Below are 116,913 nucleotides of genomic sequence, written 5' to 3' on the forward strand. Positions count from 1 at the left end.
TTATTTATTTCACAGAAGGACAAGCGGACCAACAGAATAGGTACATTTTTGTACTATGGGGGATAGTAGATTGACATAGGCTAGTGCTTTTGCTGTTCGTTAGGCCTACTCATCTTGTTGGCTGATGAAAAGTAGGCTAAATGTGAACCGTTCTAACATAAGAGCGACGCGCATGTGTCGGTCTTCACTTGTAGCCTACTTAGCTGAGATGCCTGTGAGAAGGACCTGATCACGTGACAGGCATTGGCTAATTAATAAGAATTGAAATATGAGAGAACCACGTGAGAGGTGCTTTGGAGCACGGTAGCCGGGAGACAGGAATTATAATTATTATATTCAGCCCAAGGGCACAACGGCCACTTTAGTGGCAAAAGGCATAGATTTTTTTAGGGGATAAAGGGGATGCCGCTGGGAAATTCGAGGCCTGTTGAGAATATTATCAAGTGCTTGTCAACTTGTGAATGAGAGAATGATGGTGTGCAACCTGCAGCAGAAACAGTGCTCATGCCATTCATGAGACTTTATTCAAATCATCATTAGTCGCATCATGCAGCCTTACAATGTATCAACTAAAGTTGCATAAATAACTCAAACATATAGGAGTACCTGTTTTTTTTTTTAACTGCTCAATACAGAATAGCCACATTTGCAAACTTCTTAAATTGTTTGGAGAAAATATCCTTTATTTAATTTAGCTATGTTCAGTTGTATTCTTCATACTATAAAATAATGCCATGGAATTCTAAGTAAATCTTGTCGCATAAACTAGTGTAGCCCACAGCCATTTGGCATAGCCAGAGCCAGATCAGGACCTATCATAAGGAAACTCGGTATGCTATTCTGTTCTTCTGAAATAGACTAAATTTTCTTTAGAGCTGTCTAAAATAAATAGTGGATTTGTTGTAAGGGTGTAGGCTATATTACATGGATTTATTAGATGTTCCTAAGATCTGCATCAGTGACTTGTAAGCTGTGTGGAAGCCGGGAGATGCTAAACGTGTTTATGTTAACTGTCAATTACCGTGTGAATGACAGTTTATTTGCTTGACAATCACCGGCTGACAAGATTTCATGACCGTCACATCCCTAAGTAGGATGAAGTCACCCCTACTCTGATCTAAGATCCGTTTCCAGTTTTCCCTCTAATGGTTGAGGTTAGGCTTGTGGGAAGGGTAATATACCTGGAACTTACTGTACGGAATGTGTGACTTCCTGTGACGTCATTAACCACCTATGATGTCATATCCTGTAGACTGCAGCTCTGAGGGCAGTGGGGAACATTGTGACGGGGACAGACGAGCAGACGCAGGTGGTGCTCAACTGTGACGTCCTCTCGCACTTCCCCAACCTGCTCACACACCCCAAGGAGAAGATCAACAAGGTAACAGGCACACTTTTAGATGCTATTGGTGGCATATGTTTGTTTTGCTGTAATTAAGTCCTGTAGCGTTGAAATGGGATGGACCCCAGTGTCGTTTATTTCCAACAGTATCTATACCTCTGTGTAACGGTCTCAGTCGTACTCATGTGGTCCATGGTGTGCGTGTCTGTGGGTTTCTCTCAGCTGAATGGCTTCCTGTGTGTGTGTGTATCCCTCCCGCCCACTAGGAGGCCGTGTGGTTCCTGTCCAACATCACAGCAGGCAACCAGCAGCAGGTGCAGGCCGTCATCGACGCTGGCCTGCTGCCCATGATCATCCACCAGCTGGCTAAGGTGAGTCGCTGAGCCCTTATGTAGCCCTACGAAGCATTATGTAGCCCCTATGTCCTTGTGGAGATCTGTAAGGAACACTACCCTAACCACTGACAACCTCTCTCTGTGTTTGTCTGCAGGGAGACTTTGGCACACAGAAGGAGGCAGCCTGGGCCATCAGCAACTTGACAATAAGTGGAAGAAAAGATCAGGTATGTTCTACCAGGGCTGTTTCCATCAATACCCAATCCATACAGCGTTGCATTTTGTATGGTCCTGATTGGCTGGTTAAGTTTACCCATCTGTAGGCAAAGCACGGCCCCGATAGGCTGATCTGCTATGTTCTACCCGACCCTATAGGTGGAGTACCTGGTGCAGCAGAATGTGGTTCCCCCGTTCTGCAGCCTGCTGTCTGTGAAGGACTCCCAGGTGGTTCAGGTGGTCCTAGACGGCCTCAAGAACGTCCTCATAATGGCCGGGGAAGAGGCCAGCACCATCGCTGAGATCATAGAGGAGTGTGGAGGTCAGTGTGTGTGTTAGAGGGGGGAGTGCTTGTGTGTCAGTTCACCATGTTGTCATTGTATGACAGTGTAGTGTTGCTATTGTGAAGCACACATTCTAGATTGATTCACTGCGATGGACTTTCATGCCAATTTCTCTCTGCCCATTAGGTCTAGAGAAGATCGAGAACCTTCAGCAGCATGAAAACGAGGATATCTACAAACTAGCCTTCGAGATCATCGACCAGTACTTCTCAGGAGACGATGTGAGTACCTCTGCTCTGACAGAAGCCCTACAGTTTGCACACCGTTAGAACCCAGCGCTGTCCTGACAGTGCTGTGCTGGGTGTAGGATGTGTGCTACAGAAACGCAGGGCCTTTTTCCTCCACTTCCTCTGTCAATGGGGTAAGACGGATGAATCGGCTATAGGCCTTGCTACAAAATTCTATATAAAATCGAATGAAAAATTGACCTATGTTTTCTGTAGTGACAGTGAATCTAGTCTCCACTCTGTGTGTTTGTTCATCTATGGCACCACCCTGATCCATTTATTTTCCCTTCTCTCTTTTTAGATTGACGAGGATCCCAGTTTGATCCCCGAAGCCACTCAGGGTGGAACATTCAACTTTGACCCTGCCACCAACCTGCAAGCAAAGGAGTTCAAATTTTAAAGGCAAATGTCCACCTAGTAGGTCTAACTCTCTAGCTGCTCTGAACCCTCCAGTCACCTCCTTCCCAACATCAATCACTGACTCACTAACAACAGTTCAAGCACTGAAGGAAGGATCATTGTTATCCATCTCTTTTCAAGCATCTCACAGCGATGCTTATAAATGTTCCAGAAAGAGAAAACGCCTCGTCCGTCATTCCTGCAGTTGCCAAAAAGTTGCTATTATCCTCTCTTACTCAGACACGTTCACACACACACATACACACTGAAGAGACTGAAGTCATCTGTGTGCATGGACCAATGATCTTGTTCTACCAATCATCATATCAGCAAAGAAGAGGAATGGTCTCATTTAAAGGCGTGCTCTTCTCTGGCGTCTGGTCTCATGGTCTGGGATCAGAGCACGTTGGACACAGCGACTGAAGACACTCAACCTCTGAGTTAATTGACTCTTGAGGAGTACGGACAGCATCTAGGCCGTCCTTTGTTAAACATTCTAATTGATGACCTCATCAAAGGGCTGTTAATTATTCAGTCCTCATTGAACTACAGTTTTTTTGGAACAGAACACTGAGAATGAATGCTCTCAAACCCCTTCTCAGAGGGTAGAGAAGTGAGCAGTTGACAAATTCCCATGTGGACTGAACAGATTTCAACAACCACCCACCACTATAATATTTTTCCTTTTAGTTGTGAAATCATCATGAAAAACAATGGATTTAAAGTACAAAAAATATATATTTAAAATTATGCAACAGGGAAATTCTGAAATTAATAACAAGGAAGACTTTGTAGCATTGATCTATGGATGGCTTGCTGGTGGAATGGTTTTTGGGTTGAGAGGAGGGGATTGGAGTTGAGCTGGAACCAAACGCACCTCTCCTCAGAACCTCTAAACTGGGTTTTGGATCAGTCCCTCTTACCAGGTTCTATCCTCTGAACGAGAAACCCCTCAACAACAAATAAGCCTTAAAAACCAGGCTTCAACTGGGCTTTTCCAAAAGACATCCATCTCCTCTTGCAGGGGAGACATATCGTCGGACATTGAATTTAATGACTCAAGAATTTGAGGAAATATTTTGGAAAGATATACTGGTAGAGGGACAGAGAAAGACGATGTAACACTGATTTCATCTGTGTAGATTCCACATCTGCAGTTTCTATTCAGTCTTATGCACACTTCAGTCACCCCTCCCTCTGCTTACTGTGTGTGGAAAGCAATGTTTGCTTCAATAAGTCAAAGCTATGGTTGCATTGCAGTGGTCCATTGACCATACAGTTGTTCCATATTTTTCTCTTCTATATGCTACATCTAATTCTACAATTTAAGAGTATTTCCCCAACTGTCTGAAGTTTGGTCTGTACAAAGCAGCTGCATTTTGCCAGTCATCCATCGATCGGTTCACTTTGCGAGGCTGTAATGTTTTTACTGTTGAAAGATGAACAGGGAAGTTTTGTTTTTAAACGTGTAACGTGATCGATGACTTGATTGAAAATTCTCTTGTGAACTGGACTTTTGTCTTGATTTCCCTCCAGCATTTATTTGTGAAGGGACCGGAAAAAACAAAAATTACATTTGGACTAATGTAGTTATGTTTTGGCTGCTAACTACTGAGAAGGCATGGGGATTATTTCAGGGGAGCGGCCCATGCCTTTTTGGACTAGCCATTCACAACCGATGAACAAAGTCTAGCTGGTGTACAGTCATTGATCTAGATTCTAGAGACATAGAATGAGAGCCACTTTAAAGAATGGAATTTTTGTCTTGTATCAGCAACTGATACAAGCTTATGCTTTTGGGCAAGATTTTTACTTGCTAATGAAACATGTACTAAAGACAAAAGCAACAGATAGCATTTTGGCCTCTGTCTTACTTTTTATACATTTTAGAATCCATATCTCTTTAAGGTGGCTCACAATGTTCCTTTCAACTCTTGTGTATATTAAAGAAAATGAGTTGAAATCCATTTAGCCGTTTGGTCACTTGTGTTTTTTCACTAGGTAAACTGAGAACCATGGCAAATGCACACTGTTTATTTGGATCCCCATTTTGTTTTTGCATAAGCAGCAGCTACTCTTCCTGGGGTCTACAAAACTGATAGACAAGGACAGTCGCAACAATGTGCACTGCTCAAAAAAATAAAGGGAACACTAAAATAACACATCCTAGATCTGAATGAATGAAATATTCTTAAATACTTTTTTCTTTACATAGTTGAATGTGCTGACAACAAAATCACGCAAAAATTATCAATGGAAATCAAATTTATCAACCCATGGAGGTCTGGATTTGGAGTCACACTCAAAATTAAAGTGGAAAACCACACTACAGGCTGATCCAACTTTGATGTAATGTCCTTAAAACAAGTCAAAATGAGGCTCAGTAGTGTGTGTGGCCTCCACGTGCCTGTATGACCTCCCTACAATGACTGGGCATGCTCCTGATGAGGTGGCGGGTGGTCTCCTGAGGGATCTCCTCCCAGACCTGGACTTAAGCATCCGCCAACTCCTGGACAGTCTGTGGTGCAACGTGGCATTGGTGGATGGAGCGGGACATGATGTCCCAGATGTGCTCAATTGGATTCGGATCTGGGGAACGGGCGGGCCAGTCCATAGCATCAATGCCTTCCTCTTGCAGGAACTGCTGACACACTCCAGCCACATGAGGTCTAGCATTGTCTTGCATTAGGAGGAACCCAGGGCCAACCGCACCAGCATATGGTCTCACAAGGGGTCTGAGGATCTCATCTCGGTACCTAATGGCAGTCAGGCTACCTCCGGCGAGCACATGAAGGGCTGTGCGGCCCCCCAAAGAAATGCCACCCCACACCATGACTGACCCACCGCCAAACCGGTCATGCTGGAGGATGTTGCAGGCAGCAGAACGTTCTCCACGGTGTCTCCAGACTGTCACGTCTGTCACGTGCTCAGTGTGAACCTGCTTTCATCTGAAGAGCACAGGGCGCCAGTGGCGAATTTGCCAATCTTGGTGTTCTCTGGCAAATGCCAAACGTCCTGCACGGTGTTGGGCTGTAAGCACAACCCCCACCTGTGGACGTCGGGCCCTCATACCACCCTCATGGATGCTCGTTTGAGCAGACACATGCACTTTTGGGGCCTGCTGGAGGTCATTTTGCAGGGCTCTGGCAGTGCTCCTCCTTGCACAAAGGCTGAGGTAGCGGTCCTGCTGCTGGGTTGTTGCCCTCCTACGGCCTCCTCCACGTCTCCTGATGTACTGGCCTGTCTCCTGGTAGCGTCTCCATGCTCTGGACACTACGCTGACAGACACAGCAAACCTTCTTGCCACAGCTCGCATTGATGTGCCATCCTGGATGAGCTGCACTACCTGAGCCACTTGTGTGGGTTGTAGACTCCGTCTCATGCTACCACTAGAGTGAAAGCACCGCCAGCATTCAAAAGTGACCAAAACATCAGCCAGGAAGCATAGGAACTGAGAAGTGGTCTGTGGTTATCACTCCTTTAATGGGGGTGTCTTGCTAATTGCCTATAAAATCTGTTGTCTATTCCATTTGCACAACAGCATGTGACATTTATTGTCAATCAGTGTTGCTTCCTAAGTGGACAGTTTGATTTCACAGAAGTGTGATTGACTTGGAGTTACATTGTGTTGTTTAAGTGTTCCCTTTATTTTATTGAGCAGTGTATAATGTATAATACCAGTGGTGGAAGAAGTACATAATTGTCATACTTGAGTAAAAGTAAAGATACCTTAATAGAAACTGACTCAAGTAAAGTGAAGGTCACCCAGTAAACTAATACTTGAGTAAAAGTATGGGTAAAAAGTATAAATGCCAAATTCCTTTATATTAAGCAAACCAGACAGCACCATTTTCTTGTTTTTTAAATGTACGGATAGCCAGGGGCACACTCCAACACTCAGACAATTTAGAAATTAAGCATTTGTTTAGTGAGTAGGTCAGATCATCGGCATTAGGGGTGACTAGAGTTGTTCTCTTGATAAGTGTGAGAAATCGACAATTTTCTGTCCTGCTAAGCATTCAAAATGTAACATGTACTTTTGGATGTCGGGATAAATGTATGGAGTAAAAAGTACATTATTTTCTTTATGAATGTAGTGAAGTACAAGTAGTCAATATGAATAGTGAAGTACAGATACCCAAAACTACTTAAGTACTTTACACCACTGTAAAATACGATATACAAACAGTATAACGTTTGACTAATCAAATGTACTATGCTTTATTTATAATATTGTCAACCGTTGTCCAATCTGCTGTCCAAGGTCCTGATTTCGGACCTCCTCCTGGTTGATTCTACAATCGGCGTGGCAAGATGGTCGACTGACCGCTCTAACAATTTCTCAAAGGCGAAAGGCATGCGGCAGGCGAGATCATTTGGGAATATTCTAGCCAATGAGAGAGCAGATACCCGTAAGAACTGGCACAACCGATAGAAAAATCGTCGCAATGTCACGTGCAGGACATCAGTACACTCTTAATAATTTAAGTATTATGGAACTTATATTTGATCAAACAAGCCTCACCTATCAAAATAGCAATTCACTTGTATCTTCACTAGATTCGACACTCATTGCTGCCCCCCCCTCAGTACACTCTTAATAATTTAAGTATTATGAAACTTATATTTGATCAAATAAGCCTCACCTATCAAAATAGCAATTCACTTGTATCTTCACTAGATTCGACACTCACTGCTGCCCCCCTCCGGTTCACCAACTTCAGCTCCCCCTTCATTTTCTCTTAGGAGGGCCAGGAAGTGTAGAGATTTATCCGACAGCCAATCATGTACTTCTCACAGCGTGACACTGGGGCAGGGGGAGACGACTACGGAATCCATTTGGGACAAGACCATAGAGAAGGATAGAGGCAAAAACATATATATTAGGATGGGAAGCGCCATTGAGGGCTTCCACCATTGTAATGAAGTCAACTGGGTGGGACTTCCAACTTCATTGAATGATCCCGACTGGTGACTCTGTTAGCGTCATGTCCAACCGGACGGATCAGCCAATCATGAAGAAGAAAATGTACTACTTCAAAATTGAGATTGACACCATCGGCAGGGCAGGCAGACGCAAAATGGCACAGATGAGTCATCTATCTAGCTTTATGGACGAGACAATAGTTGCAAGTTCAAAGAGTAATTTGCATGGTTTGAGTCGAGCTTTCAGAGAAAATGGTATCGGCGGCGTTTAAAGAAACCCAATCTCTCTTTACTCCAGTGACGGTTTATTCTCTGCTGGCCTGCGCCGCTCAGTTCGTCGTGGGATACATCCTCGCGCAGATATGGGGAAGAAAATGCTCTGGAACTGATAGATGGGTGCTCGTGTGGCTTTTCTACGACGCAATTGTTCACATTACTTTGGTGAGTGTGTGATGTGAGTGAGAAGGCGTTGTCAACATAGAAAGTTAATTTGCAGCTCTTATTTGACTCTTTCTACTGTTTGTTCGTACAGGAAGGACCTTTTGTTTACATGTCACTTGTTGGAACCGTGGCAACTTCAGACAATATTTTTGCTGAACTTTGTAAGTAGGCTACCTTGACTGTGCAATAAAAAACAAATGGATTAAACAAAATGATTTATAGTACTGTGTATTGAACTTTTTTTTTTATCATGCAAAATATAATGATTACCAATGGTGCGTGTGTTTGAGATGTGCTTTGGAGCCTGGTTGTGGTGAGACATCTAGTGGATATAGTATTAAAATGCTCACATTAAACTGAATAATATACAGGAATGGAATATCAATCACTGTTAATGCTGGAGTAGAACAAAAACGTGCACCCTCTGGCCCTGGGGTCCCCCAGGAATATATTGAGATACTGCTCTAACAGATATTCTGTCCATGTAGGGAAGGAGTATGGAAAGGCAGATGAGCGCTGGCTCCACTCTGACCCCACCATCGTCTCCTTGGAGCTGCTGACGGTGGTCCTGGACGGCATCCTGGCGCTGGTGCTTGTCTATGCCATCGTCAAGGACAAACACTACAGGTAGGAACACTGGTACTAAATATGCTTCATTGTCAGGCTTTTCTCATGCTTTATGCCATTCATTTCTATATTGGTACCATATTTCTTTATAGAGAACACTAATTATATACAGAATTGTCCCATTACACAAACGAGTGTTTACATCCCATTAGACACTATAAAAATGTTAATTGACTTGCTGTCTTCAGCATGTGATGTGTTGAATGACCTATTACCATATACATAGATGTAATCTGCATTTGGAAAGTATTCAGACCCCTTTTTCCACATTGTTACATTACAGCCTTATTCTAAAATCAAATACTGTTTTCCCCTCAATCTACAAACTATACCCATAATGACAAAGCGAAAACAGGACAAACATTTTTTAAACATTTTATTAAATATAAAAAGATACCTTATTTACGTAAGGATTTTTTGCTATGAGACTCAAAATTGAGCTCCGTGGGCATCCTGTTTCCATTGATCATCCTTGATGTTTCTACAACTTGATCGGAGTCCACCTGTGGTAAATTCAATAGATTGGACATGATTTGGAAAGGCACATACCTGTCTATGTCCCACAGTTGGCAGTGCATGTCAGAGCAAAAACCAAGCCATGAGGTCGAAAGGAATTGTCCGAAGAGCTCCGAGACAGGATTGTGTCAAGGGACCGATCTGGGGAAGGGTACCAAACATTTTCTGCAGCGTTGAAGGTTGCCAAGAACACAGTGGCCTCCATCATTCTTAAATGGAAGAAGTTTGGAACCACCAAGACTCTTCCTAGAGCTGGCCGCCCATCCAAACTGAGCAATCAGGGCGAGAATTGCCTTGGTCGCGGAGGTGACCAAGAACCCGATGGTCACTCTGACAGAGCTCCAGAGTTCCTCTGTGGAGATGGGAGAACCTTCCAGAAGGACAACCATCTTTGCAGCACGCCTCCAATCAGGCCTTTATGGTAGAGTGGCCAGACGGAAGCCACTCCTCAGTAAATGGCACATGGAGCCCTCTTGGAGTTTGCCAAAAGGCACCCAAAGGACAGACCATGGGAAACAAGATTCTCTGGTCAGATGAAATCAAGATTGAACTCTTTGGCCTGAATGCCAAGCGTCACGTCTGGAGGAAACCTCACAGTATCATGCTATGGGGTTGTTTTACAGCGACGGAAAGTGGGAGACTAGTCAGGATTGAGGGAAAGATGAACGGAGCAAAGTACAGAGAGATCCTTGATGAAAACCTGCTCAGGACCTCAGACTGGGGTGAAGGACTGGGGCAACAGGACAACCACCCTAAGCACACAGCCAAGACAGCGCAGGAGAGGCTTCGAGACAAGTCTCTGGATTTCCTTGAGAAGCCCAGCCAGAGCTCGGACTTGAACCCGATCGATCAAACATCTCTGGAGAGACCTGAAAATAGCTGTGCAGTGACACTCCCCATCCAACCTGACAGATCTTAAGAGGATCTGCAGAGAAGAATGGGAGAAACTCCCCAAAAACAGGTGTGCCAAGCTTGTAGCATATCCAAGAAGACTCGAGGCTGTAATCGCTACCAAAGTTGCTTTAAAGTACTGAGTATAGTGTCTAAATACTTATGTAAATGTGATATTTCAGGTATTAATTAATGTGAAACTTGTTTTTGCTGTGTCATTATTGGATATTGTGTGTAGATTGCTGAGAACCCCCCCCCACCAATTTAATCCATTTTAGAATGTGGCTTTGACGTAACAAAATGTGGAAAAAGTCAAGGGGTCTGAATACTTTCCTAATGCACTGTACATGGAAAATATAGCCTGGGCGCAAGTTGGTTATCAACCTAAGTAAACGTGTCATTGTTTGTTTTGAATCTCAATGGTCAATGTGTGTTTTTAGCTTGTTTTCTTGTTGCACAGCCTGGCCTTCCGGGTGAATAGTTCTCCATGTTTGTTTTCAGGCACTTTGTCCAGATCACGTTGTGTGTGTGTGAGTTGTACGGAGGCTGGATGACCTTCTGTCCAGACTGGCTGGCAGGCAGCCCCAACCTCAACACAAACCACTGGCTCTACTTATGGATCTACCTGGTCTTCTTCAATGGGGTGTGGGTGGTGGTACCTGGACTGCTGCTGTGGCAATCATGGCTGTCACTCAAACGACTTCACCCCTCCTATCAAGCCCCGAAGAAGCAGAAATAGACATTATTTTGTATGTACATAGTAGGCATTGGCACACCCACTACCCAAAAGCCTGGCTTCGCACAAATAATATGCCATTTAGCAGACAGACATTAGGTTTAGCATGTTTTATTAGTTTATCATTAATATAAATAGTGATGTATCTGCAAACAAAAATATTAGTTTCCTTAGCTCTTTCCCACATCTCCACAGTGTAACAATACTCTCCAGTCTCCCTTAGCAGGCACATTTAACTGCTGTGATGTTAAGTGTTAAATCTCAACCATGTTGATCGCACAATCAAAATGCCCAAATATGGATCCTGTGCTTAGTTCATAATTGGATTGAGAATCCTGGCTCTTCCACAATCATTGTTCTGTTATAATCTGCATTTCAAATGGCACCCTATTCTCTTTATAGTGTACTACTGCTGAGGTACTTTAATTTTGTTCTAGTTTAAGGTAGTGCACTATATAGTCAGTATCTCCGACTTGTCAAGTGTCTCTCACACAGTGATATCTCCACTGACGTGTCTCCTCTCAGCTCTTCTTGATGAGTTTAGCCACAGAGAGGAATGCTTGCTGGAGCCCCATTCCCTTCAGGCCGCTGCATGCCTGGATCTGCCAGGCTCGGTCTTTGTAGCTGGGCAGCTACAGCTGGTTGGACACCTCTCTGATGTTCATGGTGTTGGGGAGATCCTTCTTGTTAGCCAGCACCATCAGAGGTATTCCCTTCATGTTGTCGTCAGACAGAACATTCTTCAGAGCCTTCTGAGAGTCCCCTATACTGGCCCGGTCACTACTGTCCACCACGAACACCATAGCCTTACAGCCCTCCAGGTAGTGTCTAGCTAATGATATTGCAATTTTAGGAAGTCATTAGTTGAGGATAAAAGGTTATTCTATTCCAGTACTCTAGCAACCTGATCATGGGACTGGAGACAGAATGTGCATTTATTTGTTCTAGACTTTAACTGTCACACCTGATTAAACTACACTGAACAAAAATATAAACTCAACATAGTTTTGGTCCCATGTTTCATGAGCTGAAATATAAGATTCCATACATTTTCCATACGCACAAAAAGCCTCATCTCAAATTGTGTGCACAACTGTGTTTACATCCCTGTTAGTGAGTATTTCTTCCTTGCCAAGATAATCCATCCAGCTGACAGGTGTGACATATCAAGAAGCTGATTAAACAGCATGATCATTACACAGGTGCACCTTGTGCTGGGGACAATAAGGCCACTAAAATGTGCAGTTGTCACATCAAAATTCCACAGATGTCAAGTTGAGGAAGCATGAAATTGGCATGCTACTGCATAAATGCCCACCAGAGCTGCTGCCAGAGTATTGAATGTTAATTTCTCTACCATAAGCTGCCTCCAACGTCATTTTAGAGAAATTGCGTCCAACTGGCCTCACAACCGCAGACCACGTATAACCCCGTCAGCCCAGGACCTCCACATCCGGCTTCACCTGCGGGATCGTCTGAGACCAGCCACCCAGACAGAAGATGAAACTGTCTGTAATACAGCCCTTTTGTGCAGGGAAAAACATTTTGACTGGCTTGGCCTGGCTCCCCAGTGGATTGGCCTATGCCCTCACAGGCCCACACCCCTGCGTAGTCATGTGAAATCCATAGATTAGGGCCTATTTAATTCAATTGACTGATTTACTGTGACTCAGTAAAATTAATTGTTGTTTATATTTTTTGTTCAGTCTAATAACAGGCATTATGATTAGTGGAATGAGATGTTCGTAGTACTGGGCTAAAACAGAAATAGAATAACACAGAACCAACAACTCGCCTCCAGTTGGCCCTCATCTCCCCCTGTCCGCCCACATCTCACACGGTCAAGGCCATTTTCTTGTTCAGATCCAGGGTCACCACGTTGAAGCTCAAGGTGGGGGAAGTATCCATCACCAACCCTGTCTTGAACCTGAAGAGCAGGGTGGACTTCCCAGATGAGCCCAGGCCCATCAGAACAACCATGGGAGTCCCCTTGATGTCCCTCTTGGATAGAAGCAGCCCCATGACAGACACACTTGGCTAGGCAAAGCAGGGTCTGATGTAGAAGGTAAATAGGAAGTACGGCAGTCCCACCTAGGCAGGGGTGTGGGCCTGTGCGTTAAATAGGCCATACTTCCTATTTACCTTCTGTCATGGGGCTGCTTCTATCCAAGAGGGACATAAAGAGGACTCCCACGGTTCTGATGGGCCTGGGCTCATCTGGGAAGTCCATCCACAGCTTCTGAACAATGTTGGTTTGTTGGGTCTTCCTCGGTAGTCTCTGATTTACATCAACAAAATGAGATTCGGTGAAAGGGTCAGGTGTGCTCACTTGCTGCTGCCCCCCGGTGACTAGAGACTCACTCAACGTGAATAAAACTGAGTTTGAGTTTCAGAATATAAACATGGTCACATGAGAACCAGTTTTTTCACGTTCTTCTTTTAGAGGCTGTACCAACAGGCTTTCTCAGTTTCTCTATACTCTAATGCATCCTCCCTCATTGCGCAGATCTAGGGTTTGATTGGTGAAAGCAGTGGGGTGATTATTACCGCAAGGGAGGAAAGTATGTTTTTTTATTTTAATTTGGCCTATGTTTTATTATTATTAAACACCAGAGGGCTGAAAATTGTTATTCTTAACTCCCATTTATTGCGTTAGTAGTTGGCAAGAGAACAATAGACTAGCACCCAGGCTAGGCGCATGTGTCCTAAAATCTTCTCAACCGTGGACTCTGCCCACCGAGTCCGCTGATGACCTAAACCAAGCGCACCTTCTTTCAGCCCATGACGTCAGAGTGTCCATCTGGACCAAAGATTTGGACGGGGCTCGAGCGCAAAACTATCGCTAAACTCAAAGCTGCTGCTTGGTACGTTTGGTATCCTTACATCAGCGACGACAACAACGAAGTGACAGCTTTATTCTGGTAATCGTGCTTTCAAATCATATTTACTTGAGGTAGGTTTATTAATAGTCGAGCTGTTAAATGTGTCTTTCTTGTTTCTCTCCTCAGTTTTCTTGATGATATGGAGCGATGCTTTAGGTACAGTAACATTACAGCTTGCTAGCTATTAGTCAGCGCTGAATCTATCCAGCTAGGTGCTAGGCTAGCTTGCTTTGTAAATAGCCAGCGAACTGTAAACAGCAAAGGGAGACTGCCATGGGTGCAGCCTTCAACGTTGTGCATCGCTAGCTTGACCAGTCACTGTTAGGTGACCGTTACCATGTCGCAAGCTAGTTTGCTACCTGGCAAGGTAAGCTAACTACTGTTAGCCAGCTAGGAGGCGAATGGATGCCGCATCTGTTGTGGCTGAGATTCACGATTGTAATCCCAATGGTAAACAGAGTGCATGGCCAGAGATGCGTTGGATCTGCAGTACCGTACTTACGTAGTTAGCTAATGTTACCTAGCTAGTCATCCAATTATTTAACCAACTGTATGAGACAGTTAAAAGATCTGGATGGGAACGTTTGCCAAATAAAGTAGCCATTCCATCTCCACCTGCATGTTGTCTGTATAGCCCAATACTATTTTAAAAAATGTCGATATCACCGTGAGCATCCAGAGATGGCATTATAAAGTCATGAAGTCATGTCTAACTTACTGCACAAGCCTTTGAGCAAATATTAACATATTTATGAATACCTTAATTGAAACCAGGGTGCCTCACCACTGAGGTTTAGACTAAGACACAGTGTTTTGTACGTGTCTGTCTTTTGATGGTTGTCTTGTAACAGTGTTAGCGGGGACAGTGGTGGCCTCACAGCCCCTGCTTCTCCCTCCCCTGTGTCCCCTGTCTTCACCCCGACCCCCCCACCGCGGAGAGCCAGAGTGAGGTACCCAGCCATGGTGGATGTGGGGAAGTGGCCCCTCTTCACCCTGCTGGGGGCTCAGGAGGTCTCCCGCATCAGGCAGGCCTGTGTCTTCGGAACCTCGGCCAACGAAGCTATCTACATCACCCAGGACGATGAGGTGAGACTGGGGTGTCTCGATTGTATAGAATAACTTTATAGTTTTTATGTAGTGCAGAACTCTGGAAAGCAGTGGAAATGGTTACTGAGTGGAGTTTCTTGGTTAAATAAATATAATTACATGTAATGGCATCCTCTCCCTGACTTCTCTTCATCTTTGTCGCTGATCTCCCTGTAGGTGTTTGTGTTTGGGCTGAACTGCAGTAACTGTCTGGGGACAGGAGACAGTCAGAGCACCATGGTCCCTAAGAAACTAGACTTCCTCCGAGGCAAGAAGGTGGTCAGTCTCAGCTATGGAAGTGGACCACACGTCTTACTGGCCACAGAAGGTATGCTGCCCACTTGCCTTACTTGTTTTTACCACCACCAAATGGCAACGTTGGCACGTTACTAGAACTTTACCAAAAGCCAGTATAATTGTCATAGTGCAGCTTACTTAAATAGCTCTGTTATACTTTGGTGCATTTGTCTCTCAGGGGGAGAGTTGTTTGCCTGGGGGCACAATGGATACAGCCAGCTGGGCAACGGGACCACCAACCAGGGGGTGTCACCCATCCTGGTTTCAACCAACCTGCAGAACAAGAAAATAACACAAGTGTCCTGTGGGTCACATCACTCTCTGGCCCTGACACACGATGGAGAGGTGAGGGGAAATTCTTGTTTAAGTCCTTTTACATGCACTTGTAACCCTGAAATAAGCCCGTTTCAAGATGTCAGTGTCTTAATGCTACTGCTACAGTGCTACTGCTAGGTACATGATGTTTAAGAGAATAAAAACACTGATGAACATGAGTGGAGTATTGGTGGAGGTTGTGTGTAGCCTGTCAGTGTGTGGAGTGGACTATGGAACTCTGTCAGGTTCAAGTTTTCTAACCAGGGCTGATCAGTGGTCACTTGTCTTGGCTGTCTGTCTCTTTAAGTGGTTTATGTTTGTCCCAGCAGCAGGTTAGGAAGGTATTATCTCAGTTCACTGTGTCCAGGCTGGCTGCATCTAACCCAGGCCCACTGGCCTGGTCTCACACGCGATTGAAGAGCTGATGTAGAAATGACTAAGGATTTCCAAAAGTAGCCCTAAATATCTATCTTGGATGTGTTGAAATATGTTACTCAGCACTGTAAAGGGGTAGTTACAACATTACCTAATATCATGGTTACCTAGGATCACTGGTCACGAGGTGTGATTGTGTATAGGGTTGACAGTCGGTGTGTATATGATTCTATCTGCTAGGTGTTTGCGTGGGGTTACAACAACTGTGGCCAGGTGGGTTCAGGTGCCACAGCCAACCAGCCAACCCCCCGCAGGGTGACCAACTGCCTGCAGGGTAAAGTGGTGATGGGCATCGCCTGTGGACAGACCTCCTCCATGGCTGTGCTCGACAATGGGGAGGTGAGAGACCAAGCCCTTGGGAAGGATGGGTTTATATTGTGTAGTTCCCTCCGGTCCAGAGAAAGTCAAAGCAAAATGTTATATAGCAACATGTACATAAAGGAAGATATTGCTGACTACCGTGGCCTGTGTGTGTTGCAGGTGTTTGGCTGGGGATACAATGGGAATGGCCAGCTGGGAGTGGGCAACAACGGTAACCAGCTGACCCCCTGTCGCCTGGCAGCCCTCCAGGGTCTCTGTGTACTACAAGTAAGACTGGACAGTAGTGTACACTACTACCACCTGTATGTCTCTGTCTGAATCATCTACTCATGTCTACTTCAACTCAAACTAATACAAAACAGAATTGAGCCCAGAGCCTTGTTGCTGTCCACTCCCACTGTGTAAAACCCTTAAGAACTTGTCTTCCAGATCGCGTCAGGCTACGCCCACTCCCTGGCTCTAACCGACGAGGGCCTGCTGTATGCCTGGGGTGCTAACACCTACGGACAGCTGGGTACTGGCAACAAGAGCAACCAGCTCAGTCCTGTACACATCATGGCTGAGAAGGAGAGGTAAGGGAGAGAACACACTCACAGGATTGAGATGTAACTCTGGTGGCTGCTACTGCCCACTAAAAGCCCCAGTTGATACTGTCATCTTTCAGAGACCCATGGTTAGTTCTCTCTTTCTCTTTGTCTTCTGTTGTATTCTATCCAGTGTTTGTCCATACCGTAACACTGCATAGTCCAAACATTGGCTCACACACCAGATCTAGAATAATCTGTCTCTGAGTTTACATTGTCCCTGTCACAATGTAGCAAAACTAGAATGGAGGGGAGAGAGGGGTCAATTATGTTGTGGGCTGGGGTACAAATGGTTTTGACACTTGACAAGCATGAACTTTTCACTGAAAACATGCAAACCAGTTATTGGGATTTAATTCGGAAGAGATCGTGGACATTTGTCATGTTCATTTCTATCTCTGAACGTTGTGTAACATGTCAAAACACTCTTGAATGAGCCTCAGGCTGGCCTTGAGATCAAACTACAAGACAGAGGGCACAATAAAACCAGCAACCTTCTATGTCCATGGAATACGGTCATGGCTAGACAGGATACAGTTTGTCAAATTGACGTCAAAGTATAATATTTTAGCTAACCCTAACCTAATACTCCTAACCTGCTACGTTAATTATCTTAACCTGCTGGGTAAGTAGTGAGGTCGGGCACTGATGTTGGCCGATTAGGCCTGGCTCGCAGTCTGTGTTCCAATTCATCCCAAAGGTGTTCGATGGGGTTTTGACAAGCCATTTCTGTATGGAACTCGCTTTGTGCCTGGGGGTATTGTCATGCTGAAACTGGAAAGGGCCTTCCACTAAGTTGGAAGCACAGAATGGTTTAGAATGTTATTGTATGCTGTAGTGTTAAGATTTCCCTTCACTGGAACTAAGGGGCCTAGCCCCAACCATGGAAAAAAAGCTCCAGACTATTATTCCTCCTCCACCAAACTTTACAGTTGACACTATCCATTGGGGCAGGTAGCTTTTCTCCTGGCATCTGCCAAACCCAGATTCGTCCACGTGACTGCCAGATGGTGAAGCGTGATTCATCACTCCAGAGAACGCGTTTCCGCTGCTCCAGAGTCTAATGACGCTCCAGCTGATGCTTGGCATTGCGCATGGTGATCTTAGGCTTGTGTGTGGATGTTCGAAATGGAAACCCTTTTATTTTTTCTGAATTTTACCCCTTTTTCTCCCCAATTTCGTGGCATCCAATTTATTTTTATTTTTTAGTAGCTACTATCTTGTCTCATCGCTACAACTCCCGTACAGGCTCGGGAGAGACGAAGGTTGAAAGTCATGCGTCCTCCGATACACAACCCAACCAAGCCGCACTGCTTCTTAACACAGTGCGCATCCAACCCGGAAGCCAGCCGCACCTGGCAACCTGTGTTAGCTCGCACTGCGCCCGGCCCACCACAGGAGTCGCTGGTGCACGATGAGACAAGGACATCCCTACCGGCCAAGCCCTCCCTAACCCGGACGACGCTAGGCCAATTGTGCGTCGCCCCACGGACCTCCCGGTTGCGACAGAGCCTGGGCGCGAACCCAGAGTCTCTGATGGCACAGCTGGCGCTGCAGTACAGCGCCCTTAACCACTGCGCCACCTGGGAGGCCCCAGGTGTGGCTGAAATGGCCAAATCCACTAATTCGAAGGGGTGTCCAGATACTTTAGTACATAGTGTATATCCCATATAGTTAAATTCATGGAACAGCAGTGACTTCAGCAGTGTCCTGTCATTCTTCCTTCTCTTTTTGTGTTTCCTGTCTTCGTCTTAAAGGGGAGAGGGAGAGAGGCCCACCGTAGGCAGCAAAAGGACAAGGGAAAACACTGAAGAGGCGTGGCACAGAGAGACAGAGTAGGGAGACGTGTAAAGAAACAATGCACTCAAGAATCACAGAATTTCTTATAGCGGTCAAAAGACACAGGACAGTACCGTTACTTGGTAGAGTGTGTGTGTAACACACTTCCCCCCCCCCCCCCCAGCAGGATAGTGGAGATCGCGGCGTGTCACTCCACACACACATCTGCCTGTAAGACCCAGAGTGGCCAGGTGTACATGTGGGGCCAGTGTAGGGGTCAGTCCATCGTGCTGCCACACCTCACACACTTCTCCTGCACTGACGACGTCTTCGCCTGCTTCGCTACTCCGTCTGTCATGTGGAGGCTACTCTCCATGGGTGAGTTAATTTAATCATTTATTAAATGTTATTTAAAGGTGCTGTATGTAACTTGGTTATGTGTTTTTTTTCTGCTCTCTAAGTAGGAGGTTCCCCTAACCAATGGTCTAGGATAACCCTCTCTCTCTCACACACACACACACACACAATTCCCAGCTAAGGCGTTGTGTTCTGTTGTAGAGCATGATGACTTCCTGACTGTGGCCCAGTCTCTGAGGAAAGAGTTCGACAGCCCTGAGACGGCCGACCTCAAGTTCAGTGTGGACGGGAAATACATCCACGTACACAAGGCCGTGCTCAAGATCCGGTATTTGAATTTTAGTTTAAAAAAATATATTTTATTATACTGCTGAAGCAAGCACACACATTTTCTTTAAGAAATGTAGCTTTTCTAGTTTTAGCCTTTCCAATAGGACCAACCAGGGACAATAAAACCTGTCTATAGACGTAACACGACAACATGTGTCCATCATTGTTTCTGTCAGGTGTGAACACTTCCGCTCCATGTTCCAGTCCCACTGGACAGAGGACATGAAGGAGGTGATTGAGATCGACCAGTTCTCCTACCCCGTCTACCGCTCCTTCTTGGAGTTCCTCTACACTGACAATGTAGACCTGCCCCCAGAGGATGCCATCGGTGAGTTGGACTGAAGCAGGAATCCTGTTTAGGATCCATACGGGGCCCCAGAATCAAAACAAATGACTGAGTTAAAGTCCATCCATAGGAAAGCCGCTGTGTGTACGAACTATGTCTCTGTTTCAGGCCTGTTGGACCTGGCCACATCCTACTGTGAGAACCGTCTGAAACGTCTGTGTCAACACATCATCAAGAGAGGCATCACCGTGGAGAACGCCTTCTCTCTGCTCTCTGCCGCCGTGCGATACGACGCTGAGGTGAGACACACTGTGACAGTGTCACTACTAAGGGTTAACCACTCCGATGCTTACTGGTTACCACAAGCCTCTTGAGGCTGGCTTTTACGAGAGACGTTAGCCGTGTCATTATGGACATATTAGTCAGATGACCTCGTATTCCATCTTACACATATTTAGGTACTGTATGCCAGGGGTAGGCAACTAGATTCAGCCGCGGGCCGCTTTTTTTTATGCGTAGCGTATGGTTGGGGTGCCGGAACATAATTATAAGTTGTACTCTACAAATTGGATACAACTAAGCCCCAAAATAGATTTGATTTGAAAATAACAAAGATACCTTGATTACCCTACGTTAAGCTGTTTTTTTTTTGTTCGTTGCTGAATTCCTGGTGACTACAGTCTTTTCTGACTCAAAACTAAGGGGCCCCCAAAAGATCACTTCGGTTTTGGGCCGCTTGTTGCTGACCTGCTGTATACTGTACCCGTGTTCATACTGTGACTGGATGTAATCGCTTCCCTGTAGGACCTGGAGGAGTTCTGTTTCAAGTTCTGTGTGAACCACCTGACAGAGGTGACCCAGACTGCAGCCTTCTGGCAGATCGATGGCAACATGCTCAAAGAGTTCATCTGCAGAGCCAGCCGCTGTGGGGCCTTCAAAAACTGACTGACCACTAACCAGCCCCGAAGGAAGGACGAGGAAAGGGCTAGCATGAACTGGTTTAGCTTGACACTACTTGGCCATGGTAGAAAGGACAAAGAAAGAATTGGTATGAACATGGAAACGGCTAGCTTGACCCGGATCTCTAAATTGCCATATTATTAATCAATTGAGACAATGTCTGGCGTGTTCATCTGGTGACTATGGCTCACCTCCAGTTACACAGCCAAATAAGCCAAAGCCTGTCCCTGCCTGTGCACCTAATATTCCACGTGGACAGATGGCACTGTGGGGAGGAAGTTCCTTTACCAGTCAAAACAGTGACATCAGAGTTCATTGTCTGTCACTGCATGTTTACAAACCTGCTAAATGGCATCAGACTGCTCATTTAGCGTCAGTTTAATTGGAGGACCATAGATCTAGCTTTAGATGGACACGGTTACATGCCTGACAATGTCTGGTGGCAGGTGATGGCAGTCAACCCCCCCCCTGATTTGCAGATTATTATTATTATTATTATATATTTTTTTGCATCAAAGTTGTGTACTTTGCTCTACTGTTGAAAGGTTGGATGTAGCTGGCCAGAAATATATTTTACAGGGTTTATGGTTCAGAGCCTGTGGATGTTTTGAGGAAAGGACTGTTTCAATATGATTTGTAATATGCTGTGTACTGACAAAGTAGAGCAGAGCTTGTCATTTATTCATTCAGGCACGTTCATTCTCGAGACTTGAGATGAACATGGTGATGCAATGCAACAATGAGCAGGAAGTTGGTTTTCAACTCTTCAGTTCTTTTACCAGACAGAAAACAAAACATTTGGAACATATACAACTTGTTACTCTGTGTGAACTTTTTTTATTCTTACAAAAATAGATATCTACATTTTTTACTATTACTTATGCATTCCTTTGGTTGAGATTACCCCCCCTCCACCCAAGCATTTCCAATCATTCTGCTGCTTTGAATATTGTTTTAATGGTTTAACGTTCATTACTACATTCTAATTTACTTTGAAGCGAGTGTTTGTACTGAAATTGAAATTCAATGCATTGTACTCTTAGATGTATTATTTTTTCAGAAAAAGTGTTGCCTTGTGTTTATTTTTGCAATTACATTTATTTTGAAATATTTACAATTATTTAGGATGGAAAGAGTTTATATTGGTGCCACAATTCTCAACATGTTTATCGACTTGCAAGTCATGAGATGCAACCACTTTGAAATAAACAACTACATTATTGTATACAATGCTGGATGATGCATTAGAAATTACTTCATATATTATTGTTTTGAACATTCATGAGCAATGACATAATTACAAACATGTCCTTATGCTGCCATCTAGAGGCAATCACATACATTCTCTAATCCTAGAGACACTTGCCAAATGAATACCATTTTTATTTTAACCTGGAGGGTCAAGCCCTGAATGCTGATTGGCTGACAGCTGTGGTATATCACACCCTATACCACGGGTATGATAACATTTATTTCTACTGCTCTAATTACGTTGGTAACCAGTTTATAATAATAGCAATAAGGCACCTCAGGGGTTTGATGTATGGCCAATGTACTACGGCTAAGGGCTGTGTTCAGGCATTTCGTTGTGCTTAAGAACAGCCCTTAGCCGTGGAATATTGGCCATATACCACACCTCCACGGGCCTTATGTCTTAAGATTATCACGTCATGAATGAAATTACATACTTATAGTGGAATGCAGATGTAATCTGACAATTGTTTAATTGCAACCAAGAATGCAGAACATTTACAACGAACACTGCGCTTGACAGTTCTGGGGGTTGGGTGCAAGACAAGCTCCGCCTATTTGTTCGACGTCAAAAGATATAGGAAGAAGCCTAGCTTAGCTGTTCAGAAACCAACAACATCAAATCATCATACGTATTTGCCTTGTCTGGAGACGTTCGCTACATTTTACATTCAATTGATTGAATGGCAACGACGGATACTGTACAGTCGAACCAATATTTGAAACCAACCTGTGCCGCTTCATGCAACTGTAAAGGATATCGCGATGTAAGGGAAGCCAGCACACAAACCGACACCAAAGTACAAGGTGAGTGAGACTACTGCGCTGTCAGTTACTGGCGAGTTGACAGCTTGACAGAAAATGCTGCGAATGTTTTTACTGTTCGATATAATATTGCTACTCACACGGAATAATGAGCTTTGAGGCATCTTAAAAATAAAGACGTAATTGTGTCACCATCTAGGCTTTTATTAGTTTGAACCCACACGTCTGTAACCTACCTAGTGACTGTCTAGAAACGTCCAAACGGGATCCTTGGGACGTCCCAACTGTCTGACGTCACCCCATAGAATTTTTTATTTTATTTTATTTACAAATATCCTCAAACAAAAGAGGAATAGTCACATGTAAACAAGAATACAAACTATTTACAATGCCAGGAATCATAAACAAACAAATCATATCAATAATACAAGTTTGAATTTCCTTTTTGTTTTTCATTTTAGTTAAAGTATTGTTTAAACTCAAAGTGAAAAAAGTTAGGTTTTGAATTAGACCATTTGTGAATATGAAATTTACCTAGTATTATTAGCTGTTTAATTAAATATACTACATCTTTATGTCAGAATTTCTGAAATTAATCATATCAAAACAACAGGTCCTATTTTTTTGTTGTAACAATTTTGTCACCCCATTGAAGTTGAAACTTAAATGGTAGCGGTTTCGGGTAGTGACGTTCCAAGGATCATGTGACTGGTTCTGCAAAAAAGGTCTTTAGCTTTATGGCACCGGACAGGTAAGCTGGGCTTGCTCTGTAATAGTAGGGTTGCTGGATCAAGCATCCGTTTGGTTGTTCTCCCCTATGAATGCCAGAGTCACATACATGTTTTGAAGAGAAATGTACTGGCCAACAGTTTCACATTCTATGTCAGTGCTCCAAAGTTGCAGTGGGAAGAGGAAGCAAATGTCTGCCCAATGTTTGGTTTAACCTAAATAATTTCTTTGAGCTCAATGTGTTATCACTTGGGAGCAGCAAAGATCTAGTGGACAAAAAACTTGCTTGCCTTCCCTGTTTGTAATCACGTTTTTCTATGGTGTATTTTTAGGTCATGGACCCAGGCTGTCCAAGGTTAACCTCTTCACCCTGCTGAGTTTATGGATGGAACTTTTCCCCAAGGAGGAACCAGAAGACATAAACCAGAATGACTTTGTAAGTTTTTGACCTACAGTGCATTCAGAATATATTTAGACCCTTTCCCCTTTTCCACATTTTGTTGTTACAGCCTTTCCCCCTCATCAATCTACACACAATACCCCATAATAACAAAGTGAAAACAGGCTAAGAATTTTTGCAAATGTATTAAAAATAAAAAACAGATACCTTATTTATATAAGTATTCAGACCCTTTGCTGTGAGACTTGAAATTGAGCTCAGGTGCATCCTATTTCCATCGATCATCCATGAGATGTTTCTACAACTTGATTGGAATCTACCTGTGGGAAATTAAATGGATTGGACATGATTTGGAAAAGCACACACCTGTCTATATAAGGTCCCACAGTTGACCGTGCATTTCAGAGCAAAAACCAAGCCATGAGGTCAAAGGAATTGTCCATAGAGCTCAGAGACAGGATTGTGTTGAGGCATAGATCTGTGGAAGGGTACCAAAACCTTTCTGCAGCATTGAAGGTCTCCAAGAACACAGTGGCCTGCATCATTCTTTAAAAATATATACATTTTTACCTTTTATTTAACTAGGCAAGTCAGTTAAGAACAAATTCTTATTCTCAATGACGGCCTAGGAACAGTGGGTTAACTGCCTTGTTCAGGGGCAGAATTAATTTTTTTACCTTGTCAGCTGGATTCAATCTTGCGACCTTTCGGTTACTAGTCCAACGCTCTAACCTGCCGCCCCATTCTTAAATGGAAGAATTTGGGAATCACCAAGACTCTTCCTAGAGCTGGCCGCTCCGCCAAACTGAGCAATAAGGGCCTTGGCCAGGGATGTGACCAAGAACCCAATGGTCACTCTGACAGAGCTCCAGAGTTCCTTTGTGGAGATGGGAGAACCTCCCAGAAGGACAACCATCTCATCAGCACTCCATCAATCAGGCCTTTATGGTAGAGTGGCCAGGCGGAAGCCACTTCTCAGTAAATGGCACATGACAGCCCACTTGGAGTTTACCAAAAGGCACCTAAAGGACTCTCAGACCATCAGAAACCAGATTTTCTGGTCTGATAAAACCAAGATTTAATTATTTGGCCTGAATGCAAAGCATCACGTCTGGATGAAACCTGGCACCATCCCTATGGTGAAGAGTGGATCTGCAGAGAAGAATGTGAGAAACTCCCCGAATACAGGTGTGCCAAGCTTGTAGCGTCATACCCAAGAAGACTTGAGGCTGTCAAAGGTGCTTCTACAAAGGTCTGGAAACTTATGTACAGTGCCTTGCGAAAGTATTTGGCCCCCTTGAACTTTGCGACCTTTTGCCACATTTCAGGCTTCAAACATAAAGATATAAAACTGTATTTTTTTGTGAAGAATCAACAACAAGTGGGACACAATCATGAAGTGGAACGACATTTATTGGATATTTCAAACTTTTTTAACAAATCAAAAACTGAAAAATTGGGCTTGCAAAATTATTCAGCCCCTTTACTTTCAGTGCAGCAAACTCTCTCCAGAAGTTCAGTGAGGATCTCTGAATGATCCAATGTTGACCTAAATGACTAATGATGATAAATACAATCCACCTGTGTGTAATCAAGTCTCCGTATAAATGCACCTGCACTGTGATAGTCTCAGAGGTCCGTTAAAAGCGCAGAGAGCATCATGAAGAACAAGGAACACACCAGGCAGGTCCGAGATACTGTTGTGAAGAAGTTTAAAGCCGGATTTGGATACAAAAAGATTTCCCAAGCTTTAAAAATCCCAAGGAGCACTGTGCAAGCGATAATATTGAAATGGAAGGAGTATCAGCCCACTGCAAATCTACCAAGACCTGTCCGTCCCTCTAAACTTTCAGCTCATTCAAGGAGAAGACTGATCAGAGTTGCAGCCAAGAGGCCCATGATCACTCTGGATGAACTGCAGAGATCTACAGCTGAGGTGGGAGACTCTGTCCATAGGACAACAATCAGTCATATATTGCACAAATCTGGCCTTTATGGAAGAGTGGCAAGAAAGCCATTTCTTAAAGATATCCATAAAAAGTGTTGTTTAAAGTTTGCCACAAGCCACCTGGGAGACACACCAAACATGTGGAAGAAGGTGCTCTGGTCAGATGAAACCAAAATTGAACTTTTTGGCAACAATGCAAAACGTTATGTTTGGCGTAAAAGCAACACAGCTGAACACACCATCCCCACTGTCAAACTTGGTGGTGGCAGCATCATGGTTTGGGCCTGCTTTTCTTCAGCAGGGACAGGGAAGATGGTTAAAATTGATGGGAAGATGGATGGAGCCAAATACAGGACCATTCTGGAAGAAAACCTGATGGAGTCTGCAAAAGACCTGAGACTGGGACAGAGATTTGTCTTCCAACAAGACAATGATCCAAAACATAAAGCAAAATCTACAATGGAATGGTTCAAAAATAAACATATCCAGGTGTTAGAATGGCCAAGTCAAAGTCCAGACCTGAATCCAATCGAGAATCTGTGGAAAGAACTGAAAACTGCTGTTCACAAATGCTCTCCATCCAACCTCACTGAGCTCGAGCTGTTTTGCAAGGAGGAATGGGAAAAAATTTCAGTCTCTCGATGTGCAAAACTGATAGAGACATACCCCAAGCGACTTACAGCTGTAATCGCAGCAAAAGGTGGCGCTACAAAGTATTAACTTAAGGGGGCTGAATAATTTTGCACGCCCAATTTTTCAGTTTTTGATTTGTTAAAAAAGTTTGAAATATCCAATAAATGTCGTTTCACTTCATGATTGTGTCCCACTTGTAGTTGATTCTTCACAAAAAAATACAGTTTTATATCTTTATGTTTGAAGCCTGAAATGTGGCAAAAGGTCGCAAAGTTCAAGGGGGCCGAATACTTTCGCAAGGCACTGTAAATGTGATATTTCAGTTTTTTATTTGTAATACATTTTCAAACATTTCTAAAAACCTGCTTTTGCCTTGTCATCATGGGGTATTGTGCGTAGATTGATGAAGAACATTTATTTAAAAATCAATTTTAGAATAAGGCTGTGATGTGGAAAAAGTCAAGGGGTCTTAATACTTTCCGAATGCACTGTGTAGCGGCCATTACATATTGTTGTTAGAACGTTGGGCCAGTAACCGAAAGGTCGCTAGTTTGAACACCCGAGCCAACAAGGTGAATAATCTGTTCATGTGCCCTTGAGCAAGGCACTTAACCCTAATTTGCTCCAGGGGTGCTGAACTACTATTGCTGACCTTGTAAAACAACACATTTCACTGCACCTATCAGGTGTATGTGTCATTTTTTATTTATTTGTATAGTTAACATGCAATAAATTACCATATTGAGCATCATCAATTATATGATATGCATCATCACTTTTCTCCCTTATCTCCTGTCTGTTTCTGTGTGTCAGACGCGGGGTACAGGCCTGGTGGTGGTTCGGGACCAGAGGGTGGTGGGTCTCCACTGCTCCGGTCCAGAGCTCCACGTGGGGCAGGTAGCTGTGATCAGACACGGGCCCAGGTTGGCTGCCTCAGACCTCTACTTCTCTAGGAGACCCTGCGCTACCTGCCTCAAGATGCTTATCAATGGTGAGATCTATATATACACAATGCTCAAAAAAATAAACGGAACACTAAAATAACACATCCTAGATCTGAATGAATGAAATATTCTTATTAAATAAATTTAAATAAATACATTTTCTTTACATAGTTGACATGTGCTGACAACAAAATCACACAAAAAATATCAATGGAAATCAAATTTATCAACCCATGGAGGTCTGGATTTGGAGTCACACTCTAAAGTGGAAAACCACACTACAGGCTGATCCAACTTTGATGTAATGTCCATGAAACAAGTCAAAATGAGGCTCAGTAGTGTGTGTGGCCTCCACGTGCCTGTAGGACCTCCCTACAACGCCTGGGCATGCTCCTGATGCGGTGGTGTTGGTGGATGGAGCGAGACATGATGTCCCAGATGTGCTCAATTGGATTCAGGTCTGGGGAACGGGCGGGCCAGTCCATAGCATCAATGCCTTCCTCTTGCAGGAACTGCTGACACACTCCAGCCACATGAGGTCTAGCACTGCCTTGCATTAGGAGGAACCCAGGGCCAACCGCACCAGCATATGGTCTCACAAGAGGTCTGAGGATCTCATCTCGCTACCTAATGGCAGTCAGGCTACCTCTGGCGAGCACATGGAGGGCTGTGCGGCCCCCCAAAGAAATGCCACCCCACACCATGACTGACCCACCGCCAAACCGGTCATGCTGGAGGATGTTGCAGGCAGCAGAACGTTCTCCACGGCGTCTCCAGACTCTGTCACGTGCTCAGTGTGAACCTGCTTTTCTCTGTGAAGAGCACAGGGCGCCAGTGGCAAATTTGCCAATCTTGGTGTTCTCTGGCAAATGCCAAACGTCATGCACGGTGTTGGGCTGTAAGCACAACCCCCACCTGTGGACGTCGGGCCCTCGTACCACCCTCATGGAGTCTGTTTCTGACCGTTTGAGCAGACACATGCACATTTGTGGCCTGCTGGAGGTCAATTTGCAGGGCTCTGGCAGTGCTCCTCCTGCTCCTCCTTGCACAAAGGCGGAGGTAGCGGTCCTGCTGCTGGGTTGTTGCCCTCCTACGGCCTCCTCCACGTCTCCTGATGTACTGGCCTGTCTCCTGGTAGCGCCTCCATGCTCTGGACATTACGCTGACAGACACAGCAAACCTTCTTGCCACAGCTCGAATTGATGTGCCATCCTGGTTGAGCTGCACTACCTGAGCCACTTGCATGGGTTGTAGACTCCGTCTCATGCTACCACTAGAGTAAAAGCACCGCCAGCATTCAAAAGTGACAAAATCATCAGCCAGGAAGCATAGGAACTGAGAAGTTGTCTGTGGTCACCACCTGCCGAACCACTCCTTTATTGGGGGTGTCTTGCTAATTGCCTATAATTTCCCCTTGTTGTCTATTCCATTTGCACAACAGCATGTGAAATGTATTGTCAATCAGTGTTGCTTCCTAAGTGGACAGTTTGATTTCACAGAAGTGTGATTGACTTGGAGTTACATTGTGTTGTTTAAGTGTTCCCTTTATTTTTTTGAGCAGTGTATATACATACACACACACACACACACACACACACAGAGAGAGATCACTTGTAAAGTCTTGTCTCTTGTCTGTCATCTCCAGCTGGGGTGAGCCGCATCTCCTTCTGGCCTGGTGACCCTGAGATGAGTCTGCTAGCGGTCAGGCCTAATGGGACGGACTCCATTTCCCAGGAGGCCATTCTGGACGCCATTGCATCCGAGAAGCTGAAGTCCAACAGCCGGCCCCACATCAGTGTGGTGGTGCAGCCCGTGGCCCCTGGCCTGCAGCAGTTTGTGGAGGAGACCTCTAGGAGGTGTGACTTCATGGAGATGGTGTCGGGGGACGACCCCGACTTGGACGCTAGGGACTTCTACTGGAAGCAGAGGAGACGGAACCTGGACACTTTCTCCGAAGAGTTCCTAATCCCACACGAACAGTGCCACCGTGACATTCTCACCAAAATAGGTCTGTAGTACAATCATTCAACCGTACTTGTTAGCTAGCTTGTGTTCACCGGTTAGCTGTATTTGGGCTATATTGGCTAACTCAAGATTGGTAGGTTTGAGGAGCTCCTTTGCTCAAGAGGCCACGTGCCACGCCATCTGTTGTGTAGATCCTGTTAAATGAATGGTAAACATACTGTTTATAGATAAGGATTTGACACTGTCTTGCTACAGGTCTGGAGAACTTTTGCATGGAGCCGTACTTCTCCAACCTGCGTCAGAACATGAGGGAGCTGGTTGGGGTTCTGGCCTCAGTAGCTGCTAGTGTGCCTCTTCTCCAGCATGGCTTCTATAGGAAGGACTCCCAGCCTGCAACCTCGGAGCAGCCCCAGCCTCAGGGGGTGTCCCAGGAGATTGCCAGACACTGCATCGTACAGGCCAGACTGTTGGCCTACAGAACAGGTACCTGAATTATCTGTTTAGTAGTCTATATACTAGCCAGAATACTCATTCAAACTAGGAAGACATTTTGTAAAGGTGACATGTCACCACATTTTGTGGGGAATCACATAAAGGAGTTCCAAGCAATTAAAAATGGCCAGAGAGAAGACTATTGTTATGACGAGACTATTGTTATGACATAACTTCCCATGGTTGACTGCACGTTTGTTGGAGAGATGTGTTGCCCTGGGGGGGGGTGTGTGTGTGTGTATCGGGTGTCCGATGAACAGAAAGTATCCCAAAAGACATTCTAGTTTCATTTGTGGTTAGCGACAGCAGCTATGAAAAGGAGTTCTCTGATTGCTTGGTCAGCCGGATCACTCAAGAAATCAGCATTTTATTTTTTTGAAAGGGTTAATTATATGTTCATGTTTTAAGGCTAACAGGACAAGCTGTGATGGGTGGTTCAACCTGTCTGAAGGTTTAAACAGATGGAACGTGTCTGACTGTTACTTGTTTGTTGCTATTCCAGAGGACCCTAAGGTTGGGGTTGGTGCTGTCATTTGGGCAGAAGGGAAATCGGTGAGTAAACCATTGAAAATACCATTGTATTTTCTAAGCTCATAACTATACATGAATATGATGTATTTTGCCTCTGTAATATAATGACAAAAATAAAGTGGAAAGGCTGGTAAAAGATTTCAATGTGAAAAATGAATAAGGTCAAACTGCCATTCACTGTGTTTTGTGCTCAACTGTTTTAGGGTGGTTGTGATGGCACGGGGCGGCTGTACCTGGTGGGTTGTGGGTACAACGCCTACCCAGTGGGCTCAGAGTACGGACAGTACCCCCAGATGGACACCAAACAGCAGGACCGCCAGAGGAGGAAGTACCGCTACATCATCCACGCTGAGCAGAACGCACTCACCTTCAGGTCAGGAGGAGAGGGAAGACATGGGCTCCATCTCAATACTCCTAAGTGACTTCCTCCCCTTATATCCACCCTTCATCTCCACTGATATGAGAGGACAGGGTACAGATGTAGGAGCTTAATTGCAGCAACAGGAAATGTGAATTATGTGGATTATAATTAATGGACATTTTTGTAGGTTGATACATTTTTCGTAAGGTATTGACATTTTTAAAGTGGAATTGGCAAACTTCAGAAGCCTTTTTAAACCTCTGTGGCAAACCTCTTCAAGGTTAGGAGCGTTTGTCACAAATTAAGTGGTAAACTGCCACCAAATCACCCAAGAATGAGAGTTATTTAGAACAGGACAGTACCTGTGTGTTTGTTTCTCCGTCCTGGTCCACCCAGGCCGTAGGCGAGGTCAAGGATAAGCAGGGTTTGGTACACGGATCGGGTTCTCGGTAGGTCCAGGTCCAAACGCCAACAGATAAGTCCAAAACAATCCAGCTCATACACGGTAAATCCAGCCAATCTCTATTGTCTCTTTCTCTATTGTTCATAGATCCTTCCAGCACCCTCTCTCCCTCTTCCTGGTTTTTCTTGACCCTTTATCTGTGTGTCGGCTCCACCTTCTGAGGGTTCCCCTTGCTCCTGGGACTTGTAGTTTTGGCGGTCGGCCATTTTGTGATCTGTAGTTCTGACAGGGGTGGCCATTTTAGTGATCGGGCAGAGCCCGTTTATTAGTTCTGCTCTCACATATCTGCCATTTATCACTCGACCCCCTTCTTTGCCACACCTCATACACTACACATTTTACATTTCTTGCATTGCAGGAAAGTTTTTCTGCAACAGGGTGATCAAATTAAGATCCTACATCTGTAGATGAAGGAAATACAGGGAATGTGTACATGGGTATATTTGCTCTCGACCTGTCCAGTCCTTACAGGTCAGCGGAGATGGCAGAGAGGATGCAAGGAGAGGAAGCAAGGAGGTACATCCGAGAAGTCGGACCAGGGGGCAGGAATTAGTAGCTGGGCATGAGGATTTATGATGTAAATAAATGTGATTGACTGTCGTTTCTAGGAGTGAAGAGATCCGTGAGGAGGAGAACACCATGCTGTTTGTGACTAAGTGTCCGTGTGATGAGTGTGTCCCTCTGATTCGAGGAGCTGGGATCAAGCAGATCTACACCACTGACCTGGACAGCGGCAAAGACAAGGGAGACATCTCCTACCTCAGATTCCACAGCCTCCAAGGAGTCCTGAAGTTCATTGTGAGTACCTACATTGATTGACTGATGAATAGTTTTTCTATGGGTGTAGCAGCATCTCAATAGTCTATTCCTGCCATTTTCTTCATCTGTACTGATGAGGGAAAAGAACTGGATGGATTCCTCGTAGATGTTTTCCATTCAGCTTTTACCTATCCTTGTGTTTTCCTTGTTAGGCTATTGAGGTATACTTATTATAGTGCTTTCTACAGATGCAATTTTCTTAGTGTGTTTACATGTTTTCGTCACAGTGGCAGAAGTCCTCTCTAGCCAGGAGAGCCGCTGAACATGCTGGTCCTCATCTAGCCAGTGAGTTGTCCTTCTCTGTACCATTAGTTAGCATGATATTTGTCACTTTGTAGAGAGTGATGTCACGTCTTCTCCTCCTCTAATAAACTCAGCAAAAAAAACAACGTCTCTTTTTCAGGACCCTGTCTTTCAAAGATAATTCGTAAAAATCCAAATAACTTCACAGATCCCATGCTTGTTCAATTAATGAACATGCACCTGTGGAACGGTCGTTAAGACACTAACAGCTTACAGACGGTAGGCAATTAAGGTCACAGTTATGAAAACGTAGGACACGAAAGAGGCCTTTCTACTGACTCTGAAAAACACAAAATAAAAGATGCCCAGGGTCCCTGCTCATCTACATGAACGTGCCATAGGCATGCTGCAAGGAGGCATGAGGACTGCAGATGTGGCCAGGGCAATAAATTGCAATGTCCGTACTGTGAGACGCCTAAGACAGCGCTACAGGGAGACAGGACGGACAGCTGATCGTCCTCGCAGTGGCAGACCACGTAACAACACCTGCACAGGATCGGTACATCTGAACATCACACCTGCGGGACAGGTACAGGATGGCAACAACGACTGCCCGAGTTACACCAGGAACGCACAATCCCTCCATCAATGCTCAGATTGTCCGTAATAGGCTGAGAGAGGCTGGACTGAGGGCTTGTAGGCCTGTTGTAAAGGCAGGTCCTCACCAGACATCACAAGCAACAATGTCGCCTATGGGCACAAACCCACCGTTGCTGGACCAGACAGGACTGACAAAAAGTCACGGTTTTGTCTCACCAAGGGTGATGGTCGGATTCGCATTTATCGTCGAAGGAATGAGCGTTACACCAAGGCCTATACTCTGGAGCGGGATCAATTTGGAGGTGAAGGGTCCGTCATGGTCTGGGGCGGTGTGTCACAGCATCATCGGACTGAGCTTGTTGTCATTGCAGGCAATCTCAACGCTGTGCGTTACAGGGAAGACCTCCTCCTCCCTCATGTTGTACCCTTCCTGCAGGCTCATCCTGACATGACCCTCCAGCATGACAATGCCACCAGCCATACTGCTCGTTCTGTGAGTGATTTCCTGCAAGACAGGAATGTCAGTGTTCTGCCATGGCCAGCGAAGAGCCCGGATCTCAATCCCATTGAGCACGTCTGGGATCTGTTGGATTGGAGGGTGAGGGCTAGGGCCATTCCCCCCCAGAAATGTCTGGGAACTTGCAGGTGGCTTGGTGGAAGAGGGGGGTAACATCTCACAGCAAGAACTGGCAAATCTGGTGCAGTTCATGAGGAGATTCACTGCAGTACTTAATGCAGCTGGTGGCCACACCAGATACTGACTGTTTCTTCTGATTTTGACCCCCCTACCTTTGTTCAGGGACACATTATTCCATGTCTGTGGAACTTGTTCAGTCAATGTCTCAGTTGTTAAATCGTATTATGTTAATACAAATATTTACACATGTTAAGTTTTCTGAAAATAAACGCAGTTGACAGTGAGGACGTTTTTTTTTTTTGCTGAGTTTATATTGCTGGTCACACAAATATAATGTGCATGCCTCCACCTAATCACCACAATACAGATGATGGATCAGCCCTTCTAACCGTCTCTGATTTGACTCTGCGATGTGTCCCACCTCTGACCATGTCTTGTTATGATTACAGATGGATGTGTGGGGAAGCATGGGAGACAGCCTGAACAGGCCCTTCAATCCAACAAGAGGTTACGGTCGGCAACAAATCCAGACCTTTCCCCTGTTTGTTGAAAAATGGTACCTGTAGCTTTCAGTCTGGTTTCACCAGGCTACGGTCCCCAGGCTCTTGTTGGCATTGGAAACATTTCATTTATCCAATCGCATATTGATCAGTGATTCAAGGAAGGAAGGATGCATTTTAACAATGTTGGAAATTCAAAGGCCTCTTCATACTCCCCTATAATGGACAGTTTCAATGAGTAAACTTTAAAAAAAAGTAATTTTAAGGCAAGTGAACTCTAAATGCGTGTTTCCTAATTATTTGTCTGAAGAGTTTACTAAGAAGGTTACTGTTGATTGTAGCTTTAAGTTTACTATAGTTCTTCCAGACTTGAAGAATCCAAGTCACATCCCAGCCAGTGAAGGCTACCGCCACTATATTGCACTTTGCCTCAAAGGATACTAACTCCTAGACCCCTGCAACTGTGCTTTGTCTGTTTTTTTGTTACATGGTTGGCTCCTACATCCTTAAATTGTTTCATCCTGTTTTGCCAAACTGCTTTTAACTGATAACAATAAGCATCTAACAACAACAAAAAAACTATATAAAATGACAAACCAGGAAAACTATGTATGCATTTATTTTATTGGTGTTGTGGTGCAGTAGTATCAATGTGATAAAAAATAATGAAATCCCATGGTTGAAAAGGGTCAATATTACTTTAGTACAGTATGTTAAGTAAATCTGTTTTGGCTCGGGTGTAAGTTCCTTCTGAGACAGCCTGAATCTTTTAAGTCTCTTTTGTTTAACATTTTAATCCAACAATGTCAGTTTGCCATTCGAAGCCCCGTTTATACCTGGTGTTAACATGGGTCCTGTGTCTTGATCTGGTCCATATTCTGATTGTGACCATTTCTAGACCTGTGTAGAATATTACAATTATTGATGGTGATTCTTCCTGACTACCTCCAGAGGCCATCGAGGACTAATTGTATCTTGATATCTTACAAGTGTAAACAGATCTGGATTGTCAAACCATTTTAAATAGTCCCTCAAATCATTGATTCAAGGGATCAATATGTCTTAACATTGGGAATCTCATTTGAATACAGGGAGGGACTAGGGTTCAAAATATAACTTGAGAAAGGTCATTGGCATGGCAAGACTTGAACCTGTGACCTTGTGGTTATAGTCCACAGCACCAGCAGGAGGGAGGGCACCATCTAAAACAGAATTATGATGCAGTAAGTGATATGTTCAACATTCTGCTGCCCTGGGAGCCTACCTTTATCAGATGGACTTCATGGAAATATATTTTGGAAAACAAAAGCTGCATTTGGATTCAAACTGGCAACACCATCTGTCACAACCTGTTTAACATCCTCCCACAAGCACTCCACCTCCCTGAAACACTTGTCTTTACTTGACTCACTTGTAAACTCCACCCAGTGACATGTCACTAAGCTCTGCCCACTGAACTTTCATCCAATCAATTTGTCCCCGGCTACCTCGAGAGGTGGTTGGGAAGATCTGTTCACAATTAATTATCGTCTACACTGGTCTAGAAATGTGGTCAAGATTGCATGTTAGCACCCGATATAGAACAGAGCTAGAATGACGGAGTTTCACCAAAACGACAAGGGCATTGAGGATACTATCCCTTGTGTGTCAAGTCCAATATAACAATTGAAAAAAAAATGTATTTGGCAATTTAAAGAACAATCACTTGTCCGTGGCATGGTGCCCATCACATATATTATTCAATATTACATTGAAGAGCCATATTAATTAGTTCATATTTTCAATTTAGATGTAAGCACAACCACCACGATTAAAATATGCATTGGCTCAATTTGTCTGAGATTATTTAATTTAGATTTCCCCCAAAACAAGCTACATGTCAAAAAAATATATATTCAGAGCAAGATGCTTCTTCTACCTTATCCAGTTTACTGGAATGTTAACTTTCCTGGACAATCATAGTCCTGAGTTTTGGCCTCCTGGTTCCTAGTTTTATGATGCGATCAATGAACTGCAATAAGTTTAAAATAAAATATTATTTCAACTGCACAACTCAAATATAGTGAGTTCAAGGTTCATTGCTTAATCACGACTAATATGTTCAACCAGACCATATTTTTCTAAATAAGAATTAAGCTCTGTCTAGAAAAGTATTTAAAATACAAAAAAAGGGAAAACAAAAGGCACCTCTGTATGTACCCCCTACTGTTAATGTGTTTCCACCATCTAAATAAGAAAACAAGTTAAAGAAATCACTTTTGTACAGAAAAAAAATATCAGGATTTTTCTGTCACCTGCAATGGCACTTACTTATGGGTTAAAACCAGCTATTATACACAAGACAAACTTTTTTTAATCATCATGATAGAATCCTGTTGAACAGGAAACTACTTCATCAGCTTAAAATAAACCAAAAAAGGAATCGTTCCTTTAGCGTTGAATGATACAGAAAGTGCTACCAGCCATCTGTGGAGAGTCAATTATCAAAACTATTTATAAGTCAGATTCTATACGAAGGTTAGCAGTAGAAGAATGGTCCTGCTGATCACCAGACATCTAATATGTTCCTTGTAAGGTCAAATGTAGAGTTGTCATGTCAGAGGACCTACTACAGCGTTGAAACATAACTTAAGTGTAAATAGTGGAAGTACAACCACAGGAGTAAGACTAGCAGGGAATGTGAGTCTGAAGAGGAGTTCGACGGGACATTCGAGAATACCATTTCGATCCTCTAATAGAGAAATTGCAATTCCTATGATTCTGGATACTTCAGTTGTACTGTGGTGAGATGAGGAGAGTATTAGAAAGAAGTCAGAACTATCTAGCTGGCTCGTTCCTGCAAGTGGCAATAAAAAGAGAACATTTGCGGAAAAATATTTGCACAATTAAAGTCTCCACAGCTCACTCAGCCAATCACCTAGAGGTCTCTAAGCATTGGTTCCCCCCAAGAGAGGAAATCCCCTTCCCGTTGTGGAACACTACACACTAATAAGAAAAGGGTTCATTTAAAAGTAAAAACAATGAAAAAAAATCTGATTACGAACTATTCTCAGCAAAGTTTAAGGAACCAAGAAAAAGACTGTCTTCGATATTAAGAAATTGAATCATTATTGTCAATGTATTTTTGTCGACAATAAAAAGTAAAGGTTAGGGTAAAGGTCATAGCTAAGGGGAAGGGTTTTGGGGACGAATGGGGCTAAGGTTTTAAGAGGCGGGTTTCTTTAGGTCTCGGATCTGTTTGATTAGGTAGGTCTTCTCGTCGTTGAATTGCTCGTCGTCCATGCGGTCCTTCTGGAAGTTGCTAAGGAAGTCGATGAGTTTGGGCTGGTTCTTCAGCAGGATGTCTATGATGGGCTGCGTCTTGTTGGGGTTCGCCACAAACACCTGGGTGGAGGGGTCAGCCTGTCAGCTCTGTACATTACATTGATATCGGCAATTACATTCTAGTAAGAACCCAATGGTAATGCCATGGAATGTTTGGGGCCAACATGGATGCCAGTTTGCCAGACTTTGTATATGAACGGCTCAGGGAACGGCTTTTGTATCGTACCTTGAAGACGTGGAAGGCCTCAAATTGTATGTTAGGGCTCTTGTCCCTCAGTAGGTTCATCATCAGCTTCAGGTTCTCAGGCTTGCTGATGTACCGGGTCATCACTGTGAAGTTATGCCTGTCCAACAGAAGCTCTCCCAACAACTACATAAACACACACAAAGACCAGAGTATGCAAATGTTTACTACGAAGCAAGATAATCAACACCATAATAGCATGCAAAGTTTTAGTCCATAAATAATCCATGTAAAATGTGAATAATAGAACACACCTTTAATGACTGTCTCTTTGTCACATAGTTATCAGAGTGTAATAACTTCTCATACTGGTCAAAGATCTGCAAAGATATAAAGGAACAGGCTGAGGGGTGGCTGCATCTCAACAGTCAAAAATGGCTCAAAATAAATTCACAATAAAAAAAATGTTCATAGAATTAAATAGGCGTTTCAGATTGTTAAATGGGATGGAATGTCTGTTGAAGTTGATATATTCTCTAACATCTCTGTCAGGTCTGAAAGGACCCTTATCAGGGGTGCTGTTTGGGCCAGTGTGTGTGTGTGTGTGTGTGTGTGTGTGTGTGTGTGTGTGTGTGATAAGCCTCCAGCAGCCTTTGGCATGAAAGCAGCCTTCTGTAAACTAGTGCGGCCCAGTGTAGGGTAGTGTCTGGCCTGTAACCCGAGCAGCCTCCAGCCGGACTGTCTGCTCTCCCCTGGGGTCTTCCCTGAGCCCCACACTACAACCAACACACAAGGTGGTCTTACGCAAGCAGGGAAAGCCAGTGACCACAGATGCCTGGAGTGTATGTGGCTAATGTGTCAAGGGTGGTATAAATGCACTCATTCATTGTAGAGCATGGGTCATCAATCAACATGTTTTGTTTATCGGCACACACACTTCAGTGTATTCATCTGGTAAATGGAAATGAGAGTACGAGTGTGACGTCGTAATTGCATTCACCCATTCCTTCATGAATTCTGTCAAGAGGGCAGAGGGTGTAACAACAAAAAACATTTTCTTTCCATGAAGTCCATCTGATAAAAGGTAAATGCTCCCAGGGCAGCAGAATGTTGAACTTACGGCATCATAATTCTGTTCTAGATATTCAGCTACCAGGACCTTGTGTCTTGTGAGCAGGTCCTGTGAATGGGGGAGGAAACGTGCTCACTTTAATTCACACAAAAACAAACATTGAATATTTCATATCATCTGCTGCATCGAATCATTTCTGATCTATACATTTTGTCAACTCTCAAACAAATGGGCATGGACAGATACAACAGTAATGTAAAGATTAGCATATCATCTCGGACCATCCTAGTCTTATTAATATGGGTTTAATACAAGGTTTTTCCAGGACCCAAAGATGCTTTCAAATCTTGTGTAATCTGACCTTGAAGGTGGCGAAAGCGTCTGAGGCGATGTCGAAGGTCTCCATCTCTACGTAATTGAAGAAGTCCTGGAAGTGTTCTGAGTGGAGAACCAGCTTGGCCAGTGGCTCGTGTCTGATACACTCCCTCAGCATGATGCCACAGTTCAGCGCAGACCCAGGGGTCTCATACCTGCAGGAAGAGGGACACATGCAGACGTCACTGAGTATCATACCAATGGCTGTGGTCAGCTGTGGTACATGGGGAGTGTGTGTGTGTGTGAGAGAGAGAAACTCACCCTTTTTGCAGCACAAATAGCACCTCTTGGTGAGAGCAGAAGTACTCGACAGTGGGGCTGCGGGTTCCGATCTGCCTCCGCAGGATGTTGTTGAAGATCTGACACACGTCCTTCTTCCCCTGAGGACATGCAATGGAAAACGTTTAAAAAGGAAAGCCTCCTTGTTTCAGACTGTTTTCTTCCATTTGGTGCCTAATGAACACGACCCTGAAGGTCCGGCTTTGGCTCAGTCTCACCTCAAAGTCGATGACCTGCAGGTTTTCCACCAGGGAGATGAGCAGGCCGCTGTTGTAGAGCTCCTGGGCCAACTGGGCCACCGTCTCTGTGTGAGGCTCCTTGTCACCGGTCCCATATAGTATCTCCTTCATGGCCACAAGACACTTAGACACCTCCTCTGATGCCTGGGACAGGGACACCAGTTAGACACACAGGCACAATATGTACTTCTAACAGTATTGCTGCTAATAATGTTATGCTGTTTATTTAAAAAAACTGCCATGGTATTATACTTGAGTTGCCCACAAGAGGGAGACATTTAATTGACTACCTATGGAGGTACAGCTCTGTATACACTTGTGTCTCAGCCTCAGGCCCAATCATAAGACACATTATTATTGACTTTCTCTGGATATCAGCATTGCATATGACAGGAGTGGACTGTATTGAGATCACTATAGCCTGGCTGTGTGTGGAAGCAGCCTGGTTAGAGCTGAAGCAGTTCCAGCCCAGAGCCAGGTTACTGGGAGTTCTGTCTGGACAGCCCCTCTCTAACAGTCCCATGGTGGAGAGGGCCTTTACAGCTGGGTGTCAATGAAGGAACGGCCAAGGCAGCAATGCTACTTTCACAGCCCAGTGTCAGCTAGAGGCGCACCGTAATAATAACCACACCAACTGACTGATCGGATCAAATAGAAGAGGTACACCGAGGCCCCAACAGCAATGTTACACAACACCTGCTTGTGGGCCTTTTCTAAGGGAAGTACTGGTTTGTGTGGTGAGGACTATTATGAGGACTTGTGTTGTAAGGATTTGTTTAGTGAGGATTCGTGGTGTAAGGACTCATGTTATGAAGATGTGTCACACCTTTTCTGTTTTCTTGTCTTGTTTGACCAGAATGGCCATGTTCTCCTTCAGAGTCCGGACGATGTCGGCGGGATTCTTGTGGGATTTACCGAACAGCGGCATGGTGGCTGGGCCTCTCCTTGGGTCTCTCCTGGCAGCCTTAAAAACACACACACATTATACCCTATCTATCGATTACATATAAATTACACAACTGGGTGGTTTGAGCCCTGATTGCTGATTGGCTGACAGCCGCAGTATATCAGACCGTATACCACGGGTACGACAAAACATTTATTTTTACTGCTCTAATTACGTTGGTAACCAGTTTATAATAGCAATAAGGAACCTCAGGGGTTTGTGATATATGGCCAATATACCACAGCTAAGGTCTGTATCCGTGTTGCGTCATGCATAGGAACAGCCCTTAGCCCTGGTATATTGGCCGTATACCACACCCCCTCGGGCCTTATTGCTTATTTATACCGTCCGTCGGATTGAAACTCAGTTTTTTCATGCTAAAAAAAAATAACTATCAGAGGCAGATAATTTATTTAAAAGTCCCAATTCAGAAAAAAATTATTGGAAGATGTGATGCTTCTCATTTCCTCAGATAGGATAGGACACGGTTTTGATCTGAGAATCCTTCGGGAGAATACATACACACACACTACCGTTCAAAAGTTTGGGGTCACTTAGAAATGTCCTTGTTTTGAAAGAGAGCACATTTTTTGTCCATTAAAATAACATAAAATTGATCAGAAATACAGTGTAGACATTGTTAATGTTGTAAATGACTATTGTAGCTGGAAACTGCTGATATTTAATGGAATATCTACATAGGCATACAGAGGCCCATTATCAGCAACCATCACTCCTGTGTTTCAATAGCATGTTGTGTTTGCTAAGCCAAGTTTATAATTTTAATAGGCTAATTGATCATTAGAAAACCATTTTGCAATTATGTTAGCACAGCTGAAAACTGTTGTTCTGATTAAAGAAGCAATAAAACTGGCCTTCTTTAGACTAGGTGAGTATCTGGAGTTCAATTACAGGCTCAAAATGGCTAGGATCAAATAATTGTCTTCTGAAGCTCATCAGTCTATACTTGTTCTGAGAAACGAAGGCAATCCCATGTTTACAAACACCACGGGATCAAGTGTCCGTACCCATTGAATGCAGTGATCACAATATAGTGGCTATATCCAGGAAAGCCAAAGTTCCAACAGCTGGGCCTAAAATAGTGTATAAGAGATTTAGCTGTGGATGATGTTCCAATTATTGATGAACACACACTTGTTAAGAAACTGACTTAAGGCTCCATGGTATAATGAGGAATTGAAAAACCCTATGGTTGAACGAGATGGTGCAAAAGGAGTGGCTAATAAGTCTGGCTGCACATCTGACTGGCTGCCTTACTGCAAATGAAGAAATGTGACTAAACTCAACACAAAGAAGAAGAAACTGTATTATGAAGTCAAGATCAAAAATATAAAGAATGAAGGAATAACTAAATGAATTTATGGGCAGAAAGACAAATTCAACTCCATCTTTCATCGAATCAGATGGCTTAGTCATCACAAAACCATTTAATTTAGCCAATTATTTTTTATCATTACTTCATTGGCAAAGTGGGCAAACTTAGGTAGGAAATGCCAACAACGAACAGTGAGCCATCATATTCATGCATAAAAAAAAACAAATAATGAAAGAAAAGCATTGGAAGTTTGAATTTTGTAAAGTTAGTGTGGGAGAGGTTAATTTTTTTTTAAATCGATCAATAATGACAAACCTCATGGCATTGACAACTTCGGTGGAAAGCTACTGAGGATGGTAGCGGACTCTATAGCCACTCCTATCTGTCACATCTTTAATCTGAGCCTAGAGGAAAGTCTCTGTTCTCAGGCCTGGAGGGAAACAAAATAATTCCGCTACCCAACAGTGGTAAAGCGGTCTTATAAGCTTGCTGCAAGCTCTTAGCAAACTGTTGGAAAAAATTTGTGTTTTGACCAAAAACTATGCTATTTCTCTGTAAACAAAATAACAACAGACTTTCAGCATGCTTATAGAGAAGGAAACTCAACATGTACTGCACTGACAAATGATAATATGAAGATTGTGGGAGCTGTACTGTTAGATTTCAGTGCTGCCTTTGATATTATTGACCATAAACTGTTGTTGCACCTCAGCTCAGCTTTCAACCTCCTCTCTAAATCCACGATATGGCAAGCTAATATATAACAAGGCTTTCTTTAATGGAAGCTTCTCTAATGTCAAACATGTAAAGTGTGGTGTACCGCAGGGCAGCTCTCTAGGCCCTCTTTTTTTGAAAATCCCAAATTGTTTGCATAGTTAATTTACACAAGTTCTGACACACACTTATCCCACCAGACATGCCACCAGGGGTCTTTTCACTGTCCCCAAATCCAAGAAAACGTACAGTGTTATATATAGCCATTATTGCATGGAACTCCATGCCATCTCATATTGCTCAAATAAACAGCAAACCCGTTTAAGAAAAAAATAGACAAAGCAACACCTCACAGCACAACGCCTCTCCCCTATTTGACCTAGATAGTTTGTATATGCATTGATATGAAGGCTACGGACTTTAAATTATTTTTTTTTTTTAAGTAGTTCTATCCTTGAGCTGTTCTTGTCTATTAATGTTCTGTATTATGTCATGTTTCAAGTTGTGTGGCCCCCAGGAAGATTAGCTTCTGCTTTTGCAACAGCTAATGGGGAGGCTAATGAAATCCCAAAATACCACTGCGGTCCAACTCATCCCAAACCATCTCAATTGGGTTGAGGTCAGGTGATTATGGAGGCCAGGTCATCTGATGCAGCACTCCATCATTCTCCTTCTTGGTCAAATATCCCTTACACAGCCTGGAGGTGTGTTGGGTCATTGTCCTGTTGAAAAACAAATGATAGTCCCACTAAGTGCAAACCAGATGGGATGGCATATTGCTGCAGAATGCTGTTGTAGCCATGCTTGTGTGTCACCAGAAAAGCACCCCCACACCATCACACCTTCTCCTCCATGATTCATGGTGGGAGCCACACATGCGGAGATCATCCGTTCACCTACTCTGCATCTCACAAAGTCAGAGCGGTTGGAACAAAAAATCTCAAAATTTGGACTCTGACCAAAGGACAGATTCCCACTGGTCTAATTTCCATTGCTCGTGTTTCTTGGCCCAAGCAAGTCTCTTATTGGTGTCCTTTAGCAGTGGTTTCTTTGCAGAAATCCAACCATAAAGGCCTGATTCACGCAGTCTCCTCTGAACAGTTGATGTTGAGATGTGTCTGCTACTTGAACACTAAAGCATTTATTTGGGCTGCAATCTGAATTATCCTCTGCAGCAGAGGTAACTGTGGGTCTTCCTTTCCTGTGGCGGTCCTCATGAGAGCCAGTTTCATCATAGCTCTTGATGGTTTATGCGACTGTACTTGAAGAAACTTTCAAAGTTCTTGAAATGTTCCGAATTGACTGACCTTCATGTCTTAAAGTAATGATGGACTGTCGTTTCTCGTTGCTTATTTGAGCTGTTCTTGCCATAATATGGACTTGTTTTTTTATCTATCTTCTGTATACCCACCCTACCTTGTTACAACACAACTGATTGGCTCAAACACATTAAGAAATTCCACAAATGAGCTTTTAACAAGGCACACGTGTTAATTGAAATGCATTCCAGGTGACTACCCCGTGAAGCTGGTTGAGAGAATGACAAGAGTGTGTTAGCTATGATCCCTTATTGATGCCACTTGTTAAATCCACTTCAATCAATATAGATGAAGGGGAGGAGACAGGTTAAAGAAGGATTTTTAAGCCTTGGGACAATTGAGACAGATTGTCTATGTTTGCCATTCAGAGGGTGAATGGGAAAGACGAAAGATTGAAGTGCCTTTGAACAGGGTATGGTAGTAGGTGCCAGGCACAGTGGTTTGTGTCAAGAACTGCAACGCTGCTGGGTTTTTCCACACAACAGTTTCCTGTGTGTTTCAAGAATATTCCACCACACAAAGGACATCCAGCTAACTTGACACAAATGTGGGAAGCATTGGCGTCAACATGGGCCAGCATCCCTATGGAAAGCTTTCGACACCTTGTAGAGTGCCCCGAAGAATTGCCCCGAAGAACTGAGGTGCAAGCCAATATTAGGAAGGTGTTCTTAATGTTTTGTACACTCAGTGTATATCACACAATATAAACTGGGTGGTTCGAGACCTGAATGCTGAAAACTGTGGTATATCACGGGTATGACAAAACATATTTTTACTGCTCTAATTATGTTGGTATCCAGTTTATAATAGCAATAAGGCACCTTGGGGGTTTGTGGTATATGATCAATAAACCACGGCTAAGGGTTGTATCCAGGCACTCCACATTGCGTTTTGCATAAGAACAGCTTTTAGCCGTGGTATATACCATACCCCCTCAAGCATTATTGCTTAATTATACCATATAACAGTGTACCACAGGCATTTCTCCCCTTACTTGACATGGGGTGCATTTCAATAGTCTGAAGTATCTTCTAATCTTCTCTCGTTTATCTACATTGATGTGAAATAAACAAACAAAAGCCTGCATCCCCTGTGGGTGTCCCAGACCAGGACTGAAGAACATTAGTAGTGATGGAGGAGAGGAGACAAGGAGAAGAAGGCAATTGTATTGAGATTCACCCACAGAAAGAAGAGTGCAGTCTTCCCCCTGGGATCTCGCAGTGATTTATGAAAGGGCATAAGCAATACCCGCTTACGCTGAGTCAGACTACACTCTGCACACCTCACTGCATTCAGCACGGTTGTCATGACAACAAAACAAAAGGCAGCCAGAGGACAGATAATAGGTGTGTGCGTTTCATCACTCAAGAGGATGTCTCAACAATGTGCGTCCGAAATACTGAGATAGCCTACTCATGGCCAGTGTAAAGTTAGGCCAACTCCGTTTGAGATTTAGGATTCCAATGGTTCGCCATGTTGGCACCTAGCGTTCTAACACAGTTTACATTCTAGCAAGAATCTTACAACATTATTGTCATGGAGTGTTTGACGCCAACATGAAGGATAACCTAGCTGCTGAAACAAACTCTCAGAGAGAGAGAGAGTGAGTGTGAGGGAGAGGGTGGGGGTGAGTATAACTTGTGACTGTTAATCCTTAGTGCTGAGCGTGACGGTATTACCTCCATTCCTCCCAGAACAGAACAGACAGACTGATGCCAGGAGCTTGTCACTTTGATCACAGTCCATAGCAGGAGACTAGTCAGTGGACTGCATCGCTCACAGCCTTGCACATCATGTAGAGCAGATGGGATTCCCTATTCCTGTTTTCTTCATGCAAGAGAATGTCTGTTCTACTCTATCCATTTCTATCTGGATGTTTGGTATGCTTGCAGTCACCCCTGAAAAAGCCCCAGCGCACAACGCAGGACAGTGAACCCAAGAAAATAATTTTCCTATCCCACTCACTGACTACAAGCAAGAAAGGAGCCCCCTCTCTACCCAACCCCGCTCTACCCACCCAGACCTGTTCAGAAAACTGCATTTCCCATGAAGCTGTGAAGTAAACACAGTATAAGTAGTATCTTTGTCTCTGTATTGTTGGAAAAGGACCCGTAAGTAAGCATTTCACTGTTACACCTGTTATTTATCACATGCTTCGTAAACAACATTTGATTTGATTAATGCAACTTTAATAACAACCCATCAATCAGAATTAAACAAGAATTAGGCTAAATGTCTCTGGACAGGCAACTGCATGAGTCCATAATGGAAGGGATAATCCTGATTCAGACACGCCACAACATGCTCAACCAGGAAATAAAAGGCTACTAGCCTACTTTATAAACATACCACGAAGCCTACGGATATGAGGAGCGATTGGATGAAACCAAGGGGCCTGGATGTAGCCTAGGCCCAGTTGAACACAATTCACAGACTTGGGTTCATTATCGGACATCTAGTAACAGACTAGGGGCCTACAGTATGTAATATTTGACAAATAAACTTTTTTTCCCTGGATGTGTGTTTTGTCCTATATTTATATTTGATTTATTTTTAATCCCAGCCCCTGTGCCCGCAGGAGGCCTTTTGGTAGGCCGTCATTGTAAATAAGAATTTGTTCTTAACTGACCTGCCTAGCTAAATAAAGGTTAAATAAATATATTTTTAAAAATAAGGAGGAATGCTTTTAGCCTTTCCTAAAGGGAGTGGTTGTATTTCTTGTCATGGGCCTAGAACAGCAAGGTTGTTGTCCTGTACTGACACTAGAGCTGGGACGATAAACTGAAAATGATCGACACTGACCACTTATCGTGAACATTTTGCTGATATCGGTCATTACATAAATAACCTATAGGGTGCTACTAGAGAAATGGGAATTATGAAAATTATATAAGTTTGTTAATATGGGTTATTGTTTATAGGACAAATGATAGCTACAACATTCAAAGTAGTTGTAGTAGTTTTAAGGGTAATAAAAAATAATAACTGTGGTACACATTAAATGTTATAAACGTATCGTTAAATGTATTGTTATCGTGATAATTCAATGAATTTAGCTTGATATGGATTTTTGGCAATATCGCCCAGTGCTAACCGACACCCTGGTATTACAATTAAATAAACTTACCTCATCTAACCAACACCCTGGTATTACATTAGGCATATTAAATAAACTAACCTCATTTAACCGACACCCTGGTATTACAATAGGCATATTAAATAAACTAACCTCATCTAACCGACACCCTGGTATTACAATAGGCATATGAATAAACTAACCTCATTTAACCGACACCCTGGTATTACAATAGGCATACCAAATAAACTAACCAACACCCTGGTATTACAATAGGCATATGAATAAACTAACCGACACCCTGGTTTTACAATAGGCATATGAATAAACTAACCGACACCCTGGTATTACAATAGGCATATTAAATAAACTAACCGACGCCCTGGTATTACAATAGGCATATTAATAAACTAACCGACACCCTGGTATTACAATAGGCATATTAAATAAACTAACCGACACCCTGGTATTACAATAGGCATATTAATAAACTAACCTACACCCTGGTATTACAATAGGCTTATTAAATAAACTAACCCGACACCCTGGTATTACAATAGGCATATAAAAGAAACTAACCGACACCCTGGTATTACAATAGGCATATTAATAAACTAACCGACACCCTGGCATTACAATAGGCATATTAATAAACTAACCGACACCCTGGTATTACAATAGGCATATTAAATAAACTAACCTCATCTAACCGACACCCTGGTATTACAATAGGCATATTAAATAAACTAACCTCATCTAACCGACACCCTGGTATTACAATAGGCATATTAAATAAACTAACCTCATCTAACTGACACCCTGGTACTACAATAGGCATACCAAATAAACTAACCTCATCTAACCGACACCCTGGTATTACAATAGGCATACCAAATAAACTAACCAACACCCTGGTAATACAATAGGCATATTAATAAACTAACTGACACCCTGGTATTACAATAGGCATATTAAATAAACTAACCTCATCTAACCGACACCCTGGTACTACAATAGGCATATTAATAAACTAACCGACACCCTGGTATTACAATAGGCATATTAAATAAACTAACCTCATCTAACCGACACCCTGGTATTACAATAGGCATATTAAATAAACTAACCTCATCTAACTGACACCCTGGTACTACAATAGGCATACCAAATAAACTAACCTCATCTAACCGACACCCTGGTATTACAATAGGCATACCAAATAAACTAACCAACACCCTGGTAATACAATAGGCATATTAATAAACTAACTGACACCCTGGTATTACAATAGGCATATTAAATAAACTAACCTCATCTAACCGACACCCTGGTACTACAATAGGCATATTAATAAACTAACCGACACCCTGGTATTACAATAGGCATATTAAATAAACTAACCTCATCTAACCGACACCCTGGTATTACAATAGGCATATTAAATAAACTAACCTCATCTAACTGACACCCTGGTACTACAATAGGCATACCAAATAAACTAACCTCATCTAACCGACACCCTGGTATTACAATAGGCATACCAAATAAACTAACCAACACCCTGGTAATACAATAGGCTTATTAAGGCTAGTCTAGCTTAGGGGTGTTTTTGCATATTTGTTTCTTTCCTTGGGTCCAGCTCCGCCCCTTTTCCTGCTCCCCCCATTACCGTGTGTTTATCAAATAAACCTTGAGTTTGACGGTAGATTTCAGTTGTCCTGGTTATTACATTCACACTTTTACTTTGTCACAATTATAATTTACATGAGTTATGTTACGGGTCTCATTACCATCCCCTCTAGACTGTCGGGCCAAAAGGGATTCGTAACACCCTGGTACTACAATAGGCATATTAATAAACTAACCGACACCCTGGTATTACAATAGGCATATTAAATAAACTAACCTCATCTAACCGACACCCTGGTATTACAATAGGCATATTAAATAAACTAACCTCATCTAACCGACACCCTGGTATTACAATAGGCATATTAAATAAACTAACCTCATCTAACAGACACCCTGGTATTACAATAGGCATATTAAATAAACTAACCTCATCTAACCGACACCCTGGTATTACATAGCATATTACATTAACCTCATCTAACCGACACCCTGGTATTACATAGCATATTACATTAACCTCATCTAACAATACCCTGGTATTACATAGCATATTACATTAACCTCATCTAACAATACCCTGGTATTACATAGCATATTACTTTAACCTCATCTAACAATACCCTGGTATTACATAGCATATTACATTAACCTCATCTAACAATACCCTGGTATTACATAGCATATTACATTAACCTCATCTAACAATACCCTGGTATTACATAGCATATTACATTAACCTCATCTAACTGACACCCTGGTATTACATAGCATATTAAATTAAACTCATCTCACCAAATATCTAGCATTGGTTGATTAGATGTGAAACTGGAAAATAGTTGATCTACAGCCAGATAGGTTAGCTGACAACGTCACGAAAATAATGCACTAACTCTTTTTGACTCTATGCATACAAGCTGGACTCTACCCACACAGACACTCCAACACATACACACTCACAGGCACACCGTCGCCAAACACACACTCATCACATATCATCTATCCTGTTAACAAGTCACTTTACCCCTAGCTATAAGTACATATCTACCTCGAATCCCTCGTACCCCTAAACATCGGCTCGGTACTGGTACCCCATGTATATAGCCAAGCCATCATTGCTCATTGTGGATTGATTCCTTGTGTCACAATTTTTTCTATTCTGCATTGTTGGGAAGGCCCCGTAAGCATTTCACTGTTAGTCTACACCTGTTGTTTACTTTGCATGTGACAATAAAAATATAAGTTTACATGTCAACAATCCATTGATTCAAAGCCAACCCCGCCTGTTTTGCTCCATGGTTGCGAATGCATCGATTTATTTGCTAAACAAGCTATAGGGAGTCATTTATGGAGCTATATGGAGTCATTTATAAATCATGAGAATGGTTACGGTAGTAGGAAAGAGACTGAAGCAGGAGAGAGGAGAGGTACTGCCCTTCACAGGGCCTGACATGATTCCATCTCCATCAGTCAAGATGGAGTCCAGTCCCAGAGCTCCATGAACAAACACACACAACCTCATCACAGACGCGAGACAGAAAGAATACAGACGGAACAACTCAGAACTCTGACTGAATGCAAACGGAACCCAGACAAAACAGACTGATAGAACACTCCAATGGGTTGTTCTATTTCAGGAGATGTTCTGCAGCCATTTTGCCTGTTATCTTTATCATCATTCTGGCCTCTAATCACCCCTAACCACAGATAGAGGGTCAGATATTTTCCAACCCCTAATGGTGAAGGCTATGATTGGGGGTAGGGTAACCTGGTCCTAGATCTGTGGTTAGAGCCAACACACAGTACATGGCGCTGCCGCTGAAATAAAACTCCCATAAGGCCTAGAGTTACCTAAAGGGGCACTGAGCATCATGACAGTCCCTGCACTGACTACATCACTGATGACATAAGCCTATGCAGCTTGTCAGACATGTCATAGGGTACTCTTTAAAAAAATGGTGAGACACAATCTAACCTATGTGAGGTGCAGTCTGGGTGACAGTTGTTTATGCCTGGTCTAAGATTGTGAATGTTGGTAGCCAATCTGACACTTTCAAAACATACATTTACATCACACATCCTGTCTAATGACACGGATTGTCTGATTTAAAAATATGAAGGCACAAATAATTATGCATTAAAGCTGGAGAACACCAAACTAGTCTGGCTGGATAAATACATAAATTAATGAATAATAACAAAACAAGGAGCCAAACTACAAATGTAACATGGTAGGTCAAGGTCCAATGTCTTTAAATTAAGTAATTATTTATAAGAAGAACATTTCGACGAAGTTGTTACTGTAGGCCTAATAGAGAATGACAGCTGGCGAGACAGAATAGCAGCCTATGCGACGGCCTCTCTCCGTCTTCACTGTTCATTGGTGTTCCTATCCGACTGCACGGAAAGCAAAGCTCTGCTAGCGCTAAAGCAAAACAAACCCTGTACAAACAAAGCCAGACTTGACACATTCGATGCGTGACATTACGCTTACGCACTCTACTTGTCCTGTGTGTTAAAAGACCATAAAACATGTTTAGGGAAGAGCGTTCCCGGATGAAGGCTTCACATGACATGTAGATTAATGTAGACACGCAGAAATAAAACAAATAAGACATGTGCGAATATGTCAACTATGGGATACACCCGTTTGGGCTTTTAAACTCCCTTTAACAGAATGGATCGGACCGTTTTAGCAGCTAATGGTTTTACAGAGAAGCAGCTAAACAGATGGGCAATGGCTGCATTTAAGTGGCAAGATTGTTTCAAACTTGAATCGATTGAATACAATGTTAAGGGCAGCATCAATTTGAAACATTTGAACAATAATTGTGGGGTAAAATTGCCTAACTTTACCTAGCTAGCTATCTCGTAAGGATCTAATAAATTCCGAATACTTACGGTGCAAGAGTCTATTTAGTATTTTTTCTCTCGGATGTCTTTGCTGCTGTCTCGATTCTCAATGTAACCGAGCAGCTTTTTCTGGTCACGCCAGCGGTGTGTTGTATGCTGGGCAAAACGTCAGAGGAATATGTGTATGTGCGAATTAAAATGTACGGAATCTTTTAAGAAGGCAGTGCAGAATTCCATTTGGTCTGATTCGTTATGAGCCACAGTCCCGGGATAGGCGGCGCACACTGAATATTTATCTACCAGCCAATTGGTCCTTTCCCCTGTGACGTTGAGGGATTTTCATATCCGGATCACAATTGTTTTTTAGATTTCATGAATAATAGCAGCTATGCTCTAGAAAAACATGCTCGAACAATGTTTTGATTATGTCTGTGTTTCTTTGTGTACAAATGATTTATAAATGGGAAAAAGTCAATTTGACCCTTAAACCGGTGAAACAAGATGGCCCTACTGTAGGTCTATCAGTTACAGCTCACAAAACAGTATTCACCAAACCTCCGTGAACGCTGGAAATCACGCTTCTAGAGCTGAGCAACTAGAGGTGAATAATAATATTTTCTAGTAATATACACTCAATTAAATATTTCATAAAATATTTTTGGTAGAAGCCTAACTTGAGTTGTGCGTGGTGTTTTCTATTCATATACTGTACTGTTTTTATTTTGTGTTATGTCAAAATCACAAACAGATTGAAAATATGAAACAATTTCAACATGTCTAGGCTGTGAGAGTGAAACTCGACATTAAAATAAGACAGTAGCTGCAACGTTAAATGATTTAAAACAAACTAACGACCACACATTGAGCAATGATTGACTACATCATTTAATGATATCTGATGGTTTTATAATGAGAAAAACAAACAGTTATTGGATTAAAGCAAATTATGTTTGACTTTGTTCAGCGACTTTAATAATACACCTCAGAGATACATATTTACACATATACATAGATATGAATGCATATCATTAATTATATAACATCTGTATCAATACTTGTTACCGTAGGAAAATAAAGAACAAAATAATGCGGCAATGTGCTGCATAACAATGTGACACACAGGAACAACATTGTAATCTCACTGGGTGCAAATCGAAAAAGATATACAGTAGAACAATAAGTTATAAAAACAGTTATAACTAAAACGGTTATAACCAAAACAGTTTAAAACCTAACCTATTGCGCGTGCTGAAATTTGAGACAACCATCATTCTTTCAGCACACGACGTATAGTTAGTTAGTTATATTCCATCTTCGGTTTTCAGTGTACAGACTGCATTCTCAAATGAGCAAAATGATGACATTTCTATTAATATGTGTCGTCTCAGGAGTTGAGAAATTACCATGGAAACATGCTCCGCCAACCAATTAATAAAATATCTTTGATATACTTAAACCCACGAAAACATATCCATGGCCTTCATACACAACATACACATTAAATGAAAAATACGAGGTATAGGATAATAAAATCTGTACACATCTTTCTCAAATAAATGAACTTGATACACGTTGATTAACGCATACAAATATTTCCTTTTAAGTTTATACTCTCTGGTACAGTACACAGTTATTTCAACACCAATTGACCTGACATTAATCTTTTTATGGGAATCTCAATCTTCAGGGGATTTCTGTGTAGTGTATAGGATTTCACTTTGAGCCAAGAGAAAATGATTCAAAAGAACATCCTGAGCACTGTTATTGTTGAAGTATCTATGATATCTGACCGTCCTGTAATATCGCCCCTGCCTAAAGGAACACCTGGTAGTTTAAAGCCCAGCTCTCTCAGATCACTGGGAACAAAGCCAAGAGTTCACTAATAGCCCAGACAGCACAGGTGGAGGAAGGAGAAACAGGGAGGGAGAGGGACTGGAAATGTACTGGAGGGCCTCTGGACAAAGCCATAGATATACATAGTTGACCAAACTCAAAAAGTAATTCATGACAATTCCATTCTAATTTTGCATTCTTGCTAGAATGTGATTGTCTCGACACTTTTACAGTTTAGTTTGTCTTGGGGGATCCAGTAGAAACATATGAAATATAAATCCATCATCTATTTTTAAAGTCACTCAGGAGAGGACTGAGGACATACTGAGGAGGTTGACTGCCTGACACAGAGAAACATTATGACACAACTGGTTACCAGAGTCCACAGGAGAGAGACTGAGGGGTCTGTTTGTTTGTCTGTTGAAGTGTTGAGTTCAGTAGACGAGCTCCTGGCTCCATATCACTGTCACCTTGTTGGAGTGGGAGGAGCGGGACCGCGCTAGGCTAACAAAGCCCGCCTGTGTGTGTGAATGGAGCGGGTGTGTCCTTCCTTGTTCATCTCTGTCAAACAGGTAGGGGAGAGGCCTGAACTTCCTGTTCTCAATGTGTGCTAGCCCTCAATCACAGTAAAAGACTAGGACACTACCTCTTATCCCTGAGAGTAGAGTATGTCCAGAGGAAAGCAGTCCTTCATTACCTTCCCTTCACATTGACAGATAAGCAGCTATTAGACTGCTTTCTGCTACATTCCAGGCAGCCTCCACTTCAGTATGAGAGTGAAGTATCTATGGACTGTAATGAAAACTAACGTGTGCAAGCATTTCACTGTAAAGGCTACACCAGTTGTATTCGGCACATGTGATAAATACAATTTGATTTGATTTGAACAGTAGTAGAGGGGAAAAGTGCACGTGTCGTTTGAACAGCCAACCACTGGGTGGCGCTGTAGCTGTGTCTCAGGGCTTAGAGGGGGCGGGACTTTAGGGCTTGATGTCAGAGAAACTTGTGTAGGTTTCACTGCAGCTGGAGGAGGTGCTGAGGTTGCCAGTTACACTGCCCTCTGTAACACAACAAAACACACACAAGTTAGTTTCCATTAGAGTCCACAGATACTTCTAAAACAAACTAAAATACAGACACACTCCTGTCACTTTTCAAAATAGCTATTTAGGTTGCAAGATACAGTTCCCTCTTGCACAAACCGAGAGAGAGAGACTGAAGAGAAAGAGGCAGACAGACAGACAGATGGAGCCAGTGTACCTGAGCTGCAGAGGGACTGCGAGGACTTGGACTCTGTGATGAGGGTGAGAAGGTTGGCTGCTGCTACCCAGCCATCTTTGTTGCTCCCCAAGTTTCTAACAAACCACTGTCCGTCATCTCCCTCTTTAATGAGCTGCACCATGTCTCCACTCTTTACTGACAGGTCCTGAGGCCCTCCTTTCTCCTTCTCATAGTCCGCCACCACTGTGAACCTGTCGCCGACAGCCTGGGGTCACAGGGTAAAGGGCAAAGTTCATATGTTTGCGTCCAGTGTGTCATGTGTTGCTAGGGAATAACAAGTAACTTTCATAACATGTTGTAGACATGTTGGTGACCATGACTCACCAGCTTCCTGCCTCCCTCATCCTCAGGGTCAGAGTTCATGGGGTCCTCTGCGCTGGAGTACCCATCCTGCACTTCTGGCACGTCCATGGAGAAAGAGGCCTTGTTCCAACCTAGGGGGAGGAGGAGAGTAATAGAATTCAGCAAACTCGGTTTGCTATCTAGATTAAGATTTAGCAGTGGCACCAAAAATTCCAAGACACATCCAAGATAGATTGCAATTTAGAGAACGTTATTGTCATGGAATGTTTGATCCCAACATGGAGGATAGTTTGTCAAACTAGAGAAAGGGAGTGAAACTCAAGAGGAAAGGAAGAGTGGACACTAACACAATCATACACAAGACAAGGTGATATATACAGTGATAGGTGACGTTGACAGAGTACACTGTAAATCCTCAAACAGAACCACAAGAACCAGATTAGAACCCGAAAAACATGATTGAATAACCAAGAAGAACAGACGTGGAGTCCTAGCATCCAGTGAGACCTAGATCAATGCATTGTGATCCGTCAGAAACACAGACACACAGCAACCAACACGACAACACATGCTACAGAGAGAGACACACAGTTTGCCTTACAGTAAACAAACGACCCAAATCAGTATTTTCCGGCTGTGAATATCACACAGATATTCAACAGCAAATCTCAGAGAGAAGATTTGTCTGTGATTGTGGAACAAGCCAGTGATTTGTGACTATGTGTTGGGGGGGGGCATTCTGTATGTGGAAGAAGAAGAGCAGGATCCAGGCCAACCACACAGTGCAGCAGCGTGTTCCTCCCAGACATGTTGTCACACTACCTCTCCTTTTGGCCTGTAAGAGACTAGAGGTGCTGAGCCACTTGGCCCTGCTCAGAGTGATGTGAGGAGTCTGACCAGGCTCTGAGGAGAAGAAGCAGTAGCAGTCAGCAACGTCGTCCAGATGAACGCTGTGTCTGACACTCAGGTGACTTTGAAGTACACAGGTGTAGGTTGACTCATCCATCAAACTGTCTTACAAAGGCCTTTGAGGCCAACAAGGCATGTCATAGATTTTTCACTTGTTTAAATCAAGACATTGTTGTATGCATCTTCTGTGTCAACGATCATCAGATTTGAATGATCTTATCTGGGTCATCTCCATGTTGCAGTCCCTCGTCAGTCCAGTGTCTTTAGCTAGACAGTACCAATGCACTCAGCGGGCCCCGGTGGCTGAATGTCTTACATTGATCTACCACAATTCATTCCCTCTCCAGTTTACTCTGCTTGCATGATGGTCACACATAGATATATTTTGGGATGATGGGGAGTTGACATGGTGCTGAGATGACTACAGTGAGGGAGGGTCAGGATGGATGGATGACTACAGGGAGGGAGGGTCAGGGTGGCTGGATGACTACAGTGAGGGAGGGTCAGGATGGATGGATGACTACAGTGACGGAGGGTCAGGGTGGCTGGATGACTACAGTGACGGAGGGTCAGGGTGGCTGGATGACTACAGTGAGGGAGGGTCAGGGTGGCTGGATGACTACAGTGACGGAGGGTCAGGGTGGCTGGATGACTACAGTGAGGGAGGGTCAGGGTGGCTGGATGACTACAGTGAGGGAGGGTCAGGATGGATGGATGACTACAGTGACGGAGGCTCAGGATGGATGGATGACTACAGTGAGGCAGGGTCAGGATGGCTGGATGACTACAGTGAGGCAGGGTCAGGATGGCTGGATGACTACAGTGAGGCAGGGTCAGGATGGCTGGATGACTACAGTGAGGGAGGGTCAGGATGGCTGGATGACTACAGTGACGGAGGCTCAGGATGGCTGGATGACTACAGTGAGGGAGGGTCAGGATGGCTGGATGACTACAGTGACGGAGGCTCAGGATGGCTGGATGACTACAGTGACGGAGGCTCAGGATGGATGACTACTGTGAGGGAGGCTCAGGATGGCTGGATGACTACAGTGAGGGAGGGTCAGGATGGCTGGATGACTACAGTGAGGCAGGGTCAGGATGGCTGGATGACTACAGTGACGGAGGGTCAGGGTGGCTGGATGACTACAGTGAGGGAGGGTCAGAATGGCTGGATGACTACAGTGACGGAGGCTCAGGATGGATGACTACAGTGAGGCAGGGTTAGGATGGATGACTACAGTGAGGCAGGGTCAGGAGCGCTGGATGACTACAGCGAGGCAGGGTCAGGATGGCTGGATGACTACAGTGAGGGAGGGTCAGGATGGCTGGATGACTACAGTGAGGCAGGATCAGGATGGCTGGATGACTACAGTGAGGCAGGGTCAGGATGGATGGATGACTACAGTGAGGCAGGGTCAGGATGGATGACTACTGTGAGGGAGGGTCAGGATGGATGACTACAGTGACGGAGGCTCAGGATGGATGACTACAGTGACGGAGGGTCAAGATGGATGGATGACTACAGTGAGGCAGGGTCAGGATGGCTGGATGACTACAGTGAGGCAGGGTCAGGATGGCTGGATGACTACAGTGAGGCAGGGTCAGGATGGCTGGATGACTACAGTGAGGCAGGGTCAGGATGGATGACTACTGTGAGGCAGGGTCAGGATGGATGACTACTGTGAGGGAGGGTCAGGATGGATGATTACTGTGAGGGAGGGTCAGGATGGATAACTACAGTGAGGGAGGGTCAGGATGGATGACTACTGTGAGGGAGGGTCAGGATGGATGACTACTGTGAGGGAGGGTCAGGATGGATGGATGACTACAGTGAGGCAGGGTCAGGATGGATGACTACTGTGAGGGAGAGTCAGGATGGATGGATGACTACAGTGAGGCAGGGTCAGGATGGATGACTACTGTGAGGGAGGGTCAGGATGGATGGATGACTACTGTGAGGGAGGGTCAGGATGGATGACTACACTACAGAGTCAAACACAGGTATGACATGGACTAGATAGAATACCTTTACACCCAAAGGGAGTTGGGTCACTCTTAATCTCGTGGCTTTTGGCCTTATGGTCAGGGCTAAGGAGGGATCCTGTTGGCCGAAGAAGAGAGACAGAAGAGAAGGAAACAGAGAGAAATGATAAAGAGGGCAATAGAAAAACAGCCGTGAAAGAGGGAAGAGCTTCCTGAAACTGACTAGAATAATTAGCTACTTGCTAATACTTTTGGAGAGGCTGGGGGACAGGCCTACTAAAACAGACACTCATTCTAATATTTGATGTATTAACCACAAACTACACTGTAGGATACCTGGTTGAGAGAATACCATTGGTAATGTTAGACTTTTACCAGCATGGTGCAGAAATTCTGCAAAGGAAAGCAAGCCAAAATATCAGTCTTCAAAAGCCCTGATGCAGTCGACTACTGGAAAGGATGTGTCCTGTCTAAAATCATATTAGTGGGGTAGGTGAAGAGAGCTTGGGGTTGACTTCAAAATGGTGAACATATCTTTGCCATATATGATGACGACAACATGGGGGATGCCTCCAGGACACTAGTGTTACCTTTCTGACTCTTCAGATTGCTGAAGCCTTGAAGGGTAAAACGCTTTTTAGCCACTGATGCCCTGTCAGTGGTGGGACTGGTGACTGTCTCCTCTACAACCATGGTAGAGAAAGAGGGACAGGAAGGAGAGACAGAGTAAAGTGGTTTGAAGAGGAAAAGAAGAGAAAGAAAGCTCAGATTAAAGGAGGAACAAGGAAGGAGGAAGTAGGAAAAGATTCAAGGACGGCTTGGGTACCTAACCAGACGAGGGGGGTCACTAAAACGGCAACAGAAGTTTGCTTCCCTGTCATGAGCATTTGATAGAAGTAAAAAACATTTTCTTTAATCAACAAAATAGGGCAACTCACCTTTGTGTTTTGGGGAGGAGGGGGAATTGGGGTCAGAGTTGACACCATCTGTCTTCTTCTCTTCTCCCTTCTTCACGCTCTTCTGACAGTTCCTAAATGGACAAAGAGGGAGAAACAAACAGGTGAAAAAGAGAAGAACCAACCATGTTGATTCCTTCTCTGTAACTGGCTCTAGCCATGGTTCTCTCTGTAAAATCTGACCTGAGACAGATAGGTGGGCTGTTGCTGGTTGGACTGGGAGACATCGTGTCTGACACCTTCTTTTGACTAGATTCTGGAACAAATCATCACAGTTACTAACAGAACACAGACACAACAACAGAGAATTTAGCATCCAGATGTGTATCAACTCTGGAATGTGTGTGCGTGTGTCTGTAATGCCGCAGATCCCCTATCTTACCCCTGCAGGCCTTCAGCTGGCCAGTCAGAACCTTCCTGATCTCATTCAACCAAGATGTTTTGATCTCAGGTGTCGCAGCCTGGACGATAAACACCTCCTCTCTGGAATTACACCAGATCTCAAACTTCTTGTTGTCACCCTTGGCGCTCTCCGTGATGCCCACCGCACTCATCTGTTAGAGAGAACCAAAGAATATTACACTTCTATATCACTGTTGAACTCATAACATACTATAGATCCAAGTAACAATCCAAGGAGAGACAGACAGACAGCCAGACAGACAGACTGGCAGACAGACTGCCAGAAAGTCAGTCAGGACATTGAGGAAGTGTTTGAAGCTGTACGAGGGGGCTTTCTCATAACCCTCCCCCAGACAATGAGCCAGCCAGCTGGATATAACCAGACTCACGTTGAGGGAGTGTTTAAAGCTGTAGGACGGGGCTTTCTCGTAACCCTCCCCATTCTCCTCCCGTCTCTTACAGAAGAGCAAGGCTTTTTCATGCAGGAACAGGTGTCTCTGCATGGGCTTGAAGCGGGCCAGGTCCTTGACCTTAGCGTGACCTTTCTTGTGTTCCGTCCACACGCTGAACGACCCCTGCATCAGCAGCCTGCCCAACTCCGTCAGGCTCCCCTGGGGATCAATAAATTAACACAACCATTCAATCACAAGTAGGAAAGATAACTGAGCGTTGTCTGTGGTACAGAAGATGTTACACGGTTGGGTACATTTTTCCTCTCCACCCTAAAGCACGAGGAGAATAAGGGTGTCGTGGTTAGCTGACCTCATATCCTGTGATGGCGATGAGGTGCATGGAGTCGTTGACGGCCTTCAGGATCCCCAGGATAGAGGACAGCGCCTCCTGCAGGTCCTCTGAACCCTCACAGCCCTTACTGTACTTCAGTAACTCCTTCAGTATCAGCTGGTATTTGGTTATCCTCTGGACTGGCTTGAGGAGGTACGAGTCCAACCCCAGTTTGTGTTCCAACTTTCTCTGGCACTCCTTCGTAAAAACAAACAATCACACATCAATACAATTTTTTTATATATTTTTTTTACAAGCTTACAGTATACTGAGCTTGAGGATCCTATCCAAGATACACTGAGGGCCTTGAAAGAAAGGTGAAAGGTTACCTGGAAGAAGGCGCAGTCGGAGCACTGTCTCCACAAGCTCTCGGAGCGAGGCTTGTTCTGACAGTACTTCTCATAGATCTGCAGGTCGCCCATCCTCTCCAGGAAACAGCGTCCCACCAGCTCAGGGACGTTTGTGTAGGTCTCCAGCTCCCTGAGGAATGTCCTGATGAGAGACAGACAGACAGACAGACAGCGGGACACAGGTTAGTACTACCAAGGTTGGGAAGCAGTGGGGGACTTGAGGTAATGTTAACCAAATGAAATATTGTTCAAATTGGTCCCTATAAATCAATATGGTTGAATGAATGTGCCTCTTCTGTCACAGCTGTTCACAATGACAGGACATTACTCAGTAAACATTATGTAACATGGGTTTGCAGTGGAGGAAAAGTCACCTCTTGTGGAACTGGTAGATCTCTGGCATGTTGCCAAACAGGACATCCTTCCTGTTGAGCAGAGCACTAGGGAGGAGGTGGGCCATGGCTGGGTTGTCCATCTCTGCAGCATAACCCTGGGATAACAACACATACTAAAATGTTAACCATTTTTTAAAAACAATTTTCAACAAAAACACACACATACATACACATATATATATATATATATATATATATATATATATATATATACACATACATATACCTGTATATATATATATATATATATATATATATATTACTACATTTAGGACAGTAAATGGAGTAGTGGCGACCTCTAGTGGTCAGAAGTGACACACCTGCAGTACACAGAGAAGCTCCTCTACATACGCCCTCTCAGTCTCCAACAGCTCGTTCATTACATGTCTGTAGGAACAAAACAACAACATTCTATTTAACATCAACATATTGTATTATTATTTTGATAAACTTACCAAGTATGAAATATCTAACTAACCATCTCTTTTCAATTGTGTTTCACAAGAGGATTAATTGATATTGTTTTTTGAAATATATTTTTTCACCTCCTTTTTCTCCCCAATTTAGATCTTGTCTCATCGCTGAAACTCCCCAATGGACTCAGGAGAGGCGAAGGTCGTGTCATGCGTCTTCCGAAACATGACCCGCCAAACCGCGCTTCTTAACACCTGCCCGTTTAACCCAGAAGCCAGCTGCACCAATGTGTTGGAGGAAACACCGTCCAGCTGACGACCGAAGTCAGCCTGCAGGCGCCCGGCCCGCCACGAGTCGCTTTAGCGCGATGATCCAAGTAAAGCCCCCCCGGGCAAACCCTCCCCTAACCCTGACGACACTGGGCAAATTGTGCGCCACCCTATGGGACTCCCGGTCACGGCCGGTTGTGACACAGCCTGGGATCGATCCGGGGCTGTAGTGACGCTTCAAGTGCAGTAGACCCCTGAGCCACTCGGGAGGCCGTTCATTGATTTATTTTAAGGCATTTCAGGCTATAGTATGACATCATTGACCTTTGACCCCTGACCCTACCGTCGGAGCACAGCCAGGTTCTCCTCCTCCTCAGACAGAGAGCCGTGTCTGCTGCCGTCGTTCTGCACCTGAACCTCCACTATTCTGCAGTTTTCTACGTTCAAGATGTTGTCCTCTGCATTCTTTGACTCTTGACTCCTGTGAGCTACAAGAAACAGAAAGACGGGATAAGAACTACTCATCTGAACTTCAAACAACCAACAAAAAAGTCATTTCAATCAATCAATGATATATTGTCGGGGAATGAGATATTGTTGAACCTTTTTGGGATAGGGGGCAGCATTTTCACTTTTGGATGAATAGCATGCCCAGAGTGAACTGCCTCCTACTCTGTCCCAGATGCTAATATATGCATATTATTATTAGTATTGGATAGAAAACACTCTGAAGTTTCTAAAACTGTTTGAATGGTGTCTATGAGTATAACAGAACTCATATGGCAGGCGAAAACCTGAGAAAAATCCAACCAGGAAGTGGGACATCTGAGGTTTGTAGTTTTTCAAAGCTTGGCCTACCGAATACACATTAAGATATGGATGAGGTTGCACTTCCTAGGGATACCACTAGATGTCAACCGTCTTTAGAAACTGGTTTAAGGATTCTACTATAAAGGAGGGGCTCATGAGACCTCTGAGTCAGTGGTCTGGCAGAGAGCCTTGGTCTCATGACGCGCGCCCCCGACAGAGTTCCAGTGCTTTTCTGAAGACAAAGGAATTCTCCGTTTGGAACATTATTGATGTTTTATGTTAAAAACATCCTAACGATTGATTCCATACATCGTTTGACATGTTTCTAAAGGACTGTAACGGAACTTTTCGAGTTTTTGTCTGGATGAAGTGCCTGCGCCTCATGAAGATGGATTACTGGGCTGAACACACTAACAACAAGTGGCTATTTGGACATAAATGATGGAACTTTATGGAACAAATCAGTCATTTATTGTCGAACTGTGATTCCTGGGAGTGCCTTCTGATGAAGATCATCAAAGGTAAGTGAATATTTATGGTGTTGTTTCTAACTTTGTTGATTCCAAAATGGCGGATATTCCTCTGGCTGTTTTGGGTTCTGAGCACCGTTCTCAGATTATGCTTTTTCCATCAAGTTTTTTGAAATCTGACACAGAGGTTGCATTAAGGAGAAGTCTATCTTTAATTCTGTGAATAACACTTGTATCTTTTATCAATGTTTAGTATGAGTATTTCTGCAAAATCACCAGATGCTTTGGAATCAAAACATAAGTAAGTAAGGCGCCAATGTAAACTGAGATTTTTTGATATAAATATGCACATTATCGAACAAAACATACATGTATTGTGTAACATGATGTCCTATGAGTGTCATCTGATGAAGATCATCAAAGGTTAGAGATTAATTTGATCTATATTTCTGCTTTTTGTGACTCCTATCTTTGGCTGGAATAATGGCTGTGTGTTTTTTTGACTTGGCGGTGATCTAACATAATCATATGTTGTGCTTTAGCGGTAAAGCATTTTTGAAATCAGACAAGATGGGTAGATTAACAAGATGTTTATCTTATCTTTCATTTGCTGTAGTGGACTTGTTAATGTGTGAAAGTTAGATATTTCAAAAAAATATTCTTGAATTTCGCGCGCTGCCTTTTCAGGGGAATGTTGTCGATGGGTTCCGCGCTAGAAAGGTTAAGGCACAATTGCAATTCTTACATGCCACTAGATGGCAATCAGAAACAGGAGAGGCTACTGCTAATCTGCAAAACAACTCTTCAAAATGTAAAACTGACCCTTACCTCAACCAAACCCTTACCCCTACCCTAACCCAATTTGAACCTGAAATAAAATATTAGGAGTGTCCATATAGCTTTTTCCATCAGAACCAGAGAGACGGAGGGAAAGGTAGAGTCAGAACCAGAGAGACAGTGAGGGACAGGTAGAGTCAGAACCAGAGACAGGGAGGGAAAGGTAGAGTCAGAACCAGAGAGACAGTGAGGGAAAGGTAGAGTCAGAACCAAAGAGACAGTGAGGGAAAGGTAGAGTCAGAACCAGAGAGACAGTGAGGGAAAGGTAGAGTCAGAACCAGAGAGACGGGGAGGGAAAGGTAGAGTCAGAACCAGAAAGACAGGAAGGGAAAGGTAGAGTCAGAACCAGAGAGACAGGTAGGGAAGGGTAGAGTCAGAACCAGAGAGACAGGGAGGGAAAGGTAGAGTCAGAACCAGAGAGACAGTGAGGGAAAGGTAGAGTCAGAACCAGAGAGACAGGGAGGGAAAGGTAGAGTCAGAACCAGAGAGACAGTAAGGGAAAGGTAAAGTCAGATAGTGACGACCAGTGTGACATGTGGCGCAGAATGTGGTATTCACCAGGAGGGGACATGGGGAACTTGATGATGGCTTCAGGCCTGGGAGCCACTGGCTGAACGGGCCGTGTCTGTTTGGCTGCCAGCTTCTTCAGACTGACCCTCCTCTTCTCAAACATCTCCTGCATGGACACCTGCTTTTGAAACACCTTCTCTACCTGCTCCTGTTAACACACACAGAGGGGAGGGAGGGTTAGATGCTGACATTTTGAGGGTGTAGCTCAATAGTAAAAGATGTCTTCCTCCCTCATCTCTATTCAATCGTTTGATTATACTTGGGGCCAGGAGTTTTTCCTGACCACGTGGAGAGGGGAGGAAAAACCTGGAAAAATATCTCGACCTCCTGGTCACGTCTCGTGTTCAAAACAACTGCCCACCAAAAACAATGTTTTCTCATGTAATGTATATCTGGTGCCTCTATGGGGCGCCACCTACCCTGAGCTCTGGGTTGAGGATGGAGTCATAGTCCCTCCAGATGGCCTTGAGGTCGGTGATCTGGTGTTGGGCGGCCGTGTCCAGGTACTTCTCCAGCTCCTGCAGCGCGGCCTCCGCCCCGTCCTGAGACTGACATCTATCTACCGGCTGGGAGGCAAGGAGGTAGATCCCTTCCTCACACCTCCTCGATGCCTAGGGAGGGAGGGAGGGAGGGAGGGAGGGAGGGAGGGAGGGAGGGAGGGATTCATTATACCACAGGTCAGAGAGAGAATGAATCCTTACCTGGCTGAACTCAAACCCGAACTCTTATACCTTGACACTTGTCAAACATCTGAAAGATTCCATCAGCTCTCACCTACTAGAGGGCTACATTGACCAATCACCCGGTTACTGATCCCCATCTAAACCAGGGTTTGCCAGTGTTTCCATGACCCTACTTCTCCCCTCCAGCCCTCACCTTCTCAGGACAGTGGTGCAGCTCCATGGACCTACTTCTCCCCTCCAGCCCTCACCTTCTCCAGACAGTGGTGCAGCTCCATGACCCTACTTCTCCCCTCCAGCCCTCACCTTCTCAGGACAGTGGTGCAGCTCCATGGCCCTACTTCTCCCCTCCAGCCCTCACCTTCTCCAGACAGTGGTGCAGCTCCATGACCCTACTTCTCCCCTCCAGCCCTCACCTTCTCAGGACAGTGGTGCAGCTCCATGGCCCTACTTCTCCCCTCACCTTCTCCAGACAGTGGTGCAGCTCCATGGCCCTACTTCTCCCCTCCAGCCCTCACCTTCTCCAGACAGTGGTGCAGCTCCATGACTCTACTTCTCCCCTCCAGCCCTCACCTTCTCCAGAGTGGTGAAGCTCCATGACCCTACTTCTCCCCTCCAGCCCTCACCTTCTCCAGACAGTGGTGCAGCTCCATGACCCTACTTCTCCCCTCCAGCCCTCACCTTCTCAGGACAGTGGTGCAGCTCCATGACCCTACTTCTCCCCTCCAGCCCTCACCTTCTCCAGACAGTGGTGCAGCTCCATGACCCTACTTCTCCCCTCCAGCCCTCACCTTCTCCAGACAGTGGTGCAGCTCCATGACTCTACCTCTCCCCTCCAGCCCTCACCTTCTCCAGACAGTGGTGAAGCTCCATGACCCTACTTCTCCCCTCCAGCCCTCACCTTCTCCAGACAGTGGTGCAGCTCCATGGCCCTCAGGAGGAGGACCTTCTTGGTCTTGAGGAAGGAGGTGACCTCATCACACACGGCCCTCAGCTCACTGCACTTTGGCAGGATGGAGTCCTCAGCATAGTGAGCACTCTCAATCAGCCCATCCCCCTCAGCGGCCAGGGACAGAGCCCAGTCCAACACATCCTGGAGAGAGAGAGACACAGGCAGGTGAGAACACACACACACACACACACACACACGACTACTACACAATAAAACAAAAGAAATATGAACAAAGCAGTCATAATGGAAAGCCATTAAATCCATGTTACTTCCTAGTTGCCTCTGAAATAAAGACCGATGTATAACAGCCAACTCATCATTTTACACAACGTATACAGTCTGTAAAGATTTCACGATGGATGTTCTGGGCCTTATTGCAGGCATTGTGGATTCAGTTCATGTCCATATATGTGATGGGAATGTAGAACGAGGGAGCAGGCTGTTTCTGTGGTGCAGAACCAGAACCAGCACCATCCACTCTACCACCACACAACACACACAATCTGTCTCTCTCTCCCTCCTTAAGTCCACTTGAATGAAGCAGCACAAGACATATGATGTCATTTCTCCAAGAAAATAATAGCAGCACATTTAGCAGGTGTTGTACATGTTTAGAAACACAGTCATATCCATGGCAACAGGCCATGTTTTCTAGTCACATGGGGACTACAGCAGTAATGTATGTGTGAACCAACCAATAGAGGTATGAGTCTCATCTGTAAAGTCAATACTGTCATTGAGATGAATGGGGTCTATAATGTACTGGGGTACAACTAGAGGGGAAACAGGATACGACCCATGTCAGCTGGTGGAATCTCATCATTCAAGTGTCTACATTCATTTCACTCATCGTGTTTTGGATCTGTTAGACAAGTTGATGAGCTATGGGGAGGATGATGTGTGCTATTGGGATGAAGTGTGTGTGTGTGTGTCTTACGCAGGCTTTCTCCTCCTGGCTGTTGAGTTCTCGTAGGATGTGTTCTGCATGGGCGGGACTGATGCCAACCTCCGAGAACGCCTCTACCCGCTCTGACACCACATCCAGCTGGGCACGCACCTGAACACCCATAGTGAGGGACAGGTAGAGTCAGAACACAGACAGACAGACTGAGGGACAGGTAGAGTCAGAACACAGACAGACAGACAGACAAACAGACAGACAGACAGACAGACAGGCACGCACGCACACTACAAATTGACAAACAGTGACCGGGACTACATCTCCCATGATGCTCTTGTGTCCCTGTCCCCCTCACCTCACGGAAGTAGTATTCAAAATGGCGGAGCTGCAGACACTGTTCCAGCTTGGTCTGGTGTCTCTCCCAGAAATCATCAAACGCCGTCTCTGTCTCATCCAGCTGGCCCAGCAGTCTACACACGGATGGAGGAAGAACGGTAGACGAATGAAGGGATGGAGAGAGAGAGATGGATGGAGTGAGATAAACATGGAAAGGGAATGAAGGATAGAACCTGAGTCAAAGAAAAAAAAAAGCTAACAATGGTATTTCAGCTTGGATCTCAAAGTATCACTAAGTGAAACCAGAAGTCATTGAATTCATTGAAACCAAACCAAGTCCTGTGTTTAATCAAATCCCTTACATAACCTACTCCTCCAAGAGCAGAGCACTTTACAGTATAACCAACATAATGTTTTGGGTTATGAAACACTGCAGTTTTCTTTCCTTTGTTCTCCCCAATTCTGCTCAGCAGCTGTGAGTGCTGCCACTATGCATCCTATCCCCGTACTCCCAAAATACACCAGAATGGTACGGGGGCAGATTTCACTGCAGCGCGGCAGAACACAGCCTTCAGGGTCATGATGGGAGATGAGAAAGTAGAGTTATAGGTAACTTCTAGCAAGACACACACCAGCATTGATACTAGAGAACATGAATCTTGACTGTTCCATAACCAGTTGGACCTCAGGATCTCTCTGTCTTATTTCCTATCTCTGTTGCTCCTACTGTACCCTGTCCCTTTCTCAACCTATTTCATTAGCATTAAAGGGACAGTTCACCTTAAAATTGATATGGTGCTAAACTTTTCCATTCATTTAAGATTGAGGCAAACATACAGATTTAGTATGATCTAAACAACACAACTTTAGACTACTTCTTAGGTATGAGAGTACCTCTAAGCCTGACCCTTGACCCCTGTCCCCTCTGACCTCTGCACGGTGGCCAGGTTCTCCAGCTCGTCCTGGTTCATTTTATAGTCGGGTTCTCTCTGCAGGGGCTCGTTGATGCTCTCCAGGAGCCGGCCTCCCTGGCCCAGTGCCACACACAGGTCCTCCTGGGAGAGAGACAGGACATGGACACATCAGTTAGAGGGATCTACCATTGGACAGTACAAAGTATACAGTCTCAGCTACAGCCAAAGTCTGTTCTTCAGTATATCTTTCCCCTGAGAAACACAAACATCAGGAACAAATCAGGAACTGAATGTTTAACCGTGCCTTGAATTTAAAATTAATTGACCTCAACACTATCACTTAAAACATGGAGGTTTTGGTAATAGTCTGTATATTAATGACTTGGTCTCTCTGTGCCCTTACCTTCATCTGTCCCTTCTTCTCGGTGTGTGTGGCCAGCAGGTTGGACGTGGCCTGGGCGTCGTTGGGTAGCTCGGTCTCGGCCAGCTCCGTCCCAAACGACTGCAGGGTCTGAGCCGTGGTCTTCACCATCAGAGCAAAGGCCTCGATAGCCTGAGGACCGGACAAACACAACCCAATTGTGTCATCACTGGTTAGAAACACACACACATCCTATTGAGATGGGGGGGACTAATGGGACAGTTTAGAATGAGTTCAGTTCAGTGAGCAGATATCAAGTTGGGATTGGGCCCTATGTAGTCTGTCAGGGGTCTGGTGAGAAGGGTATGGTAGTAGGGTACTCACGGTGCGGTGTGAGATCCAGGTATCATGTTGGGATTGGGCCCTATGTAGTCTGTCAGGGGTCTGGTGAGAAGGGTATGGTAGTAGGATACTCACGGTGCGGTGTGAGATCCAGGTATCATGTTGGGATTGGGCCCTATGTAGTCTGTCAGGGGTCTGGTGAGAAGGGTATGGTAGTAGGGTACTCACGGTGCGGTGTGAGATCCAGGTATCATGTTGGGATTGGGCCCTATGTAGTCTGTCAGGGGTCTGGTGAGAAGGGTATGGTAGTAGGGTACTCACGGTGCGGTGTGAGATCCAGGTATCATGTTGGGATTGGGCCCTATGTAGTCTGTCAGGGGTCTGGTGGGAAGGGTATGGTAGTAGGGTACTCACGGTGCGGTGTGAGATCCAGGTATCATGTTGGGATTGGGCCCTATGTAGTCTGTCAGGGGTCTGGTGGGAAGGGTATGGTAGTAGGATACTCACGGTGCGGTGTGAGATCCAGGTATCATGTTGGGATTGGGCCCTATGTAGTCTGTCAGGGGTCTGGTGGGAAGGGTATGGTAGTAGGGTACTCACGGTGCGGTGTGAGATCCAGGTATCATGTTGGGATTGGGCCCTATGTAGTCTGTCAGGGGTCTGGTGAGAAGGGTATGGTAGTAGGGTACTCACGGTGCGGTGTGAGATCCAGGTATCATGTTGGGATTGGGCCCTATGTAGTCTGTCAGGGGTCTGGTGGGAAGGGTATGGTAGTAGGGTACTCACGGTGCGGTGTGAGATCCAGGTATCATGTTGGGATTGGGCCCTATGTAGTCTGTCAGGTGTCTGGTGAGAAGGGTATGGTAGTAGGGTACTCACGGTGCGGTGTGAGATCCAGGTATCATGGCAGTAATCCTGGGTTCCTCCCAGCTCCTGGGGCAGCTGAGTCCGGTCGATGTAGGCATGGAGCTCAGTCACAGAGCTCAGCATCACCACCTGAGACACAGGGAGGAGAGTCAACACACATTAACCTACATATGAAACGCATACAAACGTCCACTAACGTCCTCACATCAGACGAGCACATGCATATAAAAAAAACATACCGGCACCTTCATCTTGAACTCATCCCTGTTGAACTTGAAGAAGATGTCGGAGAGCGTCCGCTGGAATAAGGTGGAGGGCCGCAAGACCAGAACCAGCTGTAAATGTACTGGGAATGAGCCCTGTGGAACACACACATTCATTACTTTGTGTTGTTGTTGTTGGGGGATAAACCTTCAGAGGTCTTATGGACTTGAATGGAATTCATTGATACAAATTAACTGAACATACACACACATGCCTTACTGGAAAGAGTGGTAAATCAGGGCAGTGGTTCATCTTGGTAAGCAAATCCAGTGGTCTTGTGTTTTAGCTTATTGTCCTGCTGAAAGGTGAATTTTTCTCTCAGTGTCTGATGGAACGCAGACTGAATCAGGTTTTCCTCTAGGATTGTGCCTGTGCTGAGCTCTATTCAGTTTCTTTTTATCCTACAAAACTCCCTAGTCCTTGCCGAGGACAAGCATACCAATAACATGATGCAGCATGGTTGAAAATATGAACTGTGGTAGTCAGTGTTGTGTTGGATTTTCCCCACATTTTTTGCAGTTTTACTTTTGTACCTTAATGCAAACAGGATGCATGTTTTGGAATATTTGTATTCTGTACAGGCTTCCTTCTTTTCACTCTGTCATTTAGGTTACTATTGTGGAGTAACTACAATGTTGTTGATCCATCCTCAGTTTCCTCCTATCACAGCCATCATACTCTAACTGTTTTAAAGTCACCATTGGCCTCATGGTCAAATCCTGGAGCGGTTTCCTTCCTCTCCGGCAACTGTGTTAGTGACTGGGTGTATCGATACACCATCCAAAGTGTAATTAATAACTTCACCATGCTCAAAGGGATATTTAAATGTCTGCTTTGTCCATTTTTAACCATCTACCAATAGGTGCCCTTCTTTGCGAGGCATTGGAAAACCTCCATGGTCTTTGTGGTTGAATCTGTGTTGGAAATTCACTGCTCGACCGAGGGACCTTACAGAAAATGTTATATGTGGGGGTACAGAGATCAGGTAGTCAATTATGGTAAACACTTTTATTACACACACAGTGAGTCCATGCAACTTATTATGTGACTTATTACGCACATTTTTACTCCTGAACTTATTTAGCCTTGCCGTAGCAAAGGGGTTGAATCCTTAAATACTTGTAAATATTTCTAAAAACATAATTCCATTTTGACATTATGGGGTATTGTGTTTAGGCCAGTGACACAACATATACATGTAATCCATTTTAAACTCAGGCTGTAACACAACAACATGTGGAGAAAGTCGAGAAGTGTGAACACTTTCTGAAGGCACTGTAAGCCAGATTGTTAGTGGCTTGTTGTAACAGTGTGAACACTTTCTGAAGGCCCTGTAAGCCAGATTGTTAGTGGCTTGTTGTAACAGTGTGAACACTTTCTGAAGGCACTGTAAGCCAGATTGTTAGTGGCTTGTTGTAACAGTGTGAACACTTTCTGAAGGCCCTGTAAGCCAGATTGTTAGTGGCTTGTTGTAACAGTGTGAACACTTTCTGAAGGCACTGTAAGCCAGATTGTTAGTGGCTTGTTGTAACAGGAGTTGTGAATTACTCTGCTCTACAGGGGTGGTCTTCAAATCGATACCGCAAGACTAGCTAGAGTAGGACAACCTTCCTCAGCCCCGGGCACACAAACAACACTACCCACTGTAGAACCTACATCACCACACTCTACTGCTGCTGGCTACAGCTGACATATATAGCAGTCTGAGTGGGCATAACACTGATCCCTGGAGGAGTGGAGTGGGGGAGGGATAGCGCTTCAACCAACATCACTGGAGGTGCAGCCAAAAATATCAAGTGCATGTTATAAAACAGGTGCGTCTCTCGCTTGTTTTAGAATAGGTACTTTTATTGAATTCTTTGGGTTGAAAATACTGAGAAGAGATTTCGCCAGAAAACCCAGAATCCACACAGCAACTGACAGCCTGAATGTAGCCTATTGTCTGAGCCAGAGTGTCTGTGTCTCACACACACACACACACACACACACACACACACACACACACACACACACACACACACACACACACACACACACACACACACACACACACACACACACACACACACACACACACACACACACACACACACACACACACACACACACACACACACACCCTATGTATTTACTTGGACAGTGAAGATAAAAGTTCATTTGCACCCAAAATGCTAACCTCCCCTGTTATTGGTAATGGTGAGTGGTAAGCATGTTTTGGTGGCATGATCTCATTAACGTAGAAGTGTTCAGAAACATATTCTATTCTTATTTACAGTAAAAGTGACCAAAAAAGGACAATACGTTATTTACCATTCATTTCTATTGGGCACAACAATCTGAAACACAGACAAAACAAACTGCAAATGCACCCATGTTTACTGAGCCTCAACCTTGATGTAGTCATTGTGTGCTAGGAATATGGGACCAAATACTACATTTAACTAAAACCAAATACTTATGACACCTTCAAATTGGGGGACTTTCATTTCTAAACAGTGAAACAGATACAGGGCCTTCAGAAAGAATTCATACCCCTTGACTTATTCCACATTTTGTTGTGTTACAGCCTGAACGTTTCTCACCCCTTATCCAGATACAAGATGTAATCGCTGTCAAAAAGGTATTCTACAAAGTATTCACTCAGGGTGTGAATACTCATACTTCTGTAAATGAGATATTTCTGTATTTCATTTTCAAGAAATGTGCAATTTTCTAAAAACCCATTTTCACTTTGTCATTATGGGGTATTATTGCGTGTAGGTGGGTGAGAAAAAACATGACTTGATCCGTTTTGAATTTAGGCTGTAACAACAAAATCTGGAATAAGTCAAGGGGTATAAATACTTTCTGAAGGCACTGTATGTATGGAAATACCCTCAAATAATACATATCATATTAAACATTTGATCTCAAATCCAAAATGCTGGAGTATAGAGACAAGTTCAAAGTTTTAGCCTAACTGTTCAAATAAATACGTGGAGGTTTGTAACCACAGTAAAACCTCTGCAAATCACAATTCCAATTAGCAGAATAAGGCTCTATTTCAGCAGTATGATGTCATCTCATATTGCCAAACGGCTGCTTCCCAGAGACTAGCCCACTACATCCACACACAGCTGCTTACCTACCCTGCAAGACCACATTGCCATGGAAACTGCACTCCTTTGGAGAAAGAGATGAGGTTCCACACAGTGACGGTTTCCACGTCTGTCACACAGCCAGTCTATTTTTTTTATTAATGAATTGCATCTAGTAAATAAAGGACTGCTCTTTCTCACTGAAAAAAAATGTGTCAATGACCAGGTTTCGAACCTGGATCTCAAGACTGCTTTAGCTCACTGAGCTAAAGACCTAGGCATTTGCTTGGGGAGCTAACACGTGTCTTCAGGTGTCAGGAAAGGTCACTCACACTGAACTACCAACGCAAAATCAATGAAGAGATCCTGAGAGATAAAACGTGTTAATCTTCATTACCTCACTCTCATTATTTATCTCCTAATCAATAATCCAGCGCACAGTCACACTGTCTGTCCTGCACATGACACTCAAACAAATGACTTGATCTGTTTGGGACTGATGCTGTATGGGACTGATGGCTGTATGGGACTGATGGCTGTATGGGACTGATGGCTGTATGGGACTGATGCTGTATGGGACTGATGCTGTATGGGACTGATGGCTGTATGGGACTGATGGCTGTATGGGACTGATGGCTGTATGGGACTGATGGCTGTATGGGACTGATGGCTGTATGGGACTGATGCTGTATGGGACTGATGGCTGTATGGGACTGATGGCTGTATGGGACTGATGGCTGTATGGGACTGATGCTGTATGGGACTGATGGCTGTATGGGACTGATGCTGTATGGGACTGGAGCAAGCCTGCTGTGATTAGAGCCCGACTGTTATTAGGCTCCTCCTCTCTGTAGATTTGAACCCTATTTGCACATAATATGGCCCTTTTCTATCACAGTAACCCATCAATATTTTTGGAGAGCTTGGAGTTTGCTGACACTAAAATCATAAAAGCACTTTAACAGCGGGCGGGCGGACGTTAAAAACCATTTAAAGAGAACATGGAAGGAGGGGCTGCTTCTTGACTTTCAAACTGTGATTTCCATAACAATGCCATTCCATGTAGTCTGACTCTGGTGTAGCCAATGAAAGCTCATGTTAAACCCAGCTACACATTATATGATATACTGTCGGAAGTAATAATGGAACACACATCAGTCAGGGGGGAACTCACCCCATCCACCGCTAACGTGTAGCAGCACCCACTTAGATGATAAGTGGTGGCCATGTTGTAACAGAACACTCAAACCACACATCAGCTAGCGGTTACCGTGGAACAGCTGATTTGGTCATTTATTCTGGACATGTTTTTCGATCTCCAATGTCATTCTGTAGGGAGTACCATATAGACAGAACATTGATCAGGATAACCTTGACATATGTCAGCTACAGAGGAAGATGCAGAGGAAGATCCAGCCTACACCATAACAAACACATTCACGAGATATGCCATCACACACACACACACACACCCTCCTGTCACTGGGAAGCCCCATACAAACAGATACATACACAAGCACACACAGACCAATATATCCTTTCTACAGGAAGTCTCTTCCCCATCACACCCAGCTGAGTAGCCTGACACCACTATCTCTCCCCCATCACACCCAGCTGAGTAGCCTGACACCACTATCTCTCCCCCATCACACCCAGCTGAGTAGCCTGACACCATGATCTCTCCTCCATCACACCCAGCTGAGTAGCCTGACACCACTACCTCTCCCCCTTCACACCCAGCTGAGTAGCCTGACACCACTATCTCTCCCCCATCACACCCAGCTGAGTAGCCTGACACCACGATCTCTCCTCCATCACACCCAGCTGAGTAGCCTGACACCACTATCTCTCCCCCATCACACCCAGCTGAGTAGCCTGACACCGCTATCTCTACCCCATCACACCCAGCTGAGTAGCCTGACACCACTATCTCTCCACCATCACACCCAGCTGAGTAGCCTGACACCACTATCTCTTTCCCATGCTGCTCATCTCCCTAGCGGGTTCCATCTCACTCACACGCCCCCCTCCACCCTCCTCCTCTCCATAGCCCAGCCCCTCTCCCTCCCCCTGCACACCCCCTCCTCCTCCTCCTCTCCATAGCCCAGCCCCTCTACCCCCCCTGCCTCCCTCCTCCTCTCCATAGCCCAGCCCCTCTACCCCCCCCCGCCTCCCTCCTCCTCTCCATAGCCCAGCCCCTCTACCCCCCCTGCCTCCCTCCTCCTCTCCATAGCCCAGCCCCTCTACCCCCCCCTGCCTCCCTCCTCCTCTCCATAGCCCAGCCCCTCTCACTCCCCCTGCACACCCCCTCCTCCTCCTCTCCATAGCCCAGCCCCCCCCCCCCCCCCTGCCTCCCTCCTCCTCTCCTCTCCATAGCCCAGCCCCTCTACCCCCCTGCTTCAGAACCATGCAGTGCAGTGCCTAGGGGTGAGTAATGACACCAACCCTCTGCTCCTCACACTGCAGGCCCACAAGGACACAGTCACAAATCATACTGGTAATCACAATCACAATCACAGACACTGCATGCTTGAGGGTGTGTGTGAGTATGTGCGCGTTTGCCCTTGGGGCCACCACACTGATACTGTACTCTACTAATCAGCAGGTTTCCCCAGCCTGTTTACACACTACTATCACTGTAGGGAAATCAATGAACACACCCACACTTAACAGAGGCTTACAGAGGACGAATGTCCTACCACAGCAATGTTAACAGCTCAACACCAGCCTCCTTCCCTCCCTTGTCACATGGACATATCCAATGGGCTGGAACGGGCCGTTATGGCTGGAACAGTCCATTATTATTGGGGGGCTGACAGGCCCATATAAGGAGAATGATGGAGACATTATGGTTTGCTGATGGGAGATGGGTGAGCTAAAAGGTTAACATTTGTCAATGTTATATTTATAGAAAAGTCATATTTCTGTTTTGTTTGTCTGTTTCATAACTCTGCATTTATTACCAACATTATGAAGATCACAGATGTGAAGCCTGTATCAAGTTATTATGATGGTGATTCCTGGAACTCATTGTGGGTGTTTCATGTTCATCACCCTATCCCCTCCCTAGTCAAATCAGCCTATCCCCTCCCTAGTCAAATCAGCCTATCCCCTCCCTAGTAAAATCAGCCTATCCCCTCCCTAGTCAAATCAGCCTATCCCTTCCCTAGTCTAATCAGCCTATCCCCTCCCTAGTCAAATCACCCTATCCCCTCCCTAGTGATATCAATTCAATTCAAGTGGCTTTATTGGCATTTGAAACATATGTTAACATTGCCAAAGCAAGTGAGGTAGATAATATACAAAAGTGAAATAAGCAATAAAATTAACAGTAAACATTACACATACAGAAGTTTCAAAACAATAAAGACATTACAAATGTCATAGTCAAATCACCCTATCCCCTCCCTAGTCAAATCACCCTATCCCCTCCCTAGTCAAATCAGCCTACCTCCTCCCTAGTCAAATCAGCCTATCCCCTCCCTAGTCAAATCAGCCTATCCCCTCCCTAGTCAAATCAGCCTATCCCCTCCCTAGTCAAATCACACTATCCCCTCCCTAGTCAAATCACCCTATCCCCTCCCTAGTCAAATCACCCTATACCCTCCCTAGTCAAATCAGCCTATCCCCTCCCTAGTCAAATCACACTATCCCCTCCATAGTCAAATCACCCTATCCCCTCGATAGTCAAATCACCCTATCCCCTCCCTAGTCAAATCACCCTATCCCCTCCCTAGTGAAATCCATTCAATTCAAGGGGCTTTATTGGCATGGGAAACATATGTTAACTTTGCCAAAGCAAGTGAGGTAGATAATATACAAAAGTGAAATAAACAATAAAAATGATCAGTTAACATTACACATACAGAAGTTTCAAAACAATAAAGACATTACAAATGTCATATTAGGTATATATACAGTGTTGTAACAATGTACAAATGGTTAAAATACAAAAGGGAAAATAAATAAGCATAAATATGGGTTGTATGGTGTTTGTTCTTCATTGGTTGCCCTTTTCTTGTGGCAATAGGTCACAAATATTGCTGCGGTGATGGCACACTGTGGAATTTCAAATCACCCTATCCCCTCCCTACTCAATCACTCTATCCCCTCCCTAGTCAAATCACCCTATCCCCTCCCTAGTCAAATCACCCTATCCCCTCCAGCTACAGCCACAGCTGTTGAGCTGTCACAGCCTGTACCACATGCAGTGAGAGTGACAGACACACAGACACACAGACACACACTAACTATTTGCACATATAGACATAATGACATTTGAAATGGCTTTATTGTTTTGGAACTTTTGTGAGTGTAATGTTTACTGTTCATTTTTTATTGTTTATTTCACTTTTGTTCATTATCTATTTCCTTTGCTTTGTCAATGTAAACATGTTTCCCATGCCAATAAAGCCCTTAAATTGAAATTGAATTGAGAGAGAGAGACACAGAGACACAGAGAGAGAGAGAGAGACACAGAGAGAGGGAGAGAGAGAGCGAGAGAGAGCGAGAGAGAGAGCGAGAGAGAGAGACACAGAGAGAGAGGGAGAGCGAGCGAGAGAGCGCGAGCGACAGCGAGAGAGAGAGCGAGAGAGAGAGAAGAAAAGAGAACTAGAGGAGCATGTGACAGAGTAGAGAAGGAGAGAGGAAGTGTACAGTAGAAGAGAAGACAAAGGTGTAAAAGGGTGATTATTACTAAATATTTTCTCAGATTGTTCTGGCAATTCTAACATAGACACTTTTGGGAGGAAAAATGTTCAACAAGCTTTTTACATTTGTATCACAAACAATGTGAGAAAATCCAGATGAAAGTGGCCATATAAGGCCCTTTTTAGACCTAGACATGCCTCCTGTGAGACCCTATGATCTGTGAGCCGTACATGATACAGACAACATCTTGGTGCCATTATATTCCTTATAGTGTGTTCTAAAATACGGAGTAGGAAATCCCATCGCTCTCCCTCTCTCTCCTGCAGGTTGAAGTGAGTGTGATGTTGTATAATCTGAAAGGAGGAGATGCTACAGTGCCCTCCTGCAGACCTAGGCTAGTAGTTAGTTTCACCAGACAGCAAGACACCTCACGGAGAAGGCTGCACTGTGCCACTACTCTGATATACAAAGGTTTCCTGTCGCTCAGCACATCTCGAACACCTGTTAAAGTGTATGTCTTAATAGATTACACACACACCCTCAGCATACAGTGTTAATGAGGCGTGCACACACACACACACACACACACACACACGGTTACTCACTGCAATGCGTAGCAGGGTCCCCTTGACGGCGGTCCATCTGTCCTGGCGGCGGTCGATGACCAGGATGAAGCCCACTCCAGACGCTGTCACACTGCAGGAGAGCGAGACACGGTCACCACAGCAACATGGATGTGTGTGTATGTTACCACGGTTACATGGATGTGTGTGTATCCTCCTAATGACAGGACCCTTGACTGCTCCAAGATCACAGGCTACCCACAGGCAGTGGCATTATTACGCTCAATCCCTGTGTGTGTGTGTGTGTGTAGATTGTGTACAAAAGTACGAGGAGAGTGTCGCTGGCAGCACACGTTTACATCTCAGTCAATTAGCAGATGCTCTTAACAAGAGAGACAACCACACACACAGAAATGTGAAAGAGTCAATGCTGCTGAGGTGGTCCATGTACATCAACACAGCCATGAGCAAATCCATCATCCATCCATCACCCTGCTGTGCACGCACGCACACACACGGTAGAAAACACACTACCAAAATTTTGCCTCTTCCTCAGGTTAATCCCATTGATGTGACACGACACGATACGTCTGTTATTCCCAAATGTTATTCCCAAAACCTCCTCAATAGAATGTCATCTCCTTCTCCCATTCCTTTTCTCTGTTATTCTGGTTTTCCCTCTCTGCAGATCCCGTTTGTTAAGCACCAGTGTTCTGTTTACAGCTCTGATAGTACGGGAGCCAACCACCAAGCCCCCCCCCCCCCCGAGAACAACGCTCCTCTACCTACCCGCTTCTCTACACCAGCCAATCAACTCAGCCCTGCATCTCCCCCATAGCCTATCACAGAGCAGCATACGGATGATGGACAGCGGTGGCGGGAGTGTGTTTGAATGGCTCATGAACAGAAGGGGGCGGGACATCTGATGGAGAATGAGATGGGATCCACCCCCCTTTAGCTGGTAGGTGAGGGAACTGCAAAAGTGTCATTAATTCAATTGCCGCCATGACAGTGGTGCACACACACACACACACACACACACACACACACACACACACACACACACACACACACACACACACACACACACACACACACACACACACACACACACACACACACACACACACACACACACACACACACACACACACACACACACACACACACACACACACACAGCTTTCTTCTCGCTTTAGCTATAGAGCTTCCCCTCCCCTCCCCCTCGTCTCATTGTCTCTCTCTCTCTCCCCCTCCTTTCCTCTCTCTCTCCCTCTCTGCTCAGCAGCATGTGTGTTGGCAGTGAGGAGAGCACAGAGGTAAAGGACAAGGATGAAGCCATAGAGATAGAAAGAGAGATTTATAGAAATTAAGGTAGAGATGAACAAAGAGAGCGAGAGAGGACAGAGCAAAAAAGGAGAGGAGAAAGTGCAGAGAGCATGGATCTTGTGAGATAAAACAGACGGTGATATGATTTATCCAGTGGTACCAATCAGGACCGTCCATAGTGCTGAACTGGCAGCATGATGGATGTTTCTCTATAGGACACCGTGTTAAATACAACACTCTGATTCAGAGATAAACTCATAGTAATTAAACACCCAGGACACCCCGTCTACACCCCCACAATACCCCCGCTTTCTCTTTTATATCTTCTCTTCCAGCTCCCTCTTTCTACCCCCTTACAGTCGCTCACGCTTTTGGTCTGGCGAGTGCGCTAGAGAGAGAGAGAGAAAGAAAGAGTGAGTAAGTAAGCAAGAGAGAAAGGGAGAGGCACAGAGAAAGAGAATGAAAGCGAGGGAATAAATGAAAGCAAGCTAGAGAGCACAACAGAGAAAGCACCCCCCCCTCTCTCAATTCAATTCAAGGGGCTTTATTGGCATGGGAAACATATGTTAACAGTGCCAAAGCAAGTGAGGTAGATAATATACAGATTTTAAATACACAATACAAATGAACAGTAAACATTACACTCACAGACGTTCCAAAAGAATAAAGACATTTCAAATGTCATATTATGTACATATACAGTGTTGTAACGATGTGCAAATAGTTAAAAGTATAAAAGAGAAAATAAATAAACATAAATATGGGATGGATTTACAATGGTGTTTGTCCTTCACTGGTTGACCTTTTCTTGTGGCAACAGGTCACAAATCTTGCTGCTGTGATGGCACACTGTGGTAATTTCACCCAATAGATATGAGAGTTTATCAAAATCGGGTTTTTTTTCCGAATTCTTTGTGGATCTGTGTAATCTGAGGGAAATATGTATCTCTAATATGGTCATACATTGGGCAGGAGGTAAGGAAGTGCAGCTCAGTTTCCACCTCATTTTGTGGGCAGTGAGCACATAGCCTGTCTTCTCTTGAGAGACAGGTCTGCCTACAGCGGCCTTTCTCAATAGCAAGGCTATGCTCACTGAGTCTTTACATAGTCAAAGCAATTCCCTTAAGTTTGGGTCAGTCACAGTGGTCAGGTATTCTGCCACTGTGTACTCTCTGTTTAGGGCCAAATAGCATTCTAGTGTGCTCAGTTTTTTTGTTAATTCTTTCCAATGTGTCAAGTAATTATCTTTTTGTTTTCTCATGATTTGGTTGGGACTAATTGTGTTGCTGTCCTGGGACTCTGTGGGATCTGTTTGTGTTTGTGAACAGAGCCCCAGGACCAGTTTGCTTAGGGGATTCTTCTCTAGGTTCCTCTCTCTATAGGGGATGGCTTTGTTATGGAAGGTTTGGGAATCGCTTCCTTTTAGGTGGTTGTAGAATTGAACGGCTCTTTTCTGGATTTTGATAATTAGCAGGTACCGGCCTAATTTTGCTCTGTGTGCATTATTTGGTGTTCTACGTTGTACACGGGGGATATTTTTGCAGAATTCTGCATGCAGAGTCTTAATTTGGTGTTTGTCCCATTTTGTGAATTCTTGTTTGGTGAGCGGACCCCAGACCTCACAACCATAAAGGGCAATGGGTTCTATAACTGATTCAAGTATTTTTAGTCAGATCCTAATTGGTATGTCGAATTTTATGTTCTGCAGACTTTTCTAGCACCCTCGCCAATTCGTTGATCTATATGTTGAAGAGGGTGGGGATTAAGCTGCATCCCTGTCTCACCCCACGGCCCTGTGGGAAGAAATGTGTGTTTTTTGCCTATTTTAACCGCACAAATGTTGTTTGTGTACATGGATTTTATAATGTTGTATGTTTTACCCCCAACACCACTTTCCATCAGTTTGTATAGCAGACCCTCGTGCCAAATTGAGTCAAAGGCTTTTTTGAAATCAACAAAGCATGAGAAGACGTTGCCTTTGTTTTGGTTTGTTTGTTTGTCAATTAGGGTGTGCAGGGTGAATACGTGGTCTGTCGTACAATAATTTGGTAAAAAGCCAATTTGACATTTGCTCAGTACATTGTTTTCACTGAGGAAATGTATGAGTCTGCTGTTAATGATAATGCAGAAGATTTTCCCAAGGTTGCTGTTGACGCATATCCCACGGTAGTTATTGTGGTCAAATTTGGTCTAGCTAATTGGAATTTGTTGTCTGTATATTTGATCATTTCATTGAGGATACCATCAACACCCACAGGCCTTTTTGGGTTGGAGGGTTTTTATTTTGTCCTGTAGTTCATTCCAGGTAATTGGAGAATCCATCTCTCTCTTATTTATTTATTTATTTGATTTATTACACCTTTATATAACCAGGTAGGCAAGTTGAGAACAAGTTCTCATTTACAATTGCGACCTGGCCAAGATAAAGCAAAGCAGTTCGACACATACAACGACAGTTACACATGGAGTAAAACAAACATACAGTCAATAATACAGTAGAAAAATAAGTCTATATACAATGTGAGCAAATGAGGTGAGATAAGGGAGGTAAAGGCAAAAAAGGCCATGGTGGCGAAGTAAATACAATATAGCAATTAAAACACTGGAATGGTAGATTTGCAGTGGAAGAATGTGCAAAGTAGAGATAGAAATAATGGGGTGCAAAGGAGCAAAATAAATAAATAAATAAATACAGTAGGGGGAGAGGTAGTTGTTTGGGCTAAATTATAGATGGGCTATGTACAGGTGCAGTAATCTGTGAGCTGCTCTGACAGCTAGTGCTTAAAGCTAGTGAGGGAGATAAGTGTTTCCAGTTTCAGAGAGAGTGTTTCCAGAGTGTTTCCAGTTTGTAGTTCGTTCCAGTCATTGGTAGCAGAGAACTGGAAGGAGAGGCGGCCAAAGGAAGAATTGGTTTTGGGGGTGACCAGAGAGATATACCTGCTGTAGCGCGTGCTACAGGTGGGTGCTGCTATGGTGACCAGCAGGCTGAGATAAGGGGGGACTTTACCTAGCAGGGTCTTGTAGATGACATGGAGCTAGTGGGTTTGGCGACGAGTATGAAGCGAGGGCCAGCCAACGAGAGCATACAGGTCGCAGTGGTGGGTAGTATATGGGGCTTTGGTGACAAAACAGATGGCACTGTGATAGACTGCATCCAATTTATTGAGTAGGGTATTGGAGGCTATTTTGTAAATGACATTGCCGAAGTAGGATGGTCAGTTTTACAAGGGTTTATTTGGCAGCATGATGCTTTGTTGCGAAATAGAAAGCCAATTCTAAATTTAACTTTGGATTGGAGATGTTTGATGTGAGTCCGGAAGGAGAGTTTACAGTCTAACCAGACACCTAGCGATTTGTAGTTGTCCACATATTCTAAATCAGAACTGTCCAGAGTATTGATGTTGGACAGGCGGGCAGGTGCAGGCAGCGATCGGTTGAAGAGCATACATTTAGTTTTACTTGTATTTAAGAGCAATTGGAGGCCACGGAAGGAGAGTTGTATGGCATTGAAGCTCGCCTGGAGCGTTGTTAACACAGTGTCCAAAGAAGGGCCAGAAGTATACAGAATGGTGTCGTCTGCGTAGAGGTGGATCAGAGACTCACCAGCAGCAAGAGCGACATCATTGATGTATACAGAGAAGAGAGTCGGTCCAAGAATTGAACCCTGTGGCACCCCCATAGAGACTGCCAGAGGCCCGGACAACAGGGCCTCCGATTTGACACACTGAACGAACTCTATCAGAGAAGTAGTTGGTGAGCCAGGCGAGGCAATCATTTGAGAAACCAAGGCTATCGAGTCTGCCGATGAGGATGTGGTGATTGACAGAGTCGAAAGCCTTGGCCAGGTCAATGAATACGGCTGCACAGTATTGTTTCTTATCGATGGCGGTTAAGATATCGTTTAGGACCTTGAGCGTGGCTGAGGTGCACCCATGACCAGCTCTGAAACCAGATTGCATAGCGGAGAAGGTATGGTGGGATTCAAAATGGTCGGTAATCTGTTTGTTGACTTGGCTTTCGAAGACCTTAGAAAGGCAGGGTAAGATAGATATAGGTCTGTAGCAGTTTGGGCCAAGAGTGTCCCCCACTTTGAAGAGGAGGATGACCGCAGCTGCTTTCCAATCTTTGGGAATCTCAGACAACACGAAAGAGAGGTTGAACAGGCTAGTAATAGGGGTGGCAACAATTTCGGCAGATAATCTTTAGAAAGAAAGGGTCCAGATTGTCTAGCCCAGCTGATTTGTAGGGGTCTCTTACATCAGAGGTACATGGGGCTGGAGGGCGGCAGTATCGACAGGAGAGTTGTCTGCTTTATGAACACCCCCTGGTCTTAGTAATATGTGAGCTCATGATCACACATATCATCACCCAGTCACACACCACAACTGAATATATACATCTCAGGTAGAATCTCATTCATGCATTTGATACAGATGGGTTCCCTCCGGCTGTAACGAATGGATAGTATATGATACTATATTACTTAGAAATATATATGTTCTTTCTTGTTTTGTCAATTCAAATTTGTCTGAAATTACATCTTTACATCTTTTTCTAGTGACAAACTGCTTCCATATAGCAGCTGAGCCCTGGAGTGTTTTAACTGACAGACCCCGTTAGTCTCTTTCATTAACACCTCCACACCAGTCATGCTCTGTCTCTCCAAGCCCTCCCCCCCCCAGCCAACTCCCACAGGAGTCAGGGGTCAGGGGTTAAAGGTTTCACCATTAGCTAATGGGGAGGGGAGGATATGGTCCATTTTATGACTTTTCTTTAGTTATTCAACATTTATTAATATCAGGAATTCCTATTGAGATTGAGAATATCGTGGGATATCTGACCAAGAAGGTAGTTAGTTCCTGTATAGAAACAGGACTAGCATAACATCCAGGACATACACCACATGTACCAGGACATAAACCACAGGTGCCAGGACTTACACCACATGTACCAGGGCATACGCCTTATGTACAAGGACATACACCCCATGTACCAGGACATACACCACATGTACCGGGACATACACCTCATGTACCTGGACATACACCCCATGTACCGGGACATACACCTCATGTACCGGGACATACACCTCATGTACCGGGCCATACACCGCATATACCAGGACATACACCTCATGTACCAGGACATACACCACGTGTACCAGGACATACACAACGTGTACCAGGACATACACCACATGTACCAGTTGCAGCAACGTTGAGGTGTAATATAGATACCAACTATAATGGTTAAGATACAGTCCTGTATAAGACAAGTTCCCTTTGTTGTAGGGAGATTCATTGTTCTGTTCAGACAAAGGAACTGTGAAAATAGTTCTACACTGACATCTGCTGGTAGGCATTGTTACCACACCACTTCCTCAACTATACAAAGTAATGACAAGTTCAAGCATCAGAGTGTGCAATGCATTGTGTGTGTGTGTGTGTCACCTGGGCACACTGGTCAGGTAGGTCAGCACGTTGTGGAACTCTTCCTCCTGGAGCTCGCCAAACGCAGGGAATTCTGGGAACACGATAATGGGACTGCCGTTCTCAGCTCGGCCCCCTGGGAAAGAAATGGGGACGTTTGATTGATTAATTGATTACATTTGTTCAACAAGGCCATCATTTTGCCCTCAATTAGACAGCACATACAGCCTCCCATATCCCCCTTTCAGACCCCCGCAGAATAGACATAGTGACAAGCTTTGGAATCCTTTAATTTCATGTGTTTTAAAACGTTCATGTACATCATATTCATAATGTCCATTACTCTTCTGATAGATATAGCTAACATACCCCAGTGGAATGAACACACAGAGCAGCGGTTCCAGCCTCTCCTTGGGGACCCTCAGCTGTTCCATGTATTTTAACTATCCCACAGTTAGCAAACCGGATTCAACTTGTCAGCTAATCATCAAGCCCTTTGTGAAACGTTTGGGGGTCCCAAGGAGAGGTTTTGAGGACCATTGACCCGGAGGAATCATGTGACGGTCTGAGTGGGGGAGGGGAAGATTAGAGGATGAGATATAGGATCTGTCTTCTCTCACAAAGCCTGGTGTTACTGCGGCTCTGCAGGCTGCAATAATAGACTTTTCTAATTTTATTCTTCCTTTTTAACTCTGCGTTGTCGGGAAAGGACTCGCGAGTAAGCGTTTCATGGCAAAGCCTACACCCGTTGTATTCGGCGCCTGTGATAAATCAAATTTGACTTGATTTAGTGCTAGAGGAGGGTACAGGGAATGAGAAATGAACAGGTGTGAGTAGAGACAAAAAGACAGGCGGTCTGTGTGAATCTGGTACCAGCCGTGTCACTAGAGCAGAACCAGAGCACTGTGCCCTGATCCATCTGGCACCAGCCGTGTCATTAGAGCAGAACCAGAGCACTGTGCCCTGATCCATCTGGTACCAGCCGTGTCACTAGAGCAGAACCAGAGCACTGCACCCTGATCCATCTGGCACCAGCCGTGTCACTAGAGCAGAACCAGAGCACTGCACCCTGATCCATCTGGCACCAGCCGTGTCACTAGAGCAGAACCAGAGCACTGTGCCCTGATCCATCTGGTACCAGCCGTGCCACTAGAGTAGAACCAGAGCACTGTGCCCTGATCCATCTGGTACCAGACGACTAGAGCAGAACCAGAGCACTGTGCCCTGATCCATCTGGTACCAGATGACTAGAGCAGAACCAGAGCACTGTGCCATGATCCATCTGGTACCAGACGACTAGAGCAGAACCAGAGCACTGTGCCCTGATCCATCTGGCACCATGTGTGTCAGGCAGACACCTGCCTGAGTAGGCAACTAGAGGACCAGAGGTTAATGATTACAACACAAAACAAGGCCTGGAGACAACCTCCAGGGGAGAGGACATACAGAGAGAACCGGGAAGGAACAGGAACACAGCAGGAGTCTTTTTTTAATATATTTTTTTATTTTACCCCGCTTTCTCCCTAATTTCGTGGTATCCAATTGTTTAGTAGCTACTACCTTGTCTCATCGCTACACGTCCTCCGATACACAACCCAGCATCCAATCCGGAAGCCAGCCGCACCAATGTGTCGGAGGAAACACCTGGCAACCTTGGTTAGCGCGCACTGCGCCCGGCCCGCCACAGGAGTCGCTGGTGCGAGATGAGACAAGGATATCCCTACCGGCCAACCCCTCCCTAACCCGGACAACGCTATGCCAATTGTGCGTCGCCCCACGGACCTCCCGGTCGCGGCCGGTTACGACAGAGCCTGGGCGTGAACCCAGAGTCTCTGGTGGCACAGCTGGCGCTGCAGTACAGCACCATTAACCACTGCGCCACCCGGGAGGCCTACAGCAGGAGTCTTTAATGACACAGCTAAAACAGTAGCGCTGCGTCACACTCTCATCCGCTGGGCTTGGAGTCATTCTAGTGGCGTACCAAGGCTGTAGCGTAGAAGTATGAATTAGAACTAGACCAAGGGTCATCTTCATCAGCTGTGTGCTCATGTGACTACTCATCAGAGGGTGGGCAGCTATCATGAACACACACACACACACACACACACACACACACACACACACACACACACACGCATCACCCCTGGCAACCACGGAGTTATTAACCACACTGACAGAGAGATGTGAAGACAAACAAGGAACTGAAGGAACTGAAGCTCGTGAAATTCAGTTAGAGACACACACACACACACACGCACACACACACACACACACACACACACACACACACACACACACACACACACACACACACACACACACACACACACACACACACACACACACACACACACACACACACACACACACACACACACACACACACACACACACACACACACACACACTCTCGCTCTCAACGGGTGGAGTGTTAAATTTAGTCACACACTCAGCAGCCAATCACAGCAGCACATAGTGCCACACACACACACTTGGCTCTTCCAACCGTTGCCGGGCCAGGTTGCCAAGTGGATCGTCGTGTCGATTAATTATTCACGGGCCGTCTCCGTGCCGTTATTATCCGTGGTAACCCGACGTGGGGCCCTATCTGGGTTGGCATCGCCGTAGTAACGGAACAAACTGAGTTGGCCCAACTCTTTGGAAATATGGGTCTGGTGTAGAACGGTTTTCCTCAGTTTACCCCCAAAGGTCAAATCGTTGCAAAAGTCTTAGTTTAGTTAAGTCATTTAGTTAAGTCATACAACAGAAATCAGTTTGAACAACACTGCTGTACTCTATCTGGCAGCCAGAATGCTATTCCTGTACTTTTATAAATAGGAAAATGCTGACGGATTATGTTTTGATGTTTAGGCCAGCTACTTCTCTCAGCTACTTCACTCAGCTACTTCACTCAGCTACTTCACTCAGCTACTTCACTCATACAGTGTGATATGATTGCTGCTCCATCAGTGGCTGTGTCAGCTTTGGGGATGGTTCACTGTTACTAGCTTCTGTCATATTGCTAAAGATGTTTCCATCTGTGAAGGGAGATCTTCAAGGGCCTTGGCATAGCGTTGGGATTGGCTCACTCGGATGTTTGGGATTGAACCACTATGAGAGGTAACTATGAAGGAGGGAGCGATGGAGGGAAAAGAAAAAGACTGACCTGAGAGGAAAGCAAACCGTTTCCTGAGGTCAAGATCGATGTCTGCAGCAAACAGACGATCACTCTCCTGCTGCATGATGTCATCTGGAAGATAAGAGACAAAAAAACATCAACTACAGTTACAGTAACATACAGTATTTACAACAATAGATGACAGTTACAGTAACATACAGTATTTACAACAATATATGACAGATACAGTAATATACAGTATTTACAACAATATATGACAGATACAGTAATATACAGTATGTACAACAATAGATGACAGATACAGTAACATACAGTATTTACAACAATAGATGACAGTTACAGTAACATACAGTATTTACAACAATAGATGACAGTTACAGTAACATACAGCTCAGTCGTACAGCCCTGGGCGTAAGACTGAGCTGTAAATACTGTAACATACAGTATTTACAACAATAGAACATAGTATTAGTCACACAGAGCACCTGGAATGACATGACAGAGAGAGGAGCAGAGGAACCACTGACCCACTTCTCAAGGAGAAGTCTCCCCAAATCACCCCCTTTCTCCAACTTTCAGTCCCAGTCTCAGTGAGGAAGAGAGTGAGGAAGAGAGTGCGGGAGGTGAGGCTGAGGAGAGGAGTAGAGAGGGGAGGAAGAGAGAGGGGAGAGGCTGTGGGAAGAGGCTGAGAAGAGGGGGAGAGGCAGAGAGAGTATTGTTGTAAATACTGTATGTTACTGTACCTGTCATCTATTATTGTAAGTATTGTATGTTACTGTACCTGCCATCTATTATTGTAAACCCCAAACAGCAAGCAATGCAGATGTAGAAGCACGGTGGCTCGGAAAAACCGCCTAGAAAGGCCGGAACCTAGGAAGATACCTAGAGAGGAACCAGGCTGAGGGGTGGAGATTATAACAGAACATGGCCAAGATGTTCATAGATGACTAATCAAGTCGACAATCAATCCTTGTCATATGAAGAGAAATTATAGATAAAACGTATCGGTGCTCATCGGTCATTGGACATGAACATTACACAAGTTGGAAATCACAAATTCAACAATGAGTAGTTTGGAAGGAATCAGTGGCTAACTGCAAGTGTTGCAAAGCAATCACTAGCCTGCTATTCAGACGAGTGGCGTGTGGTCCAAGTCTGGGTTTAAGGGTCTCTTTTCCAAGCTTAAAAGAATAAACATTCAACACCATGGTTGAATACATTGGCCATACTGTCAATCCAACATGACTTCTGGCGGTTCAAACAACTGGAAACTCAGAACTGGGAAATGGGAGACTTCAGTGAGTTCAAGACAACTGGGAACTCTGAACAAAACTAGCTCCGACTGGGAAAATACGGTCATACAACTCGGAATTCCAAGTCAGGGACTCGAGAATCTTTCTTGAGCTCCGACCTGAAGATCACTGATGTCATGATTCAACCTTGTGTTTTTCTGAGTTCCCTGTTGTCTTGAATGCACCATGAATCCAGAGGATGCCAGACTTCAATGACAAAGTTTGATGACAAAATTTGCCCACGAAGGACCGCCGCACCTCCTTCCTGTTCAAGTGAGCACAGCGCAACAAGGTCCAAAAATGTCTTATATGCTGCTGCATAAATTATGTAATATGCCAAGGAGATATGTACACTGTAGCTAAGAAAGTAATAGTAAGTGTATGTTGTGTCGTAAGCTGTTAGTAGCCCATGTGCCTCACTCTAATAGTTTGTTCCTTTCCCCCGTCATAATTCAGCGTACTGTTCTGACTTGGTGGTGCACATGTAGCCTATAACCTGTTTTAGATGAATGTAATCATCGAATATTGTAAGAGCTTTCACTGTCTGCTTATATGCCTCCTTTATTTATCCTACGGTTCTGACTTGGTGTACAGGGATAATACTGTAAGAATGGCCCATGTTCTGAATTCTGTCGCTGTACCTTTCAAAAGTGCTGAACAAATAGTTATATTGACTGTCTGTCCTAGCTCGCTCAATAATGTCTTAATAGAAATTACGGATGGCCTCTTATCCGCTCGTCGTCCCATTTGTACATCTCAATTGTCAATAGAAACCACATTTGTTTAAGCAAGTCAGCCATATCAGCTATGTTTTTTTAAAGAGGCAGTAAATGAGGCTGAATTAACTGTTTTGCTGCCAGACAAGGCTTTGCTGATAGCCAGGTGTATTGGTGGTAAGGATTCATTCCATGGTGCTGAAAAGAAAGCTCTTCTGTTGGGACAGCTTTATGTCGGCCCTAACAGTTTGTGTGCACCGCTTGTCACCGTTATAGTGCCATTAATGTATTGTTTAGCGTTGTGTAGTGTGGCTTTGCTGGCATGCATATATTTTTTTTCTTGAGTTTGCCCCACCAAGATTTACATGCTAAAATCGCCACTGCCAAGGTGAGCTTAAAAAAAAGACTTTATTTCTCTCTATTCTTAACTCATTTTAATAAAAACTATTTGCAATGATGCTCAATTGTTTATAACTAATGCTTATGTACCCGTTTGGTTTTTATACCATGCTCTCCCCAATCAACCATCATCAGTATAAACCAGAAAACCCTGTGGCCACCTTTCAGGAGGGACTGACTTCAGGTCTCAGGGAAGGTGACGGCAACCTGTCAGGCTTAGCTAGCTCCAACCAGCTGGAGCCGGGAAGACTAGCATCCACACAGTGAGTGGGTCCATAGGGATCAAGGTTGAGAAACACTAATGCAGTCTATTCTAGAACCATAGACATGCATGTTGGCAGTCACTGTCAGTATTCAGTCTGATGTTGGTGTAATGCATCAGGACAGGTGGACAGGCAGCCCTGGGTGGTAGGTAACAGCTCAGTCTTACTACAGCCCTGGGTGGTAGGTAACAGCTCAGTCTAACAGCCCTGGGTGGTAGGTAACATCTCAGTCTTACTACAGCCCTGGGTGGTAGGTAACACCTCAGTCTTACTACAGCCCTGGGTGGTAGGTAACAGCTCAGTCTAACAGCCCTGGGTGGTAGGTAACAGCTCAGTCTTACAGCCCTGGGTGGTAGGTAACAGCTCAGTCTTACTACAGCCCTGGGTGGTAGGTAACAGTTCAGTCTAACAGCCCTGGGTGGTAGGTAACAGCTCAGTCTAACAACCCTGGGTGGTAGGTAACAGCTCAGTCTTACAGCCCTGGGTGGTAGGTAACAGCTCAGTCTTACTACAGCCCTGGGTGGTAGGTAACAGCTCAGTCTAACAGCCCTGGGTGGTAGGTAACAGCTCAGTCTAACAACCCTGGGTGGTAGGTAACAGCTCAGTCTTACAGCCCTGGGTGGTAGGTAACAGCTCAGTCTTACTACAGCCCTGGGTGGTAGGTAACAGCTCAGTCTAACAGCCCTGGGTGGTAGGTAACAGCTCAGTCTAACAACCCTGGGTGGTAGGTAACAGCTCAGTCTAACAGCCCTGGGTGGTAGGTAACAGCTCAGTCTAACAGCCCTGGGTGGTAGGTAACAGCTCAGTCTAACAGCCCTGGGTGGTAGGTAACAGCTCAGTCTTACTACAGCCCTGGGTGGTAGGTAACAGCTCAGTCTTACTACAGCCCTGGGTGGTAGGTAACAGCTCAGTCTTACTACAGCCCTGGGTGGTAGGTAACAGCTCAGTCTTACAGCCCTGGGTGGTAGGTAACAGCTCAGTCTAACAGCCCTGGGTGGTAGGTAACAGCTCAGTCTAACAGCCCTGGGTGGTAGGTAACAGCTCAGTCTTACAGCCCTGGGTGGTAGGTAACAGCTCAGTCTAACAGCCCTGGGTGGTAGGTAACAGCTCAGTCTAACAGCCCTGGGTGGTAGGTGACAGCTCAGTCTTACAGCCCTGGGTGGTAGGTAACAGCTCAGTCTAACAGCCCTGGGTGGTAGGTAACAGCTCAGTCTTACAGCCCTGGGTGGTAGGTAACAGCTCAGTCTTACAGCCCTGGGTGGTAGGTGACAGCTCAGTCTTACAGCCCTGGGTGGTAGGTAACAGCTCAGTCTAACAGCCCTGGGTGGTAGGTAACAGCTCAGTCTTAAAGCCCTGGGTGGTAGGTAACAGCTCAGTCTTACAGCCCTGGGTGGTAGGTAAAAGCTCAGTTTTACAGCCCTGGGTGGTAGGTAACAGCTCAGTCTTACAGCCCTGGGTGGTAGGTAACAGCTCAGTCTACCAGCCCTGGGTGGTAGGTAACAGCTCAGTCTACCAGCCCAGGGTGGTAGGTAACAGCTCAGTCTACCAGCCCTGGGTGGTAGGTAACAGCTCAGTCTACCAGCCCTGGGTGGTAGGTAACAGCTCAGTCTACCAGCCCTGGGTGGTAGGTAACAGCTCAGTCTACCAGCCCTGGGTGGTAGGTAACAGCTCAGTCTAACAGCCCTGGGTGGTAGGTAACAGCTCAGTCTAACAGCCCTGGGTGGTAGGTAACAGCTCAGTCTAACAGCCCTGGGTGGTAGGTAACAGCTCAGTCTAACAGAGTTAGTTTAATAGCATGGTTAGGATAACACTTTGAGAGAAGTTGCCACAGAGCAAAGGATGTGTGTGAGTATATATTTCTAATTCTCCAATACATCTAACTTAAACATGTCTTCTAAAAATAGACCTTGTAGTACTTCTCGCTCTGTGTTTTCCCCTCTTTCTTCCTGGTATTAGAGGTAAGGAACGTCTCTAACCCATTCAGTTCCATTGAGAACTAAGGGCCATACCCTCCTCACCGAGTGCATTGTACATGATGTGTTCAGTCTCGTCACTGTGGTCTGTGAGCGCTCCAACTGAGACCCGGAGAAAAGCCACCAAAACAGGCCTGTGCCAAACAGGGAACTCTTAAGCAGCACAAAACCACACAACACCCCCAACTTCCTCCCAACCAGGCCAACACAGGCCCCACGTTTTGAGGTTGATGGGGGCCAAGAATGCTGCCCCCCCCCCCCCACCTCTCCACTCATTCACAATCAGGTCAGGGGCTTAATCAGTGAAGGTCAAGGTTTACAATGTGAGGATAGAGCTGACCTGAAAACAGACAGAATCATTTATACTCTATGCAACACATTTCTATCATGTAAGGTTTTATATCTTGTCATATTCCTTCTTGTCAGGTAACTATTGTATAACCTAACAAGTTACAGCTCAGATCTGGATGGATGATAGCTCAGAGAAAAGGGGGAGAAATGTGGAAGAGGAGGAGGGAGAGAAAGGGGGAAAAAGGAGGAGGGAGAGGAGAGGAAAGGGAAAAAAGGAGGATGGGGAGAAAAGGGGGAAAAGGAGGAGGGAGAGGAGAGGGAAAAAAAGGAGGGAGAGGAAAGGGGGAAAAGGAGGAGGGGGAGAAAAGGGGAAAGGGAGGAGGGAGAGGAAAGGAAAGGGAAAAAAGTAGGAGGGAGAGGAAAGGGGAAAAGGAGGAGGGAGAGGAAAGGGGAAAAGGAGGAGGGAGAGGAAAGGGGAAAAGGAGGAGGGAGATACTCCATTGAAAGGAGGCCAGGGTTCTATTACTAATGCCTACATTGTTAATGTGGAGACATGGGTCTAGTTGAGCTGTGGGGACTGGGAAGACAACTACACAGTTCTTTCCAGTAAAGGAGATTCTATAGAGGCCTCTCTCTCCACGTTCCTTCTATGCGTTTTACCGAATGCTATCAGAGCTAAAACAAAAGATCCGACCAACAGTTTTTGTTGAATAGTTTACAATGCATTTTCACTCCAGTCATGACATTCCTTTCACATGATCGTGTGACCCCACTGACACAAAGGTTCACACATGCACCAACATGGTAGTTACCATGCCTCTGTGCTACACAGAGTGCTACTCCCTCTCCTGTCCCATGAATCTCTCTTTGTTCGGTCATCATGTCCCCACAAGCAGCCGGCAGTAAAACACATGTTAGCAGCCTGGAAAGACCTCCTTGCCTTTACACGTCTGGTCTGAAGGACAAAGTCACTATCACAGGTGGTACAGTCCTTGATGTCGCCCCTTGAAAAATACAGTATAATCACCCAGTCTGACATTAACCCCTAGACCCTAACCCCTCCCTTCCCCTCCCCTTTATTTAACCCCTACAGCTAACCCCTCTGTTCGCTGGTCCATGCAGTAACTTCATGTGTTGTTGTGGTATGTGGTGTATGGGCAGGGTGGGCAGGGCAGTCTTGGTATGTGGACTGAAAGGCAACAGATTGTATTGGGGATGTGGAAGTATGTGTGTGTGTGTGTGGCGTGGCGCACCATGCTGTGTGGAGTGCCATGCTATGTGGAGCGCCATGCTGTGTGGAGCGCCAGGCTGTGTGGAGTGCCAGGCTGTGTGGAGTGCCATGCTGTGTGGAGCGCCATGCTGTGTGGAGCACCATGCTGTGTGGAGCACCATGCTGTGTGGAGCACCATGCTGTGTGGAACACCATGCTGTGTGGAGTGCCATGCTGTGTGGAGCGCCATGCTGTGTGGAGCACCATGCTGTGTGGGTATGACGTGGAACACCATGCTGTGTGGAGCGCCAGGCTGTGTGGAGCGCCAGGCTGTGTGGAGCGCCATGCTGTGTGGAGCGCCATGCTGTGTGGAGTGCCACGCTGTGTGGAGCGCCACGCTGTGTGGAGCGCCACGCTGTGTGGAGCACCAGGCTGCGTGGAACACCATGCTGTGTGGAGTGCCATGCTGTGTGGAGCGCCATGCTGTGTGGAGCGCCATGCTGTGTGGAGCACCATGCTGTGTGGTGCACCATGCTGTGTGGTTATGACGTGGAGCGCCATGCTGTGTGGTGCACCATGCTGTGTGGTGCACCATGTTGTGTGGTTATGACGTGGAGCGCCATGCTGTGTGGAGCACCATGCTGTGTGGAGCACCATGCTGTGTGGGTATGACGTGGAGCACCATGCTGTGTGGTGCACCATGCTGTGTGGAGCACCATGCTGTGTGGTTATGACGTGGAGCGCCATGCTGTGTGGAGCACCATGCTGTGTGGAGCACCATGCTGTGTGGAGCACCATGCTGTGTGGTTATGACGTGGAGCACCATGCTGTGTGGAGCACCATGCTGTGTGGTGCACCATGCTGTGTGGAACACCATGCTGTGTGGTTATGACGTGGAGCACCATGCTGTGTGGTGCACCATGCTGTGTGGAGCACCATGCTGTGTGGTTATGACGTGGAGCACCATGCTGTGTGGTGCACCATGCTGTGTGGAGCACCATGCTGTGTGGTTATGACGTGGAGCGCCATGCTGTGTGGTGCACCATGCTGTGTGGGTATGACGTGGAGCACCATGCTGTGTGGAGCACCATGCTGTGTGGAGCACCATGCTGTGTGGGTATGACGTGGAGCGCCATGCTGTGTGGAGCACCATGCTGTGTGGGTATGAGCTGGTGATGGAGCCAACTGTTGGTGGTGGTGTGGCAAGAAGAAGGGCAGCTGTGTGTGTGAGTGAGAGGACAAGTAAGGGATGAACAGCCGTTCCACAGCTGTGTGTGTGTACTATTGTGTGTGTGTGTGTGTGTGTGTATCATTGTCTATGTGGGGGGAACCCAGTTCTATTATGGTATTACAGTCTGGGTTACCAGGTCTCCATCTGCCATGGGGATAACAACACATACGACAGTAACAACTGGGTCAAACGGCCACCGTTGCCCTGTTGCCATGCGTGCTCACTGTGTGTGTGGGTGCCCTCTGCCCAGCCCATAAATTGGCTGGCTATTGGCTAGTCTGCTACACTGTAAGCTACACTATATATACACACACAGCAGTATGTGGACACCCCTTCAAATGACTGGATTGGGGCTATTTCAGCCACACCCATTGCTGACTGGTGTATACAATTTGGCACACAGCCATGCACTTTTCATAGACAAACATTGGCAGTAATATGGCCTTACTGAAGAACTCAGTGACTTTCAACATGGCACCTTCATAGGATGCCACCTTTCCAACAAGTCAGTTCGTAAAATTTCTGCCCTGCTAGAGCTGCCCCGGTCAACTGTAAGTGCTGTTATTGTGAAGTGGTAGGCCACACAAGTTCACAGAACGGGACCGCCGAGTGCTGAAGTGTGTAATAATCGTCTGTCCGTGGTTCCAACACTCATTACAGAGTTGCAAACTGTCTCTGGAAGCAACATCAGCACAAGAACGGTTCGTCTGGAGTTTCATGAAATGGGTTTCCATGGCCGAGCAGCCGCACACAAGCCTAAGATCATGATGTGCAATACCAAGCGTCAGCTGGAGTGGTGTAAAGCTCGCCGCCATTGGACTCTGGAGCAGTGGAAAAGCGTTCTCTGAAGTGACGAATCACGCTTCACCAACTGGCAGTCAGACGGACTAATCTGGGTTTGGTGGAGGAGAAATAATGGTCTGGGGCTGTTTTTAACTGTTTGGGCTTGGCCCCTTAGCTCTAGTGAAGGGAAATCTTAACGCAACAGCCTACAATGACATTCTAGATGATTCTGTGGTTCCAACTTTGTGGCAACAGTTTGGGGAAGGACCTTTCCTGTTTCAGCATGACAATGCCCCCGTGCACAAAATGAGGTCCATACAGAAATGGTTTGTTGAGATCGGTGTGGAAGAACTTGACTGGCCTGCAGAGAGCCCTGACCTCAACCCCATCGAATACCTTTGGAATTAATTGGAACACCTACTGTCAGCCAGGCCTAATCGCCCAACATCACTGCCCGACCTAATGCATGTCCCCACATCAATGTTCCAAAATCTAGTGAAAAGCCTTCCCAGAAGAGTGGAGGCTGTTATAGCAGCAAAGGGGGGGGACCAACACCATATTAATGCACATGATTTTGGAATGGGATGTTTGACGAGCAGGCGTCCACACACTTTTGGTCATTAGTGTAAACCTGTGTCTGTGGGCTAGCCCTGAGAGACTGGAGGAAATGTGGCACAATGTCTTTCCGCTTGGCCAGCGGACCAGTCTCTGTGTGTCGACAAGCATATCTCTGTTACTGAATGGAAGTAAGAGACAGACAACACACCACTGTTCATCACCCTCTCCACTGTCCCACGCTACTACCACACACACACACACACACACACACACACACACACACACACACACACACACACACACACACACACACACACACACACACACACACACACACACACACACACACACACATTCCAAGGAAACAGAACATCTCTTTTAGGACACCTCTAGTCAAACTTTCCCTTGGTTTGACAAAAGGAGAGACATTCCAAAGAAGAGATTCCTAGGATGTGTTTTTACTCGTACTGTAAAACCTCTCTTGGTACTTAATAGTTCAGGAGATGGAAGTGGGTTCACCGTATTGATCGATGTCAACTCAGGTGTTTAATAAAAAGCATGAGCTGGTGCACACCTAGAGAAAATGATGTAGAGGTGCTGACTAACGGTGAATAAACTGGAAGCTATAGAAACAAAGGGAGTTGCACACTCCATATATATATATATATATATATATAACCTCACAGTCATTTATTGGGTAAAAAAACTATGTTTCGGCTGAACTGTGCCTTCAGGGCTTCTCCCACCCTCAAGAAGGCACAGTTCAGCCGAAACATAGTTTTTTTACCCAATAAATGACTGGGAGGTTATATATATATATATATATATATATATATATATATATATATATATATATATATATATATATATATATATATATATGGAGTCTGGGAGGTTATATATATATATATATATATATATATATATATATATATATATATTATATATGGAGTGTGCGACTCTCTTTGTTTCTATAACTCACGTGTTTAAGACAACATGTTAACTCATGACAAGGCAGAATATACTGAGAAAAAACGCTTCCTTAAGCTCCCGGAAAGGATTTGAAATACTTTTGGAATCAATTCAAACCAATGCAAAATACAACACAACAAACTGCTACAGTTTTCTCAAATAAATGGACAGTCAATGAAGTGAAAATGTTGGCATGACAACGTGGCACAGATTCAATGTTTTCATTTGAATTCTGTTGTTGAACATTTACTAGAATCTAGTCCTGACTACTTGGCACAGGGCAACAAACACAGTCATTGGTAGTTGAAGATTGTTAGTAACCAGGTACCAATTAACTGCTGCTACAGTGTTTACATTTATGCAAATAGAGTATTTTTGCAAGAGGGAGGGACAAATTTAGATGACAACAAAGCTAAAATAAAGTGTAAAAAAGTGTGCATTAAACTGAAGTAGAACTTCCTCACCTCTCTGACAATACTGTTCAGTCACACACACAGCTGCACACGCACCATATTCTGTCACATGCACTGTCAGTCACAAACACCCCCCCCCCGGCCACACAAACACACCTTACCTGTTATCAAGTTGAGTTGCAGCCACATTCTGGTGATGTCATGGCAGAGCAGGGACACTGGGTTGAGGGCCATCCTGTCCCCCCTCTCCTCCGGGAGAACACACACACACACACACACACACACTCCCAAACAGACACTCACACACTCTCAGAATAAGCGGTCGTGTGAGCGGCAGCCATCCATTCCTCCACAGCCTGAGTGCTGAGACTTCAGCCGTACACTGAACGCTCCGTCACTGGGCGGCACACGCACACACTCACCGCACCCCCATCCCTCCCCCTCTGTCTCCATATACACACTCAGCCAGACTGGGCTCAGTTTCAGATTACACCTCCCAATGATCCCTCTCTCCCAGGTACTGAAAGAGCATAAACAAACGACTCAGAGAGAGAAATAGACAGACACAGAGAGACGGAGAGAGGGAGAGAGAAAGAGAGAGAGAGAGAGAGAGACAGAGGGGAAAAGAGAGAGAGACAGGGGGAGAGAGAGAGAAGGAGGAAGGTATGGGGAAAGAGAGAAAGAGAGAGACGGAGGAAGGGAGGGGGAAAGAGAGAAAGAGAGACGAAGGAAGAGAGGGGGAAAGAGAGAAAGAGAAAGAGAGAGATGGAGGAAGGGAGGGGGAAGGGGGGTGTGAAGAGGGGCGAGAGGGAGAAAGAAGGGAGGGGCTTGTAGATTTCTCTCCCAGTCTTCCCTTTTACCAGCTCCGTTCTAGACACTCAGAAGACACCAGGTGATCTGGACACCTGACATTGACCTCTAGTCTCACACAGCTGTTGTCTCCTGACCCCCCTTGTGTGTCTGTGTGGTGTGTGTGTCTCTGTGGTGTGTGAGTCTGTGTCTGTGTGATGTGTACTTAGCCATAGATCTACAGAGTTTTGATTATTTTAATGTCAATGAGGCAAACTGTTAGAAAATGTGAAATGCAGAACGTTTACGGTCAGTGTTAATTGCCGGTGGTCCTATCTGCTGAGCCTCTCCTTGACATAAAAGTCCAGACGGACTTGGTGCATGACTCATGGGTCACAGCTAGTGAGATAGTGAAGCAGTGGGCTAATCTCCTCAGGAAGTAATACGAGACTCTAGCTGAGATGGTTACACACAGACGAGCTATGTGTGGGAAATCCCCTCAACTCACTACACAGATCCCATCGCACATGGCAATTAACTAGAGGTCGACCGATTAATCGGAATGGCCGATTCATTAGGGCCGATTTCAAGTTTTCATAACAATGCGTAATCTGCATTTTTGGACACCGATTGTGGCCGAATATTATTATTTTTTATCTTTATTTAACTAGGCAAGTCAGTTAAGAACACATTCTTATTCTCAATGACGGCCTAGGAAAGGTGGGTTAACTGCCTTGTTCAGGGGCAGAATGACAGATTTGTACCTTGTCAGCTCGGGGATTCGATCTTGCAACCTTCCGATTACTAGTCCAACGCTCTAACCACCTGCCTTACATCGCACTCCACAAGGAGCCTGCGTGGCAGGCTGACTACCGGTTACGCGAGTGCAGCAAGGAGCCACGGTAAGTTGCTAGCTAGCATTAAACTTATCTCATAAAAAACAATCAATCTTATCATAATCACTAGTTAAACTAGTAATATCATCAACCATGTGTAGTTAACTAGTGTGTCCTGCGTTGCATATAATCGATGCGATGCCTGTTCATTTCTCATCGAATCACAGCCTACTTCTCCAAACGGGTGATGATTTAACATGCGCATTCGTGAAAAAAGGGTGGCTGTTTTCGATGCGTTCCTGGTTCGAGCCCAGGTAGGGGCGAGGAGAGGGACGGAAGTTATACTGTTACACTGGCAATACTAAAGTGCCTATAAGAACATCCAATAGTCAAAGGTATATGAAATAAAAAATGGTATAGAGAGAAATGGTAAATGGTATAGTCCTATAATTCCTAAAATAACTACAACCTAAAACGTCTTACCTGGGAATATTGAAGACTCATGTTAAAAAGGAACCACCAGCTTTCATATGTTCTCATGTTCTGAGCAAGGAACTGAAACGTTAGCTTTCTTACATGGCACATATTGCACTTTTACTTTCTTCTCCAACACTTTGTTTTTGCATTATTTAAACCAAATTGAACATGCTTCATTATTTATTTGAGGCTAAATAGATTTTATTGATGTATTATATTAAGTTAAAATAAAAGTGTTCATTCAGTATTGTTGTAATTGTCATTATTACAAATAAATATATAAAATAATGTAAAAAAATATATATATATATATTTTTTTTTAAATCGGCCGATTAATTGGTATCGGCTTTTTTGGGTACTCCAATAAATCGGTATCGGCGTTGAAAAATCATAATCGGTCGACCTCTACAATCAACCCCCCTCCCCCGACTCACGCTACAGCCATCCAGACATCCATCCAGACATAGGAGACAACCGTCTGTCTGGCCATGGTGGAGAGGACAGAGTCATGTACTTCCTCTTTAGTTCTATTTATATTGTCATTGTGGTCCTTTATGAGGTGGCCACCTAGTGATGAAGTCATGTATCTGACAGTGCTACATGTTTCCACATAGAATACAGAATAGAATATATTTTCATTTAAAGTAAAAACTGAAATGACTGCGAGATTAGAGATGAGGGATGATGGGGTTAGAATGGTAAAATGAATAGGTTTCATCCCATCTCTCTCTCCAGTCTGTGTCCTATCCCACAGTCCAATATATCTAGAGACAGAGTATTACCAGCAACCTCTCGCCAGGCTGGTTCTGGCTCCCAGACTACAGCAGACAAATGACTGTGGTTTCATGGGATAATATAAAAGGATCATTTGACCTGTTACCGTCTGTCTCTCTGCCCCAGGGCCACTCCATCCCTCCCTTTCAATCGTTTCCCCGTCCCTTCCCCAATACTTATCTACCTCATGTTACACAGCATTATAATAACTTGATAATTAACATGCCAATAACATAGGTAATGCTATCTGAGTTATGTTATCGGAGTAATTGCTACGCATAAATATGCGTACAATATGCATCACTTCAATTACCTTCGAAAGACATCAATCCCGGCCCTACAGTAATTAGTCAAACACATCTGATGTCAGTCAACAGGGACAGACTCAGGAGTAAACAAGCTTGCATCCCAAATAGCTCCCTAGTTCCTATTTAGGGGGTCAAAAGTAGTGCACTATAAAGGGAATAGGGTGCCACTTGGGAAGCACCCCAAGTGTATCTGATCCAAATCCTTTTACATTGTCTCTCTGTCGGCGTAGTGATGGAAAAAGACTGCCGTTACTGTATTTGTCCCCATTATGAGAAGACCCAGGAACCAGGAAGCATATGGAGATTCAGCCTGTCAGCTGTTCTACTGTATTATGGGACGGCTGACAGCCTTCCTGTCACATGGTCCCACTTTAGGGGTGCGTCTCATCTCATATATCTATACTGACCTGATAACTGATATGAAATCCAGGGCAGAAGATGGGAAGTAGACAGGGACAGTGTGTGATCTGTGTGACACTGAACGCTGACTCTAGGAAAGGAAGTGGTAGTTTATAAACAGACAGTTTCCTGTGGCTGCTGGATTGCTTTGGGACACATGAGGCGTCTATTCACAGGGCATGGTGCACAACAGACCAGTCAACATTTCATTTCCAAGAAACAGATTGTTAGGCAACTTAGTTGTGACCCATGCCTGGCCTGCTATGTTGTAAATTGTAAACATTGACACCCCTTGACTAGACACTTCTGTCAATGACTACAATGTAGACCAATCTATTGGTACGATGCTCTCGGCTTGTTTGCATTACGTGCAACACTTGTACCTGTGTGATGCAGTTTCCTTCTGAATAGTTTGTGTACATTTGAACAATAGAGGATGGATTGTCTTGTTGTTGACTGATGGAACTAAATACATGACTAATAGCAGCTGGAGCCATGACTTGATGTTAGTGTTATGGGTGGGGTCCCCACGGTCTCTGAGACAACTGTGAAGTGTGTGTTTGTGTGTACATTATGTGTGAGACAGAAGCTGGTCCTGTGGGTGAGGGAAATCGACCTGTTTTAAGTTATCCAAGGGTCAAACATACTAGCTTTATTCTGGGCAGAACTTGTTGACAACTGAGCTTAGTACTTAGGCCACAGGTGTCAAACTCATTCCACGGAGGGCCAGGTGTCTGCAGGTTTTGGTTTTTCTCCCTTTCAACTAAGACCTAGACAACCAGGTGAGGGGAGTTCCTTACTACTTACTCAATCAATCAAGTACAAGGGAGGAGTGAAAACCTGCAGTCACTCGGCCCTCCGTGAAATTAGTTTGCCACGTGATCTCGGCGGTTGATATCAACGTTTAATTTATAACGTGACTGATAACATGAGATTAGTGCTGACCGTTGGCAGGCCTGTTCAGTTGAAGGAAGTCATTGTTGTGGCTGATAAACATGTACTGGTCTTTTTAGTGGCCTGAGATGAAACAGTGGGTCTGGGGGGGGCATGGCGGAGACTGGACCAGACTAACTGCTCTGATTGACTGTTTATGCCGGGCTTTCCCCATCTCTTTATTCAAACACCATTTGTTCCCTCCCCCATAAACTTACCAGGAAAAGAAACATTGAGGTGTGACTTAAGGCTTGTGGGATCTGTGTAGGTGTAAGATCTCAGAACTGACATGATCTCAGGGGAATTTCTAGAACGGGAACACTGGGACATGTAGGACTCATAAGACAATTGACCATCCACTGAGTCAATAAAGGATTAGACTTGTCTCTAGTTTATCTGTCAAACCATCGGACAGGAAAACACCTAAAAACGAAATGTTGCTTCTGAGATCATTTATAGTACAAGAGAACAACAACCAATCTTTCATATTTCCTTTCTCTGACACTGTATGTGTATTTGTTTACCAAAGGGAGTGGCTGGTCACTCTCTGTCTCTGTCTCTCTGTTTCTCAACCTCTCTATATCTCTCTATCCTTCTCCATCTCTCTGTTTCTCAACCTCTCTATATCTCTATATCCTTCTCCGTCTCTCAACCTCTCTATATCCCTATATCCTTCTCTGTCTCTCTGTTTCTCAACCTCTCTATATCCCTATATCCTTCTCTGTCTCTCTGTTTCTCAACCTCTCTATATCTCTATATCCTTCTCCGTCTCTCTGTTTCTCAACCTCTCTATATCTCTATATCCTTCTCTGTCTCTCAACCTCTCTATATCCCTATATCCTTCTCTGTCTCTCTGTTTCTCAACCTCTCTATATCCCTATATCCTTCTCTGTCTCTCTGTTTCTCAACCTCTCTATATCTCTCTATCCTTCTCTGTCTCTCAACCTCTCTATATCCCTATATCCTTCTCTGTCTCTCTGTTTCTCAACCTCTCTATATCTCTATATCCTTCTCCGTCTCTCAACCTCTCTATATCCCTATATCCTTCTCTGTCTCTCTGTTTCTCAACCTCTCTATATCCCTATATCCTTCTCTGTCTCTCTGTTTCTCAACCTCTCTATATCCCTATATCATTCTCCGTCTCTCTGTTTCTCAACCTCTCTATATCTCTATATCCTTCTCTGTCTCTCAACCTCTCTATATCCCTATATCCTTCTCTGTCTCTCTGTTTCTCAACCTCTCTATATCTCTATATCCTTCTCTGTCTCTCTGTTTCTCAACCTCTCTATATCTCTCTATCCTTCTCTGTCTCTCTGTTTCTCAACCTCTCTATATCCCTATATCCTTCTCTGTCTCTCTGTTTCTCAACCTCTCTATATCTCTATATCCTTCTCCGTCTCTCAACCTCTCTATATCTCTCTATCCTTCTCTGTCTCACTGTTTCTCAACCTCTCTATATCTCTATATCCTTCTCCGTCTCTCAACCTCTCTATATCCCTATATCCTTCTCCGTCTCTCTGTTTCTCAACCTCTCTATATCCCTATATCCTTCTCCGTCTCTCTGTTTCTCAACCTCTCTATATCTCTATATCCTTCTCCGTCACTCTATGTGCATCAGTTCAGAACGCCAGACGGTCATTAAGGCCAATTTGCTTCTTCCTGCCCACTCCCAGTCACGTCCGCCTCACCAGCAGCCTGGGTGGTGCTACCAGGGCAGGCAGGCAGGCTTGTGTGTGTCCTTATCAAGCTTTCTTACTCGGAACCTGGGCGTCGTAACACATATTTGGGATAATGATTAAATAATCATACTTCCAACATTCATCATGTATAAAACACTGTTAATATCCTGACACACCTGGGATTACCAGCTGTGGGGATTAGTATACGACTACATTGAAAGACAGACAACTTGGGAAAGGAGGGATGGAAGAACAGATGGCGGACAAGATGGAAGGGCAAAACAAGGGAGGGAACAACAAACAGAAAGAGAACAGGATAGAGGCAGAGAGAGCACAGCCAAACCAATCTGACAAGCCTTCATGGTGGACAATGATTCATCTGAACGTGTCACAGGCAATTCAGTCAACCTAATGTAACACCTATTGCACACGCCCTGCTCAATCATAAAGAAACATCGATAGCATCCAATCAGGCACAGACAAAAAAACACCATTATCCATGCCACTTCTTAGCAAGACAAACAAACACTGAACTCTTACCCGAGTCTGACAGAGAAAGCATCATCACATTACTGTAGCCGAGTCAAAAACATATCGCCTCTTTCACAAGCACAATACCAAAGGACGCACACAACAGTCTACACTGGACTGGAGTAACACAAGTTGGATAAAGGCTAGGACAGGAAGGGGGTAGCCTATGTGTCAGTGTCTGGGCCTGGGCTGTTCAGTATCTAGAGATGCTGACGCTGCAGAGCGCTACAGAGGGGTCACAGTGAGGTTCAGAGGTCAGGTAAAGGTCACCGCTGGGCCGAGGAAACCGAAATCTACACTGACAGATAGAGAGGGTGTTCAATGGGATGAAAAGGAAACTGAAATATAAATGGCTAGGAATCATGGTCATGGGATTGAGGTGTAACAGAACAAAAGTGGGGAAAAATGTATCGGGACAGTTTTCTGGACACAGATAAATACTGGTCCTGAAGATGCCATTGAGAATGATTTCTAATCCAGACCTAGCTTTAATCTGTCTGGGAAACCGGCCCATAGTGTGTTGTTAGGGCTGAATCCTACCATTAGATCCACACTTGAAACTCTGACTTTTAAGTAAATCATGCATGGATGTCAGTGGAGGCTCCTCAGAGGAGAAAGACCCTCAGTGAATTTCATTTTTTAAAAGTGAAACATTAAAAAAACTATAATTTTTAAATAAAACTATACTAAATGTATCCAAATATGTGTCACCAAATAATTGATTAAAACACACTGCTTTGCAATGAAGGTCTACAGTAGCCTCAACAGCACTCTGTAGGGTAGCACCATGGTGTATCTGGAGGACAGCTAGCTTCCGTCCTCCTCTGGATATATTGACTTCAATACAAAACCTAGGAGGCTCATGGTTCTCACCCCCTTCTATAGACTTACACAGTAATTATGACGATTTCCGGAGGACATCTTCCAACCTGTCAGAGCTCTTGCAGCATGAACTGACATTTTGTCCTCCCAATCAAAGGATCAGAGAATGAATATAGTACTGAAAGCATAACCTACAGCTAGTGCATAAAATATGGTGAGTAGTTGACATAAAGAGAGCGAAAGACAATAGTTGAACAGTTTTGAACAATTACTGTCAGAAGGTGGGTGTAGCTGGTGCATGAAGTCAGTCTCAGGGGAGCAGAATGAGTGAGCAACGTACTTTACTCAAAATAAAGGCACAAGGTCACAATACACTTGACCAACAATAAACGGTAATAAATTATGCATGGGTGAAAAGAGCACCCGTCGAAAACCAGCCATAATGTACCGAATGAACATAGAAACAATCACGCACAAAAACATGGGGGAAACAGAGGGTTAAATACTTAAATACATGAACATGTAATTGGGGAATGAAACCAGGTGTGTAAAAAACAAAGACAAAACAAACAGAAAATGAAAGGTGGATCAGCGATGGCTAGAAGACCGGTGACGTCGACCACCGAACGCCGCCTGAACAAGGAGAGGGACCGACTTCGGCGGAAGTCGTGACAATTACATTTCTTCAAAAATGAAGGCGAAGCAAGAGAGAGGGAGAGAGAGAGAGCTAGCTAGCTTTCACTTACTTAGCTAGCTAGCTAGCTAGATGAACCTATTCAAACACCCGGTTCAAACTGAGAAGGCTTCTATGTTAGCTAGTTGGCTATGGCTATCCAACACTGGAACTCTTCCAAGTCAAGGTAAGCCTTTGGTTTAAGTAATTTATTGCCACCGGGGCCTGCTGGTGTAACTGAAAGTACTTGCTGACTGTACACTGTACTGCATGATTGTAGCGGGTTTACTAAATGTGTTAGTTCTATTAGCTATGTTGACTATGACGTTAGATAATATGGTGACAACTATGAAGGCTGTGCGTAGTGGTTATGATATGAAGCTTTGGCTTGGAAAGTTTTTTTTGCCTGGTCACAGATAGCTGATGTGTTGTACTAAAGTCCACAAGCGAAGGGAAAAGGTGAGAGAGGACAGCACGTATATGCGAGAAGGAATTACAACAAGCAAAGTGATCATGCTGTTTGTATGTGGCTGCTATGAAAGTGAACTGTGTTTGCGTGTGACTAGGGCTGTATTCATTCCGCCAATTCCATTTAAAAAAAGTTTCTCAAAGCGGAAGCAAACAAAATAAAACGGGGATAAACATACCCACATTTTGTCCAATAGAAACTATTGTTTGCAACTGTTGGACTAATAATTGCGCCCTAGATCAGCTAGATGCAGGCATGAGTGTGCAAGGCGGTTATGTGTCACTGTCTGTCACCTTGATTACAAAAAATTATCATCTTGACCTGTGCACCTATGTGCTAGGTTGTAGCAACCTCATGATGGGTATAGGGAAATTAGAGTATCATGTAGTAGCCTAAACCTATCAATGTTACATTGATCTGGGTGAATGGAATATGAATATGACAGTCATCCAATATGCTGTAATAAAAATAAGGTCATGCTCATAAAAATAATGAATCGACCTCCCTCATCTTAAACGGCACCGACCACCACTGATTGACGTCAATGGGAAATGAATGCAGAAATGTGAGTGGCATACAAAGACTGTGAAACGAAGTGGAAATATTGGCACCGTCTAATGCCATCCAATAACATGGTGCCAATCTTTCCTGTTTGTTTAGGACGGGTGCCTGCAGAATTCTCTTTAGCGAGTTCTACCCAGTAGACGGCGTGTAGAAAACAATCTCTGAAGCTAAACTTCAGACGGCTTCAGAGATATAAGAAAATCTGGCAAACTTTTGGTTTTGGGCTGAACTATACCTTTAAATAGCTTCCATTCCCTGACAGCATGACACAGCAATCCAAGTCCCTGAGGTGCACATCAATGAGGCTAAAATTAAGACTTATATTTTTTTTCAGTTCAACAGACTTTGTAGTCCAAAGCTGGGTGAATGTTTTATGTCCAAATATTCAGGCAAATATGCACTCTATAATAGTATAGCTCGGCTGGGGCTTGGATTAACACGGACTCCCATGATCCTTTCCTACGCATATTCAGCAACACCCTGAGCAAATAAGGATATAACCATGTAACAATTAACACTGAACACAATAGGGATCCATTCCCTGACACAGCTTGCCTTGTGCACTTTTATTGCAATAAAAGTGACTACAGTGAAAAGGAGATGAACGTCTCATCATGTATCCTGGCACATAAAACATACAGACCAGCCTCATCCAGTAATGCGTTACTTCAGAGTTGACCAATAGGCAGATGTTTAAGTCAGTGCTTATTAGTGCCATGATGAGAAACTCCAAGCATTACAAGGTTATGTACTGTATGTTATTACACTCTGGTGGGTGGCTGAACAGACCCTTTAACACTGTAAACATAGAACCCTGGGTAATACACACACAGTACAGTACACAGAGGCTCACTCAAACACACTTTCACCACTGTCTCAAAACAGTGAGAGTAAGAGCTAGCTACGCATGACACACACATGCACACACACACACACACTCACTATGCAGGCGCTGACAGCTCTGTGAGAACCGGTAGAAGCTCTTCACTTCCTCCAGAGAGATGTGGACACATCCTCCTCCTCCTCCGTGTCCGCTGGACTGCAAACGCACCTCCATCTCATCCCTCGCTCCCATCTTCTCCTCTTTTTCCTTCATATTCTCATCACTCTCTCCCGTCCTCATCACCACCTGTCACAGAGATATGAACCAGTGCAGCTCTGTCATCCCTCTCTTCACACCTCTATATTATGATGTCCCTCCCTACAGCTCTCTCGCCCTCCCTCTCCCACCTTCCAAACAGCTGCAGTAAAAATGAGTAGCTCTCAACGCTTTGTCGGTCTTTCTCTCCACTTCGCCTTGTGTGTCCTCTCTGAGTTTTTTTTTTTTACCTTAGAGCTACGCCTCCACACACACACACACACACACACACTGTTTCACTTCTGCCATTGAGCTGGATTTACCTGACTGCCTTACTCAGCTACAATGCAACAGAAACAGACCTCTCCACCCTACCCACACAACAAGACTCCTGTAAGGTTCCAGTCACATCGTAGCCATCTCTCTTACTCAGCTACTCACAAAGAGTATTCCGACAGGGAGGCTGAAACAAAACACAGTACCAGCACCTACAGGAAACCAACCCACACTAGTGCTTTTGCAAGAACCCCTGTCCCAACCAACAGAGCCACCTGAATCATAGAACACAAACACAACGAATCAGAGTCTTCCAACTAGAGGTCAACCGATTAATTGGAATGGCCGATTAATTAGGGCCCACTTCAAGTTTTCATAACAATCAGAAATCGGCACGTAAACATTCATTCAAACAGCACTTTGGTGCGTTTTGCCAGCAGCTCTTCGTTGTGCGTCAAGCATGGCGCTGTTTAGGACTTCAAACCTATCAACTCCCGAGATGAGGCTGGTGTGACCGAAGTGAAATGGCTGGCTAGTTAGCGCGCGCTAATAGCGTTTCAAACTTCATTCGCTCTGAACCTTGGGGTGGTTGTTTCCCTTGCTCTGCATGGGTAACGCTGCTTCGATGTGGTTGGTGGCTGTTGTCGTTGTGTTGCTGGTTCGAGCCCAGGAAGGAGCAAGGACAGGGACTGAAGCTATACTGTTACACTGGCAATACTAAAGTGCCTATAAGAACATCCAATAGTCAAAGGTATATGAAATACAAATGGTATTGAGGGAAATTGTCCTATAGTAACTACAACCTAAAACTTCTTACCTGGGAATATTGAAGACTCATGTTAAAAAGGAACCACCAGCTTTCATATGTTCTCATGTTCTGAGCAAGGAACTGAAACGTTAGCACATATTGCACTTTTACGTTCTTCTCCAACACTTTGTTTTTGCATTATTTAAACCAAATTGAACGTTTCATTATCTACTTGAGGCTAAATTGATTTTATTGATGTATTATATTAAGTTAAAATAAGTGTTAATTCAGTATTGTTGTAATTGTCATTACTACAAATAAAAAATGTATTTTTTATTATAAAATCGTCCGATTAATCGGTATCGGCCTTTTTGGTCCTCCAATAATCGGTATGGGTATTGAAAAATCATAATCGGTCGACCTCTACTTCCACTAACCTGAAACAAACCAGAAGGGAATATTCCACTGCTACTCACAGAACCACTGACCTCAGACCACTGACCTGAATGCTCCTACATCTCTGTCACAGACCAGCAGCAGAACCACTGACCTGAATGCTCCTACAGCTCTGTCTCAGACCAGCAGCAGAACCACGGACCTGACTGCTCCTACAGCTCTGTCTAAGACCAGCAGCAGAACCAATGACCTGACTGCTCCTACAGCTCTGTCTCAGACCAGCAGCAGAACCACTGACCTGACTGCTCCTACATCTGTCACAGACCAGCAGCAGAACCACTGACCTGAATGCTCCTACAGCTCTGTCTCAGACCAGCAGCAGAACCACTGACCTGAATGCTCCTACAGATCTGTCTCAGACCAGCAGCAGAACCACTGACCTGACTGCTCCTACAGCTCTGTCTCAGACCAGCAGCAGAACCACTGACCTGACTGCTCCTACAGCTCTGTCTCAGACCAGCAGCAGAACCACTGACCTGACTGCTCCTACAGCTCTGTCTCAGACCAGCAGCAGAACCACTGACCTGACTGCTCCTACAGCTCTCAGACCAGCAGCAGAACCACTGACCTGACTGCTCCTACAGCTCTGTCTCAGACCAGCAGCAGAACCACTGACCTGAATGCTCCTACAGCTCTGTCTCAGACCAGCAGCAGAACCACTGACCTGACTGCTCCTACAGCTCTGTCTCAGACCAGCAGCAGAACCACTGACCTGACTGCTCCTACAGCTCTGTCTCAGACCAGCAGCAGAACCACTGACCTGACTGCTCCTACAGCTCTGTCTCAGACCAGCAGCAGAACCACTGACCTGAATGCTCCTACAGCTCTGTCTCAGACCAGCAGCAGAACCACAAACCTGACTGCTCCTACAGCTCTCTCTCAGACCAGCAGCAGAACCACGGACCTGACTGCTCCTACAGCTCTGTCTCAGACCAGCAGCAGAACCACTGACCTGACTGCTCCTACAGCTCTGTCTCAGACCAGCAGCAGAACCACTGACCTGACTGCTCCTACAGCTCTGTCTCAGACCAGCAGCAGAACCAATGACCTGACTGCTCCTACAGCTCTGTCTCAGACCAGCAGCAGAACCACTGACCTGAATGCTCCTACAGCTCTGTCTCAGACCAGCAACAGAACCACTGACCTGACTGCTCCTACAGCTCTGTCTCAGACCAGCAGCAGAACCACTGACCTGAATGCTCCTACAGCTCTGTCTCAGACCAGCAGCAGAACCACAAACCTGACTGCTCCTACAGCTCTCTCTCAGACCAGCAGCAGAACCACGGACCTGACTGCTCCTACAGCTCTGTCTCAGACCAGCAGCAGAACCACTGACCTGACTGCTCCTACAGCTCTGTCTCAGACCAGCAGCAGAACCACTGACCTGACTGCTCCTACAGCTCTGTCTCAGACCAGCAGCAGAACCACTGACCTGACTGCTCCTACAGCTCTGTCTCAGACCAGCAGCAGAACCACTGACCTGACTGCTCCTACAGCTCTGTCTCAGACCAGCAGCAGAACCACTGACCTGAATGCTCCTACAGCTCTGTCTCAGACCAGCAACAGAACCACTGACCTGACTGCTCCTACAGATCTGTCTCAGACCAGCAGCAGAACCACTGACCTGAATGCCCCTACAGCTCTGTCTCAGACCAGCAGCAGAACCACTGACCTCGGGCCATTGACCTGAGTGCTCCTGCAGCTCTGTCTCTCCTTATTCCAGCAGCGGAAACGGCCAGCTGCCATCCTGGCCCAATCACACACAACAGAGACTATCTAGTGTACAAAACTTGTGAATGGAGGCCAGTAGTTGTAACTACAGCACTATAGGAAATACTCTCAGTATGTTGACCTCTACAAGTGTTTCAGCTCTTCACAGGGTGGTTCCAGAGAGGTTATCCATTAAATCAAATCACATTTTATTGGTCACAAACACGTGATTAGCAGATGTTATTGCGGGTGTAGCGAAATGCTTGTGCTTCTAGCTCTGACAGTGCAGTAATATCGAACAAGTAATATCTAACAAATTACACAACATATACCCAATACACACAAATTAAGTAGGAATGAATTAAGACTATATACATATGGACGAGCGATGTCAGAGTGGAGCGGATACAGTAGAATAGCATAGGAAAAAAACTTGTATATTCAGACATTTTTAATGTTATAAATGACTATTGTAGCTGGAAACGGCTGTTTTTTTATGGAATATCTACATAGGCGTACAGGGACCCATTATCAGCAACCATCACTCCTGTGTTCCAATGGCACGTTGTGTTAGCTAATCCAAGTTCATAATTTTAAAAGGCTAATTGATCATTAGAAACCCCTTTTGCAATTATGCTAGCACAGCTGAAAACTGTTGTTCTGATTAAAGAAGCAATAAACGTGCCTTCTTTAGACTAGTCGAGTATCTGAAGCATCAGCATTTGTGGGTTTGAATACAGGCTCAAACTAACCATAAACAAAGTACTTTCTTCTGAAATTTTTCAGTCTATTCTTGTTCTGAAAAATGAAGGCTATTCCATGTGAGAAATTGCCAAGAAACTGGAGATCTCGTACAACGCTGTGTACTACTCCCATCACAGAACAGCGCAAACTGGCCCTAACCAGAATAGAAAGAGGTCCCGTCGATGTGGATAGGGGGGTGCTCACTTTGCTATTTCCTGTAGTCCACGATCATCTCCTTTGTTTTGTTGACGTTGAGTGAGAGGTTGTTTTCCTGACACCACACTCCGAGTGCCCTCACCTCCTCCCTATAGGCTGTCTCGTCGTTGTTGGTAATCAAGCCTACTACTGTTGTGTCTTCTGCAAACTTCATGATTGAGTTGGAGGCGTGCTTGGCCACGCAGTCAGGGAGTACAGGAGGGGGCTGAGCACGCACCCTTGTGGGGCCCCAGTGTTGAGGATCAGCGAAGTGGAGATGTTGTTTTCTAACTTCACCACCTGAGGGTGGCCCGTCAGGAAGTCCAGGACACAGTTGCACAGGGCGGTGTTGAGACCCAGGGCCTCAAGCTAAATGATGAGCTTGCAGGATACTATGGTGTTGAATGCTGAGCTATAGTTAATGAACAGCATTCTTACATAGGTATTCCTCTTGTCCAGATGGGATAGGGCAGAGTGCAGAGTGATGGCAATTGCATCGTCTGTGGGTCTTTTGAAGTGGGTCTAGGGTGGCAGGTAAGGTGATATGATCCTTGACTAGTCTCTCAAAGCACTTCATGATGACAGAGGTGAGTGCTACGGGTGATAGTCATTAAGTTCAGTTACCTCTGAGTACAGGAACAATGGTGGCCATCTTGAAGCATGTGGGGACAGCAGACTTGGATAGGGAGAGATTGAATATGTGCATGCCTGGGTGGTATGCACGCCTCCTAAGTGGAACCAGCAGGCCGCCTCGAATGCCTCTCCTCCGCCGCCGATGTTTTGGGTCGGCCTCCGGAATAAGTTCAATTGCTCTGGAGAGAGTGAACAAAGGGATCTGCTCCAGGGAAGTCGTAATGCTGGTAGTTCTGGTGAGTTACCACCAATCTAATACCCAATAGTTCTTCCCGGCTGTATGTAATGACAAAACATTTCCTGAGCTAATAATGTTAAAAAAAAAATGTACTTATAAAAACAAAATACTGCAAAGTTTTCTAAGAAGTTGTTGTGATACTGCCATGACGCCGCCAAACATACCCTCGTAAAACTGACTATCCTACCGATCCTCAATTTCGGCGGTGTCATTTACAAAATAGCCTCCAACACTCTACTCAGCAAACTGGATGCAGTCTATCACAGTGCCATCCATTTTGTCACCAAAGCCCCATATACCACCCACCACTGTGACCTGTATGCTCTAGTCGGCTGGCCCTCGCTACATATTCATCGCCAGACCCACTGGCTCCAGGTCATCTATAAGTCTATGCTAGGTAAAGCTCCACCTTATCTCAGCTCAATGGTCACGATAACAAAACCCACCCGTATTACACGCTCCAGCAGGTATATCTCACTGGTCATCCCCAAAGCCAACACCTCCTTTGGCCTCCTTTCCTTCCAGTTCTCTGCTGCCAATGACTGGAACGAATTGCAAAAATTGAAGCTGGAGACTTATATTTCCCTCACTAACGTTAAACATCAGCTATCTGAGCAGCTAACTGATCACTGCAGCTGTACATAGCCCATCTGTAAATAGCCCATCCGATCTACCTACCTCATCCCCATATTGTTTTATTTACTTTTCTGCTCTTTTGCACACCAGTATTTCTACTTGCACATCATCATCTGCACATCTATCACTCCAGTGTTAATTTGCTAAATTGTAATTATTCACTCCTATGCCCTATTTATTGCCTTACCTCCTCACGCCATTTGCACACACTGTATATAGACTTTCTTTTTTTTCTATTGTGTTATTGACTGTATGCTTGTTTATTCCATGTGTAATTCTGTATTGTTGTTTGTGTCGCACTGCTTTGCTTTATCTTGGCCAGGTCGCAGTTGTAAATGAGAACTTGTTCTCAACTAGCCTACCTGGTTAAATAAAGGTGAAATAAAAATAAAATCTCCTTTGGCGCCATCTTCATCAGCTAGATATCAGGGTCATGTGAGGCAATGAACTCTCGAGGGCAAGTACTGCACTTCATTAAACCACCCAAGTAGCTGCAGGGAGATTCCTGTAGGAGCCATTTTATACTGACGGTAGCTTTCTGTAAACACAGGCCGACAACAGCGTTTCACATACACACAGACTTATGCACGCACACACACAGTCCGCAAAAGAACGCCCCAAAGAAGCACACCCAGGGTCCGATGCACACACACACACACACACACTCCTAACCTGTGTCCCGGCGGTCCCAGTAGGTGCTCTTGCGTCTGAGGTTGTCTGTAGCTCTGTGGGCCAGGACAATGATAGACAGGCTGTGTAGGACCTGACCCAGTCTGGACAATAGATGTGATGAAGCCTCCTGCAGCTGTCCCTGACGCACAAACTCCGCCAGAGACATGACAGAGTGTGTGAGGGAGAGAGTGTGTGTATGCAGCTTCGTGGGTGAGTGTTCCGGAGTCCCCAAGTCGAGCCAAGCCGCACTAAGCTACACTCAGTGTGTATTCCAGTCTCTCCAAATCAAGTCTAAATGAGTCAAACCAAGCAGCACTGGTCCAATCAGTGCCTCTCATTCCTCCACTCCTCAGCCAGTCTGTCTGTGACTGTGTGTGTGACTGGGGAACACATTTTAGTGGTGGTGGTACGTCCGGTTGACAGCAGAGAGGAAGAGAGGGGTGGGACCCGGGACAGGGGATGGAGGGAACACAGTGCTGGCTGCTGTTTAGGACCACCAATCCCCTTCTGCTGCGCTAATTATACCAACAGCCAGCCAAGTGTAATCTGTGCATGCTCAGGGACCAACACACGCACGTACGTACGCATGCGCACACAGACAGTTTACGATGTGAGCACACTGTGAACAATGCCATTGTCCACTTCCTCTACAGCAGCACCAAACCAAGGCTGTGACAATAAAGGACGCATTAGTTCCAGATTCAGAGACTCCTCAACATCAGGACTCTCTCTCTTTCCTCAGTCAACTCTATTGCCTTGGCCTACCACATCTGCTATCATGATCTGCAGCCAGACATACAGTGGGTATCCCTCCACACAAGATGGGTATTCTCCACCCCCCTCTTATCACACAGAAACAAACTGCGATTTACAGAGCCAATCACCCAGTACAATATCCCTGGGTAGTCAATGGATCTCTGATGCCTATCTTTCACAAGCAGGCTCTCTGTGCGACTCTCTCGGTCTGTCTGGAGAAACACTTCATTATCACACAACAGAGCCAACATTCTAGAGACAGACAGAGGGAATGGCAGCTACTGTACACCAGGCATTTATTTCATTATGGAAAATGTTCAGAGTTGTAATAGAAATGTATGTTCTATGACTGACAGGTTATTTCCCCATGATAGGAAGTTAGAAAGGTCCTTGTCTGCACAATGTACAGTGCCTTGCGAAAGTATTCGGCCCCCTTGAACTTTGCGACCTTTTGCCACATTTCAGGCTTCAAACATAAAGATATAAAACTGTATTTTTTTGTGAAGAATCAACAACAAGTGGGACACAATCATGAAGTGGAATGACATTTATTGGATATTTCAAACTTTTTCAACAAATCAAAAACTGAAAAATTGGGCGTGCAAAATTATTCAGCCCCCTTAAGTTAATACTTTGTAGCGCCACCTTTTGCTGCGATTACAGCTGTAAGTCGCTTGGGGTATGTCTCTATCAGTTTTGCACATCGAGAGACTGAAATTTCTTCCCATTCCTCCTTGCAAAACAGCTCGAGCTCAGTGAGGTTGGATGGAGAGCATTTGTGAACAGCAGTTTTCAGTTCTTTCCACAGATTCTCGATTGGATTCAGGTCTGGACTTTGACTTGGCCATTCTAACACCTGGATATGTTTATTTTTGAACCATTCCATTGTAGATTTTGCTTTATGTTTTGGATCATTGTCTTGTTGGAAGACAAATCTCCGTCCCAGTCTCAGGTCTTTTGCAGACTCCATCAGGTTTTCTTCCAGAATGGTCCTGTATTTGGCTCCATCCATCTTCCCATCAATTTTAACCATCTTCCCTGTCCCTGCTGAAGAAAAGCAGGCCCAAACCATGATGCTGCCACCACCATGTTTGACAGTGGGGATGGTGTGTTCAGCTGTGTTGCTTTTACGCCAAACATAACGTTTTGCATTGTTGCCAAAAAGTTCAATTTTGGTTTCATCTGACCAGAGCACCTTCTTCCACATGTTTGGTGTGTCTCCCAGGTGGCTTGTGGCAAACCTTAAACAACACTTTTTATGGATATCTTGAGCTATGAGCTGAAAGTTTAGAGGGACGGCCAGGTCTTGGTAGATTTGCAGTGGTCTGATACTCCTTCCATTTCAATATTATCGCTTGCACAGTGCTCCTTGGGATGTTTAAAGCTTGGGAAATCTTTTTGTATCCAAATCCGGCTCTAAACTTCTTCACAACAGTATCTCGGACCTGCCTGGTGTGTTCCTTGTTCTTCATGATGCTCTCTGCGCTTTTAACGGACCTCTGAGACTATCACAGTGCAGGTGCATTTATACGGAGACTTGATTACACACAGGTGGATTGTATTTATCATCATTAGTCATTTAGGTCAACATTGGATCATTCAGAGATCCTCACTGAACTTCTGGAGAGAGTTTGCTGCACTGAAAGTAAAGGGGCTGAATAATTTTGCACGCCCAATTTTTCAGTTTTTGATTTGTTAAAAAAGTTTGAAATATCCAATAAATGTCGTTCCACTTCATGATTGTGTCCCACTTGTTGTTGATTCTTCACAAAAAAATACAGTTTTATA

The 116,913-nt window shown here is 44.8% G+C and overlaps 6 protein-coding genes and 1 pseudogene across 19 annotated transcripts in view; 4 read left to right on the forward strand and 3 right to left on the reverse strand.

Moving 5' to 3' along the window:
* Nucleotides 1-4,830, forward strand: part of LOC139412910 (importin subunit alpha-4-like) — a 14,183-nt gene extending 9,353 nt beyond the window's left edge. Inside the window, exons 11-16 of the mRNA XM_071159766.1 lie at nucleotides 1,253-1,381; nucleotides 1,609-1,713; nucleotides 1,833-1,904; nucleotides 2,053-2,215; nucleotides 2,364-2,458; nucleotides 2,766-4,830. Coding sequence (XP_071015867.1) covers nucleotides 1,253-1,381; nucleotides 1,609-1,713; nucleotides 1,833-1,904; nucleotides 2,053-2,215; nucleotides 2,364-2,458; nucleotides 2,766-2,864 — 663 coding nt within the window. The 3' untranslated portion in view covers nucleotides 2,865-4,830. The remainder of the gene's footprint in view (nucleotides 1-1,252; nucleotides 1,382-1,608; nucleotides 1,714-1,832; nucleotides 1,905-2,052; nucleotides 2,216-2,363; nucleotides 2,459-2,765) is intronic.
* A 2,870-nt stretch (nucleotides 4,831-7,700) lies between these two features.
* On the forward strand, nucleotides 7,701-11,989 carry LOC139412912 (EBP like). Its single transcript, XM_071159768.1, has 4 exons — nucleotides 7,701-8,230; nucleotides 8,322-8,391; nucleotides 8,719-8,857; nucleotides 10,766-11,989. The coding sequence occupies exons 1-4, from the start codon at nucleotides 8,042-8,044 to the stop codon at nucleotides 11,001-11,003; spliced, it is 636 nt and encodes a 211-aa protein (XP_071015869.1). The 5' UTR covers nucleotides 7,701-8,041; the 3' UTR covers nucleotides 11,004-11,989.
* On the reverse strand, nucleotides 11,522-13,022 carry LOC139412913 (ADP-ribosylation factor-like protein 11; annotated as a pseudogene).
* A 661-nt stretch (nucleotides 13,023-13,683) lies between these two features.
* On the forward strand, nucleotides 13,684-21,862 carry LOC139412914 (regulator of chromosome condensation (RCC1) and BTB (POZ) domain containing protein 1). 14 transcript variants are annotated; one of them, XM_071159769.1, is made up of 14 exons: nucleotides 13,684-13,921; nucleotides 14,009-14,038; nucleotides 14,734-14,968; nucleotides 15,146-15,296; nucleotides 15,444-15,610; nucleotides 16,196-16,354; nucleotides 16,496-16,603; nucleotides 16,766-16,908; nucleotides 18,678-18,755; nucleotides 18,884-19,077; nucleotides 19,258-19,384; nucleotides 19,563-19,714; nucleotides 19,841-19,971; nucleotides 20,477-21,862. In XM_071159769.1, the coding sequence occupies exons 1-14, from the start codon at nucleotides 13,782-13,784 to the stop codon at nucleotides 20,615-20,617; spliced, it is 1,956 nt and encodes a 651-aa protein (XP_071015870.1). In that variant the 5' UTR covers nucleotides 13,684-13,781; the 3' UTR covers nucleotides 20,618-21,862. The 14 variants fall into 14 exon arrangements, with proteins under 14 accessions (XP_071015870.1, XP_071015872.1, XP_071015871.1 ...); XM_071159771.1 differs by having other exon boundaries at nucleotides 14,749-14,968; XM_071159770.1 differs by having other exon boundaries at nucleotides 18,887-19,077; nucleotides 20,477-20,851.
* A 573-nt stretch (nucleotides 21,863-22,435) lies between these two features.
* On the forward strand, nucleotides 22,436-34,587 carry LOC139412915 (cytidine and dCMP deaminase domain-containing protein 1-like). Its single transcript, XM_071159785.1, has 10 exons — nucleotides 22,436-22,690; nucleotides 23,710-23,813; nucleotides 27,172-27,349; nucleotides 28,948-29,310; nucleotides 29,523-29,750; nucleotides 30,262-30,311; nucleotides 30,494-30,663; nucleotides 31,723-31,912; nucleotides 32,161-32,218; nucleotides 33,863-34,587. The coding sequence occupies exons 1-10, from the start codon at nucleotides 22,567-22,569 to the stop codon at nucleotides 33,961-33,963; spliced, it is 1,566 nt and encodes a 521-aa protein (XP_071015886.1). The 5' UTR covers nucleotides 22,436-22,566; the 3' UTR covers nucleotides 33,964-34,587.
* On the reverse strand, nucleotides 34,505-51,545 carry LOC139412916 (calcium binding protein 39-like). Its single transcript, XM_071159786.1, has 9 exons — nucleotides 51,308-51,545; nucleotides 40,213-40,350; nucleotides 39,366-39,530; nucleotides 39,130-39,248; nucleotides 38,855-39,023; nucleotides 38,542-38,601; nucleotides 37,736-37,801; nucleotides 37,464-37,607; nucleotides 34,505-37,297 (listed from the first exon to the last, which is right to left on the reverse strand). The coding sequence occupies exons 2-9, from the start codon at nucleotides 40,312-40,314 to the stop codon at nucleotides 37,118-37,120; spliced, it is 1,005 nt and encodes a 334-aa protein (XP_071015887.1). The 5' UTR covers nucleotides 40,315-40,350; nucleotides 51,308-51,545; the 3' UTR covers nucleotides 34,505-37,117.
* A 581-nt stretch (nucleotides 51,546-52,126) lies between these two features.
* Nucleotides 52,127-114,448, reverse strand: LOC139412917 (guanine nucleotide exchange factor DBS-like). Its single transcript, XM_071159787.1, has 29 exons — nucleotides 114,370-114,448; nucleotides 107,926-108,112; nucleotides 87,656-87,739; nucleotides 84,511-84,625; nucleotides 77,774-77,864; nucleotides 69,417-69,536; nucleotides 69,190-69,306; nucleotides 68,011-68,160; nucleotides 67,624-67,748; nucleotides 66,713-66,827; nucleotides 66,394-66,513; nucleotides 65,406-65,597; nucleotides 64,244-64,435; nucleotides 63,813-63,972; nucleotides 61,481-61,625; nucleotides 60,775-60,841; nucleotides 60,434-60,549; nucleotides 60,039-60,201; nucleotides 59,689-59,907; nucleotides 59,316-59,537; nucleotides 58,907-59,078; nucleotides 58,709-58,780; nucleotides 58,507-58,608; nucleotides 58,159-58,251; nucleotides 57,612-57,686; nucleotides 55,499-55,579; nucleotides 54,698-54,807; nucleotides 54,353-54,578; nucleotides 52,127-54,152 (listed from the first exon to the last, which is right to left on the reverse strand). Exons 2-29 carry the CDS (start codon nucleotides 108,104-108,106, stop codon nucleotides 54,073-54,075), a joined length of 3,705 nt encoding a protein of 1,234 aa, XP_071015888.1. The 5' UTR covers nucleotides 108,107-108,112; nucleotides 114,370-114,448; the 3' UTR covers nucleotides 52,127-54,072.
* Between the last annotated feature and the right edge of the window lie 2,465 nt (nucleotides 114,449-116,913).

Source organism: Oncorhynchus clarkii, chromosome 7 (genome assembly GCF_045791955.1).
Source record: "Oncorhynchus clarkii lewisi isolate Uvic-CL-2024 chromosome 7, UVic_Ocla_1.0, whole genome shotgun sequence".
Classification (NCBI taxonomy): Eukaryota; Metazoa; Chordata; class Actinopteri; order Salmoniformes; family Salmonidae; genus Oncorhynchus; species Oncorhynchus clarkii.

Excerpts from the sequence above, each read along its gene's own strand:
- LOC139412914 (XM_071159769.1), top strand. The coding sequence starts at position 13,782 with ATGACGTCAGAGTGTCCATCTGGACCAAAGATTTGGACGGGGCTCGAG. Across the intron at positions 16,355-16,495 it reads CTGTGCTCGACAATGGGGAG|GTGTTTGGCTGGGGATACAA; the intron begins GTGAGAGACCAA and ends TGTGTGTTGCAG. Across the intron at positions 19,078-19,257 it reads GTGGAGGCTACTCTCCATGG|AGCATGATGACTTCCTGACT; the intron begins GTGAGTTAATTT and ends GTTCTGTTGTAG.
- LOC139412912 (XM_071159768.1), top strand. The coding sequence starts at position 8,042 with ATGGTATCGGCGGCGTTTAAAGAAACCCAATCTCTCTTTACTCCAGTG. Across the intron at positions 8,392-8,718 it reads CAATATTTTTGCTGAACTTT|GGAAGGAGTATGGAAAGGCA; the intron begins GTAAGTAGGCTA and ends CTGTCCATGTAG. Across the intron at positions 8,858-10,765 it reads GTCAAGGACAAACACTACAG|GCACTTTGTCCAGATCACGT; the intron begins GTAGGAACACTG and ends GTTTGTTTTCAG.
- LOC139412917 (XM_071159787.1), bottom strand. The coding sequence starts at position 108,106 with ATGAGGACGGGAGAGAGTGATGAGAATATGAAGGAAAAAGAGGAGAAG. Across the intron at positions 84,626-87,655 it reads ACGGTTTGCTTTCCTCTCAG|GGGGCCGAGCTGAGAACGGC; the intron begins GTCAGTCTTTTT and ends TTTCTTTCCCAG. Across the intron at positions 60,550-60,774 it reads AGCTTCTCTGTGTACTGCAG|GGTTATGCTGCAGAGATGGA; the intron begins GTGTGTCACTTC and ends TTGTTATCCCAG.
- LOC139412916 (XM_071159786.1), bottom strand. The coding sequence starts at position 40,314 with ATGCCGCTGTTCGGTAAATCCCACAAGAATCCCGCCGACATCGTCCGG. Across the intron at positions 39,024-39,129 it reads CTATTTGTGCTGCAAAAAGG|GTATGAGACCCCTGGGTCTG; the intron begins GTGAGTTTCTCT and ends CTCTTCCTGCAG. Across the intron at positions 37,608-37,735 it reads CAAAGAGACAGTCATTAAAG|TTGTTGGGAGAGCTTCTGTT; the intron begins GTGTGTTCTATT and ends GTGTTTATGTAG.
- LOC139412915 (XM_071159785.1), top strand. The coding sequence starts at position 22,567 with ATGGCAACGACGGATACTGTACAGTCGAACCAATATTTGAAACCAACC. Across the intron at positions 31,913-32,160 it reads AAGGAGTCCTGAAGTTCATT|TGGCAGAAGTCCTCTCTAGC; the intron begins GTGAGTACCTAC and ends TTTTCGTCACAG. Across the intron at positions 32,219-33,862 it reads TGCTGGTCCTCATCTAGCCA|ATGGATGTGTGGGGAAGCAT; the intron begins GTGAGTTGTCCT and ends TTATGATTACAG.